Source organism: Podarcis muralis, chromosome 2 (assembly GCF_964188315.1).
Source record: "Podarcis muralis chromosome 2, rPodMur119.hap1.1, whole genome shotgun sequence".
Taxonomy (NCBI): Eukaryota; Metazoa; Chordata; class Lepidosauria; order Squamata; family Lacertidae; genus Podarcis; species Podarcis muralis.
Window position 1 is genome coordinate 120378727 of NC_135656.1, and position 142393 is coordinate 120521119.

Sequence of the window (142393 nt, forward strand, 5' to 3'; positions counted from 1 at the left end):
AAATTAATTCGTTCCGCAAGCTTTTTCTTCTTGTGAGTTTTTCGTCTTGCGAAGCACGGTTTCCCATAGGAATGCATTGAAAATCAATTAATGCGTTCCTATGGAAACCGCTTGCCAGGCTGGCGGTGCGGAGAAGGGCTTTTCTCCCTACCGCAAGCCTTCAGGACAGGTACGGGAACAGAGGGGAAGGCGCGCAGCGCTTTTCCTCTGTTCCCGGGGCTTGCGTGGGAGGAGGGTTTTTCCTCCCCACCGCCAACATTCAGAACAGCATTCTGAATGTTGGTGGTGGGAAGGAAAACCCTTCTCCCACCCCAAGTCTTCAGGACAGCCATCCGAAGGCTGGCGGAGAGACCTCCTCCCGCCGCCAGGCTTTGGAGCATCCTTCCGAAGCCTGCGGCGGGAGGAGGTCTCTCTGCCCCCCCGCCAGGCTTTGGAGCATCCTTCCGAAGCCTGGCGGGGGGAGGAGGTCTCTCTGCCCCCCCGCCAGGCTTTGGAGCAGCCTTCCGAAGCCTGGCGGGGGGAGGAGGTCTCTCTGCCCCCCCGCCAGGCTTCGGAGCAGCCTTCCGAAGCCTGGCGGCGGGGCGGAGAGACCTCCTCCCGCCGCCAGGCTTCGGAGGAGGTCCGAGGACAGTGGGGAAGACGCGCTGCGCTTCCCTGCTGTCCCGGAGATTTCCCTATGGGCTTTCGTCTTGCGAAGGAAGCCCATAGGGAAATTCGTTTTGCGAAGCGCCTCCAAAACGGAAAACCCTTTCGTCTTGCGAGGCGTTCGTCTTGCGAGGCACCACTGTAAAGTTCAATGTTTGTAGGTCTCACTATCCTGATCGACTCCCAGAGTGCTTTTTCTTTGACTTTTAGGATGCGTTTTTCATGATTTTCAAACCTGGCCACACAGACCCCACTCCCCCCAATTTAAAGTAAGTGACAGACCAAGTAAAAACAAGACCTTTAATTATCATCATCGTTCATTAGCATTTCATTTACACCTGTCCAACTTTTCCTTCAAGGAACTCGAGGCAGCATTCTGGGTCTCCTTGGCCCAATGTTATTCACACAACAATCCTGAGAGGTAGCATAAGCTGAGATACAGCGACTGGGCTGAGGTCACCCAGGGAGCTTCGTAGCCATATGGTGATTTAATCCTTGGTCTCCCACATCCAGTTAATATTCTTCCGCTTTATTCCACATTCTGGAAAATAAACATAAACATAAACATGATACACAGCTTGCCCAAAAATGGAAAGGAAAAGTTCTGACAAAAGCAGAATGGATTCAAAAACTTAAGGAATACGCAGAAACAGTGAGACTTACCAGAAAAATAAGAAATCAAGATAACAAACTTTTTACAAAAGAAAGGAAATGGTTTACTGAATATTTCCAAACAAACTGTAAATAGATAAGAACATTGGCAGGATTACTGTAATAACCTGCAGTTTTATAAGAGTATACATTTAAAGTAGATGAATAAATGATTAAGGCACTGTATTTTTCACTCCATAAGACACAACAGACCATAAGACGCACCTAGTTTTTGGAGGAGGAAAACAAGAAAAAAAAATATTCTAAATCCCAGAAGCTAGAACAGCAAGAAGGAGCACTGCGCAGCGATCCCTCTCGCTGTTCTGGCTTCTGGTATAGCTGCACAGCCTGCATTCGCTCCATAAGATGCACACACATTTCCCTTTACTTTTTATGAGGAAAAAAGTGCATCTTATAGAGCGAAAAATACGGTAAATTAATTCGGAATATGCAGAAAAGATAAGAAACCGCAGAAAGGAACCAGAGAAAGGAACGGCAGAAAGAAGGGGAAGGAAGTTGAGTTTCGAAATGTTAAAATCATTGTAAAATTATTGAAATGCACAAAATTGAAAATCATAAATAAAAATTATATCTATAAAAACAGAATCCCAGGTTATCTAGGTGGTGCTACTCAGCTACATGAGAATATTGTTGGTTCATCACATATAAAATTATGGTTTTCAAAAGAAATATCCAGCAGGGAGCCTCACCAAGAGAATCCATGATGCCACAGGTCTCCTCCATGACTTCCTTATGCAGAGCTCTCTGGTCTGCATCCAGCAGAGCCCACTCCTCCTCCGTGAAATTCACAGCCACATCTTCAAAGGATGCTGGATTCTAAAAGGAAAAGGAAACAATTCCACCTCAGAGATCGCATATGGAATATCCATTACTCATTGCTGGGTTGTTTTAAGGGGATTGCCTTGCTCTGCATTCTGATTATGGGTGTTTATTTTAACGTTATAATGGTACATTTTCATGATGTGTTTTCATGATGCGTGTTTTGATTTTTAATCTTTCCGTAACTACTTTTTGTTTGCCAGCTCTTTGGAATCCTATTTTAGCATTAATAATAATAATAATAATAATTTTTATTTATACCCCGCCCTCCCCAGCCAAGGCCGGGCTCAGGGCGGCTAACAACCAATAATAAAAACAAGTTGAATGAATACAACTTAAAAACAAGATTAAAATACAACATTAAGCGTTTTTAAAATTCATAAATAATACTGCTGTAATCACCAAGGGACACGGGTGGCGCTGTGGGTAAAACCTCAGTGCCTAGGGCTTGCCGATCGCATGGTCGGCGGTTCGAATCCCCGCGGCGGGGTGAGCTCCCGTCGTTCAGTCCCAGCTCCTGCCCACCTAGCAGTTCGAAAGCACTCTTAAGTGCAAGTAGATAAATAGGTACCGCTTTATAACGGGAAGGTAAACGGCGTTTCCGTGTGCGGCACGGGTGCTGGCTCGCCAGAGCAGCTTTGTCACGCTGGCCACGTGACCCAGAAGTGTCTCCAGACAGCGCCGGCTCCCGGCCTCTTGAGCGAGATGAGCGCGCAACCCTAGAGTCGGTCACGACTGGCCCGTACGGGCAGGGGAACCTTTACCTTTAACCACCAAGAAATAATTCTAGCTTTATCCGAAGGGCTTGTTAATAAGAGGTGGCTGGTCATTATTGTCAGAATTTAAACCTCCTTTGAGTGGCCTTCAAAGCCTTTGCTGAGGACAGATTTTAAAGAGGCAAAGCAGAAGGGAGATTCATCCAGGCCCAGGCAGGTGAGGGGACAGAGGCACCCTGGCTACCTTCAGCCCCTCTCTCCCCGCTGATCTGCCCCCCTACCTGATCTTGTGCCACGGAAGCTGCTTCCCCTCCACTGTGAAGAGCAGGTGGCTGAGGAGGTCTTGTCAGCATCATCTTGTCACCTGTGAGAATCAAAGTTAGTGGGAAGACAGTTGAACTTGCTCCTCTCGGAGGTTAACTAATGCAAGCTTAAGTATACACTGGCCTTGGGGGGGGGGAACTTATTTTATTAAAGTCTTTATAAATAGATGTGTTTATACCATTTTTTATATCAGTTGTGTGAAAATGCGACTCTCCTCCTTTGGGCAAAATGTGCAGGTCCCCATGCATAAAGTAGTGAGTTGTTTTAAGCAAGGACATTTTTCATCTGTGGGAAAAAAACTGGCGACAAGTGTCTCCCCCCCCTCAAAAAATAATAATTAAAGGATCCCCCCGGATTTATTTCACACTCAACAGAAAGAGGCTAATTTGAGATGCATCCCATTAATATTTACCCAGGGGGTGGAAAATACAAGAGAGAAGTGTCATTCCAGAAAAGTGCCATATCAGAAGCAAAAAAACTTGTTTTGATGAATTGGAAGAACCGCAAAAAGATCCCATCGAGCATTTGTTACATACGAACAAATTGCCTATCGACGCAAATTAAGAATGGATAAATATGAAGAAATCTGGAAGGAATATTTAAGTGATAATACGGTCAGTAGTGGGAAGTAGGGGGAGGAGAGGTGGGGAAATATTGTTAAAAGGGTGTAGTTATAGGTATATCAGTACTCAAATCTGAATTGTTAAATTGTATTACAGTGGTACCTCGGGTTACATACGCTTCAGGTTACAGACTCCGCTAACCCAGAAAGAGTGCTTCAGGTTAAGAACTTTGCTTCAGGATGAGAACAGAAATCGGGCTCCGGCAGCGGGAGGCCCCATTAGCTAAAGTGGTTATTCAGGTTAAGAACAGTTTCAGGTTAAGTACGGACCCCCAGAACGAATTAAGTACTTAACCCGAGGTACCACTGTATTAGTGTTATTGTGGTTTTTGTTGTATGTGTTTTTTGTGGTTGCTGTCAGTATTAAAAAAAGAATAAATAATTTTTTTAAAAAATTCCAGAAAAGATTAAACGAGCCCAAAGCCTGTTTCCAAGATCCACGAAACTGGGATAAATCCCATTAAATATTACCAAGTACCCCTTCATGGATCACTGCCTTGCCGTGGCGAAGGGGCTTGAAGAACTCAGAGAAGCTATGAACTATGCCGAGCAGGGCACACAAGATGAACAGGTCATAGTGGAGAGTTTCGACCAAACGTGATCCACCTGGAGGAGGAACCGGCAAGCCACTCCAGTATCCTTGCCAAGAAAACTCCATGGACAAAGACAACAGGCATATAAAAGTTATGACGCTGGAAGATGAGCCCCTCAGGTCGGAAGGCGTCCAACATGCTACTGGGGAAGAGCGGAGGGCAAGTACAAGTAGATCCAGAGCTGATGAAGCGGCTGGGCCAAAGCCGAAAGGACGCTCAGTTGCGGATATGCATGGAAGCGAAAGGAAAGTCCAATGCTGTAAAGAAAAATATTGCATAGGAACCTGGAATGTAAGAACCATGAACCTGGGTAAGTTGGATGTGGTCAAAAATGAGATGGCAAGAATAAATATTGACATCCTGGGCATCAGTGAACTAAAATGGACGGGAATGGGCGAATTCAGTTCGGATGACCATCACATCTACTACTGTGGGCAAGAAACCCGTAAAAGAAATGGAGTGGCCCTCATAGTCAACAAAAGAGTGGCAAAAGCTGTATTGGGATGCAATCTCAAAAATGATAGAATGATCTCGATACGAATCCAAGGCAGACCTTTTAACATCACAGTAATCCAAGTTTATGCACCAACTACTGGTGCTGAAGAAACTGAAATTGACCAATTCTATGAAGACTTACAACACCTTATAGAAGTGACACCAAAGAAGGATGTTCTTCTCATTATAGGGGATTGGAATGCTAAAGTAGGGAGGCAAGAGATAAAAGGAACAACTGGCAAGTTTGGCCTTGGAGATCAAAACGAAGCAGGGCAAAGGCTAATAGAGTTCTGTCAAGAGAACAAGCTGGTCATCACAAACACGCTTTTCCAACAACACAAGAGACGACTCTACACATGGACATCACCAGATGGGCAGCATCGAAATCAGATTGATTATATTCTCTGCAGCCAAAGATGGAGAAGCTCTATACAGTCAGCAAAAACAAGACCTGGAGCTGACTGTGGCTCAGATCATCAGCTTCTTATAGCAAAATTCAAGCTTAAACTGAAGAAAGTAGGGAAAACCACTGGGCCGGTAAGATACAATCTAAGTCAAATCCCTTATGAATACACAGTGGAAGTGAGGAACAGGTTTAAGGATTTAGATTTGGTGGACAGAGTGCCTGAAGAACTATGGATGGAGGCTCGTAACATTGTACAGGAGGCAGCAACGAAAACCATCCCAATGAAAAGGAAATGCAAGAAAGCAAAGTGGCTGTCCAACGAGGCCTTACAAATAGCGGAGGAGAGAAGGCAAGCAAAATGCGAGGGAGATAGTGAAAGATACAGGAAATTGAATGCAGATTTCCAAAGAATAGCAAGGAGAGACAAGAAGGCCTTCTTAAACGAGCAATGCAAACAAATAGAGGAAAACAACAGAATGGGAAGAACCAGAGATCTGTTCAAGAAAATTGGAGATATGAAAGGAACATTTCGTACAAAGATTACCATAATAAAGGACAAAAGTGGTAAGGACCTAACAGAAGCAGAAGACATCAAGAAGAGGTGGCAAGAATACACAGAAGAATTATACCAGAAAGATATGGATGTCTCGTACACCCCAGGTAGTGTGGTTGCTGACCTTGAGCCAGACATCCTGGAGAGTGAAGTCAAATGGGCCTTAGAAAGCACTGCAAATAACAAGGCCAGTGGAAGTGATGGTATTCCAGCTGAACTATTTAAAATTTTAAAAGATGATGCTGTTAAGGTGCTACACTCAATATGCCAGCAAATTTGGAAAACTCAGCAGTGGCCAGAAGATTGGAGAAGATCAGTCTACATCCCAGTCCCAAAGAAGGGTAGTGCCAAAGAATGCTCCAACTACCGCACAATTGCACTCATTTCACACGCTAGCAAGGTTATGCTTAAAATTCTACAAGGAAGGCTTAAGCAGTATGTGGATCGAGAACTCCCAGAAGTGCAAGCTGGATTTAGAAGAGGCAGAGGAACCAGAGACCAAATTGCAAACATGCGCTGGATTATGGAAAAAGCTAGAGAGTTCCAGAAAGACATCTACTTCTGCTTCATTGACTATGCAAAAGCCTTTGACTGTGTCGACCACAGCAAACTATGGCAAGTTCTTAAAGAAATGGGAGTGCCTGATCACCTCATCTGTCTCCTGAGAAATCTCTATGTGGGACAAGAAGCTACAGTTAGAACGGGATATGGAACAACTGATTGGTTCAAAATTGGGAAAGGAGTACGACAAGGCTGTATTTTGTCTCCCTGCTTATTTAATTTATATGCAGAATACATCATGCGAAAGGCTGGGCTGGATGAATCCCAAGCTGGAATTAAGATTGCCGGAAGAAATATCAACAACCTCAGATATGCAGATGACACAACCTTGATGGCAGAAAGTGAGGAGGATTTAAAGAACCTTTTAATGAGGGTGAAAGAGGAGAGCGCAAAATATGGTCTGAAGCTCAACATCAAAAAAACGAAGATCATGGCCACTGGTCCCATCACCTCCTGGCAAATAGAAGGGGAAGAAATGGAGGCAGTGAGAGATTTTACTTTCTTGGGCTCCATGATCACTGCAGATGGTGACAGCAGCCACGAAATTAAAAGACGCCTCCTTCTTGGGAGAAGGGCAATGACAGGCCTAGACAGCATCTTGAGAAGTAGAGACGTCACCTTGCCAACAAAGGTCCGTATAGTTAAAGCCATGGTTTTCCCAGTAGTGATGTATGGAAGTGAGAGCTGGACCATCAAGAAGGCTGATCGCCGAAGAATTGATGCTTTTGAATTATGGTGCTGGAGAAGACTCTTGAGAGTCCCATGGACTGCAAGAAGATCAAACGCATCCATTCTTAAGGAAATCAGCCCTGAGTGCTCACTGGAAGGACAGATCGTGAAGCTGAGGCTCCAGTACTTTGGCCACCTCATGAGAAGAGAAGACTCCCTGGAGAAGACACTGATGCTGGGAAAGATGGAGGGCACAAGGAGAAGGGGGCGACCGAGGACGAGATGGTTGGATAGTGTTTTCGAGGTTACCAGCATGAGTCTGACCAAACTGCGGGAAGTAGTGGAGGACAGAGGTGCCTGGCGTGCTCTGGTCCATGGGGTCACGAAGAGTCGGACACGACTAAACGACTAAACAACAACAACAACAACATTACCAAGTGGCCTCTCTCTGGTGTCTGATGCAGCCGCCTCCGCCTCTGAGCAATCAGTCTCCATTTCTGCAACCAAATCCTCTCTCTGAAACAGTAATGATGATTCAAAACACAGGATGGGAAGAAGGATTAGAAAAGGGATGACAGGGGTGGGGTGGGGAAACTTCCTTAAATGCTTTCCAAAAGAGAATGGGCAATTAGTAGAGACTTTTGGGATACCCCCCCCCTCCGATTCCAAAACTTCTGGGACTATCTAAATGAAACTCTCTCACCTGTTGTCCTGCCTGCTGCTTCTCCTCTGCCTGGCTCAGGAGGTAGCCTTCCACCAGGGCCATCGCCTGGGAACTGGTCTCCGCTCCACATTCGTTCACCCAGGTCTCCATCTCTGGTGGAAGGACGCTCATGAACTGCTTCAGGATCACCAAGTCCAGCATCTCCTTCTTTGTGTGTTGCTCTGGCTTCAGCCACCGATGGCAAATGTGGTAGAGTCGGTTGCAAATCTCTCGGGGCCCCTGGGCATCTTGGTAGTGGAAATTCCTGAACTGCTGGCGATGTAGATCTGAGCTGTGGGCACGCTGCTCTCTCAGGACTTTCTGCAGCGAGGTTCTCCAGGATGCCCAACCGCTCCCAATCTTGGCGGCATTGCGGCCTCTTCCTGCTTCCTTGGCCATCTGCGCTCCAAGGAAACCTCCACGAGGTCTAAAGGAACTCCTTCGTTCTTCCGCCATTGTGTGTCCTAACGAGAGGTGCTACCAAATCCTACAAAGTCAAGACGTTGCTCTGTTATAAGACTGCTACACTGTCAGAAGAGGAAAAATGCTCGCTGAGCAAGTGTGGATGAGTCTCACTAGCAACCAGGGCTGGATTATAGTGGTACAATATTATTATTATTATTATTATTATTATTATTATTATATAATTCAATAGTGCTCCTGGAAGAAAATTTGATGCAAAATTTGCAGGCCAACTTCTATGTCAGCTTTTCTCAAAACATTGGCCAAGAACCAAATAATAATAATAATAATAATAATAATAATAATAATAATTTATTTATATCCCGCCGTCCCCAGCCGAAGCCGGGCTCAGAGCAGCGTCAGGCTTCTTCCAGGTGGACCTCAGGGTCACTTCATTCTCCCTCCTCACCTTGTGAGACAAGCAGACCTCAGCACTGTAACACCAGAGGGGTCACCTAGCTCTGTCATGGAATTCTACTCAATATTGATTCAGAGCAGATTCCAGTGTATAGTTGCAGAGTAAAAACTTAAAACACGTTGCAGGATTCCGAAAAAATAGACCAGAGGCAACTGATATTTCATCCAGCAGAGCTTTACTGCTCCTGAAGGCAAATGAGCATAATGGCCACAAATCCAATACATTCAGGATTGGTGCTGTCCAAAAGAAATCCAGTTGCAGCAGACAAACTTACAATAACTTATAATAAGACTAAACCTTAACACCAAGCATACTATCTACAGACCACACCAGAAGGAAGAGAGATAGAAAGTGAAACCCAGACTCCTTCTGGCCTCTTTTTATCGTCAGCAAGACCTTGAAGAAGAGATAACAGAACCAGTTTAAGCCAGCTGTACAGTCATACCTCGGGTTACAGATGCTTCAGGTTGCGTTTTTTTGGGTTACGGACCCATTGAAACCCGGAAGTACCGGTACGGGTTACTTCCAGGTTTCGGGGATCGCGCATGCGCAGAAGCGCTAAATCGCACTTTGCACATGCGCAGAAGCACCGAATTGCAACCCGCATGTGCGCAGACGTTGCAGGTTGCTGTAGCAGGAACCCCCACCCCCACCCCAATCATTCTGCTTGTACAAACTTCATACACACACACACACACACACACACTCACACTACATACGCCACATTTCTGTTATAAATTCATAGAAAATCAACCATACATCGGATTTGCACTGTTCCATTTTTATTTTACTCCACATGACAAGAACTAACAGAGGGGGGGGGGTGGCTTAGTCCTGGTCAGCCATAATCCCTCCACCATCTCAGCACATCTGCAGGAGCCCTGCCCAGATGATCCCAGACAGAAGGCAATCAAGATCACAAAGAACTTGCATATGGGAGTGGATTCAGCATGGACTGAAACAAAGAACAATGATCAGATCTTCCCTCTGGGGGCAGGAAACTGCCAACTCCCCTTTGTCTCCTGGAAGTGACTCATAGGAGGGGGAGAGAAGGGAACCAGCCAGGTGACAGGACACTCAGGTTACCACCAACTCCTCCCTCAACCCCTCCTTTCTGTAATATATGCATGATGTTTCTGGGGGGGGGGTGGGCTTGACCTAGAGGAGGGGAATTTCAAAAGTTTTTATAAGACCTGGCACACTATTTTTCTGGGTCTTTCCTCTCTCCTGCAAGTGAGGGGAACACCCTGATGCATCAGTTCAATAAAGGCCAAGCCTACAGGCTGCTGTTTTGCTCCAAGTTATCCTGGTTGGTGTCTTTGTTTTGTCCAAGGGGGCCCTCAGATTTTTCCGGTAACATTGCGAATGTGCATCCCGTACGGATCACATTCGCAACCCGAGCGTCCACTGTACTCAGCTTCTCTGAAGGAATAACCCAAACACCAGGAACCTTCTGCTTGGTTTTTTTTCACACAGAGAAGCTTCCAGAACCCTCTTTCTGCACTAAGAAATGCAAACTGACATGTTTCTCCCTGCCTTACTGTGTTTTAAAACAATGTGAGCGTAGTCAGCGGTTGTGACTGAGAAGTGAGTTGCTTGGTCACAAGCCAACGGTAAGAAATCCCTTGGGTCCTAATGAGTTGCCACTTCAGTGATGATTCAGGGTACATTTAATCCCAGCAAACACAAGGTGGCTTTCCTGTACTTCTCAAAATACCTGTACACAGTCATTATATGTAGATTCATCACTACCAGAAAAAAGGCAAATAAAAAATGCTGGAAGGAGGCTTAGAAATGTCTCCTGTTGTTCATTCATTCAATGATAATTCACTGTACAATGAAATTATAAACCAATTTTGTACATGTCCACTCAGAAGTACAGTTGTGCCTTGGGAAGTCGAACGGAATCCGTTCCGGAAGTCTGTTTGACTTCCAAAACGTTCAGAAACCAAAGCGCAGCATCCGATTGGCTACAGGAAGCCCAGTCAGACGTTCGGCTTCCAAAAATAGTTCACAAATTGGAACATTCATTTTGGGGTTTGTGGCGTTCAGGAGAAAAACGTTCGAGAACTAAGCTGTTCTAAAACCAAGGTACGACTGTACATATCCTTTTGTTTTTGGGCCTTACTCCCACATAAATTAATATGCAGACAGGATTGCAGTAATCAGGTCACACTAAAATTGGTTGAAACTGTACGGATCTGCAAGTGGGGCAGAAAAATGTGGCTCCTTATAGTACAAAAATGCATTGGTCTGGTTAAAGGAAGCAAAACCTAAAGCCTTTAGCAACCGTCTAATTCCTCTTTCTATAACTTCAGAGAAGTCATGTGATGTAAGTGAAGCTGAACCTCAGTGATTAGACCAATCAGTGAGAAAAAACAATATAAAGTAAGCTTAAAAAGTGAAACAGCAGGGACTCAATGAGTATTTTGGGTGCTATTTCTCAAGGGGGAGTAGGATGTAGCAATCTAAGCTTGAGGGTGGTGCTTAATTTCTGGGGCTTTGTTTATCTTCCACAGCTCCAGGAGTTTGCTTTTAATTTTCAAATATTCGGTTCAATTTTTAATTCTTCTATCCATGGCTTCCAGATTTTTGCCTAAAGGGAGGGATTTGTGCACTGTGTTAAATAAAGAAAAGGGCCATGAAATAGCCAAGGACAGCATGAGGGCACAGAAAATGGCCACTGTAGCCCAAGATGAGGTTAATCCTAAAGGGCATAAATGGCCGGTACGTTCTTTCACCTTTGGTGGACGTGCCCAAGGATTAAGGCTTTCTGGGAAATGATATATAATGAATTGAAAAAAGGTATTTAAATATACCTTCTTGAAGAAACCAGAGGCCTTTCTTCTGGGCATCGTCGGCCAATTGGTGCCAAAGAAGGACAGAACGTTTTTTATGTACACTACAACAGCAGCAAGGATATTGATTGCAAAGTATTGGAAGACACAAGAACTACCCACACTGGAAGAGTGGCAGACCAAGGTGATAGACTACATGGAATTGGCAGAAATGACTGGCAGAATCCGAGACCTGGGAGAAGAGTTGGTGGAGGAAGATTGGAAGAAATTTAAAGATTATCTGCAGAAATACTGTAAAATTAATGAATGTTAGAATGATGTTGGATTGAAAATAAGTGGTGTTGGCAATAAGAGTAATAAGAATATGTAAATATGGACTGATAAATGGATGAAAATATATTGTTATAATAGGTTAAGACCAGAAGTTAAGATAAATGAAATAAGGCAAGGATTTGCTGAAGCAATTATATAAATGGGAATACAAAAATGGAGGTGTGAGGAAGTCAAGAAAATAAGCAAATGAGTTTAAAAATTTTGAAAATTGAATTTGCTCTTAAACTTTTCTCTTTTTTAGCTATTTTTTTCTTTTTGGGGGTTTATATGTATTTTTTTCTGTATTTCCCCCCCTGAGGTTTTCTACATTCTGTATGTATTTTTTTTAATATTGTAATTTTTTGTTTGTAATTTTCTTACTTGCAAATTTATGTTTTTTCTATTTTTTCTTTTTTTTTTGAAAAATGCTTAATAAATATCTTTTTTAAAAAAACAACTAAAGGGCATAAATGGCCAATCAAACCACTTGCTCAGTAGTGTCCACATGTAACTGGTAGCATCTCTCAGCCTAAGGCTTCAGAAAGGAGACATAAAAGGTGCAGTAAAAGAAATGGTCACCACCAACCTCCCTTCCCTTGCTAAGCTAGTAACCATCCAGCTTCCCCCCATAACAGGGGAATCTGTGAATTATGGTTCTTTGCAGGTTGGGGGGGGCTCCCTCCATTACTTCTCCTCCCCCATTACAGCCACTTGATTCTTCTGATTACTAGGCCTCCAATAGTTCTCATTAGGGCTTTGTATTCAGTCTCAAATGATCCTCTCCGTCTCACAGGCATTGCACGTCTGAATGGGCACATGCGTGTCCTCCAGAACCCTTGGCGATGCCTGATTAATGGGGAGGGGCTACTAAATCTAATCAAAACTCAATTGGAGATACGCTTTCACCGAGATCAACTTTAAATCCTCCCCTCCCTGCAATATTTCAAAACGCATCTCCTGCCTTTGCAAACAGGGAGAGAAAAAGGCTGTTACGGGATTGCTACACTGTCAGGAAAGGGAAAATATTCTCCAAGCAAGCCTGGATGAGTTCCGCTAGAACCCAGGGCCAGATTATAGCGGTGCAACAGGAGTCTCTAGCTCTCCTAAAAGGAAAGCTACAAAACAAAATACGCAGGCCACTGTCTAAACCAGCATTTCTCAAACATACAGAAAGAAAGGCAGTTTTGCTACTATTTTTCAAGGCTGGCAAATTGGTCGGTGTTCTGTATTTTGCTGCAAAAGTGGGATTGTAGCAATTGAAGCACAGGGGGTGAGGAGATGATTTCTTCCCTGGCTTTTTGTTACAGCACTCCTTAAAACAACAAAAATATAGCTTGGAATCTGTGGGAATCCATTACTTCTCCTCTCCCATTAATAATAACAATAATTTTATCATCTGTACCCCACTCATCTGACTGGGTTTCCAATATACATTGCAAAGGTATATTTACTTTCATTCTGGCTCTCTCCTGCATTTGAGTCGTCTGATTATTAGCCCTCCAATAGTTCTGAACAGTGCTTTGTATTCGGTCTCAAATCATCCTCTCTGTCCCACAGGCATTGCACGTCTGAATGGGCACATGCGTGTCCTCCAGAACCCTTGGCGAAGCCACTGCCTGATTAATGGGGAGGGGCTACTAAATCTAATCAAAGCTCAATTGGAGATACACTTGCACCGAAATCAACTTTAAATCCTCCCCTCCTTGCAATATTTCAAAACGCATCTCCTGCCTTTGCACAGAGGGAGAGAAAAACGCTGCCCTCCTTGGTTGGGGGGCATCCTGGATGGATCAGGTCCCCTTTGCACCCTCTCCTTCCTGCAGCCCTGGGGCTCCCCTTCGCCCCAATGCACAAAATAAAGGGGGAACAGCAACTCACCGGCTCCCAGAAGGGTCGCCCCAGTGCAGCGCTGGGAGAGACAAAGACCACGTTCCTCCCCCCGGGGAAAAGCCAAGCAGGAAGGGGCTTTGGAGGGAGGGGCTTTCTCTCCTGGAGGACTCTGCAAGCCCCCCCCCCTTTATCTCCCGCCCTATTTCCCTTCCGCTCTAGGAATGCAGTTCGGTTCGCTTTAACCCTTACAAAGCCAAAAAGGCGAGAGGGGCAGGAGGCGGGGCGGCTGCTCTTTGCAGGCAGAAGCTCCCGGGTTCAATCCGTGGCAGTTTCCCAATTATGAAAAGCCAGGGGGCAAGTCCTAGGGAAGACCAAAGGGCAAGATCACCTCCTTCTGCGCCTGTCCATGAAGGAGGCAAGGAGGAGCCGCCCCCTGAACACAGAGGGGTGTTTTGAACAGGGTTCTGGGCACGCGCGAAACACATTCACACTGCACGTTATCCTTGCAAAAGGATCCTGGGAGGAGAGGGAAGCTACAGTTCGCATAATTTTGAAAAAATTGGTTGGGTGGGGTGGGGATGCCCTTTAAATGCATTGATGCGCACGAAATTCTGTGCGACTGCCATAAAACTTAGGGAACAAGCTGTACTACCAAAAGGTTTTAAATGAGTACAGTACAAGCTGTACTACCAAAAGGTTTTAAATGACAATTTTAGGTTATATTTTAGTGATCAAGATTTAATATATATTTTTAACTGCAATTATATCTGTATTGTCTCTGTGATACCCAATTGCAATTCAATGTATTCCTCTTGTGTTTTATGATTTTCTTGAGTGAGCCAGAACTGGCCTGTGGCCGTAATAATAATAATTCATTGATAATTGATGCGCGCGGACGCGCTCCAGGGTCTCAAACTTCCGATTCCTAGACCTATAGGACTGGACTCGTTAAAGCACGCCATAGGATTTCTGGGCTTGGTTGCCCTACTTCCATCTCAGAGGCCGGACGCCCCATTTCAGCGCAGGGACCCTGGTCCGCCAGGCTCCTCTTTAGGCCTTGCAAACACCAGCCCTGCTGGCTCTTATCTAAGCGCCAACCCACACTTGCTCCCTTGCTGTTGGCCATCTCTGCGGCACTGCCTTATTTTTGCCCTGCAACCGTCTCCACAACGCCCCCCGCGCCCCATTTTTTTGGGTGTGTGTGTGCTTAGTTCGATTTTTCCGCCTTTCCTGCTCCTTGAGGCTCAGACTCTCTTATTAAGACGGTTGCTAAGGGCTCTCTGGCCAGAACTCGTTGCTCCCTGCTTCCTCCTCGGTTGTTAAGAGGGGTTGCTAAGGGCTCTCTGGGCAGCGTGGACTCGTTGCTCCCCTTTCCGTTGTTAAGAGGGTTGCTAAGGGCCCTCTTAGGGACGCGGGTGGCGCTGTGGGTAAAAGCCTCAGCGCCTAGGGCTTGCCGATCGAAAGGTTGGCGGTTCGAATCCCCGCGGTGGGGTGCGCTCCCGTCGCTCGGTCCCAGCGCCTGCCAACCTAGCAGTTCAAAAGCACCCCCGGGTGCAAGTAGATAAATAGGGACCGCTTACTGGCGGGAAGGTAAACGGCGTTCCGTGTGCTGCGCTGGCTCGCCAGATGCAGCTTTGTCACGCTGGCCACGTGACCCGGAAGTGTCTCCGGACAGTGCTGGCCCCCGGCCTCTTGAGTGAGATGGGTGCACAACCCTAGAGTCTGGCAAGACTGGCCCGTACGGGCAGGGGCACCTTTACCTTTAAGGGCCCTCTAGAAGACGGGAGTGCCTGGCGTGCTCTGGTCCATGGGGTCACGAAGAGTCGGACACGACTAAACGACTAACCAAAACAATAACAAAGGGCCCTCTAGGCTTTCTGCTCCTTTCACCTAGTCTGGAGACGCCAGGTTTTGCATTTATGCAAAGATGTGTCAAAATCAGAAAAAGTAGAATGGTGTTTTATTTATTTATTATTTGCCTAACAGGATCATTCCAGGTCCCAGGCAAAGCTCTCTATACTCTACAGATATTTATACGGTTTCCCCCTTGTGTGAATTCTTTGGTGCAAAACGAGGCTCGACGTCCTATCAAAGTGGTCACCACATTCCAACCATTGATATGGTTTCTCCCTCCTGTCGCTTGTTTGATGGGAGCTCCGGCTGAAGCTCTTGACAAATAGTTATATGGTTTCTCCCTAGCGTGAACAATCTGATGCAAAATGAGACTTGACTTCTTGTCAAAATAGTCTCCGCATTCCAAGCACTACAATGGCGTTTTCCACAAGTGAAATTTTTGATGGTTGCCAAGAGATTTTGATGGCTGCCACTCTCACCTGCTGCCTTTCCTGGTTCTTCTCCTCTGCCCGGTTTAAGAGGAAACCTTCGGCCAGGGCCACCGCCTGGGAACTGGTCTCCGCTCCACATTCCCTCACCCAGCTCTCCATTTCTGATGTAACGACAGTCAGAAACTGCTCCAGGATCACCAGGTCCAATATCTCACTCTTTGAGTGTTGCTCTGGTTTCAGCCACCGATGGCAGAGATTGTAAAGTCGGCTGCAGGCATATCGGGGACCCTCAGCCTCCCGGTAGCAGAATTGTCTGAACTGCTGGCGCTGGACTTCTGAGGTGAGGGTGTCCTTTTCATCCATTGAATCCTGCAAAGCCAAGACATTGTTCTGTTGTAAAACTGCTACACTGTCAGAGAGGAATAATGTTCCCCCAGCAAGGGTGGATGAGTCCCACTAGTAACCAGGGCTGGGTTATAGTGATGCAATAGCCCTTCTAAAAGGATAGTTAATAAACTAAATGTTCAGGCCACCTTCTAAGCCAGCAGTTATCATAGTATTGGGCCTCTACTGAGCCTCAGCATCCCTGCGTGTGGGCCTTGCAGCCTCACTATTCCCCCTCCTCAGCTTGTGAGAAATGAAAGCTGGAAACCTGTGTTAATATGCTTAAAATTGCCCAGTGTGACTGCCTCTGTTACATGCACTCCTGTCCCCGTTCAACAGGTTTGTTTACTTTCAGACAGGTTGTCACTTGAATTTGATCATTTGCTTAAAACACGGTTTGTCCGTTCTCAGGAGTCTTTTCCATTCCATCACAAAACACCCCCTCCCCCTCTGCGTGTGTTGCATGTCTGAATGAGCACATGCAAGTGACCATTGCCTAACTAATGTCGGGGAGGAACCTTAAATGCAGTGATATAAGAAAAATACAGTGGTACTTCTGGTTACGAACTTAATTCGTTCCAGAGGTACGTTCTTAACCTGAAACTGTTCTTAACCTGAGGTACCACTTTAGCTAATGGGGCCTTGTGCCACCGCCGCGCAATTTCTGTTCTCATCCCGAGGTACTACTTCTGAGTTAGCGGAGTCTGTAACCTGAAGTGTTTGTAACCCGAGGTACCACTGTACTGCTCCCTTTCCCTTATGGAGTATCTAAGAGCCCATATAGAGTCCTTAAGTAGGTTCTCTATCGGTAGGAGAAAATAACAGAGCCCAACCAGAGAATATTGAGAAGCAAAGCACATAGTAGGCATGATCTTTATTAAACTGTTGCAGCAGGTCCCCCCCCCCCCCGCTCACCCCACGCAGGGAGGGAGGGGAGGAACCTAGAACAATGGTGTTCAAGCTCTTATATAGACATTTGAAAATTGCCTCCCCTGTAGCTCAAGACCACCCCCCCCCAAACATCATACATACATCACTGGAGGGGCGGTCTACAGCAGAAAACCTGTCTGCCAGGATACCTGATAATGGTCACTGATTGCTTTTACCTGGGCATCCTGGCCATTCTTTTGTGATGGTAAATTGTTCCTGAATCCAGGTCACAGGCTCGCCCTATTCATACACAGATATGCCCTTAAGACAGGATTTGTGAGCAAAGAGACAATGGGTAGGCTTTCCCATTTCCTTCCTCCTTGCAGGGAAACATTTGAGGTCAATTTGGGAGAGTCAGAATGGTTTCAGGATTGCTCTCCTGTACTATATATGTAGTTTATATACTTATGTAGGTTTGCCTTGTAAATTTATGAACATATGATTTATTATATGTGAGACCTTATAACAGTAGGGAGCTCCTTGACTTTGCAGAGGGACAGAATCTGAGCTCCTTACTTGGGGGGTGTCCCCTGGGTGGATCATCTGCACCCTCCCCCAAAGAAGACCTTGGACTCTCCCCCAAAATGCACAATATAAGGGGGGGTTGACTTATCAAATCTCAGAAGGGCCCCTTGATGGGATCTTGGGAGAGACAGAGGCCACCTTCACACCTCCCACCCCCCAAGTCCAAAGCCAGGCAGGAAGGATTTTGGAGGGGGGGGTGCATTGCCCTGGAGGACTCCACCCCCTTCCCTTCCTCTCTAGGAGACCAGTTCAGTTCCCCTTAACCCTTAGAAAGCTATGCAGGAAGACTGCCTGCAGCTCAGCAGCAGCTGGAAGGGAAAGTCCTTCCCATTCAGAAGCTCCAGGGTTCAAACCTTGGCATTGCCTGTTGAGAAAACCAGGTGGAGAGGGAAGGCCAAGGAGCAGGATCAGCTCCCTCTGCGCCTCTCAAAGGGGGTGGATCATGCTCTGACCCACGCAGGGGAGCTTTGGGCACACGCCAAATACATTTAAAGTGCATTTTTACCCGGGAAGCGTAGTTTCTGGAGGGTGTCAGGAGTTGTGCCTGTGAGGGGTAAACTACAGTTCCCATATTTTGGATGGGGGGGGGTATGTGCTTTAAATGCAGGGTTTGCTCATAGTCCAAGTGACACTCCAGGTTCTCATGCTTCAGATTTCCTGTCCCAAAGGGCTGGGCTGCTTCTAATAACTGATCCAGTTGAATTGAGAGGAAGTCAATCACATTTTAGTGCCATTGACATAAATGGGGCAAATTAATCTTGACTTACCAATACCAGTGTATCAGTGGCATCAGCAGCTGGGTTTTGTGTGAGTTTGGATTAGACCCTGACCCGTCACTTTATCTATCCAAGGGTCCTTTATCTTTTACCTTTACTTTATCACCATACCATCGTGTCCCCATATGTGCTTTTCTGTATTTTACAACGCTTCTGCCCCAAACCATGTGTATACATAATAGGGTTGCCATATGTCTGGAATTTTCCAGACATAGTTGGAATACGTACGGGTGGAAATATCTCAAATGTCCAGGAAAATCTAGCAATCCATGTCAGAAGTCTAGATTTTGGTGAATTTCCTTAAAAATAGCTCCAAAACATCACACACACACACGAGAGAGTGTCAAACCTTGGTTCCCGAACACCTCATTTTGGAATGTTTTGGATTTCAGTGGCGCTGCAGCATGTCTAAATACAGTGGAACCTCAGCTGTCAAACACTTCAGAAGCTGAACAATTTGGAACCCGAACGCCAACAACCCGGAAGTGAATGCTTCCGTTTCTGAATGTGCCTCAGAAGTTGAACGGCTTCCAAGGCGCGTTTCTCCATTTTTAAAAAGGAATTTGCTGACCGGCAATTGCGCCTTGGTTGTCAAATGGTTCAGAAGTGTAACGGTCTTCTGGAACAGACTGCGTTCAACAATCAAGGTTCCACTGTAATTTTATTTATTCCTCTGGATTCTAAGGTTTAAAATGAACTGAGCTGGATTCTAACAGCTGTAGGGACATTTGTGGGGTTGGGATTGGGGAGAGAGAAGCGAGTAGAACCCTCCAAACACTCAAAAAGTCAACTCCCTTCGTCCAGCAGGTGAGAACTTTCTTGTACTGACAATTTGGGCAACTGACTGCTTTGAATGAAAGGGCTGGTGCTGTGCTGTTCTTGCTGTCATTATTTTTTATGGTTTAACAATTGTTTTAAAGAAAAGATGGTTCTTTTCTTTTTTAGCCGTTCTTGTTCTTATCCACAAACTGCCTTTAGTCCCATAAGGGGAAAAGGCAGGGTATCAATAAATAGAAGGATAACACTGTACTGCATAGTCTTTCATGGGTTATCAAGAATGATTCATCTGACCAAGTGGACTGCAACTCCAAAACAGCTTGTGCCTCCACTGGATTTTAACCCTGATCTCCCAGGTCCCAGACTATTCAATATCTCTCTATTTTATTTCACTTTCTGGAAATAAGACATAGGAGTAAATAAGCTGGGTCCTGGGGGAATTCTTTTCCCACAGTCCTAGAATTGGATGGGTACTTTGTTAAAAGTCCTGCGACTAGCCTATTCGGCCTGCAATTCTGGACACAATTATCTGTAGATTACATTGAATTCCGTGAGGATTCGTTCTGAGAAATGTACAGCTATCATGACACAAATCATCTCTACAAATCATGACCTGGGATGGGTCCTGGAAGTTTAGGGTAAATGCACACTAAATGTGTGTTGCCAGCAATGTTTAATTACTAGCAAATGATAATAATAATAATAATAATAATAATAATAATAATAATAATAATAATAATTTTTATTATTTATAGCCCGTCCATCTGATTGGGTTGCCCTAGCCACTCTGGGTGGCTTCCAACATATTTTAAAGCATTAATAAAACATTACACATTTAAAAGCTTCCCTATACAGCACTGTATCTTTCCTATCAAAAGAAAGAATGGAGATCTCCAGGGTCAATATTATAGTTCTCCAAAGGAAAACTCAATAAACAGGAAAAATACAGGAAACAGGAAAGATAACCATTCTGTCATTTCTAACCAGGGGCATCTCCTTTCAACTTCAAACTTAGAAATATGAACAGAATAGTAAACCTAGAGGGACTTGTAGGAAACAATGGTACAATGAAATAAAGGCATTATGACCCTCTCTCATGCAGGGAGATCCCCTCCCTTCCCCCTAAGGATACATTGGCCCAAAATAGTACAGTGGTACCTCGGGTGAAGAACTTAATTCGTTCTGGAGGTCCGTTCTTAACCTGAAACTGTTCTTAACTTGAGGTACCACTTTAGCGAATGGGGCCTCCCGCTGCTGCCGCGCCACCGGAGCACGATTTCTGTTCTCACCCTGAAGCAAAGTTCTTAACTCGAAGTACTATTTCTGGGTTAGCGGAGTCTGTAACCTGAAGCGTCTGCAACCTAGTGTCTGTAACCCGAGGTACCACTGTACTTAAATCCCAGATTTTCATTGGTTGGGTAGCTCAAAGCTCCAATGGAATACCCTTCTTCATGCCTTGCTGGAAATGGACGAAAAGAAGGACTGAGAGAGATGCTGTAGCCTTGCTGGTAGAGGTTATTTGTGGGGAGAGCAGAACTCATCACCAAAGGTACAGAGATATATGTGAGAGCTGGACACACTTGTGCATTCAGATGGACACCATGCAACACAGCCCTGTCTGGACCTATGACTTGCCAGCATTTATTCCTTTCACAGTTTGATTCCATCGTGCTTTGCTTGATGGGAAGTGAGATAGGCTCTCTGACTGAAGCTCCGTCCACATTCCAAGCACCGATACGGCTTCTCTCCGTTATGAATTCTTTGATGAGCCGTGAGATGGTAGCTCCGGCTGAAGCGCTTTCCGCATTCCAAGCACTGAAATGGTCTCTCCCCTGTGTGAAGCGTTTGGTGGGATGTGAGAATTTGCTTTAACCTGAAGCTCTTCCCACATTCCAAGCACTGATACGGCTTTTCCCCCGTGTGAAGCGTCTGGTGGGAAGCGAGAGTTTGCTTCAACCTGAAGCTCTTCCCACATTCCAAGCATGGATATGGTTTTTCCCCTGTGTGAAGTGTTTGATGGGAAGTGAGATTTACCTTTAAAGTGAAGCTCTTCCCACATTCCAAGCACTGATAGGGTTTCTCCCCTGTATGAATTCTTCGATGGAAAGTGAGACGGTCTTTCCGAGAGAAGCTCTTTCCACATTCCAAGCACTGAAATGGCTTTTCCCCTGTGTGAAGTGTCTGATGGGAAGTGAGGTTATGTTTTAAATTGAAGCTCTTCCCACATTCCAGGCACTGATATGGTTTCTCCCCTGTATGAATCCTTTGATGTGTAGCCAGGCTGTCACTCATACGGAAGCTCTTCCCACATTCCAGACATGGATATGGTCTCTCCCCTGTATGAATTCTTTGATGGGAAGCGAGACGGTTGTTTCGACTTAAGCACTTTCCGCATTCCAAGCACTGATAAGGTTTTACCCCTGTGTGAAATGTTTGGTGTTTAAGGAAGTCTGTGCTTCTTTTAAAGCTCTTATCACAGTCGAAGCATTGATACGGTTTCTCTTCTGAATGAATTATTTCATGCCTAGTGAGATTTGACTTCCTGCTAAAGTTTTTCCCACATTGCAAGCACTGATACTGTTTCTTCCCACCGTCCGTTTTTTGTTGGGACCTCTGGCTGAATCTCTCTCCACTCTCCAAATTTACATTCTGCTCCCTCACTGCGTAGACGTTATCGTGGTCTCCTTTATTCTTGGTTTCCAATTCGTCACCTTCTGCAATGAAGACAGAAACTGATTAGAGCCTTAGGATGAAACTGGGTTCCAAATTATTGAGCAATGCCAAGGAACAGTTGTAAAAATGGAAGAACTGAAGGGACTTTGATGTGAGGCAGATCTTTCTGGCAGGGGTCCTAAGGTGGACTGAGAGGCTGTTAGCCCCAGAGCTATGACTTCCTAGTGCGGAGACGAAAATATGTGACTGCCCACAACCAGCTGGCTGCTTAAAATACACTCCTGACTGCTCCTTCGCAAGTAAGGCTCCTGTCAGGACCCTTCCAGGGGGGAGGAAGAGGGAGATAGTATAGATTTGCAACAGGGGTTTGAGGGAGGTAGCAGCTCAGAGGCAGATGAGGGGAAAAGCTGGGAAATCATGGGATAGCTGGAACAACACCCAGTTGACACGTTGTCATTAGAAAGCATTCCAGACCCACCATCTCCCAGAACCCGGCGAGCCTTAAAAGTAGGAGAGCAAAGAGCTCAAAGACAGAGGGCACATAGCAGCACCCGTAGAAGTGACGAATGAAGTGGGAGAGACGGAGGTGGAGATTCACTCAGGACAACACCATTATCTAAGAGTCTGGGTTCTATAGCCTCTCTGTGTAAAGATTGAAATAAAAAAGGATGGTAAGAAACTTTTCCTTGTCTTTATACTTTCCTGGGCCGCGGACAGAAACGCAACAGCTCCCTTCTCTGCATTGATCAGCTGATCTGCCCAAACTAAGATCAGCTGCATTAGGGTGTTTTAGAAACCCCCAGGTAAATGTGAAAGGATTTTCCACACTGATCAGCTGATTGGCGCTGAAAGCTGGCCTTCAAGGGGGCTTTGAATTCCCCCCTTTCTAATTGCCACCTGATGTCATAATGTCATCAGAAGATTGATAGACAGATATGAATGACTACCTGTCAAAGTTGGCTTATGCATAGAGCAGGGAACTATCTGCCTCACCAGCCAGATCCAGTTCCCCTTGCTCATCTAATAGATCTTAGATGGAACTCTTCAATGTGCTGGCATGGAACTTTGGAGGGATGCTGTCAGCCAGAGGAGACAACACTGGGCAAGACTGACCAATGGTTAGAGCAGTCAAAACCACTTTGCTAATTGTTTAGAAGGGGGAAACTGGAGGAATCATATTTAGAGACAAAACAATATACCATCTTCCATTTGAGGTTAACAGCAGAGGCGTTAGAATACCAGATGCCGTAGGTGCTGCTGCTGAATTCCAGCACAATGTTGTAGGTTCATCGCACATATAAAACACCTGACTTTCATAAGAGAGATAAAACAGCCTTACTGAGAGAGGCCATGATCCTACAGGTCTCCTCCATGACTTCTTTATGCAGAGCTCTCTGGTCAGGATCCAGCAGCACCCACTCCTCATCTGTGAAATGCACAGCCACATCCTCAAAGGATGCTGAACCCTAAAATAAAAAGGGAATATTTCCACCTTAGAGATAGCTCATCAGAGACAGCTCATTACCAGGTTGTCCATTGTCTATAAACTGTTGTGTTGCTTTAATGGCATAATTTTTTTTGGTACAATTTACCGTATTTTTCGCCCTATAGGACGCAATTTTTCCCCGCCAAAAATGAAGGGGAAATGTGTGTGCGTCCTATGGGGCGAATGCAGGCTTTCGCTGAAGCCTGGAGAGCAAGAGGGGTCGGTGCGCACCAACCCCTCTCGCTCTCCAGGCTTCAGGAAGCTCTCCGCAAGCAGTGGGAGAGCTGCGCGAAGTTGCACAGCTCTCCCACCACTTTGCGGAGAGCTGCCTATTCTGGGGGCTGGGGTCGGGGGAAGCTCGGGCTTCCCCCGCCCCAGCCCCGCGCCTGGGGGGGGGGAATAAAATTTCCCCCCTTATTTCCCCCCCAAAAAACTAGGTGCATCCTATGGGCTGGTGCACCCTATGGGACGAAAAATACGTAATTATGGGTGTTTATTTTAATGTTTCAATGGAATTGTTTCATTTCTGTAACTGCTTTTTCTACTGTCAGCTGTTTAGAAACTTACCTTAGCATTAAGTGTTATTTAAATTCATACGTAGCACTGCTACTACTAAGAAACAATTCTGGCTGCATCTAAAAGGATAGTTAAGGCGAGGTAAAGGTAAAGGTAAAGGGACCCCTGACTGTTAGCTCCAGTCGTGGATGACTCTGGGGTTGTGGCACTCATCTCGCTTTACTGGCTGAAGGAGCTGGTATACAGCTTCCGGGTCATGTGGCCAGCATGACTAAGCCGCTTCTGGTGAACCAAAGCAGCGCACGGAAACGCCGTTTACCTTCCTGCCAGAGCGGTACCTATTTATCTACTTGCACTTTGCTGTGCTTTTGAACTGCTAGGTTGGCAGGAGCAGGGACCGAGCAACAGGAGCTCACCCCATCGCAGGGATTCGAACCGCCGACCTTCTGATTGGCAAGCCCTAGGCTCTGTGGTTTAGACCACAGCGCCACCTGCATGGTAGCTGTTCCTTATTCTCAGGATTTAAAGTTTCCTTGAGTGGCCTTCAAAGCTTTCGTTCAGCTCACATTTCAAAGAAGGAAAGTGAAAGAAAATTGATTCTGGCTCAGAGAGGAGAAGACAGAAGCAATCTGGCTGCCCTCAGCCTCTCTCCCCCCCACTGATTTGCTCCATTACCTGAGCTGGTACCACAGAAGCCGATTCCCCTCCTTCGTGAAGAGAATATGGCTGGAGAGATCTTCCCAGCATCATCCCATCACCTGTGAAATACAAAGTTGATGGAAAGCTTGTCTCAGAGGTTAAGAATTGCATGTCTAACTACAAACAGGCTTTAGAAATAGTCTCATCTGTTTTTTTATTCCAATTTTTTATTTCAGGAGTGTGAAAATGCATCTCTCCCTCTTTGGGCTTTTGTCCGTAACTCAACTTGCATGTCCCCACATTTAAAAACAGGGAAATGTTGTTTTGAGCTATGGAAAAGGCTGGAGAGAAGTACCTTCTGCTCCAAAAACTAAAGGAGCCCATGGAAGTATTTTGCAATTAAACACGGAAGGCAAACTGGGATAGATTTCTGCAATGCTTACCCAGTGGGCGCTTTCTGGTATCTGATTGAGTCCTCTCATTATCAGAGAAATCATTGCTCATCTCTGCAAACAGAACCTTCCCCTGAAACGGCAATAAAAATTCAAAACATGGAATGGGGAGAAAAATTAGAAAAGGCACTGCAAGAAGCAGAAACCTTAAGGGTTACTGTATATCCTTGGAAGCTTTCAAAAAATGTTGCAATTAGTAGCAAATTTTGAGGTACCCTCAATCACATTTGAAGTTCTTGCTGCTTTCTAGATTGGAGCACTCACCTGCCAGTTTTCCTGCTTTTTCTCCTCTGCCTGACTCAGGAGGAAACCTTCCACCAGGGCCACCGCCTGGGAGCTGGTCTCCGCTCCACATTCCCTCACCCAGCTCTCCATCTCTGATGGAAGGACAGTCAGGAACTGCTCCAGGATCACCAGGTCCAGGATCTCCATCTTTGTGTGTTGATTTGGCTTTAGCCACTGATGGCAAAGATGGTGGAGTTGGCTGCAAACCTCCCGAGGGCCTTTGGCCTCCTGGTAAAGGAAATGCCTGAAACACTGGGGCTGAACGTACGAGATGAGGGTGTCCTTAGTCCCTGTGTTCTCCCAGAATCCTCTACTGCTTCCAGTCTCGATGGCATCCCGGCCACTTCCTGCTTCAAGTCCTCTGGAATCTTCCTCCTCCATCGGTACTCCCAGGAAGTCTCCAAGAGGTTCACAGGAACTCCTTTGCTCTTCTGCCAATTTCTGTCTGTCCTAATGAGAGGTGCTAGCAAGTCCTAGAAGACCAAGAAATTGTTCTTCTGTAAAATTGCTTCATTTTCAGAATAGGAAGAATGTTCCCTGAGCAAAGGTGGATGGGTCTCAATAGTTAAAAATAGGTAAAGAACCCCTGGAGGGTTAAGGCCTCGGTCCAGTATACCTGAAGGAGCGTCTCTACCTCCATTGTTCTACCTCGACACTGAGGTCCAGTGCTGAAGGCCTTCTGGTGGTTCCCTCACTGTGAGAAGTGAGGTTACAGGGAACCAGGCAGAGGGCCTTCTCAGTAGTGGCACACGCCCTGTGGAACGCCCTCCCAGCAGATGTCAAAGAGAACAACAACTACCAGACTTTTAGAAGACATCTGAAGGCAGCCCTGTTTAGGGAAGCTTTTAATGTTTGATGCATTACTGTATTTTGTTGGAAGCCGCCCAGAGTGGCTGGGGAAGCCCAGCTAGATGAGTGGGGTATAAATTATTATTATTATTATGATTATTATGATTATTATGATTATTATTATTATTATTATTATTATTATGTCCAGTCAAATTCAACTATGGGGTTGTGGTGCTCATCTCCACTTTCAGGCTGAGGGAGCTGGCGTTTAAACATAGACAGCTTTCTGGGTCATGTGGCCAGCGTGACTAAACCGCTTCTGGCACAACGGGACACCGTGACGGAAACCAGAGCACACGGAAACGCCGCTTAACCTTCCCGCCAGAGCGGTACCTATTTATCTACTTGCACTGCTGTGCTTTTGAACTGCTATGTTGGCAGGAGCTGGGACAGAGCAATGGGAACTCACCCCGTCACGAGGATTTGAGCTGCCCAAGAGGCTCAGGCTCCCTAACCAGGGCCTGATTATACTGATGCAGTAGCCCTCCTGGAAAGAAAGTTATGAAGCAAATTATACAAGCCGCCTTCTAAGCCAGCAGTTCTCAAACTATGGGCCATGGACCACTACTGAGCCCCAGCATTCTTCCATTTGAGACTTACAGCCTCTTCCTCAGCCTGTGAGACAATCTCACTTGAGAACTGAAACAGAACTGAAATGTCAGAGGTATTACTTTGGTTCCCCCCTGCCTCTCTGTGTATTGAAATTATGAAGGAAGCCGCAGCTGCATTTGGAAACTAGCTAATACTTAGTAATCCTTTGGGGTCCTAAAGAGCTGCAGTCTCCTCCTCCTCCTCTCATCCTAGAAACAGCAATTTCCTGCTGGCCTGAGATCAGGAAGAAGCTGCTTTCTGCAAGCACCTTTATGGAGTAATTTGTAGGTAGGTGCTAAATAACTCCTTACCCCTGATACCTCTTGGAACTCAGCCTATGCTAAGAATGAAGGACCAGGTGTGCAGCCTGGGAGTCATTTTGGACTCACAGCTGTCCATGGAGGCGCAGGTCAGTTCTGCATCCAGGGCAGCTGTCTACCAGCTCCACCTGGTACGCAGGCTGAGACCCTACCTGCCCGCAGACTGTCTCACCAGAGTGGTGCATGCTCTGGTTATCTCCTGCTTGGACTACTGCAATGCGCCCTATGTGGGGCTACCTTTGAAGCTGACCTGGAAACTACAACTAATCCAGAATGCGGCTGCTAGACCGGTGACTGGGAGTGGCCGCCGGGACCACATAACACCAGTCTTGAAAGACCTACACTGGTTCCCAGTACGTTACCAAGCACAATTCAAAGTGTTGGTGCTGACCTTTAAAGCCCTAAATGGCCTCGGCCCAGTAGACCTGAAGGAGCATCTCCACCCCCATCGTTCTGCCCGGACACGGAGGTCCAGTTCCTAGGGCCTTCTGGCGGTTCCCTCCCTGAGAGAAGTGAGGTTACAGGGAAGCAGGCAGAGGGCCTTCTCGATAGTGGCGCCCGCCCTGTGGAATGCCCTCCCACCAGATATCAAAGAGAACAATAACTACCAGACTTTTAGATGACATCTGAAGGCAGCCCTGTTTAGGGAAGCTTTTAATGTTTGATGCATTACTGTATTTTAAGATTTTGTTGGAAGCCACCCAGAGTGGCTAGGGAAGCCCAGCCAGATGGGTGGCGTATTATTATTATTATTATTATTAATAATAATAATAATAATAATAATGTGGAACGCCCTCCCATCAGATGTCAAAGAGATAAACAACTAACTGACATTTAGAAGACATCTGACGGCAGCCTTGTTCAGGAAAGTTTTTAATGTGTGACATTTTAATGTATTTTTAATCTTTGTTGGAAGCCACCCAGAGTGGCTGGGGAAACCCAGTCAGATGGGCGGGGCACAAATAAATGATGATGATGATGATGATGATGATTATTATTATCATCATCATCATCATTATTTAAGGTTTGTTGCCATGCAGACAACCCTATTCCCCAGATCCTGGAAGCAGAAACAAGGGAACCGTCTGTCTTGGATCTGGTCCTCACCAACAGGGAGCAGTTGAAAATGCATTCTGCTTAGGTCAGCTAAATGTTTCGGACCTGCTTTGCACCTTCTCCCAACGTTTCAAAATTTGGCTTTGCGGGGAGAGAATCTGCGCCCCCTGACTGGAGGGCTTGGGGGTCCCCTGGATGGATCAGCTGCACCCTCCCCCCAAATGCACAAAATAGAGTGGGGGGTCGACTTACCAAATCCCAGATGACCTCCCACCCCCCAAGTCCAAAGCCAGGCAGGAAGAACCATGGAGTGGGGGCATGTATTGCCCTGGAGGACTCCGCTCCCTTCCCTTCTCTCTGAGTTCCTTCCTCTCTAGGAAGCCAGTTCAGTTCTCCTTAACCCTTAGAAAGCCACGCAGCTGACGTTGTTTACTAGACCCAATAAGGGGGCGTTGTTGATTTTTTCTAGGATTGTTTTGTTATTTTGATAGTTTCGGGGAAGTTTTTTTCCCCCTTCCCAAAGTAGTTTGGCGGTTTAGGGGCTGGGTGACCTTTTTTTCAGCACAGGGACGGTGACCACCTGCCAGACTCTTCTTTAGATGCAGCAAACGCCAGCAAAGTTACTGCGCCCTTTGAAGCATCGCTACATCCTTATATGAACTTCCAATACATTTCACTTTTTTTTTAATTTCATGTGATTGTTTTGAGAATTGTGCTGGAGCACAGATCTACACCAGTCTTGCTTTCAGATGACAAATGTGTCCTTGCGCTCAAAAAATATATTCTTCCAACTGTTCACTTTCCAGTGAAAAATACTGTTCAAAAGATTATCAGATCTAAAAAGGTAAAGGTAGCGGTACCCCTGCCCGTACGGGCCAGTCTTGCCAGACTCTAGGGTTGTGCGCTCATCTCACTCTATAGGCCGGGAGCCAGCGCTGTCCGCAGACACTTCCGGGTCACGTGGCCAGCGTGACAAGCTGCATCTGGCGAGCCAGCGCAGCACACGGAACGCCGTTTACCTTCCCGCTGGTAAGCGGTCCCTATTTATCTACTTGCACCCGAAGGTGCTTTCGAACTGCTAGGTTGGCAGGCGCTGGGACCGAACGACGGGAGCGCACCCCGCCGCGGGGATTCGAACCGCCGACCTTTCGATCGATCGGCAAGTCCTAGGTGCTGAGGCTTTAACCCACAGCGTCACCCGCATCCCTATTATTAGATCTAGAGGTAGTTAAATTTTTGTCTCTTTGGCATCAGTGGGGTAAGTTAATCTGTACTTCTCTCTGTATGAATAAACACTGTGAACAACATAATTATCACCATATATACTTTTCTGTATTTCATTCCTTTATTCAACTGACAACCCTTCTGCCCCAAAACTTGAGTATACATATAACTGAGGGTAGCATTTCACACCTCTGTTGAATACAGGTCACAAAAGCTTCTGCCAGAATAAATTGGTTGGTCTTTTAAGGCACCACAGGATTGTTTTTAAGTCCCATGGATTTAAATGGAGCTACAGCATGACAAAAATACTTTATTTTTCTGCTTGATTCTAAGGGTTAAAATGAACTGAACTGGATTCTAAGAGTGGAAGGGATATAAGTGTGGGGACAGAGAATACGGCAGGGTCCTCCAAACCCTCAAAAGTCAACAAGATGTGTCTTGTCTCCTCCTCATCCTCCTCTTTTGCCCTCTACACCCTGGGTTATCTTTTCATATTCCTGACTAGCTTCCCCCAAGTGCTGGCACGGCCGATTAAATGGGAATTAAATGATTTGAACGACATGTGGGGTTGTGGCTCAACCGTTTCCTTGAAGGCCACACTTTCAGAAAGCATGTTTGCTCCTTGAGCAGCCTTCTTCTCCTTTCTCTGATCTACCATGAGTCCTCTGAATGTGTGGGGGGAGGCTAGGGAGCTGGAATTGGAAGACCATGGAAAGGGTCTTAGGGGGCTGGGCTGGGGTGAATCTGGGACTGAATGGGAATCTGGCACAGAGGACGGACTCCCCAGACTGGGAGAGGGGGACATGGATCCTGGGGACGGGCCTCGCAGGCATTCATAAGAGTGGATTTTAAGAGCAAAAGGGAAAGAGGTGTGGGAATATGGAGAAGGTAAAAGGTAAAGGTAAAGGTACCCCTGCCCGTACGGGCCAGTCTTGACAGACTCTGGGGTTGTGCGCCCATCTCACTCAAGAGGCCGGGGGCCAGCGCTGTCCGGAGACACTTCCGGGTCACGTGGCCAGCGTGACATCGCTGCTCTGGCGAGCCAGAGCCGCACACGGAAACGCCGTTTACCTTCCCGCTAGTAAGCGGTCCCTATTTATCTACTTGCACCCGGGAGTGCTTTCGAACTGCTAGGTTGGCAGGTGCTGGGACCGAACAACGGGAGCGCACCCCACCGCGGGGATTCGAACCGCCGACCTTTCGATCGGCAAGCCCTAGGCGCTGAGGCTTTTACCCACAGCGCCACCCGCGTCCCTATGGAGAAGGTAGGGTCCTCCTAATAAATAACATTATTATTATTAACTTGCAATGTTTTTTTGATGCTTTTTATATATGTTGGGAGCCACCCAGGGTGGCTGGGACAGTCCAGTCAGATGGGTAGGGTACAAATAATAAAATTATTAACCATCAAAAGTCAGTAAGATGTACCTGTCTTCTCCCTCCCAGCTTGGAGTCTCCCATTTCAGCAGGAGACAAACCAAATCAACAGCATTTGCCTCCAAACCACTCTCATTTCTGTACCTCTGACTTCCCCATTACCCTTCTTCAACCTTCCTTCTTCTCTTTTGCACTCTATATCCTGGACATAGCCAGAATACTGCAGTTGGAAGCAGTGTCTGGGCAAAAATTGCAGAGAGAAGAAAAAAAAAGTCCGGGAAAATCCGAATGTACGGCAACCCATGTCAGAAGTGTTGTTGAGGGTTGTTTTCCTTAAAATTAGCTCAAAAACTTTGGCCAAAAAGAAAAAAAAGAGCGCAACAATTTTTGTGTCTGGATTTTCACTTTTTGAAATATGACCGCCCTATTTTATATTGTTTGCTAGCCTCCCCGTTACTAGTGCAGCCCATTAAATGAGCCCCTCATGTGAACAAGATATACAGGTGTGGCTCAGCTATTTCCTTGAAGGCTACACCTCCACAGAGCCCAGAAACATGTTTGCTCACTCAGCAGCTTCCCTTGCCTTCCCTGACCTGCCATAACTCCCAGGAAGATGTAAATTATGTGGTTAGAACAGCCAGCATCACTCTTCAAAAAGAAAGAACAAGAAGCATGGCAAGTGTTGGATCAACATCTTATTGACATTCAGCTATGAGCTGCCATGCGTTGTCATGAACCTGCTGTTTGTAACCTGTAAACCCATTGGGAGTGCTAGTGATTTAGTCAATAAAGCTTTCAAAAGCTCAGCTGGGAGTGTCAGAGAAGAACCAGGACAAGACTTGATCATTGTGAGTAAGTACCACACTATAGTTTTCATTTGCAAATGTTTCACTCATACTATCTAGGAGGGCGTAAGGGATTGGGAAGACTTAAGGTGGAGATACCTTCTCATTGTTGGTGGTTCATTATAAAATATGATATGTCTACTGTATATTCTATATTATATAATAAGCAATCATTTCTCACCAGGGTCATGTACTTTCAACTTCAAACTTAGCAAAGTGAACAGACTAGCAAACAGACAGGAACTTGTAGGAAATAAAGAGTAGTACACAGAAATAAAGGTGTTATAACTTTCACTCATCCAGGGCAACCCCCCCTCCCCTTCGCTTTAAGGATTCATTGGCTCAAAATAGTACTTAAATCATTGGCTCAGAATAGAACTTAAATCCCAGATTGCCAATGGTTGGGTAGCTCAAAGCTCCTTCTTTATGCTTTGCTGAAAATGGACCAAAAGGAGAACTGTGAGAGATGCTGTAGCCTTGCTGGTGGAGGTTACTAACAGGGAGAGCAGAACTCCCAAGCCAAAGCCACAGAACTCTGCTCCCTGACTTAGGTTCTGCATACTTTGGGCTAGATATGTGCATCCCCTTCCTTTGTCACTTTATTTCAAGTGTGGGTACTGTGGCAAATTAACACACTCACTTTCTAGGCTTTTGGAATAGCAAGGTATCATTTTTACTCTCAAGATCATGGTGTGTATTGCTGTGCGATTTGCTAAATAGCAACACCCTAGTGGTCCCAGGCCCTAAGGAAGTTAGATTGGCTTCAACCAGAGCCAGGGCCTTTTCAACTCTGGCTCCGGTCTGGTGGAACGCTCTGCCTCATGAGACCAGGGCCCTGCAGGATCTGATTTCTTTCCGCAGGGCCTGTAAGACAGAGTTGTTCCGCCTGGCCTTTGGCTTGGAGCCAATTTGATTCCCTCCCTCCCTCCCTCCCTTTCTTTTTTCTTTTCCTTCTCCTCCTGCAATGAGGCTACATTTTAATATTTTAATGTTCCATTATTTTAATGTTGTATTTTATTTTTGTTTTTAAGTTGTAATCATTCTTCTTGTTTTTATTATTGCTTGTAAGCTGCTCTGAGCCCGGCCTTGGCTGGGGAGGGCGGGGTATAAATAAAAAAATATTATTATTATTATTATTACCCACTTATATTGCAACCACTCTTTGAAAAGCACACCCATATTATTTCATTTCCATACGGCCTTTCACCCAAAGACAACAGGGCAGTTTACAATACTAAAACAACAACAACGCGAGACATAATACCATAATAGCAAACGAAAACAGCACCCCTCCAGTATTCTGTGTCGTTTTTATTTCATTTAATAAAACAATCTTTTTTTTCATATCTCTGATGTGTGCAACATCTTTATGGGACATAAGATTAAGGACAGAAACAGGTATTCATAATGGATGGATGTTTAACTCCAGTAAAAGACACTCATAGATCTATAAAGTTGGAAGGGACCACGAGTGACATCTAGTCCAACCGCATGCAATGCAGGAATCTTTCGCCCAACATGGAGCACTAACACACAACTCTGAGATTAAGAGTCTCGTGCTCTACCGACCGAGCTATCCCAGGTCTTAAATATCCTGAATATCTTACATGAATGCCGGACAAACTTGTGGGTTCAGATGCACACCTTGTGGCACAGCCTTGTCAGGTCCATTCACTGCCAGCTGTCTCTGTTTTTATAATATCATTCCATCATGAATTCTTTGATGGGAAATGAAAGTTTCTTTCCAGCGGAAGCTCTGCCCACATTCCAAGCACTGATACGGCTTCTCCCCTGAATGAATTCTTTGATGGGAAGTGAGACGGTGGTTCCGACTGAAGCTCTTCCCACACTCCAAGCACTGATATGGTTTCTCTCCGTTATGAAGTCTTTGATGGGAAGTGAGATTCTGCTTTAAGCTGAAGCTCTTCCCACACTCCAAGCACTGATACGGTTTCTCCCCCGTATGAATTATCTGATGGGAAGTGAGATTATCCTTCCGGCTGAAGCGCTTTCCACATTCCAAGCACTGATATGGTTTCTCCCCCGTATGAATTCTTTGATGATTATATAAGTTTGCCCTTAAATTAAAGCTCTTTCCACATTCTAAACATTGATATGGTTTCTCACCTGTATGAATTCTTCGGTGGGAAGTGAGATGAGCGATCTGACTGAAGCTCTTCCCACATTCAAAGCACTGATATGGTTTCTCCCCTGTATGAATTCTTTGATGGGCAGTGAGACTTGCCTTTTGGCTGAAGCTCTTCCCACAGTCCAAGCAATGATATGGGTTCTCCAAGGTGTGAACTCTTTGATGTGAAGTGAGATGGGAGCTTTGACTGAAACACTTCCCACATTCCAGGCACTGATATGGTTTCTTCCCCGTATGAATTCTTCGGTGGGAAGTGAGATGAGCGATCTGACTGAAGCTCTTCCCACATTCCAGGCACTGATATGGTTTCTCCCCTGTATGAATTCTTCGATGGGCAGTGAGGCTTGACTTCTGGCTGAAGCTCTTCCCACAGTCCAAGCACTGATACGGTTTATTTTCTGTATGAACTCTTTGGTGGGAAGTGAGATGGGTGATTTGGCGAAAGCTCTTTCCACATTCCAAGCATTTATATGGTTTCTCGCCTGTGTGAATTCTTTCGTGCTTAGTGAGACTTGACTTCCTGCTAAACTTCTTCCCACATGCTAAGCACTGATATGGTTTCTCCTCGCTGTCAGTTTCTTGTTGAGAGCTCTGATTGAAGATCTCTTCCGTCTCCAAATATATATTCACTTCCCCTACTCCGTGACTATTGTTGTGGGCTCTCTTACTCTTGGTTTCCAATTTTTCACCTTCTGCAAGGAAAACAGAAACTGATTAGAATCACTGGATGAAGTTGGGCTCCAGATTATTGAGCCATGTCAAAAAACAGTTGTGATAACGAAAGAAATGAACGGACTTAGATGCGATGCAGAGCTTTCTACAGAATTAACTGCCCCTTAACTGGCATTAAGGGAACAGGTGCCATGCTACAGACCACTGGTTCTCAAACTTCTTCTCTGGGCCACACTTTCAGAATAAAAATTTGCTCATGCCAAACCAAATTTTTTATTGATAAGAAATACATTGGAAAAACAAAAGAAACACCCCCTATCAGTGCTTGATTTATAAAATAGAACACAACTACTTTATAATATGATCACGGGACATCCCAAAGTATAAAACAATGCGGTTACATAAGAACAGGCATCATTTACTAAATTTAATTATAAGCTAGCCTCTTGCGTAGGTACCTTAAGTATGTATGCAAATTCAATAAGAGCTGTGAGCTTGCTTTTATATTAGGTCTACTTTGAGGCAAGCAAAGACTTGTATCCTCATCAACACAAAGAAGCCTTTCTCTTTTCTGATCTTTCATATCTGTCAGAAAAGATATTTTGATAAGATATCTATCCAGATACCATACTTTACTATATGCTACACTGAAATGTTTAATTTTTTTCTTCGATTGTCTTTTAATCTTCCCACTACACTTGCCATCCTCTCCTCCAACCCAAGGCTGGTGTGCCAAACCCTTTGAGAACCACTGCTATAGACAGCTGAAATTCAGCCATGGGTTACAGGGAACCAGGCAGAGGGCCTTCTTGGTAGAGGCACGTGCCCAGGGGAGATAAACAATTATATGCCCTTCCGTAGGGAAGCTGCAGGTCTGTGTGTGTGTGGGAGTATTATATGATAAGTATGTAATATTTGTTTACAATGTTTTTGGATTGTTTTCAATCTTTTCTTTCTTTCTTTTTTCTTGTTTTGTTTCTTCTGTATTATTTAAACAAAAATAAATAAACATGCAATCAATTATATGACCTTCCGTAGACACCTGAAAGCAGCCCTGAATCAGGATATTTTCATTATCTGATGTATCGTGTGATCTACCCACGGTCATTGCCAGGAATTGTTGAGCTTTTTTCAGGAGATCGATAAGGACCATCCAGGCGATCACTTTACTAAATACCAATATCGACCCTGAACGCCCCCATAATCGACCGGTCAATTGCAATTGACCTGTGGTACATGTCTGCTTTATATTATGTTGGAAGCTGCCCAGAGTGGCTGGGGAAACCTAGTCAGATGGGTGGGGTACAAGTAATAAATTATCACCATCATCATATTCAGAAACAAAACGGTTGATCATTTTCCATTCCAGGTTAACTGCAGGGGCATTAGAATAAAGGTAATGGACCCCCGTACGATTAAGTCCAGTCAAAGGCAACTATGGGGTTGTGGCGCTCATCTCCACTTGCAGGCCGAGGGAGTTGGCGTTTGTCCACAGTGATGGAAACCAGAGTGCACAGAAATGCTGCTTACCTTCCCACCAGAGAGGTACCTATTTATCTACTTGCACTGGCGTGCTTTCAAACTGCTAGGTTGGCAGGAGCTGGGACAGAGCAACAGGAGCTCACCCCGTTGCGGGGATTCGAGCTGTCGACCTTCTGATCAGCAAGCCCAAGAGGCTCAGTGGTTTATAACACAGCGCCACCCGCACTGTAGGGGGCGTGGTTGAATTCCATCACAATACCATTGGTTCATCACACATCCGATTTTCAAAACAGTTCTTGTGACCCAACAGAAAGACTTACCGAGAGAGACCATGATGCCACAGGTCTCTTCCATGACTTCCGTATGCAGAGCTCTCTGGTCGGGATCCAGCAATACCCACTCCTCATCCGTGAAATGTACAGCCACATCCTCAAAGGTTGCTGGACTCTAAAAGAAAAAGGAAATGTTTCCACCTCAGAGAAAGAATATGGATTACCTGCTGCTCATTACTGTTGTTCATTGTCTATTAATTGCTGTGTTTTTTAATGCCATTATTGTGCTGAGCATTTTAATTATGGGTGTTTTAAGGGAAACGTTTCATTGCGTGTTTTAATGATCGCTGTTTCAAGCTTATTCTTTCTGTAAACACTTTTCCTACGTTGTCAGCTGTTTAGAAGCCTATGTTAGCATTAAGCGTTGTTTAAATTCATAAGCAATACTACAGCTACTAAGAAAAAACAATTAATTCAGGTCTAGGGAGATGAGGAGGGGACAGAGGCACCCTGGCTTTCACCAACTCTCTCCCCGTACTGATTTGCTCCCCATACCTGATGCCGTGCCACAGAAGCTGCTTCCCTTCCATTGTGAAGAAGAGATGGCTGAGGAGGTCTTGCCGGCATCATCCTGTCAACTGTGAGAGACAAAGTTAGTGGGAAGCCAGTAGCACTTGATGGTCTCTGAGATTAACGAATGCATGCCTAAGTACACACAGGCCTTGGAAAAAGTTTTATTTTTTAGTGTGTTACAAAGAAATGTGTTTATACGTGTTAGTATTTCAGTTGTGTGAAAACACATTTCTACTTCTTTGGGCTTTTGTTCTCAACTCAAAAAGTGTATTGGAAATAAATGCATGTTTAAGCAGTGGAAAAAGCTAGAGAGGTGTCTTTTGTTCCAAATATTAAAGCAGCTCCTAGGTTTATTTTGCACTCAACAGAGGGAGACCGAACTGATATACATCCCATTCATCCTTACCAAGTGGGCTCTGTTTGGAACCAAATGGAACCATCTTAGGAAAAACCGTGCTCCTTTCTGCAAACTGATTCCGTCTCTGAAACAGTAATGAAGAATCAAAACAAGGAATGGGGAGAAGGAATGACAGGAGCAAAATCCTAATGCAGAGGTCCCTCAGATCTTATGGGGGGGGGGGCAGACTTTATTTTTTTTGGGGGGGGGGGGATGAACAAATTCCTATGCCTCACAAATAACCCAGGGATGCATTTGAAATAAAAGGACACATTCTACTCATGTAAAAGCACACTGATTCCCGAACCGCCTGTGGGCCGGATTTAGAAGGCGATTGGGCCGGATCCGGCCCCTGGGCCTTAGGTGCCTACCCATGTCCTAATGGGATCTGGCCATCATTCCATGGATGCTTTACTGAAAAAGTTGGGCAAATAGCAGAGTTTTAAGATACCCTCCCTCATGTTCTGAACCCCCTGGGGACTATCTAGATGGAACACTCACCTGTGCCTCCTCCTGCTTCTTGTCTGCCTGGCTCAGGAGGAAACCTTCAGCCAGGGCCACAGCCTGGGAACAGGTGTCTGCTCCACAGCCTCTCACCCAGCTCTCCATCTCCGGTGGAAGGACAGCCAGGAACTGCTCCAGAATCACCAGGTCTAGGATCTCCTTCTTTGTGTGTCGATCTGGCTTCAGCCACTGACAGCAAAGATGGTGGAGTCGGCTACAAACCTCTCGGGGTCCTTTGGCCTCCTGGTAGCAGAACTGCCTGAACTGCTGGCTCTGCACATTTGAGCCGAGAGTGATTTTCTCACTCGGGACTTTCTGCACTGACTTTCCCCAGAATCTCCCACGGCTCTCAGTCTTGATGGCATCGTAGCCTCTTCCTGCTTCAGGGCCAGCCGAGTCTTCCTTTTTCTTCTGCGCTCCAAGGAAGCCTCCAGGAAGTCGAAAGGAACTCCTTCGCTCTTCTGCCATTTTCTGCCTGTCCTAATTAACCAAGACATTTTTTTGTTATGGGATTGCTATGCTGTAAGGAGAGGAAAAATACTCCCTGATGAAGTATCTTTAGAAACCTGGGATGTATTATAGTGATGCAATAGCCATTCTGGAAGAAAAATTTTCAAGTAAAATACGCAGCCCACCTTCTAAGTAGGCAGTTCTCAAAGTGCGGGTAATAGTAATTTGTTATTTGTACCCCGCCCATCTGGCTGGCTTTCCCAGCCACTCTGGGCGGCTTCCAACAAAGATTAAAAATACATTAAAATGTCACACATTAAAAACTTCCCTGAACAGGGCTGCCTTCAGATGTCTTCTAAATGTCAGGTAGTTGTTTATCTCTTTGACATCTGATGGGAAGGCGTTCCACAGGGTGGGCGCCACTACCGAGAAGGCCCTCTGTCTGGTTCCCTGTAGCTTAGCTTCTCGCAGTGAGGGAACCGCCAGAAGGGCCTCAGAGCTGGACCTCAGTGTCCTGGCAGAACGATGGAGGTGGAGACGCTCCTTCAAGCATACTGGGCTGAGGCCGTTTAGGGCTTTAAAGGTCAACACCAACACTTTGAATTGTGCTCGGAAACGTACTGGGAGCCAATGTAGGTCTTTCAAGACCGGTGTTATATGGTCTCGGCGTCCGCTCCCAGTCACCAGTCTAGCAGCCGCATTCTGGATTAGTTGTAGTTTCGGGGTCACCTTCAAAGGTAGCCCCACGTAGAGCGCATTGCAGAGGCAGTTTCAGTCTGAGACACCAGAGGAGCTGGTCTGGTTTCTCACTACCTTACCATGTTTTGTTTTGTTTTTAAAAAATTGAAGTTGGAGCTGTGATTGACAGGTGAGTTGTTTGGATGCCAGGCAAGTGTTAGGCATCCCTGGGGACCTAAAAAGCTGCCATTTCATCCTCCAATTTAATGCACATTTCATCCTAGCAAACAGAATGCAGCTTTCCTGTACATCTTAGATTAGGAATTAGGTTATTTTCTTCAAATACCTCTATGGAGTGTTTGTGGGTGGGTACTAAAGAATCTCTTCCCCTCCAAAAAAATGGCAAATGCAAAAAACAAAACAAAAACAAGCTACAAAGAGGCTGTCCAGATGTTCATTAAGAATTCAGTGTATAGTTAACTTACAGCAGAATGTGTTGTGGGCATCAAGGAGTTAACACTCAGTGCTAAGTGGAAATGCTGACTCAGCATCATGTGACACGGGGCATTGCCTAATTGGTCTATAGCCACCTAGTATAAAAAAGTATGGCTATCATCCCCCCTCTGGCATCTTACCTATATGTAGTCCCACCTGTGTATGCTGATTTCTGGATGTAAGAAGGCTGCTTTATAATGATACAAAACAGCAACTGGAATAAAGCCTCACCGAAAATACAGCTTGACTCTTGAGGGCTTCATGTGGGGCTTTTGTACATTGCAACAGAATGGCATGCATGTCTACTCAGAATGCGTCTTACCTGAGAGTTAAAGTGGGCACAGGATTGCGGGAACCAGATCACATTAAGATTGGTCGGAGCTGTACAAATTTGTGAGTGGCAGTCAGAAAAACAAGGCTGTATGCCGTTCAAAGAAGCATCACTCTGCATAAAGGAAGCAAAAGCCCTTCTTCAGCCATTTTACTGTCTTTTCTCCAGTTTCACACCCACCATATGAGGTAGGTTTATCTTGTCGCGTGACTGGAGCAAGGCAGTCCGTGAGCAAACAGAATAAGGCGAGTTCAAAATGTGAAACTGCCCAGACTTGTGGGGATTTTTTGATGCCGCTTCTCAAGGCTGGCAAAACAGGTTGTGTCTTTCCTTCTGATGCAAAAGGAGAACAGGAAGAGCGGAACAAAGCCATCCAAAGACAGAGGAGGGCGGGGAGAAACTTGCTTTGTGTGGGTGGTTCCCCCCCCCCCCTTCTGCCTTTCATTCTGGAGCAATGGTTTGGGGGAGCAGGACTGAAACAGCTCAGGGCAATGTGAGGAGGGCACAGTATGTGTAGCCTGAGATAAGGCTTAACCCTGAAAGATTGTCTTTTGGGTCCCTTCCAACTCTACAAGTCCGTGATTCTATGACCTCCTTTGATGGCCAGAAGCACTGCGTCAATTTGCGCATCTGGCAACCTAGTAACTTAATGCCCACATCTATCTATCTATCTATCTATCTATCTATCTATCTATCTATCTATCTATCCATCTACCTACATGTATCTATAAACAGGCCTGGCTTTGAAGAGACAGGGAGGGAAGGACAGAACTTCCACCCCCTATGACCTCCTTTGGTGGACAGAAGCACTGCGTCAATTTTCGCATCTGGCAACCTAGAAACTCTATCTATCTATCCATCTACCTACATTTATCTATAAACAGGCCTGGCTTTGCTGAGACAGGGAGGGAGGGACAGAACTTCCACCCCCTATGACCTCCTTTGATGGGCAGAAGCACTGCGCCAATTTGTGCATCTGGCAACCTAGAAACTCTATCTATCTATCTATCTATCTATCCATCTACCTACATTTATCTATAAACAGGCCTGGCTTTGAAGAGACAGGGAGGGAAGGACAGAACTTCCACCCCCTATGACCTCCTTTGATGGACAGAAGCACTGCGTCAATTTGTGCATCTGGCAACCTAGAAACTCTATCTATCTATCCATCTACCTACATTTATCTATAAACAGGCCTGGCTTTGAAGAGACAGGGAGGGAAGGACAGAACTTCCACCCCCTATGACCTCCTTTGATGGACAGAAGCACTGCGTCAATTTGTGCATCTGGCAACCTAGAAACTCTATCTATCTATCCATCTACCTACATTTATCTATAAACAGGCCTGGCTTTGCAGAGACAGGGAGGGGGGGACAGAACTTCCACCCCCTATGACCTCCTTTGATGGACAGAAGCACTGTGCCAATTTGTGCATCTGGCAACCTAGAAACTCTATCTATCTATCCATCTACCTACATTTATCCATAAACAGGCCTGGCTTTGCAGAGACAGGGAGGGAGGGACAGAACTTCCACCCCCTATGACCTCCTTTGATGGACAGAAGCACTGCGTCAATTTTCGCATCTGGCAACCTAGAAACTCTATCTATCTATCTATCTATCTATCTATCTATCCATCTACCTACATTTATCCATAAACAGGCCTGGCTTTGCAGAGACAGGGAGGGAGGGACAGAACTTCCACCCCCTATGACCTCCTTTGATGGACAGAAGCACTGCGTCAATTTTCGCATCTGGCAACCTAGAAACTCTATCTATCTATCTATCTATCTATCTATCTATCTATCTATCTATCTACATTTATCTATAAACAGGCCTGGCTTTGCAGAGACAGGGAGGGAGGGACAGAACTTCCACCCCCTATGACCTCCTTTGATGGGCAGAAGCACTGCGCCAATTTGTGCATCTGGCAATCTAGAAACTCTATCTATCTATCTATCTACATTTATCTATAAACAGGCCTGGCTTTGCAGAGACAGGGAGGGAGGGACAGAACTTCCACCCCCTATGACCTCCTTTGATGGGCAGAAGCACTGCGCCAATTTTTGCATCTGGCAATCTAGAAACTCTATCTATCTATCTATCCATCCATCTACCTACATTTATCTATAAACAGGCCTGGCTTTGCAGAGACAGGGAGGGAGGGACAGAACTTCCACCCCCTATGACCTCCTTTGATGGGCAGAAGCACTGCGTCAATTTGTGCATCTGGCAACCTAGAAACTCTATCTATCTATCTATCTATCTATCTATCTATCTATCCTTTGCAGAGACAGGGAGGGAGGGACAGAACTTCCACCTCCTATGACCTCCTTTGATGGGCAGAAGCACTGCGCCAATTTGTGCATCTGGCAACCTAGAAACTCTATCTATCTATCTATCTATCTATCTATCCTTTGCAGAGACAGGGAGAAAGGAACAGAACTTCCACCCCCTATGACCTCCTTTGATGGACAGAAGCACTGCGTCAATTTTCGCATCTGGCAACCTAGAAACTCTATCTATCTATCTATCTATCTATCTATCCATCCATCTACCTACATTTATCTATAAACAGGCCTGGCTTTGCAGAGACAGGGAGGGAGGGACAGAACTTCCACCCCCTATGACCTCCTTTGATGGGCAGAAGCACTGCGTCAATTTTCGCATCTGGCAACCTAGAAACTCTATCTATCTATCCATCTACCTACATTTATCCATAAACAGGCCTGGCTTTGCAGAGACAGGGAGGGAGGGAGGGACAGAACTTCCACCCCCTATGACCTGCTTTGATGGGCAGAAGCACTGCGTCAATTTGCGCATCTGGCAACCTAGAAACTTAATGCCAGCATCTATCTATCTATCTATCTATCTATCTATCTATCTATCTATCATCTTCCTACATTTATCTATAAATCTGGCTTGGCTTTGCAGAGACAGGGAGGCAGGGACAGAACTTCCACCCCCTATGACCTCCTTTGATGGGCAGAAGCACTGCGTCAATTTTCGCATCTGGCAACCTAGAAACTCTATCTATCTATCCATCTACCTACATTTATCCATAAACAGGCCTGGCTTTGCAGAGACAGGGAGGGAGGGAGGGACAGAACTTCCACCTCCTATGACCTCCTTTGATGGGCAGAAGCACTGCGCCAATTTGTGCATCTGGCAACCTAGAAACTCTATCTATCTATCTATCTATCTATCTATCTATCTATCCTTTGCAGAGACAGGGAGAGAGGAACAGAACTTCCACCCCCTATGACCTCCTTTGATGGGCAGAAGCACTGCGTCAATTTTCGCATCTGGCAACCTAGTAACGTAATGCCATCATCTACCTACCTACCTACCTACCTACCTACCTACCTTTATCTATAAACAGGCCTGGCTTTGCAGAGACGGGGAGGGAGGGAGAGGATTTCCACCACCTGATCCGGGGACTCGGGGGGTGTCCCCCTGACCCCCTCAGCACCCAAAAACACCCCCCCGAGGACCCCACTTCCCAAAAACGCGCGTCACAGAGAGGGGGCTCACCGGGTGCCGGAAGGGCGAGTGAGGACGGGGCGTCCGGGAGAGACAAAGGCCACTTTCTCCAGCCCGAGAGGGAAGCCAGGAAGGAAGAGGCTTCGGAGGCCGGATGTTTTGCCAGCGCGCTTCCGCCCAGCCACTTCCTGTCCCCTCTAGGAAGCCACATCGCTGGTCACAGGGCGCCTGTTGAGCGTGCAGGTGGTCCCCGGGTTCCATTCCTGGGCGCCTCCGCTTAATCAGATCCAAGCAGCAGATCCAACCACCTCCCCCTTCTTGCAATGCCCAGCGCATTTCAGCCCCTGGGAATTATAGTTTGCGAAGGGTGCTGGGAACTGTAGTTCACAAGACGTAACCGGCTGTACGTTTGAAAAAATAATATATACTATTCATTGTGCAGTGGTACCTCGGGTTGGGACGCGGGTGGCGCTGTGGGTAAAAGCCTCAGCGCCTAGGGCTTGCCGATCGAAAGGTCGGCGGTTCGAATCCCCGCGGCGGGGTGCGCTCCCGTTGCTCGGTCCCAGCGCCTGCCAACCTAGCAGTTCGAAAGCACCCCCGGGTGCAAGTAGATAAATAGGGACCGCTTACTAGCGGGAAGGTAAACGGCGTTCCGTGTGCTGCGCTGGCTCGCCAGAGCAGCGATGTCACGCTGGCCACGTGACCCGGAAGTGTCTCCGGACAGCGCTGGCCCTTGGCCTCTAGAGTGAGATGGGCGCACAACCCTAGAGTCTGTCAAGACTGGCCCGTACGGGCAGGGGTACCTTTTACCTTTACCTTGGGTTACATACTCTTCAGGTTACAGTCTCTGCTAACCCAGAAATATTACCTCGGGTTAAGAACTTTGCTTCAGGATGAGAACAGAAATCGTGCGGCGGCAGCAGAAGGCCCCATTAGCTAAAGTGGTGCTTCAGGTTAAGAACAGTTTCAGGTTCAGAACGGACCTCTGGAATGAATTAAGTACTTAACCCAAGGTACCACTGTATTGAATTGTAGATTTCAACAGAAGTAGCTCATAAAGTTCAACGAAACAAGTAGAAGACCCAGTGGATCAGTTCATTCTCTAATTAGTTTATGCATAAGGTCCATATATGTGAAAGTGTCTATTCCACCTGTTGGTTCAGAGAGTCCAATAATCCACAGGAAAGGTTGTTGCAGTTGCACAGAATCCTTTCACAGAGTCTCAGACAAGGATTTCTGGAATATTAGCCGTGTTTCACCATCCTGGGCTTCACCAGTAGTACAAACTCATATATGATATCACAGGACAGTGGATCTTATAGCATAGTAGTTTGTACTACTGATGAAGCCTAGAACGGCGAAACAAGGCTAATATTCTAGATCAAGGGAAGTAATAGTGCCACTGTATTCTGCTCTGGTCAGACCTCACCTGGAGTACTGTGTCCAGTTCTGGGCACCACAGTTCAAGAAGGACACTGACAAACTGGAACGTGTCCAGAGGAGGGCAACCAAAATGGTCAAAGGCCTGGAAACGATGCCTTATGAGGAACGGCTAAGGGAGCTGGGCATGTTTAGCCTGGAGAAGAGGAGGTTAAGGGGTGATATGATAGCCATATTCAAATATATAAAAGGATGTCATATAGAGGAGGGAGAAAGGTTGTTTTCTGCTGCTCCAGAGAAGCGGACACGGAGCAATGGATAGAACTTCCTGACAGTAAGAGCTGTTCGACAGTGGAATTTGCTGCCAAGGAGTGTGGTGGAGTCTCCTTCTTTGGAGGTCTTTAAGCAGAGGCTTGACAACCATATGTCAGGAGTGCTCTGATGGTGTTTCCTGCTTGGCAGGGGGTTGGACTCGATGGCCCTTGTGGTCTCTTCCAACTCTATGATTCTATGATTCTATTCTATTCCTCTGTGAAAGGAATAAACTGATTAGAGAATAAACTGATCCACTGGGTCTTCTACTTGTTTTGTTGAACTTTATGAGCTACTTCTGTTGAAATCTATAATTCAATACAATGAATAATGGTAAAGGGACCTCTGACCATTAGGTCCAGTTGTGGCTGACTCGGGGGTTGCGGCACTCATCTCACTTTATTGGCCGAGGGAGCCAGTGTACAGCTTCCAGGTCATGTGGCCAGCATGACTAAGCAGCTTCTGGCGAACCTGAGCAGCACATGGAAACACTGTTTACCTTCCTGCCGGAGTGGTACCTATTTATCTACATGCACTTTGACGTGCTTTTGAGCTGCTAGGTTGGCAGGAGCAGGGACCGAGCAACGGGAGCTCACCCCGTCATGGGGATTCGAACCACCGACCTTCTGATCAGCAAGCCCTAGGCTCTGTGGTTTAACCCACAGTGCCACCTGCGTCCCTAATTAGAAGGCTCCTAATTGGAAGAAAACACCAGCCACGTTACCACACCTTTTGAATTATTGCTTCATGAAGATCTAGGATATGTTATTTTTATTTCATGTGATGGTTTTGAGGAATATGCTCACCATCAGCAATGGGACAAGTTAAACCTGACATTCTGGTGCGGGGATATCCATTATCGACAACTGCATTGTGTATGCACGAATAGACTCTGTCAGGAACATAATTATCACCATTATGTAAAGGTATGAAATACCTTCTGGTATTTCATTCCCTCATCTCACCATTTACAACCCCTGAGAGCATGGGGATACACATAACTGAGGATAGCATTTCATGAATCTGATGAAGGGGGTTGTAGCCCACAAGAGTTTCTGTCTGAATCAATTTCTTACTGTTTTAATTTGTCACAGGACTGCTTTTAGTCTCACGGATTTCAGTGGGGCTAAAGCATGTATAAACAGTATCATTCAAAACCATGGTAACAGTAGGCAGTAAACCTCTGCAGCTAGGTTCCCATCAGCCCAACACTCCCAACGAACACTAGATATTAAGCAAAACAGAAATAATTACAGAAAATGAGGGCAAGTTAAGTTTTGGGATAAGGGGCCGTCACTTGGTCAATCTCTGTACAGTGGTACCTTGGTTCTCAAACACCTTGGTACTCAAATAACTTGGAACCCAAACACTGCAAACCCAGAAGTAAGTGTTCCAGTTTGCAAACTTTTTTCGGAACTCGAACGTGCTCCGTTTTGAGTGCCACACTTCTGTTTGGAATGTTACACTGACAACTTGAGTGAAACGCTTCCAATTTGAGTGCAACACTTCCAATTTGAGTGTTACACGCTGAGGTCTGTCTGTTCCTGCTTTCTATTTTGCATTTTTGTGGCTCTTTTTTGTGTGTGACTGTGTGGAACCCAGTTCAGCTACTGATTAATTGATTGTGTGACTGCAGTACATTGTTTATTGCTTTCATTTTATGGATCACTGGTCTCGTTAGATAGTAAAATTCATGTTAAATTGCTGTTTTAGGGGTTGTTTTTAACAGTCTGGAATGGATTAATCCATTTTGCATTACTTTCTATGGGAAAGCGCCCCTTGGTTTTGGAACGCTTTGGTTTTGGAACGGACTTCCAGAACGGATTAAGTTTGAGAACCAAGGTACCACTGTACTGCTAATTGCTATCAAGTCTTGCTTCATTTCATCTTGGGAGACAGGAAGTCTGGTCTTTAAATTAATCTCAAAAACCATAGTAAGGGCCAAAGCGAGAGGGTGATTCCAGCATGCTTCAATGCTTCTGCCAACTCCCAAATCCAGCTGTGATCCAAATAACAGGTTGCATTGAGCTGCTATGCTTACAGCAGGCAGCAGGCACACAGAGCCAAAGAAAGCGGTATTTATTTTTTTCACACTTTGGTTGCGAAAGAAGTATCTGTTGCAAGTGTTCAGAAAAACAAAACAAAACAGGTTTCTAAGCCCTTCCCCTATACACACATTGGAGTGGGTGGCTTTTATTTATTTATATTTAACAAAACTTTATATGCCACCGGACGGTAGCAAAACCTCTTAGGCGGTTTACCAGGAGTGTCAAAGTTATCAATTAAAAAACATTGAAAACAATAAAAAACTTTTAAATTAAACAGCAAAGTTAAAACCGTAAAAAATGTTAACATTAACAATATAAGATTGAAACACATCAACATCCATGCATCTGGAAAGGTTTGCCTGAACAAACGTACGTTAAGCTGGCGCTGAAAAGAGTACAGCAAAACTGCCTGCCTGACATCAATAGAAAGAGAGGAATTTCAGCGAATAAGTGATCCTATCACACGAACTCCAACTCGCTCTGCGAACAGGGATCATCAGGAATCTCTGGAGACTTCATTCTCTACTCAGGATCCTTGGGAGCTGGGGGAGGGGGGGCGCATGAGGGCATCACACCCTAGTATACCGTAACACTATTTGTAAACAACATATTTACAACATCAACGTACAAATTTTACAGTACATTTTATGTTACATTTGCATTCAATAATAGCTGAGGGGAAAGGTCCGAATACAGTGGTGCCTCGCAAGATGAAAAGAATCCGTTCCGCGAGTCTCTTCGTCTTGCGGTTTTTTCGTCTTGCGAAGCAAGCCCATTAGCGGATTAGCGCTATTAGCGGCTTAGCGGGTTTAGCGGATCAGCTGATAAGCGGCTTAGCGGATCAGCTGTTAAGCGGCTTAGCGATCAGCTGTTAAGCGGCTTAGCGGATCAGCTGTTTAGCGGCTTAGCGGCTTGGGAAGAAGGGGGGGGGGGAGGAAAAAAACCCTGCAGGAACTCGCAAGACATTTTCGTCTTGCGAAGCAAGCCCATAGGAAATTGGTTTTGCGAAGCACCTCCAAAACGGAAAACCCTTTCGTCTAGCGGGTTTTCCGTCTTGCGAGGCATTCGTCTTGCGGGGCACCACTGTACTCAAGATGAGGATACCGATCTTGAGGAAGAACAACAAGCCTTCTTGGTCATGTGAGACTCGACAATCTGTGGGGTGCAAGGCCTCAGGTGAAGAGGGCTGCAAGGCCTTGACTGGAGACATGCTTTCAAAAACATGCCGACTGTTATAACTGACTGAATCTCAGTTAACACCGGGGAGGAAGTAGAACAGTATCAGCTGCCCAAGGAAAATATGCGAGACACTGACAAAAATGCCCCACTGGCGAAGATCTGGTGCTCCGTCCATGTGGCATGGAATAAGGTGTAAGATGCTGGCACTGGGTTGAGCCATGTTATTCAGAATCTTGGTTCAATCTAAGCCTTCTTCCATGTATCATACAGGTGCAGATGACAACTGGAGTTGCTGAAGGAAATAAACATTGCTTGCTGTTGCACCCAACCACCTCTGAGGTATGATGAACAGAGGACTCTTTCTTCCTAATGGGAGTCCTTTCCTTTCCCTTCTCACAGAGGAAAACCTCAGACTTGTGGCTTTTCTGGCACATGTCCTATGTGTTCAGCAGACATGAGGAGGAGCCACAATCTGATGCCACCACCACCCTAGACATGCTGAGGATGATGCGGAGGATCAGGAGCACCATAAATTCGCAACTTGGAGGCTCTTGAAGTACATGGATTGCTGGGCCAAAGAAAACCCCTGCGTTGATGGCTACCTCATCAGTGTTGCCGAATCTCTCTTTATCCTCTCTCCAGACATGAAGAAGGTATTCAACCCCTTGGCCAATGACATGTACCTCACAGAGCTGTTGTTAGCCACTTTGAGTCCGGCTTTGGCTGGGGAGGGCGGGCTATAAATAAAATATTATTATTATTATTATTTTATTATTATTATTTGAAATGAAGTAATACTGGGCACTGAAAATGCAGTTCATGGTTTTGAGAAACAGCAGCAACTTTTTCGCTCCATTGGCAAATGATGAGATCCTATTGCAATCCTCACCCGTGTACTAAATAAAATCTCCTAAAAATAAATTTGTATACAGCCATTGATATGGTTTCTCCCCACTGTGAGTTCTTTGATGGGAAGTGAGATTGGAGCTCTGGCTGAAGCTCTTTCCGCATTCCACGCACTGATACGGCTTCTCGCCAGTATGGATTCTTTGGTGGGAAGTGAGACTTTCCTTCCGACTGAAACTTTTTCCACACTCTTGACATTGAAATGGTTTCTCCCCACGGTGAATACTTTGATGACTATGGAAGTTTGTGCTTGTATTAAAGCATTTCCCACATTCCAAGCATTGATATGGCTTCTCCCCACTATGAATTCTCTGATGTCGACGGAAGTTTGTGCTTGTATTAAAGCTCTTCCCACATTCCAAGCACTGATATGGTTTCTCCCCTGTATGAATTCTTTGGTGGGAAGTGAGACTTTCCTTCCAGGTGAAGCACTTTCCACATTCTAAGCACTGATACGGTTTCTTCCCACTATGAACTCTTTGATGGGAAGTGAGACTTCTCTTGGAATTGAAGCTATTTCCACATTCCAGGCATTTAAATGGTTCCTCCCCTCTGTGAATCCTTTCATGTAAAGTGAGATTCGAGTTTCGAGTGAAGCTCTTTCCACATTCCAAGCAGTAATATGGCTTCTCCTTGGTGTGGATTATTTGATGGGACGTGAGGTGCGAGTTCCGACTGAAGCTCTTCCCACATTCTAAGCACTGATAGGGTTTCTCTCCAGTATGGATTCTTTGATGGGAAGTGAGATTTGAGCTCTGACTGAAGCTCTTTCCACATTCTGAGCATTGATATAATTTCTTGCCAGTGGGATTTCTTTGATGGGAAGTGGAATGGAACCTCTGACTGAAGCCATCTCTACACTCCAAACGTTCATAAGGGATTTTGTTGTTGTCTCCCTTGTTCTTAATTTCCGATTTATCACCACCTGTAAAGAAAGAAACGGATCACAGCCTCAGGAAGAAACAGGCCCCCAAATTATTGAACAATGCTAATTAACATTTGTGATAGAAGAAGAACAGAAGGGAGTTCGATGTGTGGTCTTACTACAGGGTTCACTGCCTTTGTTGAATCGCAACATATTTATGGGAACCTGAGATTCAAAAAACCTGGCTCTTTTATGGGATGGATTTTGTTTGGCCCAGTAACAGAATCCAGTCCATCTCTGATGTCAGTAGTCTCTTTGGCCAACCAAAAACTGACAGAAGCAAAAATAAAAAACAACAAACCTGACAGAATCTACTTCCAGCTTCCCTAACAACTCTGAAGCTTACATTTAAAAAGGCCTGGGAAGTTCAGACCAGCCTGATCATTGTTCAGAATGGCATAACTGGAGAAAGATTATTCACAGTCAAAACAACAGATACTGTCCATTCAAGGTTATCTGTTCGGGTGTAAGGAGTGGTAGAAGTAGAAGTAGTAGTAGTAATAATAATAATAATAATAATAATAATAATAATAATAATAATAATAATAATAATTTATTATTTATACCCTGCCCATCTGGCTGGGTTTCCCCAGCCACTCTGGGCGGCTTCCAATAGAATATTAAAATACAATAACCTATTAAACATTAAAAGCTTCCCTAAACAGGGCTGCCTTCAGATGTCTTCTAAAAGTCTGGTAGTTGTTTTTCTCTCTGACATCTGGTGGGAGGGCGTTCTACAGGGCGGGTGCCACTACCAAGAAGGCCCTTTGCCTGGTTCCCTGTAGCTTTGCTTCTCGCAGTGAGGGAACCACCAGAAGGCCATTAGAGCTGGACCTCAACGTCCGGGCTGAACGATGGAGGTGGAGATGCTCCTTCAGGTATACTGGACCGAGGCCGCTTAGGGCTTTAAAGGTCAGCACCAACACTTTGAATTATGCTCAGAAACGTACTGGGAGACAGTGTAGGTCTTTCAGGACCGGTGTTATATGGTCTTGGCGTCCGCTCCCAGTCACCAGTCTAGCTGCCGCATTCTGGATTAGTTGTAGTTTCCGGGTCACCTTCAAAGGTAGCCCCACAGAGAGTGCATTGCAGTTGTCCAAGCGAGAGGTAACTAGAGCATGCACCACTCTGGTGAGACAGTCCGCGGACAGGTAGGGTCCCTGACTGCGTACCAGATGTGCAGTTGAGCTACATCAAAATATTGGAAGATCATCACAGATAGGTACTGAATTTCAAAAAAGAGATTATCATCCAACAGGGAGCCTTACTCAGAAAAGCCATGATCCCGCAATTGTCCTCCATGACTTCGTTATGCAGAGCTCTCTGGTCAGCATCCAGCAACGCCCACTCCTCATCTGTGAAATAAACTGCTACCTCTTCAAAGCAAACCGTACCCTAAAGAAAAAGAAAAATGTCCTCCTCTTAGACAGCATAAATATTATTTACACATTGCTCTGTTGTTTTCCACCTGTTAATTGTTTGTTGTTGACAGAATATGCGCAGCTTGAAGACTTAACATATAGAGTAAGACAACAAGAAGAACATATGTTTGGAGAAGATAGGAAAACGTTTATTGAACATATGGGAAATAATTGTTTACAGCTGAAAACACCGGCAGCATTAAGATAAATTCAACAGTGTAAATAAGCTTTGATGGATGCAATAATGGAATACTGAATGGTATAGTTTTTGTAAAACATGCAGCGATTTATGATATGTGATATGAACCATGGAAAGACTACAAGGGAAGTCATTGATATTTTAAAGGTAAAGGTAAAGGGACCCCTGACAGTTAAGTCCAGTCATGAGCGACTCTGGGGTTGCAGTGCTCATCTTGCTTTACTGGTCAAAGGAGGTGACGTTTGTCCACAGACAATTTTTCTGGGTCATGTGGCCAGCATGACTAAGCCGCTTCTGGTGAAATCAGAGCAGCACACGGAAATGCCGTTTACCTTCCCGCCAGAGCAGTACCTATTTATCTACTTGCACTTTGACGTGCTTAAGGATGTAAAAATGAGAATTTTAAATTGCAAAACAGAAAATTTAATTAAAATATTATTATATATAGGGAGAGAGCTAGAGAGAGAGAGTTTGTTGTTTTAATGGAATTGTTTTGCTGGACATTTTAATTATGCATGCTTATTTTAATGTTTTAATGAGATTTTTTTGTTGTGCGTTTTAATGGTGGCCATTAATCGTTGTATAAATGGGTGGAACTCAACAGTCTGCTCTCCAAATCATTCTGTCTGCGTGGGCATTCAAGTTTGCAAGATGGAAGGATCCCCTCTCCACTGTCTCCAAGTGCCGTTTTTTTTTTGGGGGGGGGATGCCCGAAAGCCAACTTCAAGGGGCATAAGGGGGGGGGGGGCGGAAGGAAATGGCGAAAGTCCTATGGTGCAACTGATGGGGTGGTTAGGTGAATCCTGGATGCTGTTTGCTGTGGTTTGCAAACTACTTAGAAGCCTATTTTAGCATCAAACAATGAATATATAAATAAAACTCCAAGTACCGATAAATGATGCTAATGATATTCAGAAGGCTAGTTAAGGTGAGGCGGCTGTTATTCTCAGCACATAAACCTTATTGAATAGCTTTTCCAGCTTTTGTTAAGGGTAGCTTTGACAGAAGCAAAGAGGAGGAGAGAAATTCGTTCCAGCCCAGAGGCACCCAACTGCCCCTCTCTTCAGCCTCTTTCCCCACAATGCTCCTTCCTCTTACCTGATCTGGTTCCACAGCCGCTGCTTCCCCTCGGCCACCATGAAATGATGGATGAGGAGGTCTTGCTGGCATCATTCTGTCACCTGCGAGAGACAAAGGTAATTTGGGAAGCCGTTCTCTCAGAGGTTAAGCAGTGCATCTCTAACTACAGGTGGGCCTTCGAAACAGTCTCACCTGCTGAGTGCATGTGCATGTTTACACCCAGTTGTGTAAAAATACATCTCTCCTCCCTTGGGCTTTTGGACCCAAGTGTAAAAGACCATAGCTCTCAACGTTTCCCTTTTTTAAAGGGAAATTCCCTTATTCCGAATAGGATTTCTTGCAAGAAAAGGGAAAAGTTGACAGCTATGAAAAGGACTCACAGATTAGTTTCAAAATCAACAGGATGTGACCAAACGGAGAGAGAAAAAAGGATTCATCCTTACCCAGTGGCCTTTCTCTGGTTTCCAACTGAGTCTTCTTCACCTCAGAGTAGCCAGTGCCCATTTCTGCAAACAGATCCATTTTCTGTAAGAGCAACAAGGATTCAAAACAGAGAATGGGGAGAAGAATTAGAAAAACAACGGCAGAGGCAAAAACTTTAAGGGTTTTTGCCTCCCTCATGTTCTGAGCCCCTTGGGATTATCCAGAGGAAAGTCCCTCTCACCTTCTCCTCTGCCTGACTCAGGAGGAAACCTTCAGCCAGGGCCACCGCCTGGGAACTGGTCTCCGCTCCACATTCCCTCACCCAGCTCTCCATCTCCGGGGGGAGGATAGCCAAGAACTGCTCCAAGATCACCAGGTCCAGCATCTCAGCTTTCGTGTGCCTTTCTGGCTTCAGCCACTGGCGGTAAAGGTGGTAGAGTCGGCTGCAAACGTCTCGGGGTCCCTCGGCCTCCTGGTAGCAGAACTGCCTGAACTGCTGGCTCTGGACATTTGAGCTGGGGGTGTCCTCCTCACCTAGGATCTTCTGCACAGAGTTTTCCCAGAATCCCCCACTGCTCCCAGTTTGGATGGCATTGCCCCTTCCTGCTTCAGGGCCAGCTGAGTCTTGTTCATCCATATGGGATCTCAGGAAGCCTCCAAAGGATCTGAAGGAATCCTTTTGTCTTATGCCAAGTTCTGTCTGTCCTAAATTGAGGTGCTACCAAACCTACAGAGCAAATACATAATTCTGTTGTAAAACTTAAAACACTGTCAGGAGAAGCAAAATGTTCCCCGAGCAAGCATAGATGCACCTTGCTAAGAACCAGGGCTAGACTGTACCAGCCCAGACTCTGTGACTGTAAGTTGTTTTAAACTGGAAGCTGTCCAGTGTGGCTGGGGCAACCCAGTCAGATGGATGCCATAATAATAATAATAACGACAACAATGACAACAACACAACAACAACAAACAACAGGTCAGGTCCGCAATCTTTCCATATGAACCTATCTCCTGAGGCCCTCCTTCGTCTGCCCCCTCCTCAAGAGGTTCAGAGGGTGGCAACGTGAGAACAGGGCCTTCTTTGCAGTGGCTCCCAGTCTGTGGAATGCTCTCCCCAGGGAAGTTCGCCTGGCGCCTTCATTATACACCTTTAGGCACCAGGCAAAAGCGTTCCTTTTCAACCAGGCCTTTGGTTGACGCTATTTACACCCTATGCCCTTTTAAAATGTTTTGTTTTGGGGGTGGCTATTGGGTTGTTGTTTTTATTTTTATTAGGTATTTTGTGGTTTTATATCTTGATTTTATTTTGTGAACCGCCCTGAGACCCCGGGGTATAGGGCGGTATATAAATTCAATAAATAGTTGTAGTAGTAGTAGTAATAATAATAATTAGTAGTTGTGGTAGTGAAAGAGGAGAGCGCAAAATATGGTCTGAAGCTCAACATCAAAAAAACGAAGATCATGGCCACTGGTCCCATCACCTCCTGGCAAATAGAAGGGGAAGAAATGGAGGCAGTGAGAGATTTTATTTTCTTGGGCTCCATGATCACTGTGGATTGTGACAGCAGTCACGAAATTAAAAGACGCCTGCTCCTTGGGAGAAAGGCGATGGCAAATCTAGACAACATCTTAAAAAGTAGAGACATCACCTCACCAACAAAGGTCCATATAGTTAAAGCCATGGTTTTCCCAGTAGTGATGTATGGAAGTGAGAGCTGGACCATAAAGAAGGCTAATCGCCGAAGAATTGATGCTTTTGAATTATGGTGCTGGAGGAGACTCTTGAGAGTCCCATGGACTGCAAGAAGATCAAACGCATCCATTCTTAAGGAAATCAGACCTGAGTGCTCACTGGAAGGACAGATCGTGAAGTTGAGGCTCCAATACTTTGGCCACCTCATGAGAAGAGAAGACTCCCTGGAAAAGACCCTGATGTTGGGAAAGATGGAGGGCACAAGGAGAAGGGGACGACAGAGGATGAGATGGTTGGATAGTGTTCTCGAAGCTACAAACATGAGCCTGACCAAACTGCGGGAGGCGGTGGAAGACAGGAGTGCCTGGCGTGCTCTGGTCCATGGGGTCACGAAGAGTCGGACACGACTAAACGACTAAACAACAACAATAGTAGTAGCGTTTTCATGTTGTAACTTGCCCATGGAAATTAGGGTGATGGGTGGTTTAATAATAATAATAATGATGATGATGTTACATCATTTAACTCCCCCAGCCATATAAGCTTGAGGGTAATCCTGGAGCCAACATTGCCACCTGAAGCTCAGGTGTCCTATTAAAGGCGCTCACTTAGGTCCCAAATATCTGAAGACCCACCTCCTTCCCACAGACCGTCTTGGGTGTTCAGGTTGGTAGAGGGGCCCCTCTTTGTAGTTTCACCACCCTCAAGAGTTTGAGGTGGTTGTGGTACAAGAGAGGGCATCCTTGCGCTGGTTCCTAGGTTAGGGAGTTCCTTCCCCAGGGGGCACACCTGGCGCCTTCTCCTCTGACACCTGATCCATGTGTTTTCTGGACCCACCCTATTCCCGTGACTCTAACTTGTTCCAACTCTTTTAAATACTGAATTCTAAACCTGTCCTGGGTAATAAATGTCGTAATAATAGCAACAGCAATAATCATGGGCGTAGTCAGGATTTAAATGTTGGAGGGGGCAGGACACCCACCTGCCATCATTCTCTGTCTGGATCTGCCTATCAGATTTGGAATGAAATGTCTTGACAACGGTTGTTTTAAATTACTTTCTGTTGACCCCAAGTGTTCAGAAAAATCGGTCAAAAGCTTTCTACTTTTAGTTAAGTGTTTTTATTTATTTACTTGATAGGGTAAGGCCTACACCCATGGCAATAATAACAACCTCAACAACAATAACATAAAGCCACAAATGTGGGGGGAAATGCCTCAATAATACACACATAGAGCCTCAAGAAAGTGGGGTGTGGGAGCCTGTTGGAATTTGCAGGCTTCCCCCCACCCTTTGAGGTTTTGCATAATTAACCACACACACTTTACAGCATGAGAGGAAGAAAACAAACCTTAAGAAAACAAATATACAGGCCTCGCCTGCACTATATATTTTAAAGAGTCATGGCGTCCTCGAAAGGATCCTGGGAGCCATACTTTAAGGACGCAGTGGGTTGCTAGGAGACACCCACCCAGATCCAGACATGCATTCCAGTTACACGGCTGCCTAGAGTGGTTTAACAATCAACCCTTCTTGCCAGGGAACCCTGGGAATTGGTGGGGTTAAAATAAAATAAAATAGGAATAAAGGTAAAGGTAAAGGGACCCCTGACCATTAGGTCCAGTCGTGACCGACTCTGGGGTTGCGGCGCTCATCTCGCTTTATTGGCCGAGGGAGCCGGCGTACAGCTTCCAGGTCATGTGGCCAGCAGGACTAAGCCGCTTCTGGTGAACCAGAGCAGCGCATGGAAACGCCGTTTACCTTCCCGCTGGAGCGGTACCTATTTATCTACTTGCACTTTGACGTGCTTTTGAACTGCTAGGTTGGCAGAAGCTGGGACCGAGCAACAGGAGCTCACCCCGTCGCGGGGATTCGAACTGCCAACCTTCTGATCTGCAAGCCCTAGGCTCTGTGCTTTAACCCACAGCGCTACCCACGTCCCACTAAATAGGGCACCCCTATTTCCACAGGAGAAATGTTGGAGGGTATTATTATTTTCTCCACCCAGCAACTGCCAGTCAGAAGCACGGTTGCTGCCCATCTCCTGCAGCCGCGAGTTCCACAGTTCTGACTACGCACCGCAGCAGGGGGAAAGCGCTTTCTTTCCTCAATTTCCCAAGGGCCATTATTTCTTTTCTATAGGTCAGGTATTCATTTTTAAATTTTTTAAAAAACGTGTGTTCTATGCCCAAACGTTTCCTTTTAATGTTTGATGTATTATAGTATTTTAATATTCTTTTGGAAGCCGCCCAGAGTGGCTGGGGAAGCCCAGCCAGATGGGCGGGGCATAAATAAATTATTATTATTATTATTATTATTATTATTATTATTATTATTATTATTATTATTATTATTATTATTTTCCGCCCGGTAATAATAATAATAATAATAATAATAATAATAATAATAATATTCCGCCCGGCTCCGACCTCTGCGACTTATTCCCAAATGTGGTTTGTTTGCATTCCGTTCCCCCTCCCCCGCCTTAAAGACCCACCCCCTCCCCAAAGTGGCAAAGGGAGACTAGAGCTGCAGACCTATTGCAAACTCGCCCCCTCCCTGGCTTTGCAGAGAGGGAGGGGGGACTTCTGCTCCCTGATTTGGGGGGTGGGTGGCCGGGGGGGCTGCCCCCCCATCATTAGCTGAACCCCCCCCCCAATGCATGCTCCCCCTGCAGCCCTGGGACACCCCCTTTCTCCCCAATGCATGCTATGGAAGAAAGGGAAGAAAACTCACCAGATCCCTAAGGCACTTCAGACACAAAAGCCACCGCCAGCTCCCTTTGCAGGAAGGGAATTCAGAGGGAGGTGCTTTTGCTCTGGAGGACTTCGCCCCCCACTTTATTTCCCCGTCCTCTCTAGGAATCCAGCTCACTTCTTTTTAACCCTTGGCAAGCCGAGCGCACCAAGCTGGCGCCTCTCTCCAAGGAGGCGCACTGCAGATGCCTTAATTTTTGGGGGGATCCCCTTGACTGGGTTTCTGAGCTGTCACCTCCCTTGGCCAGAAACAGCTTGCAGTGAAGTAGGCTCTGCAAGGATGTAGGAAGCCCCATCGTAGAATCATAGGCTTGTAGAGCTAAAAGGGAACCCCAAGGGTCATCCATACCAGCCCCCTGCAAAGCAGGTGCAATAAACAAAAACCTGCCCTTATTCCCTAATGGGGTGTCCAAGAGCCCGTATAGAGTCCTTTGTAGGTTCTCCATCGGTCGGAGAAAATAACAGAGGCCAACCAGAGAATACAGTGGTACCTTGGGTTAAGTATTTAATTCGTTCTGGAGGTCCGTACTTAACCTGAAACTGTTCTTAACCTGAAGCACCACTTTAGCTAATGGGGCCTCCTGCTGCCGCCACGCTGCCGCCACGCGATTTCTGCTCTCATCCTGAAGCGAAGTTCTTAACCCGAGGTACTATTTCTGGGTTAGCGGAGTCTGTAACCTGAAGCGTATGTAACCTGAAGCGTATGTAACCCGAGGTACCACAGTACTGAGAAGCAAAGCAGCTCGTAAGCCTGATCTTTATTGAACTGTTGCAACAGGGTACTCCCCTCACACGCAGGAAAGGAGGACCCAGAACCAAGGTGTGCCTGCCCTTATATAGACATTTTAAATTCCCTGCCCTGGAGCTCCAGACCACCCCTCCATACATCATACATACACGACAGAAGGGGTGTAACCCAAGACCACCCGCCACAAACATCATACCTACATCACAGAAAAGGTGATCTACAACAGAAATTTGAAAGTTGTTGTTTTTCCTGTTTGCCAGCTTATCTGATAATGCCTTATCTGATTGCCTTTCCTGGTAGTCTGGCCATTTCTTTGAGATGGTGATTTCCCAATTCCTGAGACAATGGGAAGGTTCCCTCCTTGCAGAGAAAACATCTGGTCAGTTTGGGAGTCAAAATGGTTTCAGGGCGGTCTTCCTGTGCTGCTCCAGACATGTGGTCCACATCTCTATGTACGTGCTTGGTCGGTACATTTATGAACATTTATTATATATGTTGTTGTTTAGTCGTTTAGTCGTGTCCGACTCTTCGTGACCCCATGGACCAGAGCACGCCAGGCACTCCTGTCTTCCACTGCCTCCCGCAGTTTGATCAAACTCATGCTGGAAGCTTCAAGTACACCATCCAACCATCTCATCCTCTGTCGTCCCCTTCTCCTTGTGCCCTCCATCTTTCCCAAAATCAGGGTCTTTTCCAGGGAGTCTTCTCTTCTCATGAGGTGGCCAAAGTATTGGAGCCTCAGCTTCACAATCTGTCCTTCCAGTATAAGACCTTAAATTTTGTATTTCACAGGACTCTCAACTCAAAGCATCCATGGCAGAGGACCAACTAACCTCTGCTTAAAAACCTCCAAGGAAGGAGAGTCTGCCACTTTCCGATGAAGACCATTCCACTGTCAAACAGCTCTTACACAGTCCTGATGTTTAGTCAGAATCTGCTTTTTTTGGGGTCATTTGGGTCTATTATTTTGAGTCCAGGCCTCTGGACCAGCAGAAAACAAGCCACGTGACAGCCCGTTAGCTATTAGAAGATGGCTCTCATATCTCCCATTCAGCCAGATCTCAGCTGAATGGTGAGCAAGGCTCCTGCTTTTTCTGTGACTGACACCTGTCCCATTAAATATTTTTAATTGCGGTTTAGTTCCTTCTCTTGCTCCTCACATTCTATTGCACTGCAGTTCAACTTCTGTAGGAATGTGGTTAAGATGCAATATGTAATATATAAAAGAAACCATAGAAATACAATTAAAAGACCCGTCATGAATGCTTTACTTGAGAGTCCTGCATCGGAGGGGGTCCCTAGGATTAGACTTCTAAAGCCTCTGGAACTCTGGCTAAATTGACATACAAACTGCGAGGCAAGGACAACTGTGACTTTAAAGAAGAATGGGAACTTTCCACAAAGTATTTAAAAACACAACAAAATGAATTGGACTCCTTGGCAGGTTTTGGATAAACATACACAAATGTATTGATTGATAACATGGTAGATAGATAATATTAGGATTGATATAACTTTATAATATGCAGAGAATAACATGTGCTGAGAAATCAGAGAGAGGAGTTGAGGGGAGTGGGGGGGGGGAGGGAGGGTTTGATGGGGAGTGGGGAAAAAGGGGGGGAAATGATGAATATATGTTTTGATATATTGTTATGTTGAAATTGTTTACAGTATATATATATATGTGTGTGTGTGTGTGTGTACACACAATTATATATATTTTATATTTATATTTATATTTATATTTATATTTATATTTATAGCCTCTGGAACTCACCCCCAGAATTTGGTGGTGGCCAGGAAACGGATTGCACAAATCACTCTTTTCCTCCACCTTCTTCTCTCTGATTTAACCTCTTTTCCTTGCTCAGCACATGAAATAAATATTTGCAGCCGGATCTTCAGGAGAGGCAGACCTTGCAAAGGAGGTTCGTGCTGTTGCTCCTGCTTTGCTCAGGTTATATTACGGGGTGCGAGAGGAGGAACCCCAAAAGCCTTAGCCGGATCCAAATGATTTGGAAACGGCGGTGGCTGTAGTCAGCTTTGAGTGGCAAGACAAAAATAAATAAACAAACCCACCTCAGGGTTAATGGGAGAGAGTCCGGATGCCTAGAAACGCAGCTAGGCACCCACTTCCTGCCCCCCATCTCCCTCCTCCCCCCATCTGCAGCCTTCGCGCCCCTTCCCCGCCCACCTCTCCAAGGGATCGGGGTGAGTGCAAAGTGCATTTGGGTGGGGAGGCGCAATGGAAGTTGGGGGGGGGGCGATGGAAGGAGGGGGAAATGAGGGCGGGATGGGGGGGGGGCTCTGTGCGTTAAAAGCAAATGCAAAGGGCATTGGGGTGCAAGGGAACCCCGAGGACCGGAGGAGAGAAGATGCAAAGGGGTGAGCAATTTCTGGTGTTGCACTGGGAAGAAAGAGCGCCTGAGATTCCCCGCCCCATAGCATAGGATGGTGTGCCTTATCTGGGTCCGGTCTAGCCTATCTACTCCAGGACATTGACTCTTATAGAACATTACAGGTTGCCAGATTCCTGAATTCAGTTCTTTCATATAAAAGACTTCATGGAATGCTGCATGACTATTAAAAATCTAGTAAACTCTATCCATCATCTTTATATTCAAGGCCACAATATGGTACATCTAGAGATCGTATGTAATGTGAAGGAGATTATGCGTTGAAATATTTTAGTTGATATTTTAGAATGTAAAATGCTATTTTATTTATTGATTGGTTTTACCTTGTGGGCTTATAGCCGAATAAAGTATTATCTATCTATCTATCTATCTATCTATCTATCTATCTATCTATCATCTATCTATCTATCTATCTATCTATCTATCTTTCTGGGTCCGGCATTAACCGAGAGCCCAAATTTTTGAGGCGTCACCCCGAGCAACCGCCTCATCTGTTGCCTCTTCTCCATCTCCAGGGAAACCAGCGGAGTGAAAAGCACGCAAAGGATTATCTGGGGCTGAAATGGGGGGCGGGGAGTTTTGGGGTGGGAAGCAGGAGGAGGAAAAGACTGGGGAGATCTCTTCCACCCCACACCTCCAAAGGGAGATGGGCTCTGCAACGGACCCATCTGCATTCATTCCATTCTTACTGCATTTTGTATCCGTATAAATATGCTACTCACTACTTTTGGGGTGTTGTGTTTGTGTCTGTGTGTCTTTAGGTTGGCGGGAAAAAGATATGCATATAAAGCAAAGCCAAATGTATTAATAATGTCAGCAATATCTAGGCAACACTGTAGGGATATCGCGGAGTGGGGAGTGGGGTCCGGAGGGAGCATACTTCCCCGCCACCAGGCAGTCACAATCTGCCTGCACCCGTGACCCTGGGGTGCAGGGAAAACGCCCCCTCAGACAAGCCACAAGCTGTCTAGAACATCGTCCCCTATGTCTGACCTTTTGCGGTCCCAGAGTCAGCGGTGTCCTGTCTGTAAGTTTTCCCCTGAGACCTTTTGTCTCCTACGTCATACACTGTGCAAGGGGAAAATGACGCTGTGGAACAGGTGCCAAAATAGCTTTCCACCACCCCACGATTTCGGGACGGAAGACGTGTAAAGGTCACAGCCCAAAAATGGATCTGCCTGGCTTGCATATTTGTCTCAATAAAAAGAGGCTCCACAGGAATGGTGGTAGCTTGCTCGCTTCAGACCACCTGTGCGCAGCTCACATCATGATCAACACCTGTCTTGGGCCTTCACTTCACAACACAATGACCATGTACATATGCAATAGACAATCTTTATAGAATTCCTTTAAGAATTTAAGAATTCTTCGTCGGTGAAATAGTACTCCATATCCGGAATCACTGTTCCGTGTTGGACATCCTATTTGCTGAATACACAAAGCTTCACAGCTCGTTTTTCATCGTACAAAGTTTGGTACCTCGCTTCATTTAAAGATTTTCAGAGACTTTGAGACTAAAGATTTCATTTTGTCCTTGTTATGGTTTAAAGGAATTCTATAAAGATTGTCTATTGCGTATGTACATGGTCATCGTGTTGCCTAGATATTGCTGACCTTCTCTTTGCAACACAGGGGTTTGTTTGGTTACATATAAATGTATTAATAAGGCAGATATATGAATAGTGGGTGGAGCTGGACACGAAATATGCGTAAAAATAAAAACTTGACCTATTGAAGTAATGGCACAATGGGTCATCGTACCTGGCTGTTAACCAGAAGGCGGGTGGTTTAAACTCTCCCGGGGACGGCTGTGGGCAGGATTCCAGCATCGCAGGGGGTCAGACTAAATAACCCACGGGACCCCTTCCAATTCCACAGCTCTATGATTCTAATCAAGCATACAGAAAAGAAAACAACAACAGAATCTTAAATCTTGAAGTCACATGAACTTGTCTATAAATCGTAAAACGATACCTGGGGCTCCTTTGGAATTCCCACATCTTGGTGCTTATTTTCTTCTCCCTTCCCCTCTGCTAAGCGAGCACTTTGTGAGGTGGGGGAGCACACACACTCACACACACACACACACAGCCAGGCTCAGTGAGGAGGGGGCATCCTGTATGGGAGGGATTATTTGGGTTGCTACAGTGCCAGAGATGCTCTGTCATCTTGCCTGAATGTGCACCGGATCAGGGTTTGGGTCTGTGAAACCCACTGCCTCTCGTCAGCCAGTGTGGTGTACTGGTTAAGAGCGGTAGTCTCGTAATCTGGGGAACCGGGTTCGCGTCTCCGCTCCTCCACATGCAGCTGCTGGGTGACCTTGGGCCAGTCACACTTCTCTGAAGTCTCTCAGCCCCACACACCTCACACAGTGTTTGTTGTGGGGGAGGAAGGGAAAGGAGATTGTTAGCCGCGTTGAGACTCCTGAAGGGGAGTGAAAGGCGGGATATCAAATCCAAACTCTTCTTCTTCTTCTTTTTCCTCCTCTGAGTCCTCCAGACTCAGGTCTTGCAGTTCTCACTTGCCTTCCTTGCAGGGACGAGCCCCTGTCTACCCAGAATCCTCCAGTGCTTCTTGCAAAGCCTACTTCCATTTGGTCCATGCGGTGGTCTCACTCTGAAGGACTTGAGACCTTTGCAAGATGTCGTCATCACTTCCTCCTTACTCAAGTATCTAGTCCTTTCTCTTTCTTCTTTGCAGGCACCGGTCCTGGTCTCTATTCAGAATCCTCCAGTGCTTCTTGCAAAGCTTTCTCCAGTTCCAGTCACGTGACAAGGGCTTTTCCCCCCAGCCAGAACTCACCGGTACTCGGGTGGGTGACATTGCTATTCTAAGAGAACAAGGGAGGCATTCGTGGTGAGTTCTGGCGCCTCTTTTTCTAGAAAAATAGCCCTGTGTGTGACAATGACAACAACAACAACAAAACATCAAATTATTATTATTATTATTATTATTATTATTATTATTATTATTATTACCATGCCCATCTGGCTGGGTTTCCCCAGCCACTCTGGTTGGCTCCCAAAATAATAATAATAATAATAATAATAATAATAATAATAATAATAATAATAATAATAATTTATTACTTATACCCTGCCCATCTGGCTGGGTTTCCCCAGTCACTCTGGGTGGCTTCCAACAGAATATTAAAATGCAATAGTCTATTAAACATTAAAAGCTTCCCTAAACAGGGCTGCCTTCAGATGTCTTCTAAAAGTCTGGTAGTTGTTGTTCTCTTTGACATCTGATGGGAGGGCGTTCCACAGGGCGGGCGCCACTACCGAGAAGGCCCTCTGCCTGGTTCCCTGTAACTTGGCTTCTCGCAGTGAGGGAACCACCAGAAGGCCCTCGGCGCTGGACTTCAGTGTCCAGGCTGAACGATGGGGGTGGAGACGCTCCTTCAGGTATACTGGACCGAGGCCGTTTAGGGCTTTAAAGGTCAGACCAACACTTTGAATTGTGCTTGGAAACATACTGGGAGCCATTGTAGGTCTTTCAAGAGCAGTGTTATGTGGTCTCGGCTGCTTAAAAACAAGATAAAACATCAAACATTAAAAACTTCCCTAAACAGGGTTGCCTTGAGATGTCTTCTAAAAGTCAGGTAGTTGTTTATTTCCTTGACTTCTGATGGGAGGGCATTCCACAAGGTGGGCACTGCTACCTAGAAGGCCCTCTGCCTGGTTCCCTCACAGTGAGGGAACCACCAGAAGGCCTTTGGAGCTGGACCTCAGTATCCGGGCTGAACGATGGGGGTGGAGACGCTCCTTCCGGTCTTGAGTCCTTTGCAAGATGTTGTTGTCACCTCCTCTTTACCCAAGTTTCTAGTCCTCTTTGGGTTCTCATCTGCCTTCCTTGCATGAACCACTCCCAGTCTATACCCAGAATCCTCCTGTGCTTCTTGCAGACTCCTCTTCCTGAGAGGGGAGTGTGACACTTGCGCACCGAGGGACTCCACACTTTTGCAAGGAGATGTCGTCGCCATCTCCTCACCCCAAATTCAGGCCGTCCTTGCCTCCGGACAGAAACTGGCATCAGAGCAAGGAGATCATCAGGGTCTTGTTAGAGGCTGAGCTGGAGCAGAGGTCAAAGGTGGAAGAGCAAGACTCGGACGGCTCCAAAGAGAGAAGAAGCCCCCAAATCGTCCAGGCGGGAGGCAGCAGCCAGGAATGCTGGGAAAGAAGAGAGCAGAAGATCCTGGACGAGGGCAACGCCAGCTCGGATGTACAACGCCAGCATTTCAGGGCGTTCTGCTACCAGGAGGCCGAGGGGCCCCGAGAGGTTTGCGGCCGACTCCACAACCTCTGCTACCAGTGGCTGAAGCCAGAGCGGCACACCAAGAAGCAGATCCTGGACCTGGTGATCCTGGAGCAGTTCCTGGCTGTCCTCCCCCCGGAGATAGAGAACTGGGTCAGGGATTGTGGCCCAAAGTCCAGTTCCCAGGCGGTGGCCCTGGCTGAAGGTTTCCTCCTGAGCCGGGCAGAGGACAAGAAGCAGGAGGAGGAGCGGGTGAGAAAGTGTTTCATCCTAGTACTTCCAACGGGTTGAGATTGTGTGGGGACAGCCCCTTAAAAAGTCTCACCGGCCACCCATCTTTTCTCGGATGTTGCCCAAATAAGGGATTTATTACTTGTTTCTTTAAAAGTATTTCTAGGCCAGTAGAAAAACCTCCATGTGGCAACAGATCAACTTAAAAACGAAAGGAATTCAAACTATTGATATCAGGCACTGTAAACTTTTCGGCATCTGCTAAAAACAATATTATTTAGACATGCTTATGCAGATGTGTAGGGACACGGGTGGCGCTGTGGTCTAAACCACAGAGCTGGGCTTGCCGATCAGAAGGTCGGCGGTTTGAATCAGTGAACTCCCATTGCTTGGTCCCTGCTCCTGCCAACCTAGCAGTTCGAAAGCATGTCAAAGTGCAAGTAGATAAATAGGTAGCGCTTCGGCGGAAAGGTAAATGGCATTTCCGTGCGCTGCTCTGGTTCTCCAGAAGCGGCTTAGTCATGCTGGCCACATGACCCGGAAGCTGTATGCCGGCTCCCTCGGCCAATAAAATGAGATGAGCACCGCAACCCCAGAGTCGTTCGCAACTGGACCTAATGGTCAGGGATCCCTTTACCTTTATCTATCCTATGCAGATGTGTAGAAAATTGTGAACTTTATGTAACTTCTAATAATAATAGACTAAGCGCATTTAAGGATGCGGGTGGTGCTGTGGTCTAAACCACTGAGCCTAGGGCTTGCTGATCAGCAGGTCGGCAGTTCGAATCCCCGTGACGAATCCTGCCAACCTAGCAGTTCGAAAGCACGTCAAAGTGCAAGTAGATAAATAGGTACCACTCCGGCGGGAAGGTAAACGGCGTTTCCCGTGCGCTGCTCTGGTTCGCCAGAAGCAGCTTAGTCATGCTAGCCACATGTCCTGGAAAAACTGCGGACAAATGTCGGCTCCCTCGGCCAGTAAAGCGGAATGAGCGTTGCAACCCCAGAGTCATTTGCGACTGGACTTAACTGTCAGGGGTCCTTTACCTTTTTAAGCGCATTTAAGTGCATTTGCCAAAGACACACCTAGGAGTGTGTTGCAAGATTTGGAAGGTAGAATAAGCTTACACGGAAATCTGAATTCCTAGGCAGTTTGGAAATTGTTTCGATGTAATATTTGTTGATTTGAATTAATGGCACCCTTGTCCATTGGGTGTTCCATTTCTTCCCTTTTCCTATGACTGCTTTCCTCTCATATCCCTTCCTTCTGTTTCAGGCACAGATGACGTTTTCCAAAGCAGCCACAGATTCCCCAGAGGCAGAAGATGCTCCGTTGAACATCACAAAGCGGCCGCTCTTCCGGGGGGTCGTGCAGGAGGCCGAAGGGGGCGCCTCTTCTCTGGGTAAAAAACATGGGTCCTATCTCCACTAAACATTTAAAACAGCCCTACACCATTTTAAGCCATCATTCAGAGAACTTGAACCTGTGTTTGCCTATTTCTTCTTCCCTCCCAATTCACCTTCCTTTTGTGCCGTGTCTTTTGAGAGTGTAAGCCTGAGTGCAAGGACATCTCTCTTTTCTTTTTCTTAATGTGATCGGCAAGGGGCTCTGTAAGACGTTGTAGGCCTGAGCTCAATCGAACAATGGTCTGACTCTGTATGAGGCAGCATCCTATGTTCCTATGTGCGTGCTTGGCCTGCACATGTCGCACATGTGTGTTTATGCACATGCTCATACATTGGCCACGCCCGCCACTGGCATGTGGGCCTCAGGGGGGTCTACTGACCCATCAGTGGTGGCCTTTGGGTCAATGGAGGGCTAACTAACCCTGTTATATCATCCACCTTCTTTGTCTTCTTGTAGGAAGTAGGACAGCCCTCAGAGACAGCAAAATGGCCCTGAGGCGTCTCCCCATGCCTACTTCTCTTTGTGATGGACTGGAAGCAGCGTCCCTGCAGCCAGAACAGGTACAGAATAGAACTGTGGGTGCCTTTTCTCCTCTGCCCATCACTCTGGACCTGAAGATGGCAGCCATTTTCTTCTGTCAGAGCCGCTCACTAAGAAGGTTTTCAGTGCCGCTGATGACGCCTTGGGTCTTGCAGGAGATCTGCTAAGGCACCTCAGCTTTTCCTGTCTTCCTTTTTGTTGCTTTACCTGTGAGAAGTAAACATTTCTTCCTTCCTTCCTTCCTTCCTTCCTTCCTTCCTTCCTTCCTTCCTTCCTTCCTTCCAGGACCTTGTGACCTTTGAGGAGATGGCTGTACATTTCACGGCCTTCCATGGAGGCCGAGTGGGCTCTGCTGGACCAAGGCTGGAGGGGTCTGCGCAGGGAAGCCATGGAGAACTCTGGAATTGTGGGAATCTGGCCTCTCTCGGTAAGTAAGAATGTCAGGCAGAATTGCTACTACAGCTACTATGAGGTTAGCGTTTATTTATTTTGTTGTTGTTTAGTCGTTTAGTTGTGTCCGACTCTTCGTGACCCCCTGGACCAGAGCACGCCAGGCACTCCTGTCCTCCACTGCCTCCCTCAGTTTAGTCAAACTCATGCTGGTAGCTTTGACAACACCGTCCAACCATCTCGTCCTTTGTCGTCCCCTTCTCCTTGTGCCCTCCATCTTTCCCAACATCAGGGTCTTTTCCAGGGAGTCTTCTCTTCTCATGAGGTGGCCAAAGTATTGGAGCCTCAAGCTTCATGATCTGTCCTTCCAGTGAGCACTCAGGGCTGATTTCCTTCAGAATGGAGAGGTTTGATCTTCTTGCAGTCCATGGGACTCTCAAGAGTCTCCTCCAGCACCATAATACAAAAGCATCCATTCTTCGGCGATCAGCCTTCTTTATGGTCCAGCTCTCACTTCCATACATCACTACTGGGAAAACCATAGCCTTAACTACACGGACCTTTATTTACATCCAACCTTTTTGCTGGACCCGGGACTCAAGGCAGCTTACATAAATTACAGCAAGGCAGATAAAATGCCAAAAGCTAAAAAGGTGTGAAAATTTAATCCTTAAAAATTAATTTATAATATAATTAAAAACAATATAACCCCCCCCCCCAATCTTTAACAATATAGTGGTTCCTTGGTTGCTGAACTTAATCCGTTTGACTCCCGGAACCGTTCAGAAACCAAGGTGCTGCTTCCGATTGACTGCAGGAGCCTCCTGCACTCAATCGGAAGCTGCGTCAGACATTCGGCTTCTGAAAAAGTTCGCAAACTGGAACACTTGCTTCCGGGTTTCTGGCGTTCAGGAGCTGATTTGTTTGGGAGCCAAGCCGTTTGACAACCAAGGTACCAATGTACAGATAATAAAGAAGGAAAACTCTGGTGTTTTTTTATATATGTAATAATTTTTATTGTGTTTTCCATATTTGTCATAATCACATTTTGTTACATACATCAATAACCTTAAACACGGCTCGACTGAGCACTGACCTCCTTCCCTCCCTCTTTCTGACTTCCGAACATCTTTACTAAATTCTTAGCATCTCTATACCCCCCCTTCTACTATCTTCCTTTAACATTTCACCTCATTATATGTAAACCAGCTCCTTATAGTCACATTACTATTCATTTCAACTCAAACCTACAAACGTTTTTGCAATTTTCTTTCATATAAAATATAAATTTGCTCCAGTCCGTTTGAAATAGTTTGTCGCGCCGATTCTGGATCTTCCCTGTCAGCTTTGCCAACTCTACGTATTCCACCATCTTTATCTGCCATTCTGATCCTAAGCCTCTGCTCCCTTGTGAGATATCTTTGGGAGGGAAAAAGACTTGGGAGTAAACCATACAAAAATCCGCAATGGAGTCCCTAAGAGGGTTTGATGGCAGCTTGTTTGCCTCCTTCCGGCAACTCCTGCAACCAAGCTTGTGCCAAATGTCTTGCTCTGCTTTCCTTCGGACCACATCAACGAGGACGATGGGGAGATCTTGTCAGTTAGTTGCCGAAAGGCTTCTCAGGACAAAGAAATTTTCTCTGGCAGTGAAAGGAAAGCAGAGAAGGACTGTAAAATACAAGGCAATGTGACCATTAGAAAAATGGCAGTGCAAATGCCTAAAAGTACTTCACCAACAATAACTGTGAAAAGGACAAAATCTTTCGCGAGTTTTAAAGGAAGGGGTGTGTGTGATCAGTGGGTAGACTGTGATTTTAATTTTTATCTCATTTTTTATTGTGTGTCTATAGCTATACATATGTAATTATATATATATATATATATATATATATATATGAATGAAACCCACTTTGATTTTTTAAATGAAGTTGCGGTATTTTAAGTGTTTTTTTTTACTAAATAAATACATCATATGGCATAAGAATTATAAGCAGGCAGCATTAGAGGGATTTTTCTCCTCTTCGGCCAAGCAAAAATTAGAGCCAGTTCACAGTGGCCAGTCCTTTTCCTTCAAGCAGGCAGCATCTACACGAGGTCACAATGGCCGGTCTCTTCCAATCCAGTCACATCAGCATGAGGTCACAATGACCTCTGATTAGCAGTTGCTGGGAATCACAAGTGGAGATACTGCTGGCACGCTCAGGTCCTGCTTGTGTGCTCCATCCAATCACATCAGCATGAGGTCACAATGGCTGGCCTCCTCCCATCCAATCACATCAGCATGAGGTCACAATGACCTCTGATTAGCAGTTGCTGGCACGCTCAGTCCTGCTTGTGTGCTCCATCCAATCACATCAGCATGAGGTCACAATGACCTGTCTCCTCCCATCCAATCACATCAGTATGAGGTCACAATGGCCGGTCTCCTCCCATCCAATCACATCAGCATGAGGTCACAATGGCAGGTCTCCTCTCATTGAATCACATCAGCATGAGGTCACAATGGCTGGTCTCCTCCCATCCAATCACATCAGCATGAGGTCACAATGGCTGGCCTCCTCTCATCCAATCACATCAGCATGAGGTCACAATGGCTGGCCTCCTCCCATCCAATCACATCAGCATGAGGTCACAATGGCCGGTCTCCTCCCATCCAATCACATCAGCATGAGGTCACAATGACCTTTGATTAGCAGTTGCTGGGAATCACAAGCGGAGACACTGCTGGCACGCTCAGGTCCTGCTTGTGTGCTTCGCAGAAGACACATCTGGTTGTCCAGTGTAACAGCTGGAGTAGATGGGCCGTTGGTGTGATCAGACACCTGCAAGGCTCTTCTCTTCCTACAAGTCATTTGTTTCTCTTGTTTTAAATAGGGCTTCCGCTTCCCAGGCTGGACCATATCTCCTGGCAGGGAGAAAGGGGCGACTCGTTTGCCGAAAGCTCTGAAGAGGAGAGATCAGCAGGTAGGCACTTAGGGGTGCGCCCCCATGTCAGGCATACCCGGCTATGTCTTCACCTAGCAACCATTTTTCCCCCTTGCTGAATAGCAACCAGTTATGATGCCCCTTTAATCGATGGATTGACAATACGGCAGTACTTGCAACATGTGAACGGATTGCCAGACTTTGTCTGCACAAATATATTGACGTTTGGAACAAGTTTATACAGAATATAATAGGCTATTAATAAGGATAATAATATGACATATCTGTATAATAATGTATGGAAATGTAACTGATATTACTTATTGTATGATATTGTACCTTTTGTACCTTTCCCCCCTATTTCTTTCTTTTATCCTCCTATTTCCTTATAAATGAAATTATTCTTAAGAAAAAAGAAAAACAAGAACCACCCAGTTGAGGGGTACAGTAAGCCCACAACTTATCCACATTTAACTTGTGCACATTTAGCAAAAAAAATTAGGAAGGGGGCGACCCCACCTACCACTGAACCCAATGTGTTTCGACCATACGTGGTTTTGGCTTTTAGGCACGATCCCAGGAACGTGACTCCCCCCCCATAAGTTGCAGGTGCCCTGTATATCTGAGAAACAGCCAGGGAATAGTGTGAGGCATTCTCTCAACTGGGAAAGGAGTAAAGGTAAAAGGTAAAGGTACCCCTGCCCGTACGGGCCAGTCTTGACAGACTCTAGGGTTGTGCGCCCATCTCACTCAAGAGGCCGGGGGCCAGTGCTGTCCGGAGACACTTCCGGGTCACGTGGCCAGCGTGACAAAGCTGCATCTGGCGAGCCAGAGCCGCACACGGAAACGCCGTTTACCTTCCCACTAGTAAGCGGTTCCTATTTATCTACTTGCACCTGGGAGTGCTTTCGAACTGCTAGGTTGGCAGGCGCTGGGACCAAACAACGGGAGCGCACCCCGCCGCGGGGATTCGAACCACCGACCATGCGATCGGCAAGCCCTAGGCGCTGAGGCTTTTACCCACAGCGCCACCCACGTCCCGGGAAAGGAGTAGTTTGTATCTAAAGTGAGGAATGGCAGATCTTATTTCATAGCACCCACCTGTACTCCATGAACCCAGTTAGGCTCGGCCCCAATTTGGCCCAAAGCCGTTCCCCACAAACCACATCCGCCTGCCCCAGGGGTTGCCAATGTCTTTGGACATCGGTTGCATTAAAATTTTTGAAGGCGACTGCCAGTCACAAAATGGCTGCCATGGAGTGGGCATGGCCTAACACAAAATGGCAAACCCTCCAAGAGTCCCTATTTTCCAGGGATGTCCCCGATTTAGAGAAGCCCATCCCGGTTTCTGATTTGATCCCAGAATGTCCCATTTTTCCTTACGACGTCCCTATTTTCACTGGAGAAATGTTGGAGGGTATCCGACCCCCGAGCCATCTGAAGGCAATCCTGTATAGGGAGGGTTTTTTTTTTAAGGTTTAATTGCGTTTTTATATATGTTGGAAGCTGCCCAGAGGGCAACCCAGTCAGATGGACAGGGTATAAATAGTAAAATTTTATTTATGGAATGGGACGTCCCTATTTTGATCGGAGAAATGTTGGAGGTTATGGAATGGCTGCCATGGGGAGCCAGGCATAACACAAAATCAGAGAGACAACCACCCCGGACAATGTTTATGCATACCATGAGAAGGCAGTTATGTCCTGCTGGTTATGGAGATTGTGTGCATACACACACACTGTCTGATGATGTTGCTCTGTAATAACAACACAGAGCATTCTTCAATGCTCTAGTTATCTCCCGCTTGGACTACTGCAATGCGCTCTATGTGGGGCTACCTTTGAAGGTGACCCAGAAACTACAACTAATCCAGAATGCGGCAGCTAGACTGGTGACAGCCGCCAAGACCATATAACACTGATCCTGAAAGACCTACATTGGCTCCCAGTACATTTCCGAGCACAATTCAAAGTGTTGGTGTTGACCTTTTCAGCCCTAAATGGCCTTGGCCCAGTATACCTGAAGGAGTGTCTCCACCCCCATTGTTCTGCCCGGACACCTGAGGTCCAGCGCTGAGGGCCTTCTGGTGGTTCCCTCACTGCAAGAAGCTAAGCTACAGGGAACCAGGCAGAGGGCCCTCTTGGTAGTGGCGCCTGCCCTGTGGAACGCCCTCCCACCAGATGCCAAAGAGATAAACAACTACTTGACATTTAGAAGACACCTGAAGACAGCCCTGTTCAGGGAAGTTTTTAATGTGTGATATTTTAATGTATTTTTAATCTTTGTTGGAAGCCGCCCAGAGTGGCTGGGGAGACCCAGCCAGATGGGCGGGGTACAAATAATAAATTACTATTACTATTACCAGGAAACATATAAAGCTAGCCACACCATTTCACAGAAATCAATTAGAATGCACCTGCCCATTTTGCCTTTTAATTGGGTTGGGTTGGTGACCCCCGACAGGTAATGTGTTTGAATCCAAAGTGCCCCTGCAAATGGACTCCCTGTAACAGGCAATTAGTTGAACAACTTTGGCAAACCCCTTCGAAGTCGCAGCTCCTGGAATCAATCAGCTGATTGGTGCTCAGAGCACACCTTCAAAGGAAGCTGCTCCAACTTCCACTCAGCTGATTGGTACTTACAGGGACCCCTTCTGAACTTTTTAAGCTATCAGTCACCGGACATCATTATACCATTGGGCGATTGACAAGTGCATGGAATTACCGTATTTTTCACTCTATAATACGCACCCGACCATAAAGGTAAAGGTAAAGGTACCCCTGCCCGTACGGGCCAGTCTTGACAGACTCTAGGGTTGTGCGCTCATCTCACTCTAGAGGCCGGGGGCCAGCGCTGTCCGAAGACACTTCCAGGTCATGTGGCCAGCGTGACGAAGCTGCTCTGGCAAGCCGGCACCAGCGCAGCACACGGAAACGCCGTTTACCTTCCCGCTATAAAGCGGTACCTATTTATCTACTTGCACCCGGGAGTGCTTTCGAACTGCTAGGTTGGCAGGCACTGGGACTGAGCAACGGGAGCGCACCCCGCCGCAGGGATTCGAACCACCGACCTTTCGATCGGCAAGCCCTAGGCGCTGAGGCTTTTACCCACAGCGCCACCCGCGCCCCTGCACCCGACCATAAGACGCACCTAATTCTAGAGGAGGAGAACAAGGAAAAAAATGTTCTCTCCCTCTCTGCTCAGCGCCTCTCCAGCAAAGCGGGAGGAGAAATGGAAGGGGCTCCGTTTCTCCTCCCGCTTTGCTGAAGGGATGCTGCGCAGCTTTCCCTCTCTGCACAGGGCCCCTTAAGCAAAGCGGCAGGAGAAGCGTAGCCCCTTCCATTTCTCCTCCCACTTCGCTGAAGGGGCGTTGCACAGAGAGGGAAAGCTGTCCAGCGGCTCTCCAGTGAAGCGAAGCCAGGAGAGCAAGAGGAATCGATCCCTCTTGCTCTCCTGGCTTCAGCAAAAGCAATGCGAACCCTCCTGAGGACAGCGGGAGCGCTCCCGCTCTGCTCAGGAGGCTTTGGGAGGCTGTCACTGAAGCCAGGAGAGCAAGAGGGATCGGCACACACCAATCCCTCTTGCTCTCCTTGCTTCAGCAAAAGCTGCGCAGCCTGCATTCGCTCTATAACACACACACACACACATTTCCCCTTACTTTTTAGGAGGGGAAAAGTGCGTCTTATAGAGCGAAAAATACGGTAAGCAGCACCTGTCTTAACACCCAGATTCAGTTCCCCACTCCTGCTTTAAAGACTATGTCACCACATTGCCAATAATTATCTACTTTGATTGGAAGTGGTCCTTTAAGGTCTCTGTTTTCCTGACACTGTTACTGAGTACATTCATTTGGATAGTGAACCTGTGATCTTGCATGAGCAGAATAGCCAATGCTCCACACACCACCCCATTTGTCTTTTCCAAGGTTCATCAGATCAATGTTTGTTCCATGATTCGTAGATCTCTTCCTCCTTGATCAGATTTCACCTTTGATTCCTTTAGATGACGACGGAGAGGGCAACAAAGAGTGTGAACAGCGTAGAATGAAAATGGAATTAAAACAGAACTGGGGGAACAAATCCATTGTTTTTGAAGGGACTGACTTCCATGAAATCCCAATAGTAGAAGAACATTGTGAAGGAAACCAAAGAAAAATCCACAAGGAGAAGCTGTTGAAATGCGCCGAGTGTGGGAAGCTTTTCAGCCAGCAGATATACCTTATTAAACACCAGAGAGCGCATGCTACAGATAAAATGTACAAATGCTTGGAGTGCGGGAAGCAATTCCTTCGCAGCTCAGACCTTCATCTCCATCAAAGATTCCATGCAGGCAAAAAGCCTTATAAATGCTCAGAGTGTGGAAAGCGGTTCAGTCATAGCGTAAGTCTGAAATGGCATGAAAGTATTCACACGAGAGAAAAGCCCTATAAATGCTCAGAGTGTGGAAAGGGTTTTATTGACGGTAGAAACCTTAAAAGACATCAAAAAATCCACACAGGGGAGAAACCTTATAAGTGCTCAGTGTGTGGAAAGAGCTTCAGTCGCAGCCCTGAGCTTAAATCGCATCAAAGAATCCACACTGGGGAGAAGCCCTATAAGTGCTCCGAGTGCGGGAAGAGGTTCAACCTGAGTTCAAACCTTAGTAAACATCAAAGAATCCACACAGGGGAGAAACCCTACACATGTTCAGCGTGTGGGAAGAGCTTCAGCCATAGCACGCATCTTAAAAGACATGAAAGAATCCACACGGGGGAGAAGCCCTATAAATGTTCCGAGTGTGGGAAGAGCTTCAGTCAAAACATAATTCTTAAATCGCACCAGAGAATTCACACGGGGGAGAAGCCAGATAAATGCTCCGAGTGCGGGAAGTGTTTCAGCAACAGTGGCAACCTTAAAATACACCAGAAAATCCACACAGGGGAGAAGCCCTATAAATGCTCCGAGTGCGGGAAGTGTTTCAGTCAAAGCATAATCCTTAAATCGCATCAAAGAACTCACACGGGGGAGAAGCCCTTTGTATGCTCTGGGTGTGGAAAGAGTTTTGGCGATGGCAGAAGCCTCAAAGTCCATCAAAGAGTCCACACCCAGGAGAAGCCCTATAAATGCTCCGAGTGCGGCAAGACTTTCAGCGTCGGCAGAAGCCTCAAAGTACACCAAAGAACCCACACGCAGGAGAAACCCTATAAATGCCTCGAGTGCGGGAAAAGTTTCAGTGACAGCAGAATCCTCAAAGTGCACCAGAGGATCCACACGGGGGAGAAGCCCTACAACTGCTCAGAGTGCGGGAAGAGCTTCAACCAGAGCACACACCTTAAGAGACACCAGAGAACCCACACAGAGGAGAAGCCCTACAAGTGCTTGGAGTGCGGGAAGAGCTTCAACCAGAGCACGCACCTCAACACACACAGAAGAATCCACGTGAGAAACACTCAGGGTGCGGAATGACCTTCCGCCAGAGAAGACGCTTTCCACTGTGTCAAGCAGGGTGGAATCCTGCCAATCCTAGTGACGACTGGAATGTGGGAAGTTCTCGAGATGGAACGTAAGCTTCCGACTTCCAAGATGCCAACCCAAGGGAAAGCATAGGAATAATTAGAGTAGAGAATCACTTGACCAATCAAATCTTAATAAGCAGCTGTAGCAGGGCTCAGAATGGGCAGTTCCCAGTGACTACATGAGTCCAGGATAGATGCATGTCTAGGCTTGTTAGGATTCCTGCTCGGTGTTTGCAGTCATGAGATTGTTGTCTATCACATGGCGGTGTATGTTTTCATTCCAGAGTGTGGGAAGGGACGGAGACAGGATGTTTCGGTATTGTATTTTTGTAGGCCTAATGTTACGCTTAGCCTCTGTCTGGAAATTCTGCGTTGACAGCATTTTTTAAAATTCTCTCCTTGCTGTAACCTTCGACAATCATGTTTAATTAAACAATGTGATATTGGCTGCCTGTTCAGTCTACATTTTATTCCTGCACTGCAGGGGGGTCAGACTAGATGATCCTTGAGGTCCCTCCCAACTCTACAGTTTTATGATTCCATGAAGATGTTCTCCTCAGACTCTCCTGGCCTTCGGGTGCAGGGTCCTCCGAGGCCACTGGAGCACTGGCAAGCTGTCTTTGATTCTAGCAGCCTCTATAAAATCAACCAGGAAGAGGCTCCTAGCAGGCCGGTCACCAGCCATGATTGAAGCTTGACCCTTCTGCCTAAAAGTATCCGTCTTTGCTTGTTTAAAGAACGTAAGAGGACCTGGCTCCCAGATCAGGCCCAACAGCTGCCTAGTTCAGTGTTTTTCATCCTTTTTTGGGCAAAGGCACACTTGTTTCATGAAAAAAATCACGCGGCACACCACCATTAGAAAATGTTAAAAAAATTAACTCTGTGCCTATATTGACTATATATAAAGTAATTCTCTTGAATAGGAATCAAATAAACACAAAGAAAGTATTTTATAATTACTTTATTATGAAATAGTAAGTAAACAGAAATATGAAAAATTATAAAATACTTTATTTTTAAATCTTTCGAATTTTTCAATTTTTACCACGGCACACCAGGCAACATCTCGCGGGACACTAGTGTGCCGCAGAACAGTGGTTGAAAAACACTGGCCTAGTTCATCATTCTGTTACCACTTTTTACTGTTTGGAATTTCTGATGTCCCCTCTGATTACTAATAGTTCTGGGGCACACACACAGGTTTCTAGGAACGCTTCTCCTTTCTCACGAGTGGAACAAACATGTAGCCAATGGATATGCAGGTAATCAGAAGTCCCTCATTACTACAACACTTCCTCTTTGGATTTCATTCTTAAGCTCAAGAACATTCTGGGCATTTATGTATTTATTGGTCAGGATGACTAGCATCCTCTGGCCCTTGCACTTCTTCTCCACTGGAGGTGGGGCTTTCCTCCTCCCCAGAAAAGGAACTGCTTCGCAAGATTTTCAAAGGCTCCCTGTAATGTTGTTGTTTAGTCGTTTAGTCGTGTCCGACTCTTCGTGACTCCATGGACCAGAGCACGCCAGGCACCTCTGTCCTCCACTACTTCCCGCAGTTTGGTCAAAGTTGTCTTTGTCCATGGAGTTTTCTTGGCAAGGGTACTGGAGTGGCTTGCCGGTTCCTCCTCCAGGTGGATCACGTTTGGTCGAAACTCTCCACTATGACCTGTTCATCTTGTGTGCCCTGCTCGGTGTAGTTCATAGCTTCTCTGAGTTCTTCAAGCCCCTTCGCCGCGGCAAGGCAGTGATCCATGAAGGGGCTCCCTGTAATACAACTGTCCTATTTCTTGCCTCTGAGTCGATGTCAGTTCCCCGACATCCAAGGACTAATTTGAGCAGACAGCCAAGTGGAATATGCACGGTGGCTAAGTGGCGATTTAACTTGCACACTGTTTTTCAAAAACTGAACTCGTTTAAACTGGTTTTGAACTGAAAATCAAAACTTTCAGTCGAATCCATAGTTTATATTCCACTCTTCCTCCACCCCATTCCCAAACCTGAATTGAGATGCACTTACCTTGTTGATTCTAAGCTGCCTCTCCCATTAGCTTGGTCTGTGCTACATGAAAACATGTATCAATGGGCTTCTTTTCCTTTCCTTCCCCCCGCTCTCTAAAATTGGGATTTAATCTCAGTGTCTGCTTACACTGTGGCTCAAGATGTTCCTGCCATGGTAGAGCTGAAAACTAGGTTTCTACAGTCGTATTGCCTTTAGCTCTTGAGCTCTGACCGTTTTTCTTAAAAAAATGTTTGCGGGATTAACTCCTAGCACACAGTGCCTTTAGTGTGCTCTCATTACAGTTTAAGCTGGTGAAATGAATAAACAAGCAAATAAATGGGCGGTTGTTGGCATCCGTCTTTCTCGGGGGACCATGGAGGGGTGCACCTCTGAGGGTGAAGTCAAACTGTTGGAAGGTTGCAGTGCCTGCTGTGGCTGCAGAGAACGATATGGGAGGGACATGTTTTGTTGCAGGTGGGGCCATTTGGTTGTGCTACTGCAGATGCACCAATACATTTCTTCTCTCTTTGCCTAGAAACGCAGCGCAAAAGGAGAGGGGGAAGAAAAAGAGGCAGGAAGGGCAACCGTGTCAGATCACTAACTGCAATTTATCTTCTGGATAGATTGCCCATACACCCCTTGCTGCTGTTTCAGGTGCAGAGGTGGAGAGAAACAGCTGTTGATTTCCCCAAGAGAGATAATTTTCTCCCTGACCCCACAGAGAGGTCGCTGTTCAGATGGATTATGCTGGACGGTCCCTCCTCGCTTGGTAAGGGCTCACACAAACCCCTCTCTCTTTCTCTCAGGTGTGCAAACTGCTCTTACATCCCTATTAAACTTGCTTCCACCCTCTTCCATATTTTCAAACTGTGTATGTGTGTGTGTACTGCAGAGATGAGGGTCGTTTTTGACCGAGCAGGCCAGATCCCCACCCACCACAGGCCAACTTTGTCAGGTGGGTGGAAACATCCCACCTACCAATCACCTGATGTCCTTCTGGTGATTGAAAGATGGGCTGTCCTGCCTCGCTTGGCAAAGTCCCAAGTGTCGGGCAAGAGATTTTTGGCAGGTGGGTAGGACTTCAGTCCTGCCTTCTGCAGTGATTGGCCAATCTCAGCCCCACTTTTTTGGATAATAATAATATAATAATTTATACCCAGCCCATCTGGCTGGGTTTCCCCAGCCACTCTGGGTGGCTCCCAACAGAATATTAAAAACATGATAAAACATCAAACATTAAAAACTCTAAACAGGGCTGCCTTCAGATCTCTTCTAAAAGTCGGATAGGTGTTTAGTTCCTTGACATCTGATGGGAGGGCATTCCACAGGGTGGGCGCCACTACCGAGAAGGCCCTCTGCCTGGTTCCCTGGTTCTTGCAATGATGGAACCGCCAGAAAGCCCTCAGCGCTGGATCTCAGTGTCCGGGCTGAACGATGGGGGTGGAGACGCTCCTTCAGGGCTTTAAACGTCTGCAGGTGGTAAACATCACATGCATGCAATAATTCTCGCATCTGCACCTTTGCACATGTATGCATGGGTCCTTGTATTTTACCTATCATATTTATATCCCCGCTCCCCCCATGAGCTCAAGGTGTCACACATGGTCCTCCCCCTCCTCACTCAACCCCAACAACCACCCCTACCAGGTAGGCCAGGCTGAGAAGCAGCGGCTGGCCCCCAAGGTCGCCCACTTCCTCAAGATCCAGTAGGGATTCTAAACCTGACCATCACACAGCACCACTCCCACCCCCCAAAAAAGCAGTTGGGTGTCCCTGCAAAGCTATTTTGATTTTGATTTATGCCCCCCTTGAAGGAGCTGGGTAGAGATAGATAGATAGATAGATAGATAGATAGATAGGTAATTTATTACGGTCGGAAACCAGCTAATAAAACACACTTGGGGGGTACAATCCCAGAAGGAAAACAAACATTTAAAACAATGTACAACAATAAATTTAAAATTTATAAATGCAATAAGCGTATAGACACTTAAAACTTTAAGATAAGTTACAGCAGAGAGATGACCCAGAGTCACCCATGGAAGCGAGTTTGGGGATTTTCTTAACGAACTAGTTTGAGTTGGGGGTGGTGGTCTGCGCCTACAGATCTGTACACAGAATCTGGCGACCAGCCGGGGTCATCTTACGATCTTTGCCTAACTGGAAAAGATCAAATTTTTGCTTTTCCAGGAGGTCAGCAAGCCTCGCCAGCAGGGGATCAATGGTCTCACCAGTGCCTCTTCATAAAAGGGACATATAAAGAACAAGTGCTCTGGGCTTCCTATCTCCCCCAATGAACAGGCGCAAAGTCTCTGAGCATATGGGACTTTTTTAAAGGCTCCTTCCAGGACCGGCGAGGGCAGAGCCTAGCTTTGTTCCAGCCTGGAAAATTGGAGACTGAGAGGAGATTGGATAGCCACCTCCAAATATCTCAAGGGCTGTCACGTGGAAGAAGGAGCGTGCTAAGGGTAGGACTCGAACCCATGACTTCAAGCTACAAGAAAAGAGATTACAACTCAACATCAGGAAGAAAGCTTTCTTAGCAGCCGAAACGGATTCCCAAGAGAGGTGGTGGACTCTCCTTCCTTGGCGGTTTTTAAGCAAAGATTGGACAGCCGTCCATCATGGATGCTTTAGCTGAGATTCCTGCATTGCAGAGGGTTGGACTAGATGGCTCTTGGGGTCCCAACTCTATTCTTTGACCTCAGGAATTCCCAGATTAATAGTCCGAAGGGGGACGTTTCTCCCCACGATGGGTGTCGTGGAGGAACCCTGGCCAGCTGCCAAGGACCATTTGACCAGGGTGGGTGGGATGGTGGGGGGAGAGGGACCTGCCTGCCTTTTACACTCTACCTTTACTAGCTGGGGAGGTTTCCCCCTGCAAAAGCCCGCTGCCCAGACTTGAACTGTCCTTTTCTCCCTTCTACCCACGACCCCAGCCCCGTCCCTCCCCCATTCTGCACCCTCCAAACGCTGCTCCTCCAAATGCTGCCCACCCTCTTTAGGAGCCTCTCTAGTAAGCGGGGCACTCTCTTGCCTTAACCCTCCATCCCCACCCCACCCTCTTCTCCAGGGGTCAGCAAACTTTTTCAGCAGGGGGCCGGTCCACTGTCCCTTAGACCTTGTGGGGGGCCGGACTGTATTTTGAAAAAAGAAAGAAACAATGAATTCCTTTGCCCCACAAATAACCCAGAGATGCATTTTAAATAAAAGGACACATTCTACTCATGTAAAAACACGCTGATCCCCGCACCGTCCCCGGGCCGGATTTAGAAGGCGATTGGGCCGGATCCGGCCCCCGGGCCTTAGTTTGCCTCCCCATGCTCTTCTCCTCCATCATCCAAAGCTCAAGAGAAGGCGGTTCCCCTCTTCTCCTCTTGCCAAGCAAGAGAATTTCAGGGGCAATTCTTCAGCAGGAGCTGTCAGCAAAACAGAGGCTTCTGCGCTTCCCTTGCTGTTTGTCAAGGCTAGATTTACTCAGAGTAGACCTATTGCATGAGCCTGTCTGCAAAACAGAGACTTCTGCGCTCCCCTTGGTGTTTCTCAAGGCTAGATCTACTCAGAGTAGACCCATTTCAATGAATCAAGTTTGCAGCCACGCTTCCTCGAAAGTAAGCCCCGTTTAATTAAAGGGTTTAAGAGCGCGCGCGCCCACTAAGTTCTTTATGCCTTGGGAGACAATGCAAGAGTGTGGCTCCCCTTCGAATATTTGTTTTGGACTGCAACTCCCATCAGCCCCTAGGCACCACGTGCTGGCTGGGAGCTGATGGGAGTTGTAGTCCAAACCTCACCCCCAAACAATCACGGAAGGGGATAAAGCCGACGGCGCTCTGTGGACTTTGCAGGACTCCTGGCAACACTAAATCCGCGCAAGCTGCTGGAGGGCGCGTGGGTTTGCGCGTCCAGCAACATCCTGCAGCAACGCAGCTGCCCCTCCAGGTTATAAAGGGTTAAAGCACTTTGCTTTTATTCCTAGAAAGGGCACTTACTGGGGGTGGGGGGAGGAGGTGTCACTTCCTCCTACATTTGGAGAAAACCTGGGAGGAGTCTGGCGCCTGGAGGAGGAGGAGGAGGAGGAGAGTGGTGGTCCTTCCCCACTGGTAAGAATGGGATGGGTGGGTGGGCGAGGAATCCTCCAGACTGGCAAGGTGGGTGGGTGGGTGCCAACTCCCTGGGACTCTGGGTGCCCGAGCACCCACAATAAAATTCCCCATGAAGGGGCCGGGCAGGCTGCAGAGCACCCACGGCCCCGGGCACCCACGATCGCGGGGCCAAGCTGGCCCTCCTGGAAGTGTTTTGTGGGTGCAATGGATCAGGGGGCGGGTTGTCTGCTTTGCACGCTCACAAGGTCCCCCAGATTGGATCTGGCTTGCAAAACGCGCCCTTCCCCACGGGGGCAGGAGACTGGGGCTGGGAAAGCTCTTCCCAGGACCGACGCGTCTCCGCTTGTAGTTTGCTGCTTTGTTGTTGTTTAGTCGTGTCCGACTCTTCGTGACCCCCTGGACCAGAGCACGCCAGGCACTCCTGTCTTCCATTGCCTCCCGCAGTTTGGTCAAACTCATGCTGGTAGCTTCTATAACATTGTCCAACCACCTCGTCCTCTGTCGTCCCCTTCTCCTTGTGCCCTCCATCTTTCCCAACATCAGGGTCTTTTCCAGGGAGTCTTCTCTTCTCATGAGGTGGCTAAAGTATTGGAGCCTCAGCTTCAGGATCTGTCCTTCCAGTGAGCACTCAGGGCTGATTTCCTTCAGAATGGATCAGTTTGATCTTCTTGCAGTCCATGGGACTCTCCAGAGTCTCCTCCAGCACCATAATTCAAAAGCATCAATTCTTCAGCGATCAGCCTTCTTTATGGTTCAGCTCTCACTTCCATACGTCACTACTGGGTTTGCTGCTTTGCCTGCATGCAAAAGTCACCCTCCCCAGTTCCAGCTTTTGGGCAAAATCTCAGCGGCAGAGCAAAAAAAAGGCCTCCATGCAAAGGGATCAGGATTCAGTCCTTGTCTCATTTAAACCCGAATGAACTGCAAGGACGCTCCGGATCCGCAAAGCAAAGTCCTAGGTAGCGCTTAGCACTGAGTGCAAGGACTGGCAACAGCTCTCCAGGATTTCACTGATATTGTTTGTGAACTTGTGGGGGAGAATGCAGCAAGTTAAAAAAAAAGAAAAAACTGAATGAGAAATACGCCCCCCCTGAAAATCAAAAATTTAAACTGTAAAGTCTCACAGCCAGGAAGGACGAGAGTACAAAAGTACAGCACAGCTCCAAAAGGATAACAAAGTTTTATGCATACAAAGGTTTTACTTACAAATAATAAAGATTCATAAAAAACAAAAGTATTCTCCACCTGTGAGTTTGAAAGATTGGATACTGTCTTAAACGAGCCAGGCATTTTGCATATACTGTTGGCACTGAGTGACAGTGTGTCTTTATATTTGTCTAAGATATAAAATCATACCATATATGGGAAAAAACCTCATGTCATTTGAGCTCTGACTTTTAGATACTTTTAGTTTATGATATATTTTGATTTGAAGAAGGGCAATTTGGCAAAAGCTTGAATACCAGCAATCCAAATTGTTAATATTAAAGGGCTTCCAGAATTTTTTAATCTTTGTTTTTCTTTTGCCTTGTTATGTCGGCCCGTTTGTTTGTTGGTTAATAAATCCCTTTTTCAAAAAAGCAAGTGAAGAAAGCTTCATATCAGCCTGTGGCATCAATAAAAATACAGTACAGTTAATAAAATGAACCCTTTCCATAACTCAACCAGTGTTTAGCTGCTGGGTCATACAGGATTTTTTCACTAGATTTATTTATTTATTTTGTTAAATCCATTGGAGAGGTGATGAATGTTTCTTGGCAAGATGTTTTGATCGAAGCCTGCTCCTGATTCCCAATGTGTTGTTTTCTTTTATCTGCAGGGAAAAAGCCTTGTAGGACTGCAAGGAACATGTGATGTGTCCCGAGAACGACTCTTTGTGAAGTTTGAAGAGAGGGCTTCTGTGCCCAGTCCTGCAGTGGACATGCTTGGCCCAGTGGGGCAGAGATCAGGCAAAGGTTGTGATGCCGTCCAGGCTGGGAGTCCCAGGGAATTCTGGGAGAGAACAGTGCAGAAGAACCTGGGTAGGAAGGACACACTCGCCTCAGACTCTCAGTGCCAGCGGTTCAGGCGTTTCCGCTACCAGGAGGCCAAAGGACCCCGAGAGGTTTGCAGCCGACTCCACCATCTTTGCCGTCAGTGGCTGAAGCCAGAGAGACACACCAAGACTCAGATGCTGGACCTGGTGATCCTGGAGCAGTTCCTGGCTGTCCTCCCCCCGGAGATGGAGAACTGGGTGAGGGAATGTGGAGCAGAGACCAGTTCCCAGGCGGTGGCCCTGGCCGAAGGTTTCCTCCTGAGTCAGGCAGAGGACAGGAAGCAGGGAGGGCTGCAGGTGAGAGAGACCGTTTTCATCCTGGTCGTTTTTCAAGAGGCACAGAAAGTGTTCAAAACACATTGCATTTTCTGGAAGGGAAAGCCAAGTCTTCACATTGTGATTAGGGTAAAATTGTGCTCAAGACTCTTTTTATATATCAGTATATCGCCCAAAACTGGTTTGAAGGTCACGGTACCGGTTTCATAATTTTTGACCTTACGATATGATAATCTTTATTTTCATTGTCCCATGCAGAACAACGAAATTGAAAAAATCTACATCAGACATTCAAAAACCAACAAGCCTACTATCCCAGCCTGGTTAACCCCCTAAAAACTCTGATACCCCATAATTAAATACAATATAATCCCACAGAGACTACCTAAAAAAAAGGTAAAGGGACCCCCTGTTTGCACCAGGCGTCCTATTGGGAAGACCCAGTTCTCCGAGTGCATGTTCTGGAAGTTGGGCAATAGGGGCAGTACAGGATTCCTACTGGTGTACCGACCTCCCCGCTGCACCAAGGATTCCCTGCCCGAGCTGCTTCAGGTCGTGGCGGATGTCCTCCTGGAGACACCTAGCTTGGTTGTCCTAGGGGATTTTAACATCCATGCCGACACGACCTTACAAGGGGCTGCTCGGGACTTCGTGGAAAGCATGGCCTCCATGGGGCTGTCCCTGAATAAGTCTGGCCCAACCCATAGCCGCGGACATGCCTTGGACCTGGTGTTTACCTCTATGGATGTTGGTGATCTGACACTAAGTAAAAGCGAAACGAAAGAAGTGCCATGGTCAGATCACTTCCTGGTGCAACTGGACTTCTCTGCGACCCATCCCCTCTGCAGGGAGGTGGGACCAATTCGGATGGTCCGCCCCGCCACTTAATGGATCCAAATGGTTTCCAGAGAGTGGTAGGGGATGCTTTATCCCATGTTGATGGCCTTTCAGCCGATTCCCTGGTGGCCCGCTGGAATGTGGAGTTAACCAGGGCTATTGACTGTTTGGCTCCAAAGCGCCCTCTCCGATTGCATGGAGCCCGGAGAGCCCCGTGGTTCTCCACGGATCTGAGGGCAATGAAACAATCGTTGAGACGGCTAGAGCGCCGGTGGCGGATAACCCATTCCGAATCTGACCGGACACAGGTTAGAGCTCAACGTCGAGCCTACCAAGTGGCGATAGCGACGGCGAAGAAGACCTTCTTCGCCGCCTCTATTGCATCTGCAGAAAACAGCAGCAGGAGACTTTTTCAGGTGGTTCACAATTTAGCGGAACCACCTGCGACATCTGGGCCCAGTATGGGCCACATGATCTCCTGCAATGATTTTGCAAAGTTTTTTGCAGATAAAATCGCTCAGATTAGGGAAGAAGTAGACTCCACCGTGGGAGCAGAGCCAGGGCGGGAGAGTGCTAGAGTCCTGTCTAGTCAAGTTGTGTGGGATCAATTCCAACCTGTTACCTCCGAGGATGTGGACAGGCTGCTTGGACGAGTGAAGCCAACCACCTGCCTCCTGGATCCTTGCCCATCCTGGCTTATAAAAGCTAGCCGGGAAGGACTGGGTGATGGGCTTCGTGGGGTGGTGAATGCTTCCCTCCGTGAGGGAGCCTTCCCAGACCCGCTGAAAGAGGCGGTTATTAAACCGCTTCTTAAAAAACCATCTTTAGATGCGGCCACGATGGCCAATTATCGCCCAGTCTCAAATCTTCCATTCTTGGGCAAGGTGATTGAGCGAGTGGTTGCTGAACAACTCCAGGCACGCCTGGAAGAAGCGGACCATTTGGATCCCTTCCAGTCGGGATTCAGGCCTCATCATGGGACTGAAACTGCCTTGGTCGCACTGGTTGATGATCTCCGGCGGGCTAGGGACAAAGGTGAGAGCTGTTTCCTAGTTCTGCTGGATCTCTCAGCGGTGTTTGATACCATCGACCATAACATCCTTCTGAACCGTCTTGAGGGGCTGGGAGCTGGGGGCACTGTCATACAGTGGTTCCGCTCCTTCCTCCTGGGCCGTGTTCAGAAAGTGGTGGTGGGGGATGAGTGTTCAGACCCCTGGGCCCTCACTTGTGGGGTGCCTCAGGGCTCTGTCCTCTCCCCCATGCTTTTCAACATTTACATGCAGCCACTGGGAGAGATCATCAGGAGGTTTGGGCTGGGTGTTCATCAGTATGCGGATGATACCCAGCTCTACCTCTCTTTTAAATCAGAACCAGTGAAGGCGGTGAAGGTCCTGTGTGAGTGCCTGGAGGCGGTTGGAGGATGGATGGCGGCTAACAGATTGAGGTTGAATCCCGACAAGACAGAAGTACTGTTTTTGGGGGACAGGAGGCGGGCAGGTGTGGAGGATTCCCTGGTCCTGAATGGGGTAACTGTGCCCCTGAAGGACCAGGTGCGCAGCCTGGGAGTCATTTTGGACTCACAGCTGTCCATGGAGGCACAGGTCAAATCTGTATCCAGGGCAGCTGTTTACCAGCTCCATCTGGTACGTAGGCTGAGACCCTATCTGCCTGCGGACTGTCTCGCCAGAGTGGTACATGCTCTGGTTATCTCCCGCTTGGACTACTGCAATGCGCTCTACGTGGGGCTACCTTTGAAGGTGACCCGGAAACTACAACTAATCCAGAATGCGGCAGCTAGACTGGTGACTGGGTGCGGCCGCCGAGACCATATAACACCGGTCTTGAAAGACCTACATTGGCTCCCAGTAAGTTTCCGAGCACAATTCAAAGTGTTGGTGCTGACCTTTAAAGCCCTAAACGGCCTTGGTCCAGTATATCTGAAGGAGCGTCTCCACCCCCATCGTTCTGCCCGGACACTGAGGTCCAGCTCCGAGGGCCTTCTGGCGGTTCCCTCACTACGAGAGGTCAAGTTACAGGGAACCAGGCAGAGGGCCTTCTCGGTAGTGGCGCCCGTCCTGTGGAACGCCCTCCCATCAGATGTCAAAGCGATAAACAACTACCTGACATTCAGAAGACATCTGAAGGCAGCCCTGTTCAGGGAAGTTTTTAATATGTGACATTTTAGTGTTTTTTTTATCTTTGTTGGAAGCCGCCCAGAGTGGCTGGGGAAACCCAGCCAGATGGGCGGGGTACAAATAATAAATTATTATTATTATTATTATTATTATTAGGTCCAGTCATGGCCGACTCTGGGGTTGCGGCGCTCATCTCGCTTTACGAGCCGGCATACAGCTTCCGGGTCATGTGGTCAGCATGACTAAGCCGCTTCTGGCAAACCAGAGCAGCGCACGAAAACGCCGTTTACCTTCCCGCCAGAGCTATACCCATTTATCTACTTGCACTTTGACATGCTTTCGAACTGCTAGGTTGGCAGGAGCAGGGACCGAGCAACGGGAGCTCACCCCATCGCGGGGATTCGAACCACTAACCTTCTGATCGGCAAGTCCTAGGCTCTGTGGTTTAACCCACAGCGCCACCTGCGTCCCCAGAGACTACCTTACACCACGTTTAAAACCGAAATCGCATTTGGATAGAAACTGTTTCTCAGGCAGCTAGTCCTGGTCTTTATAACCCTGTACCTTCTTCCAGAAGGCAGAAGCTGAAAGAGATCATTTCTGGGGTGCGCACTATCCTGCACTATCTCTGCAGCTTTCTTATGACACCTGGCAACCTCATCCCGAATCATGGGGTGTGGGTGTGTGCAAAAATCACAATTCGGGGGAAACCGTGAAGCTAGACAATGCTTCCATCCTAGTTCCATCCTCATTTCAGATGTGCTATATCAGAATATTGTGATGTTTCGCTGGTGATATATCGCAATGTTGAAAACCAGATGTCACCCAGCCCTAGTGGTTAGAGCATTGGGACCAGGGTTCAAATCCCCCCTCGCCCATGAAGCTCACTGGGTGACGTTGGGCCAGTCACTGCCTCTCAGTCTAACCTACCTCAAAGGGTTGTTGTGGGAATTAAATGGGGGTGGAGGCGAGCCATGCAGGCCATCTTGAGCTCCTTGGAGAAAGAGATGCAATAAACACGCAGTAACAACAATAGCAGCAACACAGATATTTACAACAATAATATGGTACTGCTTTAAAGTAGTACCATAATTTCTAGCAATGCAATAAGATACATGGCCACACATCATTCTGTTATTCTATATGCCAACAATACTGGAGTTAACAAAATATATTGTTGCTCTTACAGCTTGAAATCCTGTGAAAGGCACCTCCTCCTCTCTGTGAAAAGCTCCTCATTGGCTGGGTTTATGGTTCTGTTGCAGGGGTGAGAAACCTTTGGCCCTCTAGATCATGGGTGGGCAAACTAAGGCACCGGGGCCGGATCCGGCCCAATCGCCTTCTCAGTCTGGCCCGCAGATGGTCCAGGAATCAGCGTGTTTTTACATGAGTAGAATGTGTCCTTTTATTTAAAATGCATCTCTAGGTTATTTGTGGGGCATAGGAATTCGTTCATCCCCCCCCCCCCCCAAAAATATATGGTCTGGCCCCCCGCAAGGTCTGAGGGATAGTGGACCAGCCCCCTGCTGAAAAAGTTTGCTGACCCCTGCTCTAGATGTTGCTGAATTACATCTCTCATCAGCCCCATCGAGGGTGGCTAATGGCCAGGGAAGATGAGGTTCATTCAGCAACGTCCTGCAGCTGCTCTTTAACCCATCTCCCTCTTCTTTGTCTGGGATCTGGGCTCCTGTCTCAGGTTCAAGGGACCATTGCGGAGGTGGACAATGAATCCCCTGAATCAAGGGAGAATCTGCCGGTAACCTTCCAGATGGCCCTATCTGGGGAAATTTCGCCGGATAATCAAACTCGGGACACGTCACTGGGTAAGAAAGGATTTTAAAAATCTGTTGCTGTACTTTGCCTTTTCTCATTATGTGCCGTACATGCCCCACAGAGAGGGATAACTCAGTTGTATAATAATAATAATCCACTCTGGGCGGCTTCCAATTTTTTTTAAAAAAATACTGTAATACATCAAAGATTAAAAGCTTCCCTATTATTATTATTATTATTATTATTATTACTTAAATTTGAGTATCGCCCTAGAATTCTGGGTGGTAGAGCATGAGTAAGATCTCAAGAGTCATCGGTTTGAGCCCCACATTGGGCAAAAAATTCCTGAATTGCAGTGGGTTCGCCTTCTAACTTTACAGTTGTATGTTAAACATTCCTTACTTTTATGTTACGATTCCCAATTCTGCAGGGGGAAGGGCCTTCTGTTAAACAAATCCTCTTTATTACACACCCTTTATCATTTTGGTTGCCCTTTTCTGAACCACCACCAGGAAATGTTTCATTATATACCTTTAGGTGCCAGGCAAAAACGTTTCTTTTCAACTGGGCCTTTGGTTGATCTGATTTACATCCTATGCCCTTTTAAAATGCTTTTTTTGGGGGGGGGGTGTTGTTGTTTTATTTTTATTAGGTATTTTGTGGTTTTATATCTTGATTTTGTTCTGTGAACTGCATTGAGACCCCTGGGTATAGGGCAGTATATAAATCCAATAATGATGATGATGATGATGATGATGATGTTGCCCTCAACTGAAAAAGAGGTTTTCCACACTGACTTTAAATGCTCGGTTTTCATTTCAACACCCTTACCACTCTTGTTTTCCCCAACAGGAAATGGAATAATATCGCGGAAGCTCCCTACGACTTCAGCTTTTCACAGCGGAGCAGAAATAGATCCTGAGCAACCGACTGAGGTAGGAAAAGGAGATCATTGGCAACTACCGTATTTTTCCCTCTATAACACGCAGATTTTTTCTCCTAAACAGGAAGGGGAAGTGTCTGTGCGTGTTATAGAGCGAATGTGTGGTCCCTGGAGCCAAAAAATCAGGCAAAAATCAAATCGCGCTTCACGGAGAAGGGAAACCTGAAAAGAGGAAGCGGCTGCTTTCCTGCATTCTGCCTCAGGGTCTTACTGCCCACCCTGCTCTGTTTCGTTGCTGTGTTTGCTGAAACGGAACAAAGAGCAGGGAAAGCCCCTCCCCTCCAGGCAAGCAGAGTGTCGTTCTTTCTAATTCCTCTCTGTGCTCCGGTGCTGCTGGGGGAGAGGGAGAGAGAGTGGGGGAGGGAGAGGGAGAGGGGGGGAGGGAGAGAGAGAGGGGGGGAGGGAGAGAGAGAGAGAGGCGGGGGAGGGAGAGAGAGAGAGAGAGATGGCTGGCTTGGGTGGGGGGAAACTTTTGCCTTTCTTTCCTCCCTCCCGTTAAATCCCTCTCCTGCATTCTTAGCCAGCTGCTTCTCTGCACACCCCTCTCATGTCCCTTCTTTGTTTTTCCTTCGTTCCCCACTTAAAATGTGGTTACAAAGCATAGATCAACATGGATCCTCAGGATCTTTGCATTGGGTCACCCCAAATTCACCATCAGATCACATAGCATGTCCATGGCTACAGCCTGCCCCCCCAAAATCACGCACCCACTGTTGCCTGGGGCTGCAATGGTGCAAAACGTGGTTAAAAAGCATGGATCCACATGGATCCTCAGGATCTTTGCATTGGGTCACCCCAAATTCACCATCGGATCACATAGCATGTCCATGGCTACAGCCTGCACCAAAAAAATCACGCACCCACTGTTGCCTGGGGCTGCAATGGTACAAAAATGTGGTTACAAAGCATGGATCCACAGGGATTCTCAGGATCTTTGCATTGGGTCACCCCAAATTCACCATCAGATCACATAGCATGTCCATGGCTACAGCCTGCACCCAAAAAAATCACGCACCCACTGTTGCCTGGGGCTGCAATGGTGCAAAAACGTGGTTACAAAGCATGGATCCACAGGAATTCTCAGGATTTTTGCATTGGGTCACCCCAAATTCACCATCAGATCACATGTCTGTGGCCACAGCATGAAGCACAAAAATGATACATCCACTGTTTCATTCAGAATGTTTTTTCCCTTGTTTTCCTCCTCTAAAAACGATGTGCGTGTTATGGTCAGGTGCGTGTTATAGAGCGAAAAATACGGTATGTGGTGGGGCTTAGAGCAAGCAATCTGTTCCTCTTCCCAGGGAACTCTGGAAATTGTAGGCCTGCGAATAAAAGTGGGAGTCTCTTAACAACTCTAAGTAGTCTTCTTCTTCTTCTTCTTCTTCTTCTTCTTGTTTAGTCGTTTAGTTGTGTCCGACTCTTCGTGACCCCATGGACCAGAGCACGCCAGGCCCTCCTGTCTTCCACTGCCTCCCACAGTTTGGTCAAACTCATGCTGGTAGCTTCAAGAACACTGTCCCACCATCTCGTCCTCTGTCGTCCCCTTCTCCTTGTGCCCTCCATCTTTCCCAACATCAGGGTCTTTTTCATGGAGTCCTCTATTCTCATGATGTGGCCAAAGTATTGGAGCCTCAGCTTCAGGATCTGTCCTTCCAGGGAGCACTCAGGGCTGATTTCCTTAAGAATGGATAGGTTTGATCTCCTTGCAATCCATGGGACTCTCAAGAGTCTCCTCCAGCACCAGAATTCAAAAGCATCAATTCTTCGGCGATCAGCCTTCTTTATGGTTCAGCTCTCACTTCCATACATCACTACTGGGAATAATCAGTCTTAGCAGACTGCAATTCCAGGAATGCTTTGGGGGAAGCTGTGGTGCGGATGAGGCCTGACTGGCCGTAGCCTTCCAGGGTTTACAGTCTCCCCCAACCCCGCCTGGAGATTCTGGGGATTGAACCTGGAAGCTTCCGCACGCCACGCAGAAACTCTACCATTGAACTATGGAGGAGGATTTACACGTCCCTTAGTTCTCTGTTAATTTGAAATGTTTTCTTCCTCTTCCTCTTCCTCTTCCTCTTCCTCTTCCTCCTCTAGGTTCTAGTGTCCTTTGAGGAGGTGGCTGTGTATTTCACCAACGAAGAGTGGGCTTTGCTGGATTCGAGCCAGAAGGCCCTGCATAGGGAAGTCATGTTGGAGAATTCCCGGAGCGTGGCCTCACTTGGTAAGGACCCTTCTTTTGTTTTACAAACCTGAATAGAGCCTGGCTGGTGGATCCCGCCAACTCTGAGGGCCTTCTGGTGGTTCCCTCATTGCGAGATGTGAAGCTACAGGGTACCAGGCAGAGGGCCTTCTTGGCTGTGGCACCTGCACTGTGGAATGCCCTCCCATCATTTGTGACAGAGATGAAGAACTACGTAACTTTTAGAAGACATCTGAAGGCAGCCCTCTATCAGTGTGCTGGGCCCGGGGGTAACCTGTGAAACATGGTCCGGTTCAGAATCCGAAGGTTCTGCTAGGAGTCAGTCCGACAGGGCCAAGGCAGGAAACCAGGAAGGATAGGTGCAGGATCTGGCATACAGCAATGTTGCTCCCGCAACCTGGGGCGGGGTCCAACAGCCTTTTATCTTTGTTGGGGTAACGGCTGGTCCTGATTCCCCGATGACTTGCCTCCCTGTTTTGCCCGAAGGCGAGCACTCCTCCTGCAAGCACATAGGTCTCTCCTTCTCTCAGACCTGAGTCTCTGTAGCTCGGGAGACGTCAGTGGGTTACTAGACCCAGGGGCCGCCTCAGCCTCCCCTGACCCAACCGGTAGTGGAGAAGCTGTAAGCCCAGCTGAAGGCAACGAGGTAATCCCTGCATCTGGAGCCAGGGCAGGTTCAGGCCCCTGACTCGGCCCAGTTCGTGTTTGTTGCAGGGGAACCTGTGCAGACTGGGACTCTTCAGGATCAGGCCCCAGACTTGGTTCAGATGATGCCTGAGGCAACGGATCTGGTGTAGACTGAGACTCCTCTGGTTCTGAGTCCGAGTCCGAGTCCCAGGCTATCACAATCAGGAAGTTTTTAATGTTTTATGTTTTGCTGTGTTTTTATATATGCTGTAATCTGCCCAGAGTGTCTGGGGAAACTCAGTCCGATGGGCAGCATAAAAATTATTATTATTATTATTATTATTATTATTATTATTATTAGTTGTCTACTTCAGCATCCTGTTGTCACAGGTGCCAAACAGATGCCCCAAATAGTAAGCCCACAACAACTCTCTCCCTACTTGTGATTCCCAACAACCGGTATTCAAAAATATTTACTTCCTCTGGAGGTAGAACATAGCCATTGTTGTCAGTAATCATCATGACTAGTTGCTGTTGATAGCCCATGAATTTGTACAATCCCCTTTTGAAGCCATCCACTTCTGTGGACACCGGTAGCCCCTGGGGAAGTGAGATCCATAGTTTGACTATGTGCTCTGTGAAGAAGTCATTTGAGTTATTTGTCCAGAATCTTCCAACATTGGACTCCCTCGGGAGGTTCTGGACTCTCCTTCCTTGGAGGTTTTTAAGCAGAGGGTGGATGACCATCTGCCATGGATGCTTGAGCTGAGATTCCTGCGCTAGATGGCTCTGGGGGTCTCTTCCAACTCTACAATTCCATGAATGATTATCAGAGCTCCAAGCCTTCCCTTAAAAATAAAGTACAGTGAGGGGGAAAAAGTATTTGACCCCCTGCTAAATTTGCCCGTTTGCCCTCTGACAAAGAAATGACCAGGCCTTAATTTTAATGGTAGGTTTATTGTAGCTGTGAGAGACAGAATAACAACAGGACCGTTACAATTATGGACTGGTCATTTCTTCGTCAGAGGGCAAACGGGCAAATTTAGCAGGGGATCAGATACTTTCCCCTCTCACTGTAAGATTCCAGTCCTCATGCTTCTAAATCGCGTGTAGGGAACCTTTGGCCCTCTGGCTGTAGCTGAACTACAACTCCCATCAGGCCTAGCAAGCATGACCAATGGCCAGGAGTTATGGGAATTGTAGATCAGCAACGCTGGAGGACTTCAGGTTCCCCATCTCTGGTTTAGAGTATTAGATTAGCTTTAATTCAGCAGGGTGTGTGTGTGTTTGTGTGTGTGTGTGTCTGTGTGAAGCAGAGCCACTCATGTATTACTTCTCCACAACAATGCACTGGACGCCATCCATAATCTAAAGCTTATTTTCTTTCTGGTGCTGTTAATGGATTTCTCTCTTCCAGTTGAAGGGTGGGATGATAAGGATGACGACGAACTCTGTGCAGCACCATCGGAGAGAAACAGGCTCCAAGACATGGATGAGAACTTCAGAGATCAAGAAGGACCAAATAAGCAGGAAGAAAACCAAACCAGGAAGTGGGGGAATAAATCTTTGCCCGGGCAGAACTTTGATGAAATCGCAGTTCAGCAGCAGAGACGAAAAGGAAAGAAAAAGAATGTCTGCTCGCTGTGTGGGAAAGTCTTCAGCCGCAAATCACACTTCAACGTCCACATGAGGATCCACACAGGCCAGAAGCAGCATAAGTGTTTGGACTGCGGAAAGAGCTTCCGGCAGAGAGCGCACCTCACCTCCCACCAAAGAATCCACACGGGAGAGAGGCCTTATAAATGCTTGCAGTGCGGGAAGAGCTTCAGGGAGCGTGCGCACTTCACCGTACATCAGAGAATCCACACAGGGGAAAAACCCTACCAGTGTTCGGAGTGCGGGAAGAAGTTCACTAGGAGCACAAACCTCGCTTCCCACCTGAGAAAACACACGGGGGAGAAACCCTATAAATGCCCGGAGTGCGGAAAGAGCTTCAGGCAGCTTGCGTACCTTACTTCACACCAGAGAATCCACACCGGAGAAAAACCGTATCAGTGTTCGGTGTGCGGAAAGAGCTTCAACAGGAACACAAACCTTACCGCCCATCTGAGAAAACACACGGGAGAGAAACCCTATAAGTGTGCCGTATGCAGTAGGAGCTTTTGTGATAAATCAGGCTTCAATATACACCAGTTGATTCATTCAAAGGATAAGCCGCATAAATGTTTGGTGTGTGGCCGAAGCTTTATTCGGCGTTCGCAGCTTACTTCCCATGAAGGAATCCATACGGGGGAGAAGCCGTATAAATGCTTGGTGTGTGGAAAGAGCTTCCACCGGAGCTCCAACCTTACTTCCCATCAGAGAATCCACGTGGGAGAGAAACCGTATAACTGCTTAGAATGTAGCAAGAGCTTTTACGACAGATCGCGCCTCCTTATTCACCAAAGGACTCACACGGGCGAAAAACCGTATAAATGCCCGGAGTGTGGAAAGAACTTCAAGTGGCATGCAAACCTTGCTTCTCATCAAAGGACACACGGAGGAGAAAAGCCCTATAACTGTGTGGAGTGTAGCAAGAGCTTTTATGACCACTCCCACCTTCTTACACACCAAAGAATCCACACGGGAGAGAAGCCTTATCAGTGCTCGGTGTGTGGAAAGAGCTTCAGCCAGAGCTCAAGCCTTACTTCCCACCTGAGAGTCCACACAGAAGAGAAACCCTATCAGTGCACAGAGTGCGGAAAAAACTACACTCAAAGAAGAAACCTGATCAGACATCAGAAAATCCACTCGGGAGAAAAAACATACCAATGCCTGGAATGCGGAAAGAGCTTTTATGATAAGTGTATGCTTAAGAGACACCAAAGAACTCACAGAGGGGGCAGTGAACCCATCATGTCTTGGAGTGTCGAAATGGCTTCCGATGGAGAACCGATTTTACTTCCCCTTGGTGGATTCACACCAGAAAAGCAGTATGTGATTTGAGACTGAGTAACCAATCCAACCTTAGGAGCACTAGATAATTCATATTGGACAGAGGCTTTCCCCTCCCTTCCCTGATAAATACTTGGGGTATTCTGTCACTGTTAGCTGTTCCGCACAATTATTGTTAAACTGTTCCGCACAATTATTGTTAAACTTTAATGCAGCTCTTATTATTATTATTATTCATTTCTAAGCCGCTTTATAGTTTTAAGAAAAAAAATCAAAGTGGTTTACCACACATTAAAATATCAAATTATAAAAAAACCCAGAATAAAACATTACTGAAGATATTTATACAGTGGTACCTCGGGTTAAGAACTTAATTCGTTCTGGAGGTCCGTTCTTAACTTGACACTGTTCTTAACCTGAGGTACCACTTTAGCTTCTGCCGCGCAATTTCTGTTCTCATCCTGAAGCAAAGTTCTTAACCCAAGGTACTATTTCTGGGTTAGCGGAGTCTGTAACCTGAAGTGTCTGTAACCTGAGGTACCACTGTACATTCAAAGCAACATAATTAACAGGAATCTTTAAAAATTCAAAATGGAGCATTACAAAGGAGGTCAACTACAGAATGCACCATAGGACGCACTTTTTCCCTCCTAAAAAGCAAGGGGAAATGTGTGTGCGTCCTATGGAGTGAATGCAGGGGGGAGGCAGGCGGGAAAAGCCCCCAAGAGCCGCACACAAGCTCCGTGCGCTCTTGCGGGCTTTTCCACAGGAGGGAGAAGGGACTGACTGGCCGCATCAGTCCCTTCTCCCACCTCCCAGGAAAGCCAGGAGAAGCCGCGATCTCTTTAAAGGGGTTGCGCGGCTTCTGCGGGCTTTTGCGAGAAGTGAGGGAATCCCCCCACCTCCCAGGAAAGCCAGAAGAAGCCGTGCAGCCCTTTTAAAGTGCGTGCGGCTTCTGCTGGTTTTGCGGGAGGTGGGGGAATTCCCCCACTTCCCAGAAAAGCCAGGAGAAGCCACGATCTCTTTAAAGGGGCTGCGCGGCTTCTGCGGGCTTTTGGGAGGGGTGAGGGAATCCCCCCACCTCCCAGTAAAGCCAGGAAAGCCCTGCGCAGCGTCTCCCGGCAAGGAGAGGCTGCACGTGGCTAAAGGGGAAGCCTAAACAGCGAGCGGGATCCATCCCGCCCCCTGCCTTGGCTTGCTCCATAGCTGCGCACAACCCCTCCGGCAGGGAGAGGTTGTGCGCAGCCTGTACGCTGCTCTTTGGGGCTGGGGGGGAATTTTTTTTTTCTTGATTTCCCCCCCTAAAAACTGGGTGCGCCCTATGGTCCAGTGCGCCCTATGGTGCGAAAAATACGGTACATTGAACACAGTAAAGTCTGAGAGCAGGGTCCGTATTTTGTGACTTTGCAGTTGTAACCTCTCATATCAAGCAGGGTGCTTATCCCTCGCACCCATGGCCCAATAGCAGGAGGGTGCAGGTAAGGAGGACCAGGGAAAGAAAGTACCTTCCAATTGTGGGCCGTGGAAGAAAATTCCCTTTGGAGGTTCATCATGGAGGCTCAAACCAGATTCCCATTTAGTCAGACTTTTATTCAGCAATGCATTACTGGGCAGAGCCCAAAGAATCTGTGAGAGCAAATCCGTTAGCATTGCAACCCCAATACAGGAAAAACACACGTGAAAAACACAGTTCCATATTCTCCGCAACAACCTTCTGCCACCCCACGATCTCTCATCCAACCATAGTCCTTGAAAACACAGTTACTCAACCCAAACTTTTTTTTTGCTGTACATGTGGACCCATCCTTGCACCTTATCTGAATCAGCTTTCCATTCCATCAGTCAATTGGACTGGCTCTTAACAGCTTTGTGGTCAGGCCACGCCATTATGTGGCTATGCTGGCCTGACAGATAATTGGCTTTGCAGAATTCCACCTCGGTATTACCTCCCCGACTCTATTGCCCTTTCCTACCACCCTCACATTGGGACGCGCGTGGCGCTGTGGTCTAAACCACAGAACCTAGGGCTTGCTGATCAGCAGGTCGGCGGTTCGAATCCCCGCGACAGGGTGAGCTCCCGTTCAGTCCCCGCTGCTGCCCACCTAGCAGTTCGAAAGCACGTCAAAGTGCAAGTAGATAAATAGGTACTGCTCTGGCGGGAAGGTAAACGGCATTTCTGTGCGCTGCTCTGGTTCGCCAGAAGTGGGTTAGTCATGCTGGCCACATGACCTGGAAAAACTGTCTGTGGACAAACGTCGGCTCCCTTGGCCTATGGAGCGAGATGAGCACTGCAACCCCAGAGTCGTCTGCGACGACCTAATGGTCAGGGGTACCTTCACCTTCACCTTCACCTTACCACCCTCACAGCCGCCACATCCTCACAGTGAGAGGTGAAGTTCAGCACTACCATGTGACCCATTTCCCAGTTCCACAAGGAGGGTGTGGGACACAGTTATTTAATAGGTTTATGCTTGGGGTAGGGGGGCCGCCAACAGAGGAGTCCATATTGTGTAGGCAGAGAAAAAGCAGTCCATCCTCCTATTTCAGTTTTTCTGCATTAATTGTTCTATGTAGAGTCCTCATGCAGCACATAACAGGGGAATGAAACTTCATGCTTTGCAGGGCTGAGAATTAAGCATAGGGAGAGGAGGTTCTGTGTATGGGCAAAAGTTTCCTGTAATGCCAACAGTGCAACCCTAGCATCTCTGCTCAGAATTCCCATTCAGTTTAGTGGGGCCTCCTCCCAAGTAAGTGGCTATTGGATTGCAGCCCAAAAGGGTTGGGAGGGAGTTGCTTTAGGCAAAGCTACTCACTGCAATTATCAAACATGAAAGTGAAGAGACTGAAGGATCATCAGGTGTTCCGGTGTCTGCGGATGACCCTGCTGCATGAACCTGGCGTTCCATTTCTCAAGGATCTTCTGATGAGTCTGCCACTGCTTGCAATAGAATTGTCAAATCGTCGAGTTGGAAGAGACCTTGAGCATCATGTAGTCCAAACCTCTGCAACGCAGGAACGTGCAGCTGATGAGCTTGTTAGGTGCTGAAGTCCAGCAGGTCTTTGAAACACAAATAACCTATGTTTATCGGCACTTGATATTCCTAATACAGTGGTGCCCCGCAAAACGAATGCCTCGCAAGACGGAAAACCCGCTAGACGAAAGGGTTTTCCGTTTTTGAGTTGCTTCGCAAGACGAATTTCCCTATGGGCTTGCTTCGCAAGACGAAAACGTCTTGCAAGTCTTGCGATTTCCCCCCCGCTCCCCCCCCTTTTCTAAGCCACTAAGCCACTAATAGCCTTTTAGCAGCTAAGCCTTTAATAGCCGCTAAACCGCTAATAGCACTAATCCGCTAAGCCACTAATAGGGTTGGTTCGCAAGACGAAAAAACCGCTAGACGAAGAGAAACGCGGAACGGATTCTTTTTGTCTTGTGAGGCACCACTGTAAGTGGATTTATCTGTAAGAGATCTGTAAGAGAAGCTGCTGAATTGCAACTCATTACGAAACTTAAAACCATGGAGAAACCTGGTCTGAACAAAGACATTGGATTCTTATCTCATTATACATGACAAAGCCATTTTTCACCTTCTCACCCCTTGCTTTTTCCTGTAAGACCTATTGCAGTCGTTAAGAGTCGTCAACAGGCTCATCACAGCTATCTGCCAATCCCCCATTCCCACCACCCTTCTGAGTAATACCCCTCCCCACCTTCTCACTATATAGAAGGATCTGGCAACTTCTGTTTCAGTGTATCTGAAGAAGTGTGCATGCACACGAAAGCTCATACCAAGAACTAACTTAGTTGGTCTTTAAGGTGCTACTGGAAGGAATTTTTTTTGTTTTGACTATGGCAGACCAACACGGCTACCTATCTGTAACTGGATTTATTCAGCAGTTGTTTCCATCAGGGTAAAGGAAAGATGAGACTACATGGCTCTCCTGAGAGTCTAATGATGGTTGCCTGAACTTTTGTGTTGTGTCTCTTTGATTGTGAGCTGAGGGCAGGATCTGTCTTCTCCTTGATATTTGTGAGTCAATCTTGGGAGCTTACTTGTGGAGCAGGATTAAAATGCCAATAATGATTAAGCATGCATATATGTATATATATTGATACACCTCTCTTTTTAACTTTTTCAAAAAAAAAAATTGAGGGGACACAATAAAGTTTTGAAAATCTTTCTGTTGCCCTACTGTGTCTAACATGTTGAGCGTTCTTTTTAGGTTGCATTGCCCATTACTGCTGGGGAAAGACATTTTGTGAGAGAAATCCTCTCACCCGTAAATTCAGATGGGAGACAATGGTCCATATGCAGAAGTTTAAAAAGCAAGGGGGACAGTGGATAAGTGCCAATCTCCCTTTCCTGGGCAAGGTTCTGGTGCGAGTGGTCGCGGAGAAGATCCAGGCTCTTTTGGAAGAAACTGATTTTCTGCATCCATTTCTGGTTTACGCCCAGTTTTGACACAGAAACTGCTTTGGTCGCCCTGTATGATGACCTCTGTCAAGAGAAAGACAAGGGAAATATGTCCCCCGTTGATTCTTCTTGACCTCTCAGCGGCTTTTGATACCATCAACCATGGTATCCTTCTGGAGTGACTTTCTGAACTAGGGGTGGGGGGCACCACTCATGAGGTCGTCTCCTGGCCTGTAATAATTCAACGGATCAGATTCCATATTTAGGTTCAATGGGCATTTAGTTTTCAGCATCCTACTGGCTCCATGGGGCATTAGAAGCACAAATAGCAGCAGCAGCAATATCCTGGCTATGCCTGCAAGAGGGATACACTCTTGTGACAGCAGTAACATTAGAAGCCCAGCTGGACCGTTGCAGTAGCTTCAGAAGCAAAGGTAGAAAAAGGAAACCTCCCACAGAAATGAGCCCTGCCATCCCCAAATCTCTCAGGTCAGCCTGCAGGGGGACAGTCAGTTTTTTGTTGTTGTTGTTTAGTCGTTTAGTCGTGTCCGACTCTTCGTGACCCCATGGACCAGAGCACGCCAGGCACCTCTGTCCTCCACTACCTCCCGCAGTTTGGTCAAACTCATGCTGGTAACCTCGAAAACACTATCCAACCATCTCGTCCTCTGTTGTCCCCTTCTCCTTGTGCCCGCCATCTTTCCCAACACCAGGGTCTTTTTCAGGGAGTCTTCTCTTCTCATGCGGTAGCCAAAGTACTGGAGCCTCAGCTTCAGGATCTGTCCTTCCAGTGAGCACTCAGGGCTGATTTCCTTAAGAATGGATGCATTTGATCTTCTTGCAGTCCATGGGACTCTCAAGAGTCTCCTCCAGCACCAGAATTCAAAAGCATCCATTCTTCGGCGATCAGCCTTCTTGATGGTCCAGCTCTCACTTCCATACATCACTACTGGGAAAACCATGGCTTTAACTATAAGGACCTTTGTTGGCAAGGTGACGTCTCTGCTTTTTAAGATGTTGTCTAGGTTCACCATCGCCTTTCTCCCAAGGAGCAGGCGTCTTTTAATTTCGTGGCTGCTGTTACCCTAAAAACTGTTTGTGAATCCCCCCCCCCCACAACCAGGCCTCAAAACCTCAAGCACTTTTCAAACTGCACTTTTCATTTTCTCTAAGGCTGAAAAAGCTTTTATCTAAGCGTCTTTCTATGCAACAAAGGCCTTTCGCTCTCTGGCTAGCTGACCTTGGCAATAGCACATTTAGCTTATTGCAAACTCTCTTCCGGGAACAGAGCCAGGGAACAAGAGAAACATTTCTATGTAAACCTATGAAGGGGGAGAGGAAAAAAGGGGGATAAAAACCTGCCTGTAAAATGTTTTCGGCGGCCTGTCTTTTGTGAATTCAATCACACAGGTGCCTCTGCCCCCCCCCCCGAATGGCAGAATAAAGCTCTTTCTCTGGATTTAACCCCCTTGGTGTCGTTTGACTCTTTTGTCTCTCCCTGGGCGCAACACTTTCCTAAAGGTAAAGGTAAAGGTACCCCTGCCCGTAACGGGCCAGTCTTGCCAGACTCTGGGGTTGTGCGCCCATCTCACTCAAGAGGCCGGGGGCCAGCGCTGTCCGGAGGCACTTCCGGGTCACATGGCCAGCGTGACAAAGCTGCATCTAGCGAGCCAGCGCAGCACACAGAAACGCCGTTTACCTTCCCGCTAAAAAGTGGTCCCTATTTATCTACTTGCACCCGGGGGTGCTTTCGAACTGCTAGATTGGCAGGCACTGGGACCGAGCAGCGGGAGCGCACCCCGTTGCGGGGATTCGAACCGCTGACCTTTCGATCGGCAAGCCCTAGGCGCTGAGGCTTTTACCCACAGCGCCACCCGCGTCCCACAACGCTTTCCTACCCATGGTTAAAGGGCCTAGAAAGGCTACAAGCCTTCCGATATTTATGACCCAGTTCTTGCAGGCTTGTGACAAGAAGTTACCTCATTCAGCTTGTGATTCTGATGTTTGTGATATTTGTGAACTCAAAGGCCATTGTTGGGGAAATCCTTGGACTAAATAAATTATCAAAATGATGATTTTGATAATTATAGGGTTAAGAAGGTCCACCTCCTCTGCAACTCCCTGGAATCGGTGTGCGACTCAATGGGCAGCTGCAGAGCCAGAGCAAAACATGTTTTTGAGAACTCAAAGATGGGGCTGTCAATCTGGGCCCTACTAAACTTGAGCAAACATTAACTTCAGTAAAGTCCAGGAAATTATAAAATAGCTATGATGGATCAAGACGAGCAAGGCAGGACATGATAGAGGTTGATAAACTCCCATACAGTGTAGATAATATGGATAGGAAAAAGTTTTTCTCCCCTGCAGGTGTTAGTGGAGTTAGGGGCAGATTCATGAAGATGTGGAACCTTCTGAAGTGACTCACTGCTTGCAAATGAAGTTTTCAGCTGTTGAGGTTCTATTCTACCTCAGGGTTCCGTCCTCTCCCCCATGCTTTTTAACATCTATATGAAGCCGCTGGGAGAGATCATCAGGGGGTTTGGACTGGGTGTCCATCAATATGCAGATGATACCCAGCTCTACCTCTCTTTCAAATCAGAGCCAGTGAAGGCGGTGAAGGTCCTGTGTGAGTGCCTGGAGGCGGTTGGAGGATGGATGGCGGCTAATGGGTTGAAGTTGAATCCTGACAAGACAGAAGTACTGTTTTTGGGGGACAGGGGGCGGGCTGGTGTGGAGGACTCCCTGGTCCTGAATGGGGTAACTGTGCCCCTGAAGGACCAGGTGCGTAGCCTGGGAGTCATTTTGGACTCACAGCTGTCCATGGAGGCGCAGGTCAATTCTGTATCCAGGGCAGCTGTCTACCAACTCCACCTGGTACGCAGGCTGAGACCCTACCTGCCCGCGGACTGTCTCGCCAGAGTGGTGCATGCTCTGGTTATCTCCCGCTTGGACTACTGCAATGCGCTCTACGTGGGGCTACCTTTGAAGGTGACTCGGAAACTACAGCTAATCCAGAATGCGGCAGCTAGACTGGTGACTGGGGGCGGCCGCCGAGACCACATAACACCGGTCTTGAAAGACCTACATTGGCTCCCAGTACGTTTCCGAGCACAATTCAAAGTGCTGGTGTTGACCTTTAAAGCCCTAAATGGCCTCGGCCCAGTATACCTGAAGGAGCGTCTCCACCCCCATCGTTCTGCCCGGACGCTGAGGTCCAGCGCCGAGGGCCTTCTGGCGGTTCCCTCATTGCGAGAAGCAAAGCTACAGGGAACCAGGCAGAGGGCCTTTTCGGTAGTGGCGCCTGCCCTGTGGAACGCCCTCCCATCAGATGTCAAAGAGATAAAGAATTACCTGACATTCAGAAGACATCTTAAGGCAGCCCTGTTCAGGGAAGTTTTTAATGTATGATATTTTAGTGGGGGTTTTGGTTTCTATGGAAGTCGCCCAGAGTGGCTGGGGAAACCCAGCCAGATGGGCGGGGTACAAATAATAAATTATTATTATTATTATTATATTGCTCTTTGAACCACAGTCAGCATTTAAGACAGTATATATTTACACCAGTACTGGTCAGTGAAATGGACATTTTCAGTAACAAGTCCATCAGATGTTGCAGGAGTGAATTGGCCAGTGACGTTACCATGGATAAATGCAGATGTATCATTGTGACATCAGTGTATGATGTCACAGACAGAATGAGCTTCAAAAACCAGCAAAGTGAGAGACAGTTAACAGTCAGACCCAGGCTTAATGCTTTGGATATTCGTGGCAGATGATGAAAAGGTAAAACATGGGGGCTATGGTATCTTTTACCAAAGGTTACAGTTGTCTAGAGAGCGAAAATGAATTAGATGGATGAAACAATAATATAGGGGCACAGCAGAACATGGACTATATACCCGCTGAAGGTCTTGGCTTCAATTTGTGACATCTGCAAATCATCCTGAAGCCTTTGGGGCAGAGGCAGGACTGGGGGAAAACATGTTTGTAAGAACTCGCTGATAGGCTTGTCAGTCTGTGACTTGCTAGGCCTGAGGAAGAAACAATTTCAGAAAACCTTAAGGAACAGCAGAGAAGTCATGAGGGATGAAGGCAAGTAAGGTGAGACGTGTCGTAGTGTGGAGGAAATAGGCAATCTTTTCCCCTCCTCTCACTTAAAAATACTTAAAGTTTGGACCATCCAGTGCTACTGAATGTTAGAAGATTAAAGACAAATTACCGTATTTTTCGCACCATAGGACGCACTTTTTCCCTCCTAAAAAGCAAGGGAAAATGTGTGTGCGTCCTATGGAGCGAATGCAAGCTTTCGCTGAAGCCTGGAGAGTGAGAGGGGTCGCTCTCCAGGCTTCAGGAAGCTATCCGCTAGCCGTGGGAGTCCCAGCTCTCCCACGGCTAGTGGAGCGCTGCATTGATCCCGAAGCTTGGGGCGTGCGGAGCTCAGCGCGCCCCAAGCTTCTGGGTACCGGCAAGGTCTCCGCTAGCCGTCAAGGAGACCTTGCCGGCACCCAGAAGCTTGGGGCGCGCTGAGCTCCGCACGCCCCAAGCTTCGGGATTAGCGCTCCGCTAGCCGTGTCTAGGCTGCGGATAGCAGCCTGCTTCCCGGAGCGTCGGGCACCCTGAAAGCAGAGCGCCCGGCGCTTCGGGAACACATCCGCAGCGTGGAGAGCCTTGCAGGAGTTCCCCGCAAGGCTCCCCACGCTGCAGATAGCAGCCTGCCGCCCGGCACGAGGGGCGCCCTGAAAGCAGAGCGCCCGGCGCTTCGGGAACACATCCGCAGCGTGCGGAGCCCTGCAGCAGTTCCCCACAGGGCTCCCCACGCTGCGGATAGCAGCCTGCTTCCCGGAGTGTCGGGTGCACTGAAAGCAGAGCGCCCGGCGCTTCGGGAACACATCCGCAGCGTGGAGAGCCTTCCAGGAGTTCCCCGCAAGGCTCCCCACGCTGCGGATAGCAGCCTGCCGCCCGGCGCGAGGGGCGCCCTGAAGCAGAGCGCCCCTCGCGCCGGGCAGACAACCGCAGCGTGCGGAGCCCTGCAGCAGTTCCCCACAGGGCTCCTCACGCTGCGGATAGCAGCCTGCTTCCCGGAGCGTCGGGCGCCCTGAAAGCAGAGCGCCCGGCACTTCGGGAACACATCCGCAGCGTGGAGAGCCTTGCAGAAGTTCCCCGCAAGGCTCCCCACGCTGCGGATAGCAGCCTGCCGCCCGACGGGTGGGGCGCCCTGAAGCAGAGCGCCCCTCGCGCCAGGCATACATCCGCAGCGTGGGGAGCCCTGCAGCAGTTCCCCGCAAGGCTCCCCAAGCTGCGGATAGCAGCCTGCCGCCCGGCGGGTAGAGCGCCCTGAAGCAGAGCGCCCCTCGCGCCAGGCATACATCCGCAGCGTGGGGAGCCCTGCAGCAGTTCCCCGCAAGGCTCCCCAAGCTCCGGATAGCAGCCTGCCGCCCGGCGGGTGGGGCGCCCTGAAGCAGAGCGCCCCTCACGCCAGGCATACATCCGCAGCGTGGGGAGCCCTGCAGCAGTTCCCCGCAAGGCTCCCCAAGCTCCGGATAGCAGCCTGCCGCCCGGCGGGTGGGGCGCCCTGAAGCAGAGCGCCCCTCACGCCAGGCATACATCCGCAGCGTGGGGAGCCCTGCAGCAGTTCCCCGCAAGGCTCCCCAAGCTGCGGATAGCAGCCTGCCGCCCGGCGGGTGGGGCGCCCTGAAGCAGAGCGCCCCTCGCGCCAGGCATACATCCGCAGTGTGGGGAGCCCTGCAGCAGTTCCCCGCAAGGCTTCCCAAGCTGCGGATAGCAGCCTGCCGCCCGGCGGGTGGGGCGCCCTGAAGCAGAGCGCCCCCCGCGCTAGGCAGACATCAGCCAGCCCCACAAGCTCGGGGGACAGCAGGGAGGCGCAGCGCCACTATCCCGCTGTTCCTCGACCTCGTTCTGTTTCCCATACCTGCTTTTGGGGGGGAAATAAAGGGAAAATTTTTTTCCTTTATTTCCCCCCCATAAAACTAGGTGCGTCCTATGGTCCGGTGCGTCCAATCGTGCGAAAAATACGGTAAATACCATAAGCTTACCCAGTGCAGGTCAGTGAAATGGACATCTTCAGTAAGAAGTCTATCAGAGAGAAACATGACTGCAGTGCCTCTCCACTTCACTTTCATCATTCATTACTAGTTCCTTTCACAATTTTATTTTTTATCTATGCTTCTTTGATTCCATGCATAACAAGGTCTGAACCAAGACTCAAATGGGTCAAGATAATAGTTTGACCTCAGGTGGTCCCATCCATGTGATCTCCCAACTGTTGCCCTGCTTGACTTATTAAAGCTTGTCAAAAGGGTATGAGTGGGTGGATTCAGGAGTTTTCAATGCATCCTCATCGAAGAGGGTAGTCCTGGCTGTCTTGAAATATGTGGTGGCTTTATCACTCCTGAAATTTTCCAACATGAGCTTATTGGTTTATGATTACTACTACTAAGTGATAGCTAGTACTGTTTTTTTCTGACGTGTAAATGAAGGAGATGATTATGGCAGAAAATTTGTGAGCATAGATTCTATGACCTAGGAGCATTTGCAATTGTCCTGTCACCAACCAGGGTGGAGTCCATCTTTACAACATCATATTTTATGTGAAGCTAAGAACCATCAAAGAAGCTAAGGATCAGACACTACTGTCACTTTTTGTAGTTAGATGTGCCTTTGTGTTCAGATCAGGCCTCAGCACAATAATGTAGCACTTGGGAAGGAAGATGCAGCCCAGAAGCCCAGCACTGGAGGCCAACATAGAGAAGACCTGCACAGCTACCATGTATTTCCCCTTTGTGCTCAGGTAGGTAGGAACAAAAGACACCCAAACACTGCAGAAGACCAGCATGCTGAAGGTGATCAGCTTGGCTTCATTGAAGGACCCGGGAAGCTTTCTGGCTAGGAAAGCCACAGCGAAGCAGATGAAAGCCAGGAAGCCCATGTAGCCAAGGACAGTGTAGAACATGGCAACAGATCCTTCATTGCATAGAAGGATGATCTCTCTAGCTTGGGAGTGCATGTCGGAGTCTGGGAAGGGTGGGGAGATTCCCAGCCAAATGCTGCAGATGACAACCTGCATACTGGAACAGGAAAGGACAATGGAGTTGGCCAGACTCTTCCCCAGCCATCTCCTCACCTTGTTCCCTGGCTTTGTGGCCAGGAAGGCCAGCACCACAGTGATGGTTTTTGCCAAAAGAGAAGAGACAGCAACTGAGAAGATGATGCTGAAAGCTGTTTGTCGGAGAAGGCAGGTCACTTTCCTTGGCTGGCCGATGAACAGGAAGGAGGACAAAAAGGAAAGCAGGAGGGAGCTGAGGAGGATATAGGATAAGTCTCGATTGTTAGCTTTGACTATGGGAGTTTCCATGTATTTAACGAAGATTCCTTTCACAATGCCAGTGGTCAAGGACAAGAAGAGGGCAAAGGAAACCAGCACAATCCCCAAGGGTTCTTCATAAGTGAGAAATGTTATAGTCTTGGGGACACATTTGTCTCGCGCTTGATTTGCATGCTGCTCTTCTGGGCATCTGGTGCAATGCTTTGCATCTGAAGAGAAGAAGAAGGACTTCAGAATTACTAACAAAACTCTTACATCCATACCTGTCTGTTTTCTGCCATGGTGATGGATTGTGCGTTTGAGGTGTCAGGAAAATACAGTCTTTAGCAAGGTGTGCTGGGAAGAATAAGGCAGAGAACAAGGAGGTACCCATTTTGGCTAGGCTGGCTGAAGATTGGTTGGGAGAGATTTCTTCCACTCAAGTTATTGTTATTATTATTATTATTATTATTATTATTATTATTATTATTATTAATTATTTATACCCTGCCCATCTGGCTGGGTTTCCCCAGCCACTCTGGGCAGCTTCCATTGAAACTAAAAATACACTAAAATATCACAGATTAAAAAACTTGCCTGAACAGGGCTGCCTTAAGATGTCTTCTGAATGTCAGGTTGTTATTTATTGCTTTGACATCTGATGGGAGGGCGTTCCACAGGGCGGGCGCCACTACCGAGAAGGGCCTCTGCCTGGTTCCCTGTAGCTTTGCTTCTTGCAATGAGGGAACCGCCAGAAGGCCCTCGGCGCTGGACCTCAGCGTCCGGGCAGAACGATGGGGGTGGAGACGCTCCTTCAGGTATACTGGGCTGAGGCCGTTTAGGGCTTTAAATGTCGACACCAGCACTTTGAATTGTGCTCGGAAACATACTGGGAGCCAATGTAGGTCTTTCAAGACCAGTGTTATGTGGTCTCGGCGGCCGCCCCCAGTCACCAGTCTAGCTGCCGCATTCTGGATTAGTTGTAGTTTCCGAGTCACCTTCAAAGGTAGCCCCATGTAGAGCGCATTGCAGTAGTCCAAGCGGGAGATAACTAGAGCATGCACCACTCTGGCGAGACAGTCCGCGGGCAGGTCGGGTCTCAGCCTGCGTACCAGGTGGAGTTGGTAGACAGCTGCCCTGGATACAGAATTGACCTGCGTCTCCATGGACAGCTGTGAGTCCAAAATGACTCCCAGGCTGCGCACCTGGTCCTTCAGGTGCACAGTTACCCTATTCAGGACCAGGGAGTCCTCCACACCAGCCCGCCCTCTGTCCCCCAAAAACAGTATTCTGTCTTGTCAGGATTCAACTTCAATCCATTAGCCGCCATCCATCCTCCAACCGCCTCCAGGCACTCACACAGGACCTTCACCGCCTTCACTGGTTCTGATTTGAAAAAGAGGCAGAGCTTGGTATCATCTGAATATTGATGGACACCCAGTCCAAACCCCCTGATGATCTCTCCCAGCAGCTTCATATAGATGTTAAAAAGCATGGGGGAGAAGACGGAACCCTGAGGCACCCCACAAGTGAGGGCCCAAGGGTCTGAACACTCATCCCCCCCACCCCTTTCTGAACACGGCCCAGGAGGAAGGAGCGAAACCACTGTATGCCCCCAGCTCCCAGCCCCTCTAGATGGTCCAGAAGGATGTTGTGGTCGATTGTATCAAAGGCCGCCGAGAGATCCAGCAGAACTAGGAAACAACTCTCACCTTTGTCCCTAGCACGCCGGAGATCATCAACCAGTGCGACCAAGGCAGTTTCAGTCCCATGATGAGGCCTGAATCCCGACGGGAAGGGATCCAAATGGTCTGCATCCTCCAGGCGTGCCTGGAGTTGTTCAGCAACCATGCGCTCAATCACCTTGCCCAAGAATGGAAGATTTGAGACTGGGCGATAGTTGGCCATACTGGCCGGGTCTAAAGATGGTTTTTTAAGAAGCGGTTTAATGACCGCCTCTTTCAGCAGATCTGGGAATGTTCCCTCACAGAGGGAAGCATTCACCACCCCGCAGAGCCCATCGCCCAGCCCTTCCCGGCTTGCTTTTATTTGCCAGGATGGGCAAGGATCAAGGAGACAGGTGGTTGGTTTCACACGTCCAAGCAGCCTGTCCACATCCTCGGGGGTAATGGATTGAAATTGATTCCATGCAACTTGACCAGACAGAGCTCTAGCACTCTCCCGCCTCAGCCCTGCTCCCACGGTGGAGTCTAGCTCCTTCCGAATATGAGTGATTTTATCTTCAAAAAACTGCAAAATCGTTGCAGGAGATCTTGGGGTCTTTACAAGGCCCCGGTGGTAAAGGTGGTTCCGTTAAATTGTGAACCACCTGAAAGAGTCTCCTGCTACTATTTTCTGCAGATGCAATAGAGACGGCGAAGCAAGTCTTCTTTGCCGTCGCTATCGCCACTTGGTAGGTTCGACGTTGAGCTCTAACCTGTGTCCGGTCAGATTCGGAGTGAGTTTTCTGCCACCGACGCTCTAGCCGTCTCAGCGATTGTTTCATCGCCCTCAGCTCCGAAGAAAACCACAGGGCTGTCCGGGCTCCATGCAATCGGAGAGGGCGCTTCGGAGCCAGACAGTCGATAGCCCTGGTTAACTCCGCATTCCAGCAGGCCACCAGGGAATCAGCTGAAAGGCCATCAACATGGGATAAAGCATCCCCTACCACTATCTGGAAACCATTTGGATCCATTAAGTGGTGGGGGTGGACCATCTGAATTGGTCCCACCTCCCTGCAGAGGGGAAGGGTCGCGGAGAAGTCCAGTTGCACCAGGAAGTGATCTGACCATGGCACTTCTTTTGTTTCACTTTTACTTAGTGTCAGATCACCCACGTCACTAGAGTTGAACACCAGGTCTAAGGCATGTCCATGACTGTGAGCTGGGCCAAACTTATTCAGGGACAGCCCCATGGAGGCCATGCTTTCCATGAAGTCCCGAGCAGCCCCTTGTAAGGTCGTGTCGGCATGGATGTTAAAATCCCCTAGGACAACCAAACTAGGTGTCACCAGGAGAAAATCCGCCACGACCTGAAGCAGCTCGGACAGGGAATCCTTGGTGCAGCGGGGAGGTCGGTACACCAAAAGGAATCCTGTACTGCCCCTATTGCCCAACTTCCAGAACATGCACTCAGAAAACTGGGTCTTCCCAGTAGGACGCCTGATGCAAACTAATGACTTCCTAAAAATCACTGCAACCCCCCTCCCCGCCCACATGACCTGGGTTGCTGTGCGTAAGAGAAACCTGGTGGGCAAGCAGCGGCAAGGACAGGCCCATCTGCTTCCTCCAACCAGGTCTCTGTCACACATGCCAGGTCAAATCCTCCATCCACAATCAAGTCGTGGATGGCAGTGGTTTTATTCATCATTGACCTGGCATTACACAGCAACACCTTCAGGTCATGTGGGTTTCCCCTGTTGATTCCAGTATCCATCTGGTCAAGGCCAGACCCGGAGGCAGGGATAGTCTTCAAACAACAAGTAAACCTGCCTCCTCGGTAATGACATGGTCTGGTCTTAGCGTAACTCCGCCTCCTGCCCATGATCACCGAGATCGGATGTCCCAGTGCTCCCCCCCCCCCGTGGAAGTTGTCCCAGCCATCGTGTTGGCTGGGGCCCCACTCCCAGGCAGCCCTGATCCTGCCCCTTAAAACAAAACACAAACTATAGAGAACCAATAAAATAACAACAACAACAACAATAACAAGAAAAGGAACAGAACAATTATACTAAAATTAATCCCCAACCAAATATCCATCCCACCCACACACCCCCAACAAAGGAAAAAAGGAAAAAAAGAAATAAAAATTTAAATTGCCACCGACTGCTTGAGGACATTTTAAAGCATATTAACCATCTGGAACAGGGAAGCAATGGCAGAACACTTCCCACACTTCCTCAAAGGTTTGTTCCAAATAAGGGCCTGGGCCACGCCCCCTGGGCCAGTTGGAGAAGGCCCTGGAAGGGAGCAGGCCCTGCAGTCCTCACCCAGCCGATGTGCTGCACTGCTATAGTAAACAAGTCGCTCTTGATCATGTGCTAAGATCTGGACTTCCTCCATGCAGACTGAAGGTGTAAATATATGAATAAATCGTATTTCTCAAAGATACAGCAGTCTCCCCTGAGTCTTCAGTTCTCCAAAGGAGCACAAACCCTGTGTGACCCCTGGAATCCCACGAAATCTTGCCTCTCCCTTTCCTCTGGAGTCACCCACCTTCCTGAATGGAGATGGTCCCTTCTGCACAAGGAGCACAATCGTAGCAGCAAACGGCCTCCCCTTCTTTAGCCACTCTGGCATATCCAGGGCGACAGCTTTCGGTGCATCTTGAACGAGGCACGACCTAAAAAGAAGGAAAAGGACCACCCAAGGAGATCAGCATAAATTACAGACATCATCTGAAGGCACTGACTAAAAACATGCTCAAATAAAAATCATTTTTAGAATACTGAGACCAGGTTAGAAAGCTTTAAAATGGGAGTGAGACCCTTTCAAATTTGGTAGAACTGTGGAGAACTCATTTTCTTTCTGACATGAAGTTTCATTTTTAATTGTTGAACGCAAATATTGTTGAACACAAAGGATTAAACAAACTATGGCCTTTTAAACTGCATTTGAGATTTATTGAAGCTCCATAGAGAAAAGGTGGGATATAAGTGCAACAAATAAACACATAAATGAATGAATTCAATGACCTTGCTGAATTTCCCAGGCCACACAATGGCTTCTGGTTTAATGGAGAATTTTATGCCGGAGGATGCCTGTCCCTCGATGCTCCCAACTTTCTTTCTGCTCTGAGATCTATTGGGAAATACAACCCAGTTCACGATATCAAAGTTGGCAATCAGCTCCCCATTCTGATCAGAATACATCCCTCCTATGGATGAATTGGAAAGCCAAATTTCTTTCAAGAAAGTGTGAAGCTAGAATGGCAGAGAAAACACCAGCTTTAGAAAACATGATATCCGGATTTTGTGAGAAAACAGAAGGCTTGTGTGCAAACTCCATAAGAGATGAGAGTAAATTATGTTTAAACAAAATAATTGCAGGATATTTCTGGGTATATGACTTTGGATATTTTGTGGGGCGTAGTCTTGTTTTTCTTAGATAATTGAGTAAGGTTCCAGACAGTTTTGAGAGAATGGTCCTAAATCAAGGACTCTGAGGCCTTGTGTCAGCTAAAGATAACAACCTTTTGGTCATTACAACTGGTCTTTTATCATGTTATAAATTCACAGGAGGGGGACGCGGGTGGCGCTGTGGGTAAAAGCCTCAGCGCCTAGGACTTGCCGATCGAAAGGTCGGCAGTTCGAATCCCCGCGGTGGGGTGCACTCCCAGCGCTTGGTCCCAGCGCCTGCCAACCTAGCAGTTCGAAAGCACCCCCGGGTGCATGTAGATAAATAGGGACCGCTTACTGGCGGGAAGGTAAACGGCGTTCCGTGTGCTGCGCTGGCTTGCCAGATGCAGCTTGTCACGCTGGCCACGTGACCCGGAAGTGTCTGCGGACAGCGCTGGCTCCCGGCCTCTAGAGTGAGATGAGCGCACAACCCTAGAGTCTGTCAAGACTGGCCCGTACGGGCAGGGGTACAAAAAATAAAAAAAAATCACAGGAAATATGACTCAAATAAACACAAATCGAGGACACATCCTAGCAAGCACTTGGCAACTGTAGAAAGCTAACAAGCCTTTTAATTGGCTTTAACCGATCCTATTGTGATTTCAACTTTCTGTGTTTTAAATAAGGGTTTTCTTTAGTGAAATTTTTTTCATTTTAACTTTTTTGTAAAGTGGTTTGAGGTTTTTTCCAGGAGTCAAGTAATACTGTATATAAATGTTATGAACTAAATATAGTAATTAATCAACTAATTAATTAATTAAACTCTATGTAAGGGAATGCTCCTTAACAATTTTTCATAGCTTATTTTGTGCTTTGAAAGATTCCTCCCAACCTTCCCAAATTATGTATTAAATTTTTTTATTTTAATCAATTTTCAAAGTATATTAGAACCACAAAAATAGATGAACAATAAAAAAAAAACATATTAACGTGTCCTACTAAAGACAGGGCATAGGAAACCTAAACATATTTAACAATAACAATGAGGTAAACTACAAAGAATATACAATCTGAAACGGATTCCATAGAGTATTTGCAAAAAAGGGGAGAGGACAGACCTGCCATGGCTGCAACCTTTGAAGTTCCAATCTGTCTCCTCCACCCGCCATTAACATCCATTTGGATCTGGATGAATATGCGACATTTAAGGCCTGGGCCACAAACTGGACACCGTAGTAAGTGCTGTAGCGGTCTTGAGACCAGATTGCCCCCATCTCGTTCTGGGACAAAGTTTCCAATGCTTCCTTTTCTGTGCATTTTGTCCAACCCTCCATGGATAGCACATTGTTTGAACATGTACAACTGAATGCTCTTGACCAAAACTCTGCAGCTGCAGCTGCAGCTTCAAATGAAAGTCGAGTATAGTAGCCATGTTCTGTCCGTTTTTTGGTATTCATTACAAAGGACAAAGAACCTTGGGCAGGCTCGAAGTAATCTGTGCCACCAAACAACATCTCATCAATGTCCAGAAGATCTGTTGTGATCCAGACTATCCCCTGAGATTTCCTCACTTCCTGAATTCTTTGTAACATCACGATTGGATAAATTCTGTGCTCAGAGTCCCCATAATAAACAAACACCTTGACTTGTCTCAAGGCAGATGGTTTACAATGTAAGGATGACATTTGTCCCAGGGTCGAAATATGAATTTTTTCCAAGAAAGCAACACAAATCCCACTGTGGATCATCAGAAGGGTGAAGACACTCAGGAACCTTCCTCCATTGTCATTGTCTGGAACAAAGAGACCGATCCACGTCCACCCGAAATGTAGCAACAACTTGACAATCCCCATGTGCTGGGTTTCTTGTTTTGGGACCATCCGATAGATAAAAGGGAACTGGGTTTTGTCATTCAGATCCTGAGCAGTAGAGCCAAAACTGATCTAGTAAGAAAAAGAATGGTGTCAGGGTTTCAGGAATACACAAGAAAGGCCTCATCGCATGATCAGGCCAAAGGCCCATCTACTCACAGTAGCTAACCAGATGCTTCTGGATGTATGCCATGCCATTGATGGAGGAATCCTGTTCAGAGGAGGACCTGGACATAGCTGTCAAGTGTCCCTTATTTGAAGGGACAGTCCCTTATTCCAGCACCATGTCCCGCTGCTGTCCTTTATTGATGGATGTCCCTTAAATGTCCCTTAAATGATGTCCCTTAAATTTCAAAGGAAGCAGCTCCTCTCCCTCCCTCTCTGCCTGCCAGGGAGGAGGGAGGCTCCAACTGTGCTGCTTGGCTGTGTTGCTCACCCAATAAGAAGTCTAAGAACGACTGGGGGGTGGATCTTGTATGCCTTGTGTGTGGCTAGTTAATGCAAGCTGAGGGGTTTTTTGAATGCTGGACGCCATTTTGTTGCACGTGCTGCTGCAAACTTTGCAGTGCAAAGCCAGGCTGGGGAGCCATCTTAAGCTGAGGCTGCATAGGCCTTGTAGTGCATGTGATTCAGATTCTATTCAGTTGAACCTCTGGTTACCAAGTTGGTTGGACAGTGTTCTCGAAGCGACCAGCATGAGTTTGACCAGACTGCAGGAGGACAGGAAGACTGGAGTGCCTGGAACAGGTGAGACTGCAGGTCCCTTATTTTGGCTGCTGGTCCCTTATTTTCAAATCTGTATGTTGACAGCTATGGACCTGGAGCTTATAGAGAAGGAAGTGGCTCCAATGGACACTGGGGCAGAGCAGGGCACCTGGGCCTTATGGGGTCATGGCACCCCAACCTCTTCCTAGAGTAACAATGGGGCACTACACAGAGTGAGAGGCAGAAGCTAAGCAGCTGCACAGTTTTGAGGAGTGCAAGTACTTAAACTTCTGTGTTCAGTTAGCTGTCAGACATCTGAGAAACAAGAAAGTCATTAGGAGCCAGGGGCTACTTTCAACCACATCTAATAATAATAATAATAATAATAATAATAATAATAATAATTTATTATTTATACCCCGCCCATCTGGCTGGGTTTCCCCAGCCACTCTGGGCGGCTTCCAAAAGAATATTAAAATACTGTGATACATCAAACATTAAAAGCTTCCCTAAACAGGGCTGCCTTCAGATGTCTTCTAAAAGTCTGGTAGTTGTTGTTCTCTTTGACATCTGGTGGGAGGGCGTTCCACAGGGAGGGCGCCACTACCGAGAAGGCCCTCTGCCTGGTTCCCTGTAACTTGGCTTCTCGCAGTGAGGGAACCGCTAGAAGGCCCTCGGTGCTGGACCTCAGTGTCCGGGTAGAACGATGGAGGTGGAGACGCTCCTTCAGGTATACTGGACCGAGGCCGTTTAGGGCTTTAAAGGTCAGCACCAACACTTTGAATTGTGCTCGGAAACGTACTGGGAGCCAATGTAGGTCTTTCAAGACCGGTGTTATGTGGTCTCGGCGGCCGTTCCCAGTCACCAGTCTGGCTGCTGCATTCTGGATTAGTTGTAGTTTCCGGGTCACCTTCAAAGGTAGCCCCACGTAGAGCGCATTGCAGTAGTCCAAGCGGGAGATAACCAGAGCATGCACCACTCTGGCGAGGCAGTCCGCGGGCAGATAGGGTCTCAGCCTACGTACCAGATGGAGCTGGTACACAGCTGCCCTGGACACGGATTTAACCTGTGCCTCCATGGACAGCTGTGAGTCCAAAATGACTCCCAGGCTGCGCACCTGGTCCTTCAGGGGCATGGTTACCCCATTCAGGACCAGGGAATCCTCCACACCTGCCCGCCTCCTGTCCCCCAGAAACAGTACTTCTGTCTTGTCAGGATTCAATCTCAATCTGTTTGCCGCCATCCATCCTCCAACCGCCTCCAGACACTCACACAGGACCGTCACTGCCTTCACTGGTTCTGATTTGAAAGAAAGGTAGAGCTGGGTATCATCTGCATACTGATGAACACCCAGCCCCAACCCCCTGATGATCTCTCCCAGCGGCTGCATGTAGATGTTGAAAAGCATAGGGGAGAGGACAGAACCCTGAGGCACCCCACAAGTGAGAGCCCAGGGGTCTGAACACTCATCCCCCACCACCACTTTCTGAACACGGCCCAGGAGGAAGGAGCGGAACCACTGTATGACAGTACCCCCAGCTCCCAGCACCTCAAGACGGTCCAGAAGGATGTTATGGTCGATGGTATCAAATGCCGCTGAGAGATCCAGCAGAACTAGGAAACAGCTCTCACCTTTGTCCCTAGCCCGCCGGAGATCATCAACCAGTGCGACCAAGGCAGTTTCAGTACCGTGATGAGGCCTGAATCCCGATTGGAAGGGATCCAAATGGTCCACTTCTTCCAGGCGTGCCTGGAGTTGTTCAGCAACCACTCGCTCAATCACCTTGCCTCCTATTGACAAACCAGGGAGGGAGATAGGAAGTGGCTGAGGGTTTTCTAACTCGCTTTCCACTTTCTTGCAATGTGATTCCCACCCCCTTTGGTCTCTCTTTTTGCGTGCTACTCTTTTGTGTTCCCTGGAAACTTTGGCCCTTAGGATATTGTTCAAGTTCAACTTCCATCAGTCCGTACAAGCATGGCTAATGGCCAGATGATTGGCTTTGCGGTTTAGAAACTTCTGGGGGCATGAAGGGGTTCCTCACCACTGTTGGAGAGACAGCAAAGAGGAATGAAACACGACAGATCTCTTCCCTTCCAATTCCTACCTGGGGCATTTTGTAGATGCCCAACATGTTTGAAATCTGGCTGGGGATTTCAGAAGAAGTTGCTTCAAAAACAGCCAACACATTATTCTGTCTTCCACAGCTGTAGTTTGGAATACTGTCTAGCATGGCATCGGCAGTTGTCCTGACATCAAAAGCGGCCTCATAGATGCTATAGCCCAGGGTGACATTGGCTAAATGCTTAAGATGCCGGGTGATCTCCTGGGTTGCAAACAAGATGGACAGGACTGGTGAGGTGTCCTTTGCTGACCAACTGCAAATAAATGAATACACGAAAAATCGTTTTAGCTTCCCATTCCCTATTAAATGAAAAGAACTTTGCAACATTCCTTGCTCTGTAAGAACAGAAGAAGAGCTTGCTGGTTTTATATCTAATGGGCCAAACTCTGCAGCTAGGAAGGAGCAGAATCTTTGTTCCCCCCCCTTTTTTTTGTGGTATGAAGGAGAACCAGGATTTTATTCAGAGGAAACATACTTAGTAGAGAGGAAGTACAAAAAATACATTTCCACTATGAGATTCAATACCCAGGCTTTGTTTTGATTTCATACGACTTATTCTATGTAATTTATTACAGAAGCAGTTATTTCTCCTGTCCATAGTAATACAATGCTCCTTCTGAAACAATCACTGATAATGTAAAGATCAAGCAAGCATTTTAGCAAAAATACCTTTGACCCTGGAAAGCTGCTCAGAGTTGCTTTTCTTTTTTTTGGAAATAATATTTATTAATAGTTTCAAGATTACAGAAAGAAAGGAGCAGAATCTTTGTCAGGAACTACTTAGAGGATGAGAAGATATGAAAGAGAGAAATGTCCTCTCTTGGGCTACCCACCTTAACTTCTGAGGGTGGTGGAACTACTTGGTAAGGTTCCTATACTGATTTGAACGTTTCAGAGAGTTTGAAGGGAAGGAGGTGGTATCCTTACATTCCGATTTTTACACATTCTTTGATCCGCAAACGCAAGATTGCACCGTGGATTTAGAACTTATTTAAGATATGTTGTAATCCAAATACACCCAACACCACCAGGGACATTTAATTTAGACAGTTTGTTGGGAATAAAGGAATAGGGAAAGCTGTCAAAGCTGTTAATATTTGACTAGGAAGAAACACCCTTTCCCCATAAAAATACAAAATGATACATGAGATGATCAACTATGCTTTAGCTGCATTAATGAAACTGAAGCCCAAAATACGGAAAGGGTTCAGAAACAACCTCTTTGTTTGCAGGATACCAAGGGGCATGGCCAGAAACTAGATCCTATCTCTGGAAAACTGAAGCCCAAAATAGGGTAAGGGTTCAAAAATAACGTCTTTGTTTGCAGGATGCCAAGGGGTCACTAGGTACTTGAATGCTGACTCTCAATCCCCAAATCTTCTTCCGAAGGCAATAGAGGGAGAAGGTTTAATCAGGCATGGCCAGAAACTAGATGCTGTCTCTGGAAAACAGCAATAAGTGTGAATGCAGACTGGGTAACATAAAGTCACTTACGTCTTAGCAGTGTTTCTGGGATGCCGTGAAAAGTTGATTGGGTAAGTTATAAAAGCTCTTGGAAATATGACCTGACTAATGAGGTGGTCTCCTGGCCTGTAATAATTCAACGGATCAGTTCCTATATTTCGGTTCAATGGGCATTTTGCTTTCAGCATCCTACTGGCTCCATGGGGCATTAGCAGCAGAAACAGCAGCAGCAGAAATATCATCCTGGCTATGCCTGCAAGAGTCATACACTCTTGTCACAGCAGTCACATTAGAAGCACAGCTGGACTCCTACAGTAGCTTCAGAAGCAAAGGTAGAAAAAGGAAACCTCCCATAGAAACAAGCCCTGCCAACCCCAAATCTCTCAGGTCCGGCTTCTGATATTTATGACCCAGTTCTTCTTTCAGGCTTGTGACAATAAGTTATCTGATGCTGCCTGTGATTCTGATGTTTTGTTATTTGTGGACTCCAAGGCCATCGTTGGGGAAATCCCTGGTCTAGATAAACAAATCACCATGATTTTGATAATTATAGGGTTAAGAAGGTCCACCTCCTTTGCAACTCCCTGGAATCGGTGTGTGACTCAATGGGCAGCTGCAGAGCCGGAGCAAAACATGTTTGTGAGAACTCAAAGATGGGACTCTCAATCTGGGCCCTGCTCAACTTGAGGAAACATTAACTTCAGTAAAGTCCAAGAAACTATAGCATATCTAGTGTTATGATTAGGTGGGCCCAGGATCTGATTGATTCTGAAAGGTGGGAAAAACTGTGGACTAAATCAAATTTGCAGCATGTGTGTCACTCAAAGAAAATGTATTTAAGATGATGTACCGATGGTATATCACACCTGCCAAACTTGCTAAAATCTATATTAATCAAGACAAAAATTGTTGGAAGTGTAAGGAGAAGAATTTCCTCCATATGTGGTGGACTTGCTCCAAAGTGAAAGCCTTCTGGGATATAATATATAATGAGTTAAAAAGGTTTTGAAATATAAGTTCAATAAAAAAACCAAAGGCATTTTTATTAGGTCTAATTGGTGAAGAAATACATAAAAGAGAGGTAAACATGTTTATGTATGCCACAAGGGCTGCAAGAACACTTCTGGCTCAGAAACGGAAGCAGCAGGAATTCCCAACACTGGAAGATTGGCAGGTCAAGGTGGTGGAGTATGTAGAGATGGCCAAGTTGACGGGGAAGATCCAGAATCAGTGTGACGCACTGTTTCAAAAGGACTGGAACAAATTTATATTTTATATGAAAGAAAATTGTAAACTTTTGAAAACGTTTGTAGGCCTGAATTGAAATGTTTTGTAATAAAAATATAAGGAACTGGTTTACCGACAAGAAGGTGAAATATTATAATTTGACAAAGGGTAAATAAGTGATTATAGAAATGTGAAAAATATGGAAAGATATGTGGAAGTCAGAAAGAGGGAGGGAAGGATGTTGATGCTCTTACAGAGTAATATATTAAGTTATAGAAGTATGTAAAAAATGTGAATATGATTTAAGTGGAAAATCTAATAAAAATTATTTAAAAGAAAGAAAGAAAGAAACCATAGAATAGCCAAAGCAAAACGTGTTTGTGAGAACTCAATGATGTGACTCTCAAGTCCAGGGAACTATAGAATAGCTATGATGGACCAAGACCAGCAAGGCAGGACTTGATAGACATTTATAAATTCCTGCATGGTGTGGATAATATGGATAGGAAAAGTTTTCCTCCCTCCCAGTAATAGTACTAGAAGTTTGGACTTTAGACGGGAATTTAAGTGTCCAAGGCCCCAGTCCAACTCCCTGATTACTACACCACACTGCCTCAGAACTATAGATTCATTGGCATCCAATGGAGGTCTCTAACACCGAGATAAGCTATGAGATGCTCACATGAGCTAATAGAAGTTCGGGTTCATGAGATAGCCCAATCAGCTGACTGGTCCATTTATACAGTAGCAATAATATCTGGCTTTAGCTTAGTAATATACTAGCAGCCAACTAGAGATTCAATTCAACTCAGCTACTAATGACGCTGAGTGTTGGAAGAGTCAGGACAGAGAAATCTGTTAGAGACCTTGAAGATGGCTCCTTCCCTGGAAGAATTTCAATCATACATAGTTGGGCTGAGGAAGCCTATTAACATCAGTGTTATCTATGGGGTCCAGCATGTAACGATCCATTATACATTCAAGAACAGTGTCTTTTACTGCAGGTGGTAGTGGAGTTTGGGGCAGATTCTTGAAGATGCGGAACCTTCTGAAGTGACTCTCATTGCTTGCAAATGAGGTTTTCAGCTGTTGAGGTTCTATTGCTCTTTGAACCACCGGGGGGAAAAACATGATTCTTAAAACTCACTGATGGGCCTTTCAATCTATGTATGTGTAAAAGTTTCCTGTAATGCCAGCAGTGCAATCCACAGTCAGCATTTAAAGACAATATTGATTTACACCAGTTCAGTTCAGTGAAATGGACATCTTCATTAACAAGTCCATCAGATTATAAGATGGATAGGACTGTAGGGCCTCTCTATCCTTGTTATACATTCACTTTCATCATTCATTACTACTTCCTTTCACAATCTTCTTGTGGTCCCATACATGTGATCTCCCAACCGTTGCCCTGCTTGATTTATTAAAGCTTGCCAAGAGGGTATCAGTGGGTGGATTCAGGAATTTTCAATGCATCCTCATGGAATAATAATAATAATAAATTTTATTTATATCCCGCCCTCCCCAGCCGAAGCCGGGCTCAGGGCGGCTAACAACAATAAAACAGTACAAAAGTACAGCATAAACAACATTCTAAAATCATTCATTATAAAATTAATTAATTCAAGCCACTGGCAACCATTGGGCCAGAGCTCCACGAAGATTGCCGAGGTAGGGAGTCAGGCTGTGCCCTGGCCAAAGGCCTGGTGGAACAGCTCTGTCTTGCAGGCCCTGCGGAAAGATGTCAAGTCCCGCAGGGCCGTGGTCTCTTGTGACAGAGTGTTCCACCAGATGGAAGAAGGTAGTCCTGGCTGTCTTGAAATATGTGGTGGCTTGATCACTCCTGAATATTTCCAACATGAGCCTATTGACTTATGACGACTACTGCTAACAGGTCGCTAATACTGGTTGTTTTGGAAGTGTAGATGGTAGAGAGGTTTCTGGCAAGACATTTGTGAACAATCATTTTATGAATTTAGAGCTTCTGCAATTTTCCTGCCATAAACCAGGTGTCAGGGACTGGGCAGAGGAGGAATAGTGTAGAATGCCTCACCATCTTGACTCTTCCAGAGAAGAGGAAGACAGTATAGATTTATAACAGTGGTTTGTGGGAGGTCACAGCTCAGAGGCAAATGAGGGGAAAAGTTGGGAAATAATGGGAGACAAGGAGGAAGCGGCAGAAGTGGGGCGACAGCTAGTTGATACAATGTCATTAGAAAGCAACTAAGACCCTCCATCTCCTAGAACCTGGCAAGCCTTAAAAGTAGGAGAGCAATGAGCTCAAAGACAGAGGGTGCGTAGCAACACCCGGAGAAGTGATGAATGAGGATGTGGGAGAGACGAGGGTGGAGATTCACTTGGGACAACGCCATTATCTAAGAGGATGAGTTCTTTAGCCCCTCTCTGTAAAAATTGAAATAAAAAAGGACGGTAAGAAACCTTTCCTTTTCTTTATGCTTTCCTGGGCAACCAGCCAGAAGCTGCTGACAGCATCCTGACAAATTGTCCTGTGTCAACTTTAATTGGCTGTTAGGTCATAAATCATGACAGATGGCGTAGCAGGAGCCACGGAGCAGCCAGCCAACACTGTTAACCGAGAAGAACCATTTCAATGGCTTTTACAACAAAATTTATTGTTAAGATCACACATAGAACAATTAAGCAGCACAATAAATCAACAAAATGCAGAATTTGCTAAGATTTCCTGGGGTATCACCTCACAAGTGAGGGGGTGCATATGGATCCAGCTAAGGTGCAGAGCGTAGTTTCGCGGCAGGAGCCCAAGACAAAGAAAGACCTGCAGAGGTTTTTAGCATTGGCCAAATATTACCACAAGTTCATTTCAGCCTATTTGAGATTCACTACACCCCTCACGGATTGCTTGTAGGGCGAGAATCAGTTCCATTGACAGCTGAGGCGCAACAGACATTTGAGCATCTCAAAACCTTGTTCTCCTCAGAGGTGTACCTAGCTCATGCAGACCCCCACAGGGTGTTGGTCAAATAAAGAGATGCCTTTGGCAGAGTGGTTGGTGCTGTGCTGTTAAAGGAAGACCAAGATGACCAAAGTCTTTATGCTTTCCTGGGCAACCAGCTGGAAGATGCTGACAGCATCCTAACAGCAGTGTTCGGTCCACGTTAACAACATTGTATTTTATGTGAAGCCAAGAATCTTCAAAGAAGCTAAGAATTAGAAACTACCACCTTCACTTTTTGTAGTTAGATGTGCCTTTGTGTTCAGATCAGGCCTGAGGATGATAATGTAGCACTTGGGAAGGAAGATGCAGCCCAGAAGCCCAGCACTGGAGGCCAACATAGAGAAGACCTGCACAGCAACCATGAACTTCCCTTTTGTGCTCAGGTAGGTGGGAACAAAGGACACCCAAACACTGCAGAAGACCAGCATGCTGAAGGTGATCAGCTTGGCTTCATTGAAGGACCCGGGAAGCTTTCTGGCTAGGAAAGCCACCGTGAAACAGATGGCAGCAAGGAAGCCCATGTAGCCAAGGACAGTGTAGAACATGGCAACAGATCCCTCATTGCATAGAAGGATGATCTCTCTAGCTTGGGAGTGCATGTCGGAGTCTGGGAAGGGTGGGGAGATTCCAAGCCAGATGGTGCAGATGACAACTTGGATACCGGAACAGGAAAGGACAATGGAGTTGGCCAGACTCTTCCCCATCAATCTCCTCACCTTGTTCCCTGGCTTTGTGGCCAGGAAGGCCAGCACCACAGTGATGGTTTTTGCCAAAACAGAAGAGACGGCAACCGAGAAGATGATGCTGAAGGCTGTTTGTCGGAGAAGGCAGGTGACTTTCCTTGGCCGGCCAATGAAGAGGAAGGAGGACAAAAAGGAAAGCAGGAGGGAGATGAGGAGGATATAGGATAAGTCTCGATTGTTAGCTTTGACTATGGGAGTTTCCTTGTATTTAACGAAGATTCCTTTCACAATGCCGGTGGTTAAGGACAAGAAGAGAGCAAAGGACACCAGGACAATCCCCAAGGGTTCTTCATAAGTGAGAAATGTTATAGTCTTGGGGACACATTTGTCTCGCGCTTGATTTGCATGATGATCTTCTGGGCATCTGGTGCAAATCTTTGCATCTGAAGAGAAGAAGAATGACTTCAGAATTACTAACAAAATTCTTACATCCATACCTGTCTGTTTTCTGACAGAGGTTGCCATGGTGATGGTGTGTGCGTTTGAGGTGTCAGGAAAATACAGTCTTTAGCAAGGTGTGCTGGGAAGAAAAACAAAAAAAAATTCCTTCCAGTAGCACCTTAAAGACCAACTAAGTTAGTTCTTGGTATGAGCTTTCGTGTGCATGCACACTTCTTCAGATACACTTCTTCATGCACACGAAAGCTCATACCAAGAACTAACTTAGTTGGTCTTTAAGGTGCTACTGGAAGGAATTTTTTTTGTTTTGACTATGGCAGACCAACACGGCTACCTATCTGTTACTGGGAAGAAAAAAGTAGAGAACAAGGAGGTGCCCATTTTGGCTAGGCTGGCTGAAGATTGGTTGGGAGAGATTTCTTCCACTCAAGTAAACTGTACTGCTATGGTAAAAAGTCGCTCTTGATCATGTGCTAAGATCTGGACTTCCTCTTTACACCTTCCAGTCTTTACACCTGGACTGAAGGTGTAAATATGTGAATAAATCATATTTCTTAAAGCTACAGCAGTCTCCCCTGAGTCTTCAGTTCTCCAAAGGAGCATGAACCCTGTGTTACCCCTGGAATATCATGAAATCTTGCCTCTCCCTTTCCTCTGAAGTCACCCACCTTCCTCAATGGAGATGGTCCCTTCCGCACAAGGAGCACAATCATAGCAGCAAACGGCCTCCCCTTCTTTAGTCACTCTGGCATATCCAGGGCGACAGCTTTCAGTGCATCTTGAACGAGGCACGACCTAAAAAGAAGGAAAAGGACCACCCAAGGAGATCAGCATAAATGACAGACATCATCTGAAGGCCCTGGCTAAAAATATGCTGAAATAAAAATCATTTTTATAATACTGAGACCAGGTTAGAAAGCTTTAAAATGGGAGTGAGACCCTTTCAAATTTGGTAGAACTGTGGAGAGCTCATTTTCTTTCTGACATAAAATTTCATTTTTAATTGTTGAACACAAATATTGTTGAACACAAAGGATTAAACAAACCATGGCCTTTTAAACTGCATTTGAGATTTATTGTTCTTTTTTGTCACTGTGAAAAGGCTGCCATGTTTTGGACAAAGTTGTTGAGCTTTATTTTTTCCCTTTCTAAATGGTTTTGGGCTTTTCTTTGAATTTTTAACCATATTATTTTTTAAATCACTCTGCTTGCCATATGTACAGGTTTTCCAGGACATTTTGCTGTTTCACCAAAAGCTGTGTCTGGGTGCCATTTCTGCAGCCTATTCCCGGATGTGTCCATGAGAACCCGGAGGAATGGCAGCCATACACTATGAAGCGTATTGTTGTGCTTTTATAAGCAGCTGGCATTATTGGGCAGCTGATAAAGCCCACATGGCAGCTAGGGCCACACTGCCAACTTTTGGCCCATTGATGTCCTTGTTTCATCCACTCAGAGGTATAGATGAAAATGCAAGCTTAAGAGCAGCCTCTCCTCTCTTTGCCCCTCTCCATCTGATTTGCTATGCAAAAAAGAGAGGGGAAAACAGAGAGGGAAAACAGCAGCTCTGTACACAACCAGGAGCGGGTCTCTCTCTGCACAAGGCCCACTTAGGGCTAAACTGAAAATGGTCCCTATCAGAAAATTATCAGAACTTAACAGATGTCACAGCAAGGAAACCAGAGCCAGTTGTGCCATAGTGGTGAGAGGGGTGTAAGACAACCCAGGAGACTAAGGTTCAAATTTCCAGGTAGCCATGAAGCTCCATATAGAGAAGGTGGGATATAAGTAGAGTGGTACCTCAGGTTAAGTACTTAATTCGTTCCGCAGGTCCGTACTTAACCTGAAACTGTTCTTAACCTGAAGCACCACTTTAGCTAATGGGGTCTCCTGCTGCTGCCGTGCCGCCGGAGCACGATTTATGTTCTCATCTTGAAGCAAAGTTCTTAACCCAAGGTAATATTTCTGAGTTAGCGGAGTCTGTAACCTGAAGCATATGTGACCTGAAGCGTATGTAACCTGAGGTACCACTGTACAATAAATAAACAGATAAATGAATGAATGCAATGACCTTGCTGAATTTCCCAGGCCACACAATGGCTTCTGGTTTAATGGAGAATTTTATGCCGGAGGATGCCTGTCCCTCGATGCTCCCAACTTTCTTTCTGCTGTGAGATCTATTGGGAAATACGACCCAGTTCATGATATCAAAGTTGGCAGTCAGCTCCCCATTCTGATCAGAATACATCCCTCCTATGGATGAATTCGAAATCCAAATTTCTTTCAAGAAAGTGTGAAGCTAGAATGGCAGAGAAAACACCAGCTTTAGAAAACATGATATCCAGATTTTGTGAGAAAATGAGTATATGGGTATATGATTGAGCAAAGGTTTTCATGACTTTGGATATTTTGTGGGGCGTAGTCTTGTTTTTCTTGGATAATTGAGTAAGGTTCCAGACATCTTACCAGTCCTGAGAGAATGGTCCTTAATCAAGGACATTGAGGCCTTGGGTCAGCTAAATGATGACCTTTTGGTCATTACGACTGGTCCTTTATCAGGTTATAAATTCACAGGAAATATGACTCAAATAAACACAAATAGAGGACACATCCTAGCAAGCACTTGGCAACTGTAGAAAGCTAACAAGCCTTTTAATTGGCTTTAACCGATCCAATTGTGATTTCAACTTTCTGTGTTTTAAATAAGGGTTTTCTTTAGTGAATTTTTTTTTTTCATTTTAACTTTTTTGTAAAGTGCTTTGAGGGTTTCTTCAGGAGTCAAGCAATATATAAATGTTATGAACTAAATATAGTAATTAATTAATTAAGCTTTATGTAAGAGAATGCTTCTTAACAATTTTTCATAGCTTATTTTGTGCTTTGAAAGATTCCTCCCAACCTACCCAAATTATGTATTAAAAAATGATTTTAATCAATTTTCAAAGTATATAAGAACCACAAAAATAGCTGAACAATTAAAAAATCCTTATTAACGTGTCCTACTAAAGACAGGGCATAGGAAACCTAACAATGACGTAAACTACAAAGAATATACAATCTGAAACGGATTCCATAGAGTATTTGCAAAAAAGGGGAGAGGACAGACCTGCCATGGCTGCAACCTTTGAAGTTCCAATCTGTCTCCTCCACCCGCCATTAGCATCCATTTGGATCTGGATGAATATGCGACATTTAAGGCTTGGGCCACAAACTGGATGCCGTAGTAAGTTCTGTAGCGGTCTTGAGACCAGATTGCCCCCATCTCCTTCTGGGACAAAGTTTCCAATGTTTCCTTTTCTATGCATTTTGTCCAACCCTCCACGGATAGCACATTGTTTGAACATGTACAACTGAATGCTCTTGACCAAAACTCTGCAGCTGCAGCTGTAGCTTCAAATGAAAGTCGAGTATAGTAGCCATGTTCTGTCCGTTTTTTGGTATTCATTACAAAGGACAAAGAACCTTGGGCAGGCTGGAAGTAATTTGTGCCACCAAACAACATCTCATCAATGTCCAGAAGATCTGTTGTGATCCAGACTATCCCCTGTGATTTCCTCACTTCATGAATTCTTTGTAACATCATGATTGGATAAATTCTGTGCTCAGAGTCCCCATAATAAACAAACACCTTGACTTGTCTCAAGGCAGATACATTAAAATGCAAGTATGAGAGTTTCAGAAGATTAATTTTTTCCAAGAAAGCAACACAAATCTCACTCCGGATCAGCAGAAGGGTGAAGGCTCTTAGGACCCTTTCTCCATTGTCATTGTCTGGAACAAAGAGACCGATCCACGTCCACCCGAAATGCAGCAACAACTTGACAATCCCCATGTACTGGGTTTCTTCTTTGGGGACCATCCGGTAGATAAAAGGGAACTGGGTTTTGTCACTCAGATCATGAGCAGCTGAGCCAAAACTGATCTAGTATGAAAAGGATTGGTGTCAGGGTTTCAGGAATACACAAGAAAGGCCTCACTGCATGACCAGGCCAAAGGCCCATCTTCTCACAGTAGCTAACCAGAGGCTTATGGGATGCATGCCATGCCTCTGATGGAGGAATCCTGTTCAGAAGAGGACCTGGAGCTTACAGAGAAGGAAGTGGCTCCAATGGACATTGAGACAGACCAGGGCATCTGGGGCCTTCAGGGGTCATGGCACCCCAAACTCTTCCTAGAGTCACAATGCAAAGAATGAGAGGCAGATGCTAAACAGCAGTGCTTTTTTCTAAAAAATATGTTTAGGGGCACTCTCGCTTCCGTCTTATACTCAGGAAACACTGGGAAAGGAAAGGAAGCCGCCATTGCGGGTAGCAACCTAACTGATGATTCACGATGCTATTCAATGGAACTGACGATTTACAATGCTAGAGAAGAAACTAAAAAAATTGTAGTTTCTTCTCCTGGTAGTTTCACAAAATGTTTAGGGCTATGCATCTCCCTGCATCTCCACAGAAATAGCACTGCTAAGCAGCTATACAGTCTGGAGGAGTGCAAGCACTTAAACCTCTGTGTTCAGTTAGTGCCAGACAGCCACTGGTCTTCCTTAGAATAAAGAACTCATTAGGAGCCAGGGGCTACTGTCAACCACATCTTCCTATTGACAGTCTGGGGAGGGAGACAGGAAGAGGCTGAGGGTTTTCTAAATCGCTTTCCACATTCTTAAAATGTGATTCCTCCCCGCCCCCCGGTCTCTCTTTTTCGGTGCTTCTCTTTTGTGTTCCTTGGAAAAATTGGCCCTTAGCATATTGCTGAAGTAGAAATCCCATCAGTCTGCAAAAGCATGGCTAATTGACAGAATGGTTGGCTTTGCAGTTTAGAAACTTCTGGGGGCATGAAGGGGTTCCTCACCACTGTTGGAGAGACAGCAAAGAGGAATGAAACATAATTGATTTCTTCCCTTCCAATTCCTACCTGGGGCATTTTGTAGATGCCTAACATACTTGAAATCTGGCTGGGGATTTCAGAAGAAGTTGCTTCAAAAACAGCCAACACGTTATTCTGTCTTCCACAGCTGTAGTTTGGAATACTGTCTAGCATGGCATCGGCAGTTGTCCTGACATCATAAGCGGCCTCATAGATGCTATAGCCCAGGGTGACATTGGCTAAATGCTTAAGATGCCGGGTGATCTCCTGGGTTGCAAACAAGATGGACAGGACTGGTGAGGTGTCCTTTGCTGACCAACTGCAAATAAATGAATAAACGAAAAATCGTTTTAGCCTTCCATTCTCCATTAAATGAAAACAACTCCTTGCTCTATACAAGTTATATCTAACGGGAAACTCTGCAACTAGGAAGGAGCAGAATCTTGCCCAGATCCACCAACAAAGAAAGGAGTAGCATTTAGGAGAGCTTGAGCTGGGGTGAATTAGATTGAAATTTAGAGTTCCTTAAGTTGGCAAGAACTATTCACAGGATGAGAAGATATGAAAGAGAGAAATGCCCTATCTTGGGTTACTCACCTTAACTTCTGAGTCTGGTGGAACACCTAGCAAGGTTCCTATACAGATTTGAACGTTACAGCGAGTCTGAAGTGAAGGAGGTGGTCACCTTACATTCTGATTTTTACACTTTCTTCGATCCCCAAATGCAAGATTAGCATGATGTAATCCAAATACACCCAACACCACATGAGACATTTAAGTTAGACAGTTCTGTTGGGAATACGGGAATAGGGGAAGCTCTGCAAAGGCATGTAATTATTGACCAGGAAGAAACACCCTTTTTGCATAAAAATACATTAATAAGCCAAATTCTCCTTTAATGTGTTATCTTTATATGGAGCAGTTCAGAAAGAACTTCCCAGGAAGAAAGACATGAGATGATCAACCGTGCTTTAGATGTTGCCTTTGTATTAAGGAAACTGTAGCCCCAAATAGGGAAAGGATTCAGAATTAAAATCTCTGTTTGCAGGATATTAAGGGGTCACTGGGTACTTTAATGCTGACTTTCAATTCCGAAATCTTATTCGAAAGGCAATAGGGGGGCAATGGAGAGAGAAAGTTTAATTAGGGATGGGCAGAAATTAGATGCTGTCTCTGGCAAACAGCAATTAATGTGAATGGAGGCTGGGGAACATAAAGTCACTTACGTCTTAAAGGTGTTTTTGGGATGTCGGAAAAAGTCGAATGGGTAAGGTCTATAAGATGCTGGAAATATGACCTGACTAATGAGGTGGTCTCCTGGCCTGTAATAATTCAACGGATCAGATTCCATATATAGGTTCAATGGACATTTTGCTTTCAGCATCCTACTGGCTCCATGGGGCATTAGCAGTACAAATAGCAGCAGCATAAATATCATCCTGGCTATGCCTCCAAGAGTCGTACACTCTTATGAAAGAAATAACATTAGAAGTACAGCTGGACTCCTACAGTAGCTTCAGAAGCAGAGGTAGAAAAAGGAAACCTCCCACAGAAACAAGCCCTGCCAGCCCCAAATCTCTCAGGTCCAGCTTCTGATATTTATGACCCAGTACTTCTTACAGGCTTGTGACAATAAGTTATCTCATTCTGCCTGTGATTCTGATGCTTATGTGATTTGTAGACTCCAAGGCTACCGTTGGGGACTAGATGAACCAACGGACTAGATGAACAAAACACCATGATTTTGATAATTATAGGGTTAAGAAGGTCCACCTCCTCTGCAACTCCCTGGAATCGGTGTGTGACTCAATGGGCAGCTGCAGAGCCAGGGCAAAACATGTTTGTGAGAACTCAAAGATGGGGCTGTAAATCTGGGCCCTTCTAAACTTGAGGAAACATTAATAATAATAATAATAATAATAATAATAATAATAATAATAATAATAAAATTTTTTTATTTATATCCCGCCCTCCCCAGCCGAAGCTGGGCTCAGGGCGGCTAACAACAATCAAAATAATCCAACATTCTAAAAACATTCATTATAAAATTAAGTAAAATCAAATTAATGGCAACCATTAAGCAACATTCTGTGCAGATTGCCAGAGGAGGGGGTCAGGCTGTGCCCTGATCAAAGGCCTGGTGGAACAGCTCTGTCTTGCAGGCCCTGCGGAAAGATGTCAAGTCCCGCAGGGCCCTAGTCTCTTGTGACAGAGCATTCCACCAGATTGGAGCCGCGACCGAGAAGGCCCTGGCTCTAGTTGAGGCCAGCCTAACCTCTCTGAGGCCTGGGACCTTGAGGATGTTTTTATTTGCAGACCGTAAATTTCTCTGTGGGACATACCAGGAGAGGTGGTCCCGTAGGTACGAGGGTCCTAGGCCGTATAGGGCTTTAAAGGTTAAAACCAGCACCTTAAACCTGATCCTGTACTCCACCGGGAGCCAGTGCAGCTGGTATAGTACCGGATGAATATGATCTCGCAGCGAAGACCCCATAAGGAGTCTCGCCGCGGCATTCTGCACCCGCTGGAGTTTCTGGGTCAGTCTCAAGGGCAGCCCCACGTAGAGCGAGTTACAATAATCCAGTCTGGAGGTGACCGTTGCGTGGATCACAGTGGCTAGGTCAGGGCGAGAGAGATAAGGAGCCAACTGCTTAGCTTGGCGGAGATGAAAAAATGCCGCCTTTGTTATAGCTGTAATCTGCGCCTCCATAGAGAGGGAGATATCAAAGATTACACCCAAACTCTTAACGGACAATGCTGGCACTAATTGCACCCCCGCAAGAGATGGGAGTTCCCCCCTCAATCCCATATCGCCCCGTCCCAGCCAGAGGACCTCTGTCTTCGAAGGATTTAACTTCAACCGGCTCCCACGTAACCATCCAGCCACAGCTTCCAGACATCTGGTCAGTGTGTCTGGGGCCGAGTCAGGATGGCCATCCATCAACAGATAGAGTTGGGTGTCATCGGCATACTGATGGCAACCCAGCCCAAAACTCCGGACAAGCTGGGCGAGGGGGCACATAAAGATGTTAAAAAGCATCGGGGAGAGAATCGCACCTTGAGGCACTCCACACACCAAGGAGTGGCGCGATGACAATTCTCCCCCAAGCGCCACCCTCTGTCCCCGACCAGAGAGAAACGAGTGCAGCCATTGAAGGATTGTGCCCTGGATCCCCACGTCAGCAAGGCGGTGGTCCAGGAGTTCATGATCGACCATGTCAAAGGCTGCTGACAGGTCTAGAAGAATCAGCAGCCCCGACCCGCCTCGATCCAGCTGCCTGCGGAGATCATCTGTTAGGGCGACCAGAGCCGTCTCGGTCCCATGACCAGCGCGGAAGCCGGACTGGAATGGATCGAGAGCCGATGTTTCATCCAGAAACCTACCATTGACCAGTAAAGTCCAAGAAACTATAGAATAGCTATGATGGACCAAGGCAGGACATGATAGAGGTTTATAAGCATGCTGTGGATAATATGGATAGGAAAAAGTTTTCTTCCTTCCCAGTAATAATACTAGAACTTTGGACTTTAAGTGAGAATTTAAACCCTTGTGTCCTAGGCCCCTGTCCAACTCCCTGATCACTACACCACACTGCCTCAGAACTATAGATTCATCGGCATCCAATGGAGGTCTCTAACACAGAGATAAGTCATGAGATACTCACTTGAGCTAATAGAAGTTCGGGTTCATGAGACAACCCAACCAGCTGACTGGTCCATTGGCTTTATGCAGTAGCAACAATATCTGGCCGTGGCTTAGTAATACAGTGGTACCTCGGGTTACAGACGCTTCAGGTTACAGACTCTGCTAACCCAGAAATAGTACCTCAGGTTAAGAACTTTGCTTCAGGATGAGAACAAAAATCGCACAGCGGCAGCAGGAGGCCCTATTAGCTAAAGTGTTACCTCAGGTTAAGAACAGTTTCAGGTTAAGAAAGGACCTCCAGAACGAATTACCGTATTTTTTGCACCATAACACTCACTTTTTTCCTCCTAGAAAGTAAGGGGAAATGTCTGTGTGTGTTATGGAGGGAATGCCTACGGGTGGCATGCCTACGGATTTTCCTCCTCTAAAAACTACGTGCGTGTTATGGTTGGGTGCGTGTTATAGAGCAAAAAATATGGTAAGTTCTTAACCTGAGGTACCACTGTATATTAGCAGCCGACTAGATAGTCAATTCAATTTGGCTTCCAATGACACTGAGTGTTGGAAGAGTCAGGACAGAGAAATCTCTTATAGACCTTGAAGATTGCTCCTTCCCTGGAAGAATTTCAATCATACATAGTTGGGCAGAGGAAGGCTATTAACATCAGTGTTATCTATGGTGTCCAGTATGTAACAATCCATTATACATTCAAAAACAGTGTGTTTTACTGCAGGTAGTAGTGGAGGTTGGGGCAGATTCTTGAAGATGTGGAACCTTCTGAAGTGACTCTCACTGCTTGCAAATGAGGCCTTCATTTGAGGTTCATTTGTTGAGGTTCTATTGCTCTTTGAACCACTGGGGAAATTGTTTTTTGTAAGAACTCACTGATGGGCCTGGCAATCTGTGTATGTTTAAAAGTTTCCTGTAATGCCAACAGTGCAATCATAGAATCATAGAATCATAGAGTTGGAATAGACCACAATGGCCATCGAGTCCAACCCCCTGCCAAGCAGGAAACACCATCAGAGCACTCCTGACATATGGTTGTCAAGCCTCTGCTTAAAGACCTCCAAAGAAGGAGACTCCACCACACTCCTTGGCAGCAAATTCCACTCTCGAACAGCTCTTACTGTCAGGAAGTTCTTCCTAATGTTTAGGTGGAATCTTCTTTCTTGTAGTTTGGATCCATTGCTCCGTGTCCGCTTCTCTGGAGCAGCAGAAAACAACCTTTCTCCCTCCTCTATGTGACATCCTTTTATATATTTGAACATGGCTATCATATCACCCCTTAACCTCCTCTTCTCCAGGCTAAACATGCCCAGCTCCCTTAGCCGTTCCTCATAAGGCATCGTTTCCAGGCCTTTGACCATTTTGTCCTAGCATCTCTACTCAGAATTCCCATTCAGTTTATAGTGGGCCATCCTCCCAAGTAAGTAGCTATTGGATTTGCAGCCAAAAGGGTTGGGAGGAGGTTCTTCGCCACTTAGAGTGCAAAGCTACTCACTGCAATGATCAAACATGAAAGTGAAAAGAGACTGAAGGATCATCAGTGTCTGCGAATGAACCTGGTGTTCCATTTCTCAAGGATCTTCTGATGGGACTGTCACTGCTTGCAATAGAACTGACGAATCGTAGAACTGGAAGGGACCCTGAGGATCAATCTAGTGCAACCTTCTGCAACGCAGGAATAGGCAGCTGATGAGCTTGTTAGGCGCCGAAGTCCAGCTGGTCTTTGAAACACAAATAACCTACCTTTATTATTAGGACTTGTTATTCCTAATAAGTGGACTTATTCAGCAGCTGTTTCATCAGGGTAAAGGAGGGATGAGACTACATGGCCTTTACATTGACTCTCCTGAGAGCCTAAGAATGGCTGCCAGAACTTGCTGATCTCCTTTTCCCTCCCAGTCCACTTTTCTGTTGTGTCTCTTAGATTGCGAGCTGAGGGCAGGATCTGTCTTCTCCTTGATATTTGTGGAGCAGGATTAGAATGCCAATAATGATTAAGCGCGCACACACACACACACACACACACACACACACACACACACACATCAACCTCTTTTAAAAAACTTTTTTTGGGGGGACACAATAAAGGTTTGAAAATCTTTCTGTTGCCTTACAGTGCCTAACATGTTAAGTTTTGTTTGGTTTTAGGTTGCATTGCCTATTTATGTTCTGTGAGATAAATCCTCTCACCCTTAAGTGCAGACAGGAAACAGTGATCCTTTTTCCACACATGCAGGAGCATAAATAGCAGGGGTGGGGGGTGGGGAGAATAAGCGTACCTTCAGGGAGGGATAGCTAATCCAAGCTGTTCTCATTTCAGGCTATAAGCACTCTGCACATGCTCACATACCTGTTATTTGTTTGTATGCTCTAGGGCAGAGCCATGACTCCAATTCAAGCATGGCATCAGCCAGGCAGGGGTCTGAAAGCAAGTAATTTGGGACTTTTTGGTGGGAGGCGACAAACCGAGTTAATAAACCTAACCAAGCCTTGGATGGAGTTGCTGGATAGTTAAACAGTGTCTCCACACAAAGCACACATTCTGCTTCATGAAAGGAGCCAGTTGCAGGAAACACATCTTCCACCACCATCACTGTCTTTGCATGCAAGGAAAAGCTTTCCCAATGGGATTTCTGCTTCTGGAGCACATTAAGAACTAATCAGATTATAGACCCACTAGAGGTGTAAAATAAATGAAACAGCACCATTGTGTTTTCATTGATTTTTAAAAAACTAAAAGCATATTTTATAATCAAAACAGCAACAACTATTTTAATATTTATACCCCACCCACAACAAGAGCTGTTTGAAGAATCGATGTGTCGTTTGATATGTTCACCCACAACTTAACACATGAAAGCTTATACCCAGAACAAACTTAGTTGGTCTCTAAGGTGCTACTGGACATTTAAAAAAAATATAATTAAATATTTTTTTCAACTGCTTCAGACCAACACGGCTACATACCTGAATTCAATAGACCAAGTGGGAGATAACTAGAGCATGCACTACTCTGGCGAGACAGTCTGTGGGTATGTAGGGTCTCAGATGGCCTACCAGATGGAGCTCAATCCGTTGGCTACCATACATCCTCCAACCATCTCCAGATACTCACACAGGACCTTCACCCCCTTCACTGGTTCTGATTTTAAAGAGAGGTAGAGCTGTGTATCATCCGCACACTGGTGAACACTCAGCCCAACCACCCAATGATCTTCATATTCTTCTTCATGCTCAGGCTATGAACTAAAACATTAACCTTGCTGGAGAGCCAGGCTGCTGGTGACCTAGTTGCAGGAGTTTATTGGCCAGTGCCATTACCATGGATGAATGCAGATGCATCATTGTGACATCAGTGTATGATGTCACAGACAGAATGAGCTTCAAACCCCAGCAAAGTGAGAGACAGTTAACAGTCAGACCCAGGCTTAATGCTGTGGGTATTCGTGGCAGATGATGAAAAGGTGGAATGGCAGCTGGTTGAAGTCATTAGAAAGCATCCAGGACCGTCCATCTCCTAGAACCTGGCAAGCCTTGAAAGTAGGAGAGCAAAGAGCTCAAAGACAGAGGGCATGTAGCAGCACTCATAGAAGTGACAAATGAGGATATGGGAGAGATGAGGGTGGAGATTCATTCGGGACAACACTATTATCCAAGAGGCTGAGTTCTATAGCCTCTCTCTGTAATAATTGAAATAAGAAAGGACGGTAAGAAATCTTTCCTTGTCTTTATGCTTTCCTGGGCAACCAGCCAGAAGCTGCTGACAACATCCTGACGGATTGTCCCGAGTTAACTTTCATTGGCTGTTAGGTCATAAATCATGACAGATGGCGTAACAGGAGCTATAGGGCAGCCAGCTAATACTGATAACCTGGAAGAACAATTTCAATGGCTTTTACAACAAAATTTATTGTGAAGATGACACGTAGAACAATTAACCAGCACAATAAATCATCAAAATGAAGAATTTGCAAGGATTTCTTGGGGTACCACTTCACACTTGAGGGGGTGCTTATGGATCCTGCTAAGGTGCAGAGTGTAGTTTCATGGGAGGAGCTCAAGATAATGAAAAACCTTCAGAGGTTTTTAGGGTTTGTCAACTATTACCGCAAGTTCATGCCAGCCTATTTGAGACTCACAACCCGCCTCATGGATTGCTAGAGGGGCAAGAAGCCGTTCCAGTGGACTGCTGAGGCTCAACGGGCTTTTGAGCATATCAAAACATTGTTCTCCTCAGGTGTACCTAGCTCATGCAGACCCCCACAGCCTGTTGGTTGTAGAAATGGATGCCTATCACAGATCAGTTGGTGCTGTGCTGCTGCAGGAAGACCAAGAGGGGACCCTACGCCTGTGTGCCTTCCACTCTCAAAAATTGACTCCTTCCAAACAGAATGACACTATTTGGGAAAAGGAGCTTTTAGCAGTCAATGAAGCCTTTGAGGTGTGGAGACACTTCCCAGAAGGGGCATCGCACAAGGTGGAGGTGTGCACTGACCATCACAATCTGGAGTGTCGTCTAAATCAGCAGCAGATCCACTGCACACAGTTCTTTGCTCGGTTTGACTTCAGGGTCCAGTATGTGTCGGATAGTCAGACTCAAGCAGTGGATGCTCTCTCCAGGAAGCCTGAATATCAGAACGACGAGACAGTCCCAGTGTACAGACATATCTTGAAACCAGCACAGCTACAACTAGGTGCTGGATCAGTCATGGAAGTCACAAACTTCCAGCAGCAAGCAAGAGAGGATGCCTTTGCCAGAGGCAAGTTAACAGCACTGAAGGAAGGCAGCAATGAAGCAAAGGGGTGAGGAGGGTGGCCTATTGTAGAAAGAAGTTCTCTGCATCCCAGCGGGAGACTTCTGAACCAAGGTGCTGGGTCAATGCCATGACAACCTTAAACTGGGCTACTTCGGGCAGCACAAGACGTTAAAGCATGAGACGCAGCAGTTCTGGTGGCCAAGGATGAGGGAGGAGGACGAGGAATACATGAGAGCCTGTGAGATGTGTCAGTGGGCAAAGAGACCAAGGGAGGCACCAGCAGGCTTACTACAACTGCTGCCCACCCCACAAGGACCATGGGAAACCATAGCCATGGACTTCATCACAGATGGAGGAAGACACAGCTCAGAGGCAGATGAGGGGTAAAGTTGGGAAATAATGGGAGAGGAGGAGGAGAAAGAAATGGAGCAGCGGCTTGCTGACACGGTATCAATAGAAAGCATCACAGACCCGCCCCCCGTCTCCCAGAACCTGGCAAGCCTTAAAAGGAGGAGAGCAAAGAGCCAATGGCAGCATCCTGACACCAGGGTCAGGTCCACTTTAGCAATACTGTATTTTATGTGACGCTAAGAATCTTCAAAGAACCAAAGAATCAGATACTACCATCTTTGCATTTTGTAGTTAGATGTGCTTTTGTGTTCAGATGAGGCCTGAGGATGATAATGTAGCACTTGGGAAGGAAGATGCAGCCCAGAAGCCCAGCACTGGAGGCCAACATAGAGAAGACCTGCACGGCTACCATGTATTTCCCCTTGGTGCTCAGGTAGGTGGGCACAAAGGAGACCCAAACACTGCAGAAGACCAGCATGCTGAAGGTGATCAGCTTGGCTTCATTGAAGGACCCGGGAAGGTTCCTGGCCAGGAAAGCCACAGTGAAGCAGATGGCAGCCAGGAATCCCATGTAGCCAAGGACAGTGTAGAACATGGCAACAGATCCTTCATTGCATAGAAGGATGATCTCTGCAGTTTGGGAGTGCATGTCAGAGTCTGGGAAGGGTGGGGAGATTCCCAGCCAGATGCTGCAGATGACAACCTGCATACTGGAACAGGAAAGGACAATGGAGTTGGCCAGGCTCTTCCCCAGCCATCTCCTCACCTTGTTCCCTGGCTTTGTGGCCAGGAAGGCCAGCACCACCGTGATGGTTTTTGCCAACACAGAGGAAACCGCAAATGAAAATATGATGCTGAAGGCTGTTTGTCGGAGAAGGCAGGTCAATTTCCTAGGCCGGCTGATGAACAGGAAGGAGGACCAAAAGGAAAGCAGGAGGGAGATAAGGAGTATATAGGATAAGTCTCGATTGTTAGCTTTGACTATGGGAGTTTCCTTGTATTTAACGAAGATTCCTAGGACAACACCAGCGGTTAAGGACAAGAAGATGGCAAAGGAAACCAGGACAACCCCCAAGGATTCTTCATAAGTGAGAAATGTTATAGTCTTGGGGACACATTTGTCTCGTGCTTGATTTGCATGCTGATCTTCTGGGCATTTGGTGCAATGCTTTGCATCTAAGGAGAAGGAGAATGACTTCAGCATAACTCACAAAATTCTTATATCCATAACTGCCTGTTTTCCGATACATTGGGAAACATCAATAATAAATTAATAGATGATAGGATTTTGATTGTCTGGAGCAGGGGTCCCCAAACTTTTTAAACAGGGGGCTGGTTCACTGTCCCTCAGACACTGTCGGGGGCCTGACTATAATTTGAAAGAAAATATGAATGAATTCCTATGCACATATTTTATTTGTAGTGCACAAAAAGAGGAAAAACAATACAATATTTAAAATGAAGAACGATTTTAATCAACATAAACATATAAGTATTTCAACGGGAAGTATGGGCCTGCTTTTGGTTAATGAGATGGTGATATCACTAATGCTCATCCCTACAACCCAGGCTACACATGGATCTCCCTCGCCCCCATGGCCCAGTCTACATGCAGGCCTTCCATGCCCCCATCCCCACAACCCAGCCTTGTCTGCCTGCACACACCCATCCCCACAACCCGGATTATACACGTCTCCCTGACCCAGATCCCACGACCCAGCCAGACCCATGTCTCCTTAAGCCCCATGCTCACAACCCAACTTGCCCGAGTGTCTCCCTAACCATCACCCACCCATCCCAGCCTGTATGCCTGTCCTCCAGCCCCAAATCCCCACACTTCAGCCTGCCCATGCGTCTCCCTACCAATCTTCTGCATGCATGTCGCCCGTCCCCATGACTCCCGACTTACTGTGGGGCAGCTCCTCTGGCACACCATGAATTCCACGTCACGGCATTACAGACGCGCTAGATCGGGGGATTGGAGACGGTACTGGGCTCTGGGGAGGCGAGGCAGGAGCCCTGTGATGCGGTAGCAAGGATGCGGTGTGCTGCAGTGCCAGAAAGGCCCTCATGCCGGCCCCATCCTATGCACTGCCGGCCTCTGTGGTGGGGAGGTAGGCGGGGAGAGGCCCGGCTTGCCCAGGCAGCGCGCTCACTCGCAGGCGGGTGAGGAGGCCGTGAGAGGGAGACGGGGTGCATGGGGTCTGGGGCGCGTGGGGTGCCTCTTCCTCCGCAATCCCCTTCCGAGTCCAGGCGGGCCAGGTCCAGGACCCTGGTGGACCAGATACAGCCCACGGGCCTTAGTTTGAGGATGCTAGGTCTGGAGTATTGAAGGTTGTAAATCAGTGGAAAAATACAGGCTAGGTTTCTTTCCAAGCCAGGACGTTACATGGGGCAGAGGCTCTAACACGACAAAAGCTGTTGATGGCCCACCTGAGAGGAATTCTTGGGCCTGGGAAGATGGAGGTTGCCCTGGTGATGGAGTGTGCATTTGAGGTGTCAGGAAAATACAGTCCTTAGGAAGGTAGGCTCGGAAGAATAAGGCAGAGAACAAGGAGGGACGCATCTTGGCTAGGGTGGCTGAAACATGGTTAGGAGAGATTTCTTGCACTCGAGTTCTGCACTGCTATGGGGAACAAGTCCCTCTTGATCATGTGCTAAGATCTGGACTCCCTCCATACAGATTGAAGGTGTAAATATGTGAATAAATCATATTTCTTAAAGCTACAACAGTTTTCCCGTGTCTTCAATTCTCCAAAGGAGCACAAACTCTGGGTGACCCCTAGAACCCCCTGAAATTTTGCTTCTGCTCCGCAGAGAGTGGGGCAGTGCTTAGCTTATGTAGGCTTCAATATTTGTCGCCTTTCCCTGATGGCTGTTGAGCTCAGGCCCTGTTTGTGGGCTTTTCATAGGCACCTGGTTCAACATTGTGAAAGGGTGTTAGACTAGATGGGCCTTTGGCCTGATTAAGCAAGCCTCTCCCTTTTCTCTGGAGTCACCCACCTTCCTGAATGGAGATGGTCCCTTCCGCACAAGGAGCACAATCATAGCAGCAAACGGGCTCTCCTTCCTTAGCCACTCTGGCATATCCAGGGCGACAGATTTCAGTGCATCTTGAATGAGGCACAACCTACAAAACAAGGAAAAGGAGCATCAAAGGATATCAGCATGAATTGCAGACATCATCTGAAGGCCCTGACTAAAAGCAATGCTCAAATAAATATCACTTTTAGAATACTGAGGCCAGGTTAGAAAGCTTAAAATGGGAATGAGACCCTTCCAAATTTTGTTGGACTGTGGAGAACTTGTATAAAGTTTCATTTTTAATTGTTGACCACAAAAGATCAAACAAATTTTGGCATTTTAAACTGTATTTGATGTTTATTGGTTTTTGTTGTTGTTACTATGATAGGGTTGCCATATTCAGGACAAAGTTAAAGTAGAACCTCTACATACATCCCACTGTACTTAGGCCCGTTCCAAGTCACGGCCACGGCAAACCCGGAAGTAAACACCGGGTTTGCCACGACTCGCGCACACACAGAAGTGGCTGCTGCCATCTGCACATGCACAGAAGTGGGCTGCCACCAAATGCGCCTGCACACAGCAGTGCTTCTACCAGCGAATCATTCCACTATAAGGATGGTCCTCCGGAAGGGACTGTGGTCGTGAGTAGAGGTTCCACTGTATTGAGCTTTAATTTTTCCCCGCTCTCAATTTTTTTGTGCTTTTCTTTGAATTATTATTTTTTTAATTGCCCTACTTGTCATACATTTGATTTCTCCAGTACACTTTTCTGTTTCAGCAAAAAGCTGTCTGGGTGCCATTTCTGCAGCCCAATTCTTGGATGTGTCTGAGATAACATGGAGGTATGGCAGCCCTATACTATGGTGAGTATTGTTGTGCTTTTATAAGCAGTCACCATTATTGGGCAGCTGATAAAGCCCACATGGCAGTTAGGCCCACACTGCCAACTTTTGGCCCATTGATGTCCTTGTTTCATCCACTCAGAGGGATAGATGAAAATGCAAGCTTAAGAAGCAGCCTCTCCTCTCTTTGCCCCTTTCCATCTGATTTGCTATGCAAAACAGAGAGGGCAAAACAGAGGGAAAAGAGCAGTGCTCTACACAATCAGGAGTGGGTCTCACTCTGCACAGGGCCCACTTAGGGTTAACCTGGAAATGGCTCCTGTCAGCATATTATCAGAACGTAACAGACGTCACAGCAAGGGAACCAGAGCCAGTTGTGCCATAGTGGTCAGAAGGTTGGACAAGAATCTGGGAGACTAAGGGTTAAATTCCCATGAAGCCATGAAGCTTTCTAGGTGACCTTGGGCCAGTCACTTCCTCTCAGTCCATCCTACTTCACAGGGTTGTTGTGGGGATTAAATGAAGAGGCAGAAAACCATATATAGTTCAAGTAGTTCAAGTAGACAAAAATGTGTAAACAGGCCTGATGCCTTTTGTCATGCTAATTTTGTCTGGTCAATACGAAGGGTATCGGCAAGAAAAACCGACACTCTGTCGCCTATCCCAGTATTCCTTCAGCAATTAGACCTATCCTGCACTCTGAGGAACTCCCAATTCCAGTTTTTAAGGGATTTGTCTCTTCTGAAGATGAAGGAAGTGAACATGGTGAGGAGCACAACTGGATCATCTGTGTGGATCTCAGAATGGTCAACTTCTTGCTTAGACAACAGAAAGGCTTTACCAAGTACCTGAATAACAACAGCTTGTGGATACCACTGGGGAACAAAAATAGCAGTCACTTGTGTGATCCTTGGGTTCTCTCCAAACCATGGGA

At 46.7% G+C, this 142393-nt stretch overlaps 7 protein-coding genes and 1 long non-coding RNA gene across 9 annotated transcripts in view; 1 reads left to right on the plus strand and 7 right to left on the minus strand.

The window, feature by feature from the left end:
- Window positions 1-931: 931 nt before the first annotated feature.
- LOC114592492 (neurotrophin receptor-interacting factor homolog) lies at window positions 932-13799 on the minus strand. The gene is made up of 6 exons (XM_077923391.1): window positions 13647-13799; window positions 7779-8265; window positions 7510-7591; window positions 3134-3216; window positions 2007-2133; window positions 932-1186 (listed from the first exon to the last, which is right to left on the minus strand). Exons 2-6 carry the CDS (start codon window positions 8232-8234, stop codon window positions 1134-1136), a joined length of 801 nt encoding a protein of 266 aa, XP_077779517.1. The 5' UTR covers window positions 8235-8265; window positions 13647-13799; the 3' UTR covers window positions 932-1133.
- A 6200-nt stretch (window positions 13800-19999) lies between these two features.
- Window positions 20000-57489, minus strand: LOC114591147 (uncharacterized). The gene is given in 9 exon segments (XM_077923442.1): window positions 20000-20952; window positions 20955-21778; window positions 33295-34305; window positions 48923-49823; window positions 51092-51218; window positions 52542-52624; window positions 52967-53048; window positions 53188-53673; window positions 57376-57489. Coding segments are annotated over 8 exon segments (3477 nt in total). The 5' UTR covers window positions 53584-53673; window positions 57376-57489; the 3' UTR covers window positions 20000-20899.
- Window positions 24974-28516, minus strand: LOC144326679 (zinc finger protein 165-like). 2 transcript variants are annotated; one of them, XM_077923411.1, is made up of 3 exons: window positions 28395-28516; window positions 25306-25799; window positions 24974-25114 (listed from the first exon to the last, which is right to left on the minus strand). In XM_077923411.1, the coding sequence occupies exons 2-3, from the start codon at window positions 25705-25707 to the stop codon at window positions 24989-24991; spliced, it is 528 nt and encodes a 175-aa protein (XP_077779537.1). In that variant the 5' UTR covers window positions 25708-25799; window positions 28395-28516; the 3' UTR covers window positions 24974-24988. The 2 variants fall into 2 exon arrangements, with proteins under 2 accessions (XP_077779537.1, XP_077779538.1); XM_077923412.1 differs by lacking the exon at window positions 28395-28516 and adding an exon at window positions 26585-26609.
- On the minus strand, window positions 41552-43117 carry LOC144326698 (uncharacterized). Its single transcript, XR_013391677.1, has 2 exons — window positions 42717-43117; window positions 41552-42221 (listed from the first exon to the last, which is right to left on the minus strand). It is a non-coding gene; the product is annotated as an uncharacterized LOC144326698 (long non-coding RNA).
- A 2784-nt stretch (window positions 57490-60273) lies between the features above and the next one.
- LOC114592450 (uncharacterized) lies at window positions 60274-95886 on the plus strand. The gene is made up of 13 exons (XM_077925269.1): window positions 60274-60354; window positions 64468-65069; window positions 66328-66448; window positions 66910-67013; window positions 67279-67420; window positions 70258-70347; window positions 74312-75747; window positions 81613-81741; window positions 83725-84237; window positions 88885-89011; window positions 89814-89896; window positions 91999-92125; window positions 94149-95886. Exons 2-13 carry the CDS (start codon window positions 64533-64535, stop codon window positions 95714-95716), a joined length of 4977 nt encoding a protein of 1658 aa, XP_077781395.1. The 5' UTR covers window positions 60274-60354; window positions 64468-64532; the 3' UTR covers window positions 95717-95886.
- Window positions 95887-106717: 10831 nt separating this feature from the next.
- LOC114591151 (vomeronasal type-2 receptor 26-like) lies at window positions 106718-107775 on the minus strand. Its single transcript, XM_077925270.1, has one exon. The coding sequence runs from the start codon at window positions 107678-107680 to the stop codon at window positions 106718-106720; it is 963 nt and encodes a 320-aa protein (XP_077781396.1). The 5' UTR covers window positions 107681-107775.
- Window positions 107776-122754: 14979 nt separating this feature from the next.
- LOC114591156 (vomeronasal type-2 receptor 26-like) lies at window positions 122755-124059 on the minus strand. The gene has a single exon (XM_077923372.1). It carries the CDS (start codon window positions 124027-124029, stop codon window positions 123034-123036), a length of 996 nt encoding a protein of 331 aa, XP_077779498.1. The 5' UTR covers window positions 124030-124059; the 3' UTR covers window positions 122755-123033.
- A 13793-nt stretch (window positions 124060-137852) lies between these two features.
- The window catches only part of LOC114591157 (vomeronasal type-2 receptor 26-like), a 9435-nt gene continuing 4894 nt past the window's right edge, over window positions 137853-142393 (minus strand). Inside the window, exons 4-5 of the mRNA XM_077925271.1 lie at window positions 140594-140720; window positions 137853-138766 (exon numbers count right to left, since the gene is read on the minus strand). Coding sequence (XP_077781397.1) covers window positions 137853-138766; window positions 140594-140720 — 1041 coding nt within the window. The remainder of the gene's footprint in view (window positions 138767-140593; window positions 140721-142393) is intronic.

Excerpts from the sequence above, each read along its gene's own strand:
- LOC114592492 (XM_077923391.1), bottom strand. The coding sequence starts at position 8,234 with ATGGCGGAAGAACGAAGGAGTTCCTTTAGACCTCGTGGAGGTTTCCTT. Across the intron at positions 7,592-7,778 it reads AGCAGCAGGCAGGACAACAG|AGAGAGGATTTGGTTGCAGA; the intron begins GTGAGAGAGTTT and ends TTACTGTTTCAG. Across the intron at positions 2,134-3,133 it reads CTTCCGTGGCACAAGATCAG|AATCCAGCATCCTTTGAAGA; the intron begins GTAGGGGGGCAG and ends TTTTCCTTTTAG.
- LOC144326679 (XM_077923411.1), bottom strand. The coding sequence starts at position 25,707 with ATGGAGGAGGAAGATTCCAGAGGACTTGAAGCAGGAAGTGGCCGGGAT. Across the intron at positions 25,115-25,305 it reads AAAAGCAGGAAAACTGGCAG|GGGAAGGTTCTGTTTGCAGA; the intron begins GTGAGTGCTCCA and ends TTGCCGTTTCAG.
- LOC114592450 (XM_077925269.1), top strand. The coding sequence starts at position 64,533 with ATGTCGTCGCCATCTCCTCACCCCAAATTCAGGCCGTCCTTGCCTCCG. Across the intron at positions 67,421-70,257 it reads TGGGAATCTGGCCTCTCTCG|GGCTTCCGCTTCCCAGGCTG; the intron begins GTAAGTAAGAAT and ends TGTTTTAAATAG. Across the intron at positions 84,238-88,884 it reads GGAAGCAGGGAGGGCTGCAG|GTTCAAGGGACCATTGCGGA; the intron begins GTGAGAGAGACC and ends CTCCTGTCTCAG.
- LOC114591151 (XM_077925270.1), bottom strand. The coding sequence starts at position 107,680 with ATGGATGTAAGAGTTTTGTTAGTAATTCTGAAGTCCTTCTTCTTCTCT.
- LOC114591156 (XM_077923372.1), bottom strand. The coding sequence starts at position 124,029 with ATGGCAACCTCTGTCAGAAAACAGACAGGTATGGATGTAAGAATTTTG.